This window comes from Pelodiscus sinensis, chromosome 14 (genome assembly GCF_049634645.1).
Source record: "Pelodiscus sinensis isolate JC-2024 chromosome 14, ASM4963464v1, whole genome shotgun sequence".
Lineage (NCBI taxonomy): Eukaryota > Metazoa > Chordata > Testudines > Trionychidae > Pelodiscus > Pelodiscus sinensis.
In genome coordinates, this window is record NC_134724.1 from 770051 (window position 1) to 895443 (window position 125393).

A 125393-nucleotide genomic window follows, 5' to 3' on the forward strand; every position below is an offset into this window, starting at 1 on the left:
AGCTGCCCAAGTAAAATACTGTAGTGCCAAAATTGCTTTCTGGATGTCTTCAGTTGGTAGGGACTTCCAAAATTAATTGTTTTTATCATCTGATTTATTTGTTCAACAGAATAAGCTTAGACATTTACAAAGTATAGACTTTATCTGCAGTAAGATGGAATAATTTAAATCAAAGCAACTTAAAGCACCAATTTTAATCATGATTTAAATCAACAGACAAGATACCTTGATTTAAATAATTGATTTTAATCTTGTTTTGCATCTGTATTTTTTTTCTGAAGTAAGGTTGAGTCTCATTGGTTGGCAACCTTTGAAACATTTTAATTTGCAATTACATATAGCTTTTACACTAAATTATCTGCTTTTTTTGCAACCAGTAGCAAACACTACATCTTACGCACATTTATTTAAACAAATATGTAGTGCAACAGATATTTATTCAGATTCTTAATATTTATATTTGTTAATGTTAGAAAATGGTGAATGATACATTTCTTGTTTACTATATGTTAATTACTTTTTTAATTCTGATTTGTGTCAAGCAGCATTTGGACAGAAACTAGAATTCAAGTTCAAACGCACAAAACAGAATTTTTATTAGTTAAAATTATTTTGAGTGTATTGGATACTAAAGAATCAATACATTTTTCAAAACATGTTTTGCATATAAACTAACTGATTTATTGAAACAAATGCAGTGTTATCTGCAGTGACTTGAAATGATTATTCTGAACACCATATCTAAATATTAAGATGGGCGAACTAGAGTGCCTGACATTAAATGAGAATATTGATATAACAGGCATCACAGAAACTTGGTGAATGAGAATAATCAATGGTACATGGTAACACCGGCATATAAAATACATAGTAATGACAGAGTAGGCTGCACTAGAGGGAGAGTGATACGATTTGTGAAAGAATGTAGAGTCAAATAAAGCAGAACTTAAATGAATCAAATTGTACAGAATCTCTATGAACAGAAAGTCCATGCTTGAACAGTAACAGCAGCATATACTACCAATCATCTGACCAAGATGGTGATGGTAATTGTGAGATGCTCAGGGAAATCAGAGAGGCTGCGAAGGCAGAGAACACATCAATAATGGAGGATTTCAACCATCCTCATACTGAGTCAGTATATGTCACCTCAGGAGGAGATGCACAGACAAAACTTCTAGACACCATAAATGACTGCTTCTTGAATCATCTTGTCCTAGAACCCACAAGGGGAGGGGCAATTATTGATTTAATCCTAAGTGGAGCACAGGATTTGGAACAAGAAGTGAATATAGCTGAACCACTTGGTACAGCAACCATCATGTAACTAAATTTAACATTTCTGCAGGGAAAAAAGTACCAAATAAATCCACCACATTAGTATTTCACTTCAGAAAGAGGAACTATGCAAAAATGAGGAAGTTAGTTAAATGGTAATTACACGTAATAGTCACAAGAGTGAAGAACCTGCAAACTGCATGAGGACTACAGGCAGTCCCCAGGTTACATGGATCTGACTTACATCGGATCCCTACTTACAAACGGGGTGAGGCAGCCCCGCACTAGCTGCTTCCCCCAAGCAGACCAGGGAGACGCGAAGCTAGCCCCCCCCCCCCAGCAGACCAGGGAGACGCGGAGCGGCTTTTCTCAGCAGACACCTCAGCTTGAGAATAAAGGACTGAGGGAAGTGAGGTGTGGGAGAATAAAACTGAGCTCTGGAGAGCTAGTTTCCCCTACAATATGTACAAGTTCCGACTTACAAATTCAACTTAAGAACAAACGTACAGTCCCTATCTTGTACGTAACCCGGGGACTGCCTGTACTAAAAATGCCATAACAGAAGCTTAAACTAAAAGCATACCCCAATTAAAAAAAATAGGAAGAGGACCAAAAAAATGCCACCATGCCTAAACAGCAAAGTAAATGAGATAGTTTAGAGAGGCAAAAAGGCATCTTTTTAAAATGGAAAACGAATCCCACAATGAAAAATCGAATGAGGGTGAAAAGCAACTAGCTAAAAACACAAAAACTATCAAAAAAAGTATGTAACAGGCAGGAAGACTGTCAGACAGGCAGTGGTGTCACTAGATAACTGAGGAGCTAGAGAAGCACTCATGAAAGACAAGATCATTGGAGAAGCTAAAAGAATTCTCTATGTCAACCATCATTGCAGAGGATATAGGGGAAACCCCCACATTCAAGCCATTCTTTTTAGGTGACAAATCTAAGGAAGTGTTCCAAGTTGTGGTGTCAATACAGGTTGTTTTGGAACAGACTGATAAATTATAAGAAGACACCAGGACCACATGGTATTCACCCAAGAGTCCTGAAGAGTACAAATATCAATCTGCAATACTGTACTAACAGTGGTATATAACCTACATCAGCCTCTGTACCAGATGACAAGAGGATAGCTAACATGTCTAATTTTTAAAAAGGCTTCGGAGTCCAGAGGCAATCCTGGCAATTACAGGCTGGTAAGTCTAACTTCTGTGCCAGGCAAATTTCTTGAAATTATTGTAAAGAACAAAATTATCAAGACCATAAATCATTAGTTCTTAACCAGCAATACATGTATTCTGGGGATACACAAAAGTCTTCTAGGGGGGTCCATCAACTCATCTAGATATTTGCCTAATTTTATAACAGGTTACTACAAAGTGCTAGCAAAGCCACTACAGGCAGTTCCCGGATTACGTACAAGATAGGGACTGTAGGTTTGTTCTTAAGTTGAATCTGTATGTAAGTCGGAACTGGCATCAGCCGCTGCTGAAACTGATCAGTTTCAACTGCGGCTGAATCTGGACGCCAGTTCTGACTTACATACAGATTCCACTTAAGAAACCCAGGTGTCCCCAAGTCAGCTGCTGCTGAAACTGATCAGCTGCTGATTCCAGGAAGCCTGGGGCAGAGCAACTCTGCCTCGGGCTTCCTGTAGTCAGCCGCTGGTCAGTTTCAGCAGCGGCTGACTTGGGGACGCCTGGGGCAGAGCAGCTGGGGTGCTGCTGGGTTGCTCCAGTAGCGCGGCTCCTCGGCGCTACTGGAGCAACCCAGCAGCACCCCAGCTGCTCTGCCCCAGGCGTCCTGATTCAGCTGCTGCTGAAACTGACCAGCAGCGGCTGAATCAGGACGCCTGGGGCAGAGCAGCTGGGGTGCTGCCGGGTTGGTCCAGAGCGACGCTGCGGGACCAACCCGGCAGCCCCCAGCTGCTCTACCCCAGGGGTAGGCAAGAAAAGCCTGGTCTGCTGGGGGGGGGCACTAGCTGCACCCCCCCAGCAGACCAGGGAGATGGAGAGCAAAGCCTTGGAGCACGCCCGCAGCGGGACAGCCCAGGCGTGCCACGGCTGTCCCACTGCGGGCGTGCTCCGAGGCTTTGCTCCCCATCTCCCTGGTCTGCTGGTCGGGAGACGGGGAGCAAAGCCGCGGAGCACGCTCTCAGGGGGACAGCTCAAGCGCGCCCGGGCTGTCCCGCTGCGGGCGTGCTCCAAGGCTTTGCTCCCCGTCTCTCTGCAGACCAGGGAGACGGGGAGCAGCTTTTCTCGCCCCGGAGGACGGGGGCGGCGGACTGCGGCGCATCTGGGCGTCCCGCCGCTCCCGTCCTCTGGGGCGAGAAAAGCCCCGTTCGTAACTGCGGATCTGACATAAGTCGGATCCGCGTAACTCGGGGACTGCCTGTACAAGCTAAAATTGCATACAATGGCTTATTTGTATTGCTCTATAAACTACACACTAAAATGTAATAATATTTCTATTCTAATTTATTTTTATAATTACAGTATAACGTAAATATGAGAAAATGAGCAATTTTTCAGTTATAGTGGATTATGTCTTTTGAATTTTGATGTCTGATTTTGTAAGCAAGTAGTTTTTAGTGAGGTGAATCTTGGGGTCTGGAAAGACAAATTAACAACCTGAAAGGGATACAGTTAATCTGGAAAGGCTGAGAGCCACTGGTCTAGCCCAGTTCATTTATTTTAATGGCTTATCAAACTCCTCTAACTAAGCTTTAAATGTAAGAATCTATATAAACTTTTTTTTCACTGTTGAGAATACAAAAAATACCAGCAAACATGTACAGCAACAAACTTTGCAGCCGCTCACACACCCTCACTACATATGCGGGGGGGGGGGGGGGGAGAACAGGAGTTATACTGCTGTCAGACTCTGTCAAAATGAATGATGTATTGGGTCTACAGCACCTTCCTCCCAGGAGAGTTCCAAAGACTTTCACAGGTTAAGTGCACCAAGATATTTGCTATACATAGGGTTTTTGCTGCAATGGAGCTATACACAGAAACGTTCACTATTGTCACAAGCAGAGTAGGCCCCAACCACCTGTATATTCTGACAGCAGCTTCTGGACTAAACATTTTACTTTTGCCTCCCCAGTGTGGTCAAGCCAACAAACACCGTGCTCTTTTCTAATTTCAGTAGGAATAGGATCTGTTGTCCAAACATTGCCAGTAACCTAAAAAACACCTCCTATAAACTGTTTCTTCCCCCCCCCCCCAGAAACAGCAAAACACTATCCCCAGCCACATTAAACCAATTTTCTACTCAGAGTCAATAGCAAAACCAATGCATTCCCTCCTAAGAAATCTTCACTACAGCATATCAACAAAATATTGTTTTTCCCAGTCTTCTTAGTAACCTAAGATGTCCTCCTTTATCCATAAATTGTCCTCACCCTCCTGCTCAGAACCTACATAGCCCTCCTAGACTTTAGGCTTTGTCTTCACTAGGGGAAAATTGTGTATTCTTTACTCAATTAACTCAATGTAAAATCCTAATGAAAATATTGAAATGTATAGTTTTTACCCTAGTTAGCAGGTTGAATTAAAAGCTATGTTTTCATGACCAAAAGATTTTTTTTGTAGAAAGGAGGGCAACTAGTTATCGCACTGTAAACTCCTAGACTGGCATGATGTTGCGCAAAAGATTTGCTTTGCACAAAAGCATCCGTGCCAGTGTAGACGCTCTCTTGTGCAAGAAAGCTCCCATGACCAATTTAGCCATTGGGCTTTCTTGCGCGAGAAATTAATGTGGCTGTCTACACTGGCCCTCTTGCGCAAGAATACTTGCGCAAGAGGGCTTATCCCTGAGCGGAAGCGTCAGAGTATTTGTGCAAGAACCACTGATTTTATACATTACAAAGTCAGTGTTCTTGCGCAAATACTCACGGCCAGTGTAGACAGGCAGCAAGATTTTGTGCAAAAGCAATTGCTTTTGCGCAAAATCATGCCAGTCTAGACGCAGCCCTAGTGAAGAAAAGAATTGAGGCTGTGTCTACACTTGCACTTGCTTGACAAAACTTATATCCCTCACAGAATACTAGAACTGGAAAGTACTGGGGGGGGGGATGATAGCTTAGTGGCTTGAGCATTGGCCTGTTAAACCCAGGGTTGTGAGCTCAATTCTTGAGGCCATTTGGGGCAAAAATTGTCAGCAATGGTACTTGGTCCTGCTATGAAGGCAGGGGACTGGACCTGATGACCTGTCAAGGTTCCTTCCACTTCTAGAAGATAAGCAATCTCCATTCATTTGAAAATAATTTACCTTAACTAACTCATTAAAACCCTTTTTTTCTAGCAAAGTTAAGGCCTGTAAACAGTATCCTCAATCTGCTCACCTCATTATTTTCTCCAGTCTCTCTACAGCATCCTCCTATCACTAAAGTTTGCCTTGTTTGTCCCACTTGTTGCAGCTCTAGCGATGAGAGTTCCTATGTTGACAGGGGATTTTCACTACTGTATTGCTTGCTCCTCCTATCAGCAGTAAGCCAGGCTTCTGTCTTGACTGCGCCTGTCAGTACTAGCACTGCCACTCACTACATTTCACCTAAGGGAACTGGGGAAAGGGCTGCATACCAGCCCAGACCTGACCTCTGTGTAAATTCAAAAGCTCCTCTCACCCACAGAAATTGGTCCAATAAAAGATATTACCTCTCCCAGGTTGTGTCTCTAATATGCCCACCCACATATTTATGTCATACTCATCACAATGGAGTCTGAACCTCACAGTGCCAGAGTATGAGTCCCCCACTCATTATGGTGTAAGGCACTGCTGACCCAGGCCTTCTCCAGTGTGAGGCATCCTCCTTACAGCCCTCCCTCCCAGTGTGAGGTGCCCCCCCCACTCACGTGCCCCTACCCGTGTGAGGTGCCCCTGCCACTCACAACCCTCCCCTCCACTGTGAGGCAAAAAAGCCCTCACAGTCCTCACCCATGACACCCCTTCCCAGCTCTCCCCCCCAACTTCATCCTGGTGTGAGGAGCCTCCTGACCCACGATCCACTCCTTTCCCAGTGAGAGGCACCCCCCACTCACAGCCTGCCAACCCCATCAGTGCCAGGCAACCAAACCCCTCCCAGTGTGATGCCCCCTCACGGCCTGTAGACAGCTCCCCCCCCACGAACCCTCCCAGTGTGGGGCAGCCCCTCTCAGCTAGCCCCCCCCCGTGTGATGCCCCTCTCAGCTAGCCCCCCCCGTGTGATGCCCCTCACAGCTAGCCCCCCCCGTGTGATGCCCCTCTCAGCTAGCCCCCCCGTGTGATGCCCCTCACAGCTAGCCCCCCCCCCGTGTGATGCCCCTCACAGCTAGCCCCCCCCCCCGTGTGATGCCCCTCTCAGCTAGCCCCCCCCGTGTGATGCCCCTCACAGCTAGCCCCCCCCGTGTGATGCCCCTCTCAGCTAGCCCCCCCGTGTGATGCCCCTCACAGCTAGCCCCCCCCCCGTGTGATGCCCCTCACAGCTAGCCCCCCCCCGTGTGATGCCCCTCTCAGCTAGCCCCCCCGTGTGATGCCCCTCACAGCTAGCCCCCCCCCCCGTGTGATGCCCCTCACAGCCCCCCCCCCGTGAGGCAACGCACCTCACGGCCCCCGCCCACTGTGAGGCAGCCCCGTTGAGGCCAGCGCTCCCCAGTGAGCCCCCCCCCCCCGCGTGAGGCCTCCCGCGCGAGGCGCCCTCGCTGGCAGCTCCCCGCCGCGCGCGCCGCCCGCGGGCCGAGCGACCCCTGGCCCCCCCCGGGCGCTGTCCGCCGCGCGAGGCCCCGCTCCTCCCCGGCGCTGTCCCGACCCCCTCCCCGGCCGGGCTGCGCCTGCGCGGCGGCCCCTCTCCCATCCGGGTCCCTCCGTGCGGTGTAGCAGGTCGGTAGGCGGGAAATGGCGACTGGCTGCTGAGCGGCTGCGGAGCCCCGGCGGCGGTGTAAACACAGCGGCGCCCGCCCGGCCTGGCCGCCGGGGCCCGGGACACCGGGGCCCGCCTCCTCGGCACCCCGCACCCACAGGTACCTGACACCCCCTCCCAGCCAGCGCGGGGTCGCGCCCGGGATCGGGGAGCCAGGGGGGCTCCCTCCCGAAGTGGCCCCGGAGGCGCCCCCTCTCCGGGCCTGGCCCTGCCTGCGGGGCGGGCTCCCCTCGTGGAAAGCCGCCCCCGACGGGGGTCCCCTGTGCCGGGCGTGAGGAGACACCGCCGCGCCGGGCTCCTGCCGTCCCTCCCCACCGCCGAGACCACTCGGCACAGCCCCCTTCCGAGAGGGGCCCCGGCCCCCCCCGCCGCGCCCCCATGTGCCGGGGCAGGGCGCTGGGGGGCTGTCACCTCCCGCCCGACACCCCCAGCTCCCCCCTCAGGCCTAGGCCTGTGGTGAGACGACTCCGCCTAGAATCCCAGCTGCCTCCCCCATCTCCGGGTGCCCCGGGTTATTGGGGGCGTGGGGGGTAATGCTCTGACTTGGGCGCTGCCGGGGTGTCCTGCGGGGGACCCCCTGCTGCCGCTGGCTTTTCTGCATCCCAAGTTGGGTTTGTTTAGGGGGCGTAGCTCTCTTGCCTGCCTCTGAGTCCATGTTACACACAAACACGCGCGCACACACGGGGAAGTGTGGGGAGCGCAGCACAGGATATGCCTGTTGCTGCCTCTTGTTGCAGTTACAGTGGGGAGTGAAGCACTGGACACCGCTGAGGGGCTCGTTCTTACGGTGATCGCTCGGTAGCCTGGCATGAGCCCGTCCTGGGCTGAAGGATGTTGGGGAACTCTGTTCCTGTGCATGCCTGTTGCTGGCTCTTACTGCGGAGACATTGGGGAGTCGTGCCTGCTCTTGAATCTAATGGGGTGTACAGTGACCAATATGCTTCTTGCTGTCTCTATTGGTAATGATCATGGAGAACATAACCTTGGATGTGCTTGTTTCTGACAATGACAGGCATAATATTGGGGAGAGTGACAGTGAACATTCCTGTCGCTGACTAGAGTGATGATATTGGTTGGAGTGGTAGCCTTGTGGGGGATGCCACATTGGATGTGTCTCACTCACGATGATAATATTGGGGACCACTGCAGATGATGTCCCCATCACTGAGTTGGGTTGTATCATAATATTGGGTTGCATTGCTACACTGAATGTGTCAGTTGTTCACTTCTACAGTATTGGAGAGTGTAGCAGTGGGTTTGCTTGTTGCTCACTTTTACAAGAATATTTGGGACTGCGTCATAGAATGGGTCCAGTAGTCATTTTTGTAACAATGTTGGTGGGCTCTGTATCAGAGCTATCACTTCGTTTATCCAAAGAAATACCAAAGAATGCAGCATGGAAGGTATTTGTTCCCTTCATAATGATGATTTTGGGGGATGTAGTACAGTACCTGTTTTGCTCTGTTTTATTATGATATTTGGGTTCACAGCTTCCCTTATGTTTATGGTTCATTTTTAAAAGAATACTGAGGATCAACTGGAGAATATGCCTGTTTCTTTTTGATGATTATAGAGTACTTTCCACTCATAGTACTGTGGTCTATGAAAGGATCTCAAAGCACTTTGCATTAATTAATACATTATTTTTCTGTTGCCTCAGGCAAGTCACTTAACATCTTTTCTGGTTTCCCCATCTATAAAATTGGAACATTAATACCTCACAGGGGTGTTGTGAGGATTAATGAGTTAATGTTTGTGAAGGGCTGTGAAGTTGAAAAGACCTATATAAATGTTGGGTATTATTATTATTAAAGCGTCATGACACATTGAGTCAAGATAGTTGTATTGTACCTGTTTTAGACATGGCTTAACTGAGGCGTAGAGATTATGACTTAAACAGAATTACACATTGAATATTTAACAGTGGCAGCCGTAATTATTACATGCTGTAAGCACTAGAGAACACCACTACTTTTTTACTTCTATCAAATGGGTATACTGTATTTTCTCAGATGTTATTTTCCCTGGGAAGCGTCATGATTTTGGTGATGCTATTTTGTTTTACTTAGTTTTGGTTTTCCACATATGTCTTACCCATTTGTAGACTTTAAAAGTATCATGGCACAGTTTGTAAAAATTAGAGTTGTGTGCCCCAGGGTTTTGGACAAATTCAGGTAATTACATTTAGCCTCTCTCAATTCTGTTATTCCTGCCAGGGTATTTACACTGTATAAAACATTCTTCACTTTCATAAAGTATTGTGTGGCGTCCTGGTTTGACTTCAGGGATACAGAATAAAGTTCCTAATCATTACTGTGTTCTGCCTCAGGTATGACTGCATTTCAGAGATTTGCCTTTAGTATCCCTTTCCTGCCCCGCACAGGTTTTCAGAGTTTTAATGTTTGTAATATTATTGGAAATCTCTTGTTTAAGTGTAGTACAGAAGTTAAGAATATTATTTTATAAATGCCAGTGCATTTCAGTGATCTAAAGGTAACTTTACTTCAGCAGAGTGTACATTTCAAGATGAAACAAGCTACTGTGTGAAAATGTCTTACTTTATTTTCCAAAAGAATGACATGATGACACAGCTTATTTTCGGAATAGCCAAGCTGAGTGGTGTTCTTTGTTTCCTTTTTAATTACATGGTGCTCTTCAGTCATTTACACCCTTAATTTTTACTATGTTTGTCAGTAGCAGTCTTATTCATGATTCATATTAGTACTTACTTCTTTTCTTGACACAAGTTACCCCAATTAAGGTTGTGACACTAATAAAAGAAAGGAAATATAAAATTAAGACTGAGGCCTGTTCTATTGTAATTTGTAATTAATGAAGCACAATTTATTTTATGTATAAAGGAAATCACTGTTACGGGATTCTTTGCAGTAGGTCTGCAACAGCCTCAGCATACACATGGGGTGACAGCAAAAATATAACCCGTAGCTCTTGCTTGTTTGACTCAACATTTCAGTGTTAATTTTGAATAGAAACTGTTTGTTTTTAATTAGAATTTTTAAGAGGGGGAGAAGAGAATCCCAAAATAAATAGGTTGAAGAATTGAAATGTATGTTAATTTAAATGTTAGTTTTTAGAGTAATTGAAAATACACACACAATGTATTTGAGTAGATAGTAATGTTTTTTTTGGATTGTGTACAACATTCATGGACAAATTGTCTGCTGTGCCCATATACATAGATTACTTAAAACTATTTTCTGGTCTCTTCTGTTTTACCATCCTTGAGAGTCCCATGAACCTTCCTCTAGCAAAAGACCACAGGACGTGATACTCTCTGGAGCTAAACTAAAGCTGTTCTGAGGAGTCATCTGGGAAGGTTTCCTAGGGACAGGTGTTCTGAAGCTAAAGAACTTGTAGCTCTTGATTCCATGTTATGTGAGGGACCCAATTTTGTCCAGAAGCTATATCCTTTGCGCGGCAGTGCTTTTCACCATTTCTAGACTATTGAACAACTCTTTCAAATACAGATTTAAGAGACTTGTCTTTTGGATGGGGCAGAATTGTGTACTGTTTGTTACTGGAAGACAAATTGGAGCTTTCAGAAGTGAAATAACACATACTCATGGATTTTTTTTTGGTTATTTCCCTAACTTCCTGTCGGTTCATCCTTGGAACTTCTGGTTCCTATCCACTTTGCTGCCAGCTGATGTGCTTATTATTTCAGCCTGGCCTCTCCTGACCAGCCAGCTCTTACGTATCTCACACAGTTTATGTTCTGCATTGATGTCAGAGTAGGACTTCACAGGCTATGACAGGCTGTTGAGTTTTCTTCCCTCTTGATTCCACTCCATTTCTTACTTTGTCTTAGGAGCTTTCTTGTTGACAGTGCTGTTCTGATGCAGGAACAGATCAGACACTGATGCTCCCTGCGCTTATTGTCCCAGGAAGAGAGAGACTAAGCCTGAATCAAATTCTGTTACTTCACATAGTAGCATTTTGCATTACCAGTCATGAGGAGGAGCTTTTCTTTCCTATTTCACACTCTCCCAGTCAAATTCATAAGAAGTTATAATTAAGGATGGAATTTTTAGTTGGAAGAATCCTTCTCTGATTCTCGTTCACATTGCCTTTGGCATTCAAAATGTCAAGTCCCGTGAAGAATTCTTAATATTGTGGATTATTATATGCTAAAATGTGTAATGCCTGTTGCAGAGGAATGCTGTATTGACTTGTATTTTATTTGTAGTTTTGCTTTTCATAGATCAGTGCAAATCAGTTGATTTATGGTTGTGTTAAACTGTATACATTGCCACTTCTTTAAAATACAAAATGGATTTATTAGTATCAGTTTTACATTTCCAGGTGGAAGGTCTTGATTTTTCAACTGCTATTGAAAAATTAAGAGGAGAAGATCATTACACATCATAGATCCCTACTGTGATCACTTAAAAAATGGGACCGGTGGATTTTCAGTTGGTGGCATTTTTCATTTTATGTTGTGTGATTTCCATAAAGTCAGTTTCAGGGATTAGTTCAAACAAGGCTTTCTTAGTGTTTGATTACACAGGGACATTCAGAAAAGATATATCCAGATTAATTGAAGGTATAAATTTAAAGTGAATTAGTTAAACCACACGAACCCCTATGTGGATGCTCTTATTCAGAATTAAAGTGACCTTAATTTGGTTAGGAAACTAATTAAAATAAACTGAATTAAGATCTCTTTAATTATGAAAAAGTGCACCATCTGTGGAGCTTGTGGTTTAACTAAGCCATATTAAATTCATGCGTTTAGTTAATTCTGATTAGCGTTCTTGGGTGCCCTTGTGTAGACAAGCCTTTGATCATGTATAAAATGTTGTAAGTGGCTTTGGTTTTACCCATTTGTTTGGGAAAGGAGATTTGAGGAGGAAGGGGGGGGACCTTTTAGGTAGTATGGTAGAGTCACACTCCATTGCGTGCCAGGAGACTGGGGTTGTATTCCCAGCTCTGTGAATGAGCTGCTATGTGACCCTGAACAAGTCAGTACCTCTGTGCCTCCGTTTCCTGATCTTTAAAATGATTTATCATAATTTGTAAATCACTCAGATCTATGGACAAATCTGTGTGATGCAGAAGTATAGTGCAAGTAGCTGCATGTGATCCTTTGTATTGTAGGGGAAAATCTAGTGAGTGTAGCTCCTGACAGCTGACATTATTAGAACCCAGCCCCCATCAATCAGGCTTGCTAAAACTAATGCTAAGTACAATGCTTTAATTTTCTCTCTCCTGCCTCCCTCCCTCCCCAAGACATGTTGCTGCAGATCTAATCAGGATCCACTGTCTAAGAGCTTGTCTACACTTGAAATGCTACAGCAGTGCAGCTATAGCATTTCCGTGGGCTCAGTCTGTCTGGACAGGCCAGCTGCATCATGGGTGAGGGGGAGCTCCAGCGTAGCTGGAGCAACTGCCAACTGTGCCATGTTGTGTGTAGAGGAGGGTATGCCAGCCTGACCAGGCCAATTGTGTCATGCTGTGCCTAGGGATGTGAATGACTAGTCGATTGTCAGATAAGCAAATGCTTATTGGATAGTCAACACTTTAGTCGACTAGTTGCTCCCCCCCCTTGCTGCCTTTATCAGAAAGAGACAGCGGGGGGGGAGGGAGGGAGTGCTTCAAAGCAGCAGTACCATGTGGAGCCCCAGGCCAGACCCCGGGCTCCATGTGGCCTTTCAAAGTGGCAGTGCTGTGTGGAGCCTGGTGTCAGCTGGGGACTCCCCTGCTGATTCCAGGCTCCATGCGGCGCTGCCGCTTTGAAATGCCACATGGAACTTGACGCCATGCTCCCTGAGACGTTTCAAAGCAGCAACGCCACATGGAGCCCGGGGTCAGCCGGGGACTCTTGAGTTCCCAGCTGACCCTGGGCTCCATGTGGAGCTGCTGCTTTGAAATGCCATGGGGCCAGTGGGGGACTGCTTGAGTCCCCCCGGCTCCGTGCTCCCTGCAGCACTTTCACCTTTGAAGTGTAGAAACAGCCAATAGTCAATACAAATTGCATTGATTATTCAATTAGCTGATTAACCTAAATTGAATATCCCTAGCTGTGCTGCGGGGGAGGGGCTAACTGGGCAATCCAGCCGGGCTAATCGTGCTGCGCCGTGCTTCAGGTGTTACTCCATGGGCGGTGGGAGGGAGGGGGAGACTCCAGTCTAGCTGGGAAAATTGCCCTGTGTCATAAGCGGGGCAGTCCAGCTTAGCTGGGTCAGCCATGCTGCGGGCAAGGGTGCTCCAGCCACAGTGCGGTGCAGTGGGCTCGGCTTGTCTAAAGCAGCTTCCCACGCATGTCCTGCTGTGTGATCATGGTTAACCAGTTACAAGTAACATTTAACTGGTTTAACCTTTTAATTGGGATTTTATATCCCTGCTAACTATGGAGTTGTCACCAGGCATCTCCATAATCGTATGGCACATTGGTGAGGAAGTGTGGTACAAACTTAACTGTTCTGTTTTCTCTCCCCTCCCACCCAGTTTTGAATTTGTATTGCTTACTTTGCCTACATGTAGTTTAATACGGTATAAAATTATTTAGTGAGATGCCACTCCCATGATGAAAGGAGCCTTCACCTCATTTAAAAACCTCACAGTCTTCAGCTCAACCATGAGTTTCAGTTTGTAGAATTACCAGCTCCTGTTTGATGTGATGCCCCAGGATACATGCTAGTGTTAATCATCTCATCCCAAAAAACAGGGCATAAAATGAGTGTCAAAAAGGATGATAGGAATTTCTAAATAAATTTAGGATTGCCTTCTTAGGTAAGCTCCAACATTTATGGCTTTTCTGTGGTGGCTGTGAAGTTGTCAGGTGCATGCTTAGAATCTGGTGATCTAAAACACATTCAGACTCTGTGGAATATGCAAGTAGGGAGGCAAGTATACAAGGCCAAAATTAGGCCTAAAAGACTAGACATTAAAGGTGTAATATTATGTAGTTATCTGCCTCGGATTAGGGCTAAGCAATGCTGACCAAGTTAAAGCTTTAACAGACATTTCTGCACATACTGAAGTTCAGTTGCTTAGATTTAAATGGAGTTCAGAAAGCATTAGCTAGATTGAGGTAGGTTACTTAGTCTAAAATTACATTTGTAAGTTCTTGTCCTGGTATCTGCAACTACAGTAGAAATAAATGATAGCTGCAAGTGCTCAATATTTCTTAACCTCTGACCTAAATTTGTTTAGTTAGTTACCCCATGTAATAGTTTCTTACCTCACCTGTTGTTCAACCCTTTTGCTGCCTCAGAGTATCTCCTTCCAAGAACTGCTATTGTCGGTGGCTTGAAAATATTCCCTTCTTGATAACCCAGTTTATTATCACGAAACAGTTAAAACTAGAATGTCCTCACTGTTTTCAGTAATCTGTTTGGTTCCTTCATTTCATCTGAAGAGCTTTGCTTCTGCCCCTGCCTCCAGGTAGTTCCAGCTTTCCTGCTGGCAGGTAGGGAGATTTTTCTTCCCTGGCTCCACTCTGGATTCCCTCCAGTTCCCTCTTTTCCTTGCCATCGTATCTCAGTGCATTAAATGACAGCTCTACTCATTGGTCAGCTCTCTGAGGCTCATTTTTTATAGGAAGGAGTGCACTTGGGCTCTAATGAGTTGCCTGGTCACCTGATCCAACTACTGGCCCAAGCCCAAATCATCATCTGGGGAGCTGGGCCCAGCTGCTTTAAAGAGCTAGCTCAAAATGAGGTACTCTGGCTGTTTGGAGCAATATGCTTATAGTGTATGTATATATGGGGACATGCTTTATTTTATATATTTGGAAAATGAGAGCTTTTGTCAGAATAATTAAAGTATAGTTGTGTAAGAGTTATATTGCTTCTGTGAGGAAAAGGATAGAATTGCCGGAGGCCAGGCCGTAAGTCAGAGATCAGTTTTCTGGAAACAGCATACAGGAAGTTACAGTAGGTAATATATAGATAATAGAAATAGCTATTAAAAGTTTAAAGGTACTTACAAACCTTGTCTAGACTAGATTTAAAGGTGTGACTTTAGGTTGTATTACCTAATTCAGTCTAGTTAACACCTTCCTAAACTGTAATCAAAACAAAGCAGTTGTACTTTTAAAATCTGATTTAGTTTAAACATGATTGCAAAACACTTTGTTTGTCTATCATGACAAGGCCCGTGGATGTTCAAGGAAGTCAGTAAGAAAATTATTTGGACCTTGGCATTTTTAGTAGAAATGTTTAAAAGATCATAAAATTTGGAAGAAACATATGAGGATTTGAAAGTGGGCAAATACGATTCCAGTGTTTAAAATAAGTATCAAAAGCTACTTGCATTTAGGGTAGGAATGTAATAGTGTAGTTGATTAACCAGTAAGCAAAAGCTTATTGGTTAATGCTATAAACTACACACATTCTCCCTCCCCTCCCACCAGTAATTTTTTTAGCAGGCTGGCCAGCAGCCCGGTTCAGTCCTGCTTGCGCTGGGTCTGGGACCTACCCCTGCTGCAGCTCTGCATTTAAAGTGTATTAGGAGCCAGGCGGGCAGGCAGCTGGCTCAGTTCTGGCTCGCACTGGGTCCAGGTGCTCAGACCCTCCCGCTGGAGGGCTGCTGTCTCTGTAGTGCAGAGTGACAGGCAGCCAGTCCGTGAGGGGAGCTGGTTTTTAAACTGGCTCCCCTTGCTGACCAGCTCCCGACTGGCACCCCACACTGCTACCTCTAACACAGAGGCAGCAGTGCCAAGTGGCAGGGGGCTCCTTGGGCGTGAGGCTGGAGCACACTGGCTGTCGGCCCCAGCCCCGGGGACTATAGAATAGTTGACTAACCGATAAGAATTCATGAGGTTAATTGACTATTCAATTAACCAATATTTAACATCCCTAATTTAGGGATATCCTGCTAACCAAACCATTGGAGAAGGTACTTCTGCTTGATAGGGAAATTCAGTTGATTGATTTACTGCCCTTATGTTTTAAGAAATATATGATGATAATCAACTTCAAAGATTAATGGACAATATAAATGTGTCCTGAACTAATGCATGAACTAGGGTTTTTCTGTCATGAAATAAAGGTTTGTCATAAATGGTTCCTTTTCACATTAAACAGATATTCCAAATGGAATGCTCTTGCAGCCTCTCTTTTCATATATTTCTTCTCCTTTTTGTTTTCTATGGCAGAGATGGAGGCCAGGGCTCTCAGTACCGGTAAGGGTGGAAAGGAGGAGGCTGGGTGGCTGAGAGGGAGGGGCTTTGGGATGCAGAGTGACGTGATGACATCATTCTGTCGTCCCGCAGTAAATACTTCTTTATATATATAAAATATTTTTTGGAGTGTGTCTGATGCCACCAGCTATTCTGTCTACCTGTTATCAATTATAAGTATGTGAAAATAAGATTTTATAAATACTGGGATTTTTGAGCTTGTTGGCACACAGTCATCTTCACTAAAAAGTGTCCACATTTGTGACACACCATGAGAGATGCTCATGGCAGGTACAGAGTTTAGGGAAAGTGTTAAAACCGGGATCAATTAAAATTACTTCTTCACATGTTTTTGTCCATAACTGTGAATTGGGAAAAATTGTGTTAAATGTTTAAAACAAACTGAATCTAGACTTGAATGCACTTCTAAAAAAAATCTCTTAACTTGTCCACATTAGCCAACTAAAATAGCCAAATTTGATTCCAAGCTCGCTGTAGACAGGATCTAAGAAACTCGAAACAAATGTCTAACATTCTTCAAAATGGATTTAACGCTTACAGGTTGTTAAACATGGATGCCTTGTCTATGCTGTCTTGAAGTTTGAACTATGGGGATGTGAACAGCTGTGTGCACCAAAGTACTGCACTGTAACTCCCCAGTCTGGACACTGCATGCATTAACTAAATGGTTCTTAATTCACATTAAAACATTAATATGAATTAGGAATCTTTTTCACAGGGGAATTACAGCAGAACACATTGATGCGTTTTGCTATTCACACCTGCAGTGGTTCAAATGAACTGCAGGGCAATTCAGGCATAGCCTCTGTAAAATTAATCTGAATTAACTTTCAGAGTGGTAGTTAGACCACATTAAACCCCTGTGTGGATACTCTTATTCTTAAATCAGTTGAGTTAAGCTAAACTGAATTAAGGCTACTTAAATTCTGAATAAGAATATTTACACAGAGGTTAAAAGCAGTATATCCTATCTACTTGAAATTTATATTGTTAGTATATAATATAATTTGGATTCATTTTCCAGAATGACTCTGTACAGCTTGTCTCTTATGCTTTTTTCTTTTGCTTCAGTCATGGTGCATAGTGAAGAAGGGCCTGAAATAAATATTTGGTGATAATTGATGACTTCCTTTCTTTCACTGTCTCTTAGGCAGTGAAGTTAATAGTTAACAAAAATAAACAAATCTGGCATTTTAAACAGACTCATATGTGCTCACTTCTTGGTCTCTTGTTTCTTAATGATGTCACAATTTATCTTGCTTTCCAATTTCCATGAAGTTTCCAATGTTAGGAAAGATCTGAATTTCTAATATAAACCCCAGAAAACATCCCCAATTCACTCTTCTCTCCACAGCACTCTCCACCCCCACCAACTACACAAGCCACCAACAGTAAGGTCTCTTTTATATGTCTTAAATAATAAAGAATACAAGCCCATTTTTGATCAATACAAGTCACTTTTACCTCTACGGTTTTGTAGAGGGGTAGGTGGATCTGCTTGTGGGGAGCCTGCCTACAGCCTGCTTAAATCTGACTCCCGCTGATACACAGGCAGCAAGGGGGGGGAGGGGAGGATGCATGTAGTTGACAAGATTAACTGATTAGCATAGGCTTATTAGTTAATTGTATGATCAACTACATGTTGACATTCCTAAAATTCACAAGTACAGTTTGCATTTTTTTAATTTTGCAGGTTTGTCGTAAATGTTAACTCAAAAATCCCAAAAGTTACACATCACACTAAAATACCAGTTAGTTTACATTTTTAGTTCTTGAGATGTTCCTTTGTTCTATAGAATTTAAAATAGTAATATTTAATTGTTCTATAGTGCCTCCTTTCTGAAAAACTTTTTAAACTTGAGCACAATGATAAACTTGTGATTTTGTGTTTAAAGAAAAGTAGTACCCTGAAAAATGACAACATAAAAATGACAGAATCTTCCTCAACAGATCTGGTTCCTCTATATTTTGAGTCATCTCTGCTTACTTTTATAGTAAAATAGTAGTAGCAGGGGTTGGGTATGTTGTGCCCTTCTTCTCTTCCCACAGACTGGATAAGATTTTCACCTATACAGGTTTATATACTCCCAATCCAATTGCACTATGGGGCAAGGCATTTTTTATGCTCACAATTTTTTCAGGGTTCTGGTGAAACCCAATTTTCTCTCCCTCTCCCCCACAAAATTCAGGTGTTTCTGGAGGGAAATAATGAAATTGTTCTTTATATACTCTAAAGGAGTCTCATTCTACAAAGAGAGGGTATATTGCTATTGGAGACAAGGTAACATGTCCTTCATATTATTTGTCATCAGCTTACTAAAAGATAACATGCACAACAAAGTCATATGCAATATGTGGCTGTGGCTAATGCACTGCGAAGATCAAACCAAATGAGAACACTTTTTTTTCTGGATGAAAATCACGCGAACAAGTTTCTCTTATTTACCCCATTATTGCAAGGCATTTCACCTTTCCACCACACACATGGGGGGGGGGGGGGCGCTATTCTACACATTCTTTACCACAGTACAGTTTATCTTCCCAGCATCTACTATATATTTGAGAGAGTTTGTCTGTGTATCTGTATATCTGTCTGTCTGTGTATCCATCTGTCTGACTGTTCAAGAACTCTTAAACGGCAAGAGCTATGATCGCCAAATTCTTCTTATCATAACTTAAAGGCAGGTGTGCCAGGAAAATGAGATGCGCTTGAAATGGAATTGCTTCTCATAAAAACCATACCACCCCATCTGGGACTTCTCTAGCCCCCAGCCTCCCACCTCCAGGCGCCCTTTAGGGAAGGTGTGTGTGTGGCGGGGGGGCTGAAGCTCCCTTCACTCCCTGTTCGCACGGGAAGATTGCTGGCTGTTCCACTTCATCAGGGAGTGAGGGAAAAGTGTGGTTTGCTGCATTCCTCACTCTGGCAGGGGAGTGCAGGGGGCAGGTGAACCTGGACCTGCCCAGCCGAGGGACATGCATGTGCTTGCTGGAGCTGCAGCAGCCATGGAAAGGTGCTTCTCATCTGGCCCCAAGTTGTTGTGGTGAGAGAGGGTTGGGGTAGTCCTCTCTCTGGGGCAGCCTACAAACTGAAACCTTCACCCCCAGTCTCATCCCAAACTAGGGATGGAAAAAAGACTAAAAATGAAACATTTAAATTTAATCGGTTACATGGTTAAACACCACTATTTATTAACTTGCTGGCTACCTTGCAGACTGCAGGTGCCTGTCGGCTGCCAGTCGCCCCACAGGCTATGAGTGCATCAGCTTATTGGTTAATAAATTAAAATCTTAAGGCACGTCTACACAGCAGGGCTAAAGCCAAAATAAGCTACGCAATTTGAACTACGTCAATTGTGTAACTTACGTCAAAATGGCTTATTTCAGCTTTTGACGCTGTCTACACAGCAGGAAGTCTGAGAGACAGCAGTCTTCCTCTGACTTCCCTTACTCCTTGTAAAATTAGGGTTACAGGAGTTGGAGTAAGAAGTCCTTCTGCTTGACATTGTCAAAATAACTGCTTGTAGTGTAGATGCAGATTATGTTATTTCGGATTAATGTCAGTTATTCCAAAATAACACTGTTGTATAGATGTACCCTTACAGCCCTACCCCAGAGTAATGACTTAAATGAATCATGTACCTTTTAATTTTATTTTACAAAAAACAAAAATTAATTTAATTAAGGGCCTGAGCAACTCTGGGCAAGTCTTCTAGACTTTAAATAAACACTGCCTTTTGCATACAGGCAGTCCCCGGGTTACGTGGATCCGACTTATGTCGGATCCGCACTTACGAACGGGGCTTTTCTCGCCCTGGAGGACGCGGGTGGCAGGACTGCCCAGACGCGCCACGGTCCCGCCGCCCGTGTTCTCTGGGGCGAGAAAAGCTGCTCCACGTCTCCCTGGTCTGCTGGGGGGGGGGGGGGGGGGCAGCAGACCAGGGAGACGCGGAGGACTGGGGCGGCGGGACTGTGGCGCGTCTCGGTCTCGCCGCCTGCGTCTCCCTGGTCTGCTGGGGGGGGGGGGGGGCAGCAGACCAGGGAGACGCGGAGGACCGGGACTGCGGCGCGTCTCGGTCCCGCCGCCTGCGTCTCCCTGGTCTGCTGGGGGGGGGGGGGCGCAGCTAGTGCGCCCCCCCCGAGTAGACCAGGCTTTTCTCGGGACACCTGTGGTAGAGCAGCTGGGGCCAGCTGGACCAGCCCAGCAGCACCCTAGCTGCTCTGCCCCAGGCGTCCCCAAGTCAGCTGCTGCTGAAACTGACCAGCGCTGACTACAGGAAGCCCGAGGCAAAGTTGCTCTGCTCTGGGCTTCCTGGAATCAGCCGCTGATCAGTTTCAGCAGCGGCTGACTTGCGGACGCCTGGGGTTCTTAAGTTGAATCTGTATGTAAGTCGGAACTGGTGTCTAGATTCAGCCGCTGTTGAAACTGATCAGCGGCTGATTCCAGGAAGCCCGGGGCAGAGCAACTCTGCCTTGGGTTTCCTGTAGTCAGCCGCTGGTCAGTTTCAGCAGCGGCTGAATCTGGGCGCCAGTTCCGACTTACATACAGATTCAACTTAAGAACAAACCTACAGTCCCTATCTTGTATGTAACCCGGGGACTGCCTGTATACAAGTGGCTTATCTGAGCTTGCCTTTAAGACTTTCCTGCCCCTCTTCAGTAGGAAAGAGAGTTGTTAATGGAGATCCATACATATTTTCAAGATGTTGCTGATTCTAAGATATCATTGACTTTAATATACCGGAGGCCTCTGAGATGTGATCTCCCAAGTTCCAACCCCCCGCATTTACAACCATTTTTGTAAGTACGCAAGGGTCCAGAAACCCCTGACTTATGTCCTCGGCCCGTGTTTACGACAGGAGCATGGTGCCTATCATAAATGAGGGTTTGAGCTAGGATGCCCCTGACTTGTGATGCTTCCCCCGGAACCGATCGCGTCACAAGTTGAGGGCCCCCTGTAGTCACAGGAGATAAAAAACAAAACAAAACAGTTCTTTTTCTATATTTTATAGTTTGGACTGCTTCCTCTAATAGAGATCCTCTAGGGAATTCATATACTTACTCTGCAGAAGAAATTAAGGTAGTTGTGGTACCCAGTCCTAAGTCTTTATAATTTGCAGAGCCATATAATGCTAGGTTTTAGTTTTGTTTTGATATTACTTTTGAAATATGTCAAAGATGATAAATTATTTATTTGTTGATATCAGCTTATTTAATAAACAAACTCCTGTGAACAACTGTAGCTGTTGACAAGATCAGCCTCTGGAAGTTCCTATATTTCTGAGCTTTTAATTTTATTTAAACTTACTTACATGAATGAGGTAATGAACAGTTCAAAAGTACTAACAAAATTATTATATGAGGTCATAGTTTTCCATGACAGCTTGTGAGAGATGTTCAGGAAGTGTTTAGCAACCTGTCTATACCAGGATTGTAACAAGATTTCCAAAAATAGGCCTTTACATGCCTAGCAGCCTGGATTAAATGTCCAGAGATGTCTTGTATCTAAAGCTGGTTCATTTCAGAAACACAACAGGCCTCTATAGTGCAGTTTTTAGTGGAGTTTCTAATCCACTCATTTAAAATAGAGCACTCTGGATGTCTAATCCAGAAATTTTGACTTTTAGAAAGATCCACCACTGTTCATATATCCTACCATTAGATTATTCTTGTGATATAAAAAAATCATATATTTCCATGCACTGGCCATTGTTTTGCCTATGTAGGTTTTTTATGTATATGGTACAAAATTGGAGATGTGAATTTCTTTATTAATAACATATGGTCTCCCAGCCTACATAAATTATAGTACTGTATTTACATATATTGCATATTGAATTTTCTTTCTTCTACATCAGAGTCAGCCAGTTTTGAGATACCTTAATTATTTTTAGATTCAACTTCAACATGTTTCCTTTGGGAGTTGTCTGAGTCAAAATACAAAGGCCTTTTATCATTTTAGTGTGTACTTATTACAGGTAGAAGACTTTTGTATGGAAAAATAAACTAAGAAGAGAATTTAATTTTGGGGCTTTCTAGGCTGGGAGACCATGCATTGTTAATGAAGAAATTTGTACATCCAACCTTGCACCATAAACAAAACAAAACTACACAGGTAAAGCTGCATGGAAATGTATGATTTGTAGATTAGAAAAATGATCTAAATGTAGAATTTCTGAACAGTTGTCAGTTACAAACAAACCTTTTTTCCTTGTAAAAGATACCATCTTTCTAAAGAAGGCAGATTGTTACTGGGACAGATGTGGAGTTGATTTGTGGTAGTTATGAATACTTCTGTAGTTCAAGCCCTGCTTTTTCTAGTTTTTAAAAATTGGGTCACCCCACAACAATGAAACTTGCTGATCTGATTTGACCAGGATGATTCATCTAAAAGGAATTTAAAGATAATTTTTACTCTAATTAAATTTCTGAATCTGGCTCTTGTGGTACTGTTTATCTGTTCCAAATAATTTAAAAATTACATTGAGAGTGTTTCTTATTAATGTTTAGCTGAGGAGATTGTTAATGGAATATTGAGCTTTTCACTTCCAGGGTCACTGGTTCAAATCTAGACTAAGTCAATAATAACAGAAAGTTGTTATAATTGGTGCAGTTCACTGCTCTGTGTGAAGCGAGGTGATCATAATGGCAATAAGTGATATCTTTATGAATAGTGTCAGTATGTGGACTGTGGAGATTGAACTAACTTCTCTTTTGCACAGATCAGGCAATTTGGGAAAACGTTGGTCTACTGCTCTAAGACTCGGTGGATAAAAATTAATGATTTAAAAAAATAAAAATCAGAGTTTTTTATTTAAATCAACTTTTTTGATTGTGTTTAAAATAATACTAAATTTCTCATTTAAAATATCAGTTACAATTAAATCTGACCAGAAACATGCTTACAGTCTCATAAAAATGAATTAATGGCTCTAGTCTGTCCAGGCTAACAACCAGCTCTTGCTTCCTGAAAGATCTGGGCTTTCAATTTCTGTTTCTCAGCAGACCGACATGTGCAAAGACAGACACAGGCTGGATATGATTGTTTTTGTTCTGTGGTTATGTGGTGGTGAACCTGGGCCAAGCATGGTAGAGTTAGTTAAGACATTGTCTGAAGACAGAGACACAATATATAGGAAAGGACAGAGGCAGCATAGAAGGAACTTTGGAGTGGACTAGGAAGGAAAATGGAAAACATTATTCAGCACACCCACAGCTTCCTATATTGCCCCACACTTTTACAATAAAAAACTGTCCTGGCTTCTGGGCATATCTGGGAATATTTTGAAAAAATTTGTTCCCTGTGTAAAAAATAAAAATGTGTTGAGTGTAAGAAGAAGATGTAGAGCTTAGCTGCAAAAATAAAATATCATAAGGAAAACTGCTTATTGGGAGAAAATAACGTGGCTATGCCTGAAGAACAATGTGGATCAACTTTGCAATGCATCATTCTTCACAACTCTCTCTGGGCCTTTTAGTAGCAGTGTGATTTAACAAGTAAATTCCCAAGCTGTTTGCTATGTTGGCTGGTTCTAGAAAAAAATGTTTAGTTTAGCTAATTCTTATCCTTACTGTATGTTAAAGAAAATTTTTCCTGCAGGACGACAGAAGTGACGTCAGTCTGCGTCCTACAGGAAAAGTTTTCGTCCTGCTACCCCTCCACCCTCAGCCACCTTCCCACTCCCACCTCTCCAGCTGCTGGGGGAGGGGGCCTGTCCATGGTGAGTGGCCCCGGGCCAGCAAATGGCTGTTCTGGTGCCAGGCCGAGGCGGTGCGGGGCCTGCTTCCCTCTTCCCTGTTTGCTTCCACCAGAGGCAGCCCGCGGCCTAGGCATCTGCTTCCAGACGCGGACGTGGAGCTTCAGGGTTTCCTCCTCTCTCCTGCAGGAAGCCGTGGCTGGAGTGCTACCCTTGCAGGGGTGGGGAGTCAGGGTTTGAGGTTGGAGCATTGGCAGGCAGTGGCCCACGCGCTCCTGACCTGAGCAGCCGGGGGTGGGGTTACCAGGGAGTCTCAAAAAAATACCGGACACACTTGATCGGGGGGGGGGGGCTGGCTGGGAGGAAGGGGGGAGATGGGAAGCCGAGGTGGCGGGGGGGGAGGGGTCAGGGGCATCGGGGATGGCCAGAGGAGATAGGAGGAGGGGCGGACTGCGGGAAGCAGAGCTGGCCGGCGGGAGGGAGGGTTGGGGGGCGGAGAATCGGAGTGGGACTCACCCGGGCACGTGCAGATTCCAGGGCGCTGCCTGTCCCATGCACGGTCCCAGTGAAGTGAGTCCGGCTGTGGTTCTACCATGCGCTTGAGCTCAGGAGCACGGACAGGGCTTTCTCTCCTCCTCACACGCAACCAGAGGCTCTGATTGCGCCCCGCCTTCCAGCCACTTGCCCCGCCCCCGCCAGGCTTCCGTCTGGCGCCCCGCTGGAAAACCAGAAAATACTGGACATTGCACATGTCTGGTATTTTCTAAAAAATTTTACCGGACAGAGGCCCTCAAAACCGGACTGTCCGGTAGAATACCGGACACCTGGCAACCGTAGCCGGAGGCGGCAGCTCCTCTCTGGGTCTTGGGGCATCAGGGCTGCAAGTACAGTGAGGAGCTGCTGCCATTGCCCCCTGGCTCAGCCCCAGCCCTCCTCTGGCACCTGCTGCTACCAGCTCCGTGCACCAAAGCCCTGACAGACCACTGCTGGGAGGAGGGGAGGAAAGGAGTGGAGGGAGAAAAAGCCATGAATCTCACTGCATGGGGATGAAGCACTCCCCTGCTGGGCTGGGGTAACAACAGTGTGCGAACTCCCTGTTTGGAGCCTTTTCCTGCGCTCTCACTTGCCAGATTCTGCCTAATGGGAGCAGTGGAGACCCGAAGACAAGTAAGTGCCCTCACCCCATCATGCCCAGACCTGCACCTCCAGCCCCTCTCAGCCGCCAAGTGGAAGGCAGCTGCTGTTTTTAAAGCTGCTGATGGGGTGCCAGTGATGGGATCCATGTGAGGGTAGGGCTGTGGCAGGATCCTTGTGGGGGGATTGGGACTGGGGTGCACTCCAGCCCCCTAAGCCGCCGCACAGTGGCTGGCTGAAGCTCCGGCAGTCAGCACCTGGCAGGTGGCTGTCGGTGTTTTTAAAAACAGCTTCTCCAGGACGCTGGTGGCAGGAACCTGCATGGTACCGGGTGGGGAGGGAGAGAAAGGACCAGGCTGGTGGAGGTGGGGAGTGAGAAGAGGCCCTGGCTGGAGGGAGGGGGGGGGGAGGAGATAGGGCCCAGAGAGAGAGAAGGGGCCCTGGGTGCCATTGCCCCAGCCCAGACCTCCTCAGTAGCCTGGGGGAGAACTGGGGTTGCCTACCCCCTGCAACAGGGGGTTTGGCCAGTACAGCAAGCAGCGGGCACAGCCCCCTAATGTCTTGTTTAATTAGTTAACTGGTTTTAGAATCTATCACCCAAGTATACCATACAGAAAACTACAGTAAAAGAAATCTAGAGTTGCCAAGTTGCCACTGGGTATTGTTTTCTCATTTTATATTACATAATACATGCCTCTTATTTTGGAACATCATGGACTCAGACCATAATGGTGATGCCATAAGTCTATTTCCTATATTATTTCAGCGTAAGCTTTCCCAAAAAAAACCCATCCTATGCTTGTTTTCAGTGGGGGTTACTCCAAAATGAAGTGCACTCTAAACACAGTCTTAGCTTTTTGGTAAGCTGGAATCAGATCTGCATCAAAATGACTTGGGGAGGGGGGAAGAGGAGAGCTAGTTGTAGAGTATATTTTTCATCATTTTTACACCCTACATTTAGTGTTCTGAGAATTAGTCTGTTAGAGTTAATAAAATTTGAAACTTAAATAAAAAAGAGTTTAGGGACAGCTGTCAGCTGGCAACAGAGGAGACTCATGCAATTGCAAATGTGAAACATTAATGTAACAGTTTAATAAAATATAAGTGCTATTTGGATGTATGTTTTACTTCTTATTCCTAATATATTGCCTCTGTACCTTCAGCTTGAGATAGGTAATGAGTATTATGTACTATTTCCTAAATTAATAAACATCAAGTTATCTAAAAAAAACACATAGAGTACACCCTCTTAAATGATGTAAAATGCTATACTGAGCTGTAAATTAACATGTTTTAGTGGTCAGATTTGCACTATTGTTTGAAGAAATATGTGAAGTATCAGTGGGAAACTTGATTTAAATCAAAGATTTATATTGACTTGATTAAATCAATCCACCCTAATTTTTTCCCCAAACAAAAGATGTCCTAATCCATCAGAAAAAGCCATCACTGGCCAGGAAGAACCCTAAACATCTGCCAAGCAGAATCTACTTAGAGAAGGCAGAACAGGAGATTTTTTTTAAAAAATGCACTTGGGTTTGCATATCTAATCTGTGTGGAGAATGCTTAGACACTACACTGATGAGTCCTATAGAAAATAACAAACAAACATGAAAAATATCCTCCCAACTTTTTTACATACTTTGCTTAGTATTCATTTGCTCCTACCGCTCATTTAAATCACACACCAGCAATGGCTTTAATTTCACCTCACTGCAGTGTTACTATTAATCCTCTACCCCATATAGCATTCTTACTCTTGGAATATATAGGCTCTCCAGTCTTCAGTTATGACAGTCCAACATTACTGATTATACCCATAATTCTTAATTTTCACATCAAGCACTTTGTCAGCAATATCATGGGTAGAGAAGTTGTTGCTATTATACTTTCTAACTGTTTTTTCTTCCAGCTTTCCAATTTGGGTGGCATCTTTTCCCAACAGTCTTTAGAGATTTAAATTAATGGCATGTGCACACCTAAAACTGCTTTTAGTAGTTTAATAGAAAATTAGGTCCTACTTCAAAATTGGTAATGGAAAAAATTAGGAAAAATTCATCCCTAACTGGAAATTGTGCAGAAGTACGCCCTTTAGAAAGGCTAGCCATTCTCAGGAAGTTCTTTCTAGTGCACACTAAATATTTAAGCTGTAGAATAGAGAGAATATTTAAAAGATAATGAATTTTTACAACTCGGTACCTAGAACTTGAGGGAATAGAGAGAGAGAAACCCCTTGGTTTTAACTATTCCTTTTTTTTCCCCCCTCTGTCACAAATTGCTGAAACAAGATTGCATTTATAATCAGGAGGGATTTATATGAATCAAGCTGATTTAAATCACTAAGTGGAAAGCATTGATTTAAATAATTTTAATACATTTTTTCATGTGTACTACAGTTATTTTTAAAATACAGATACATTCTCATTGGTCGATAAACCATTAAGACATGTTGATTTACAACTTGACGCTAGATTTGGTACTTCTTTTTGCTACTTAGGAGGGTAAACTATAACTATATACATTTATTTAAACAATTATGTAGCTTAATATTTTCAGGTTCTTTTTAATTTTTAGTGTGTTGAAAATGCTGAAAGATATATTGCTTATTTACTAGTTTGCTTTTTCTCATGATTTGTGTCAAGCTGCAATAGGATGATGATTGGAATTAAATACACAAAACAGCAATTAAGATATCTTTATTAATCAAAACATGTTTTGTATATATCAACTTCTATAAAAGTATGCTTCACATTGTAGTCAGTTAGTTAAACTGATTATTTCAGGTCACCCTGGGAAAATTTTCAAATATGCCTAAGTGAAAGTGACTGGAGTTTAAGTTCCTGCTTGTCGGACTCTCTTGAAAATGAGACAGTTACTTAGGCTGCCCTTCAGACATTTAAAACTAGTAGATCTCATCCCTTCCTTCCTTATTTTTATTCATTTGAATAGGTTTAATTTTTTATTATAATTTAAATAACACATTAAAGAGATTTTATTTTATTTTATTTTTTAAATCACTGATTTTTATCCATCTGATTATAATCCCATTGTACCCTCTCCCTTTCTTTAAAGAATTAATTTCAGAATATTGTGAACTCATAGCTTCAGATGCCAACCTTTCATCATATGTTTACTTTGTTACTGTTTAATTTTTAAAATTTGGACAAGGAAAAAATTTGGCCAAGGAAAGAAGGGAGACGGGATATTTCTGAGAACTTTTATGTTATATAAAGTAACATGGAAACAAGAATGACTTCAATCGTTAAGTGTTGGGCATACCTATGGTTAATGCGTTTTTTTGTCTTCAAGTTCTTTGGCTATTTTTATATTTTTTTCTAGCCTTTCAACATGTTATATAAATTGTTATTTTATAAAATGAGAATAACAGATTGACCAGACTATCTGCTCTTGAATGAGACTCTGCTGTATTTGTTTGTTCTCATTATTTTTGTCTACCAAAGTCCTGAATGTTGCACAGATACACATTTTTTATGCATCACTTATTGTACAAACATTGTAAAGATACAAACAAGTCTTGTCTTAGCTGAATGTGGCTAAGTGAAATGTATTGGGCAGGCTCTTAGTTTAATAGGATACTATGGTCTAGGGTTGTAAGTGACTAGTTGAGTCACTACTTGACTACTCGCTTCCCACCTTTCTTGGTGCCTTTGCTACAGAGGCAGCAAGCGGGGGAACTGGGGGCGAAGTAGGAGCTGGTACTGGGGAAAGCTGGCTTAAAAACCGGTTTCCCCTAGCACTGTCTCCATGGTGCGGGTGGGCGAAGAACTCTGGGACCCAGTGGGAGCTGTGACTGCTCAGTCCCGGCTCACACTGGGTCCTGGACCGCTGCTCCTCTGCATTTTAAATGTAGTAAGAGCTCGGCTGCCGGCATGATCCAGGCATCTCTTACTACATTTAAAATGCAGAGGCGCAGCGGTCTGGGACTTGGTACACACTGTGTCTAGGACTTATCCCCACTGTGGCTCTGCAGTTTAAATGTAGTAGGAACTGAGCTGTCTACATGCCTGGCTCCTCCTACATTTAAACTCCAGAGCTGTAGCGGGGCCCCTTGTCAACTAATCATGTAGTCTGTACAAATTGCATCGACTACACGATTAGTCAATTATCCACTTAATATCCTTACTATGGGCACTATTTGAATAGTGTGAGAGAGGAAATTATGTGTATATTGAGGATAAAATATTTATATACAGTGTAATAAGTTAGTTTTGTGCATATTTTAGAAACTCACACAAGTAATACAAGTAAAAGCAGCACTCTGCTGGCTGCATTGCTTTCATCAAGAGGATTGTAGGTAACTGTTGCTAAGTCCATTAGAGATATTTATAACTTGAGGCTTGATACCCAGGATGTGAAGTAAGCCAAAGAACTCTTTGGCATTAATGTACAGATGAACAGGGTGTGTGTGTGTGTGTGTGTGTGTGTGTGTGTGTACACACACACAATGGGATGTGAATGATTAACTGGTAAGTCTCACCCTTAACAAGTGAGGCTTACCGGTTCTGGTTAACCAGTGGGGACTGTAGTAGCTCCCCTCCCGTCGGGCAGGTGGCTGACAGCCCTTTGGGACTTGCCGCAGAAAGGGGTGCCACAGCCCAACTAGAGCAGCCCCTACGCATGGCAAGGTATGGAGGCGCTCCAGCCCAGCCTTTTATTGACTAACTGGTTAAACATCACATTTAACAGGTAAACAAATTAAATGGGATTTTACATCACACACGCGTGCGCCATTCAGAAACATCAACGATTCATATTTTGATTTCTTAACTTTTGTTCCCTCTTTATAACATGTTACATAACTTTGCAGTTATAATACTTTGAGAGATTTCCTTTCACAGGTTCTGTGTTGTTACTTGATTGCTACAGAATTGCCATATTATCAAGGTTTGTTAGTACACTATAAATCCTGCAGTACTTTTACTAAGACTTTATGAAGCATAAATAAAATTTGTCCATTAATTTTAGCAACTATAATTTAACTTTTGGGGTACATTAAACCATGATTTTAATTTTTATTTTTTTATATTTGTTTTATTTTATTTTTATTAGGGTAGCCATGTTAGTATGTTTTAGCAAAAACAAGGAATCCTGTTGTGCCAAAATGACTAATAAATTTATTTGGGTGTAAGTTTTCATTGCCTGGAATCCACTTTGTCTGATGAAGTGGGTTCCAGCCCACAAAAGCTTAGGCCCAAATAAATGTTTTCATTTTTAAGGTTCCAAAGGATTTTTCGTTGTCCTTATTTTATTATTCATTCCCTGAATACCTAACTTGCAATGTTCAATAGTTGATAGATCTCTCAGTCAAAAATGTGAATTAGTGAGGTTCTATTATATTCTTCTCGTGTGGGTTTGTTTTGGCTGGGTAAACAAAAAACCTGCTTGAATATAATTGTTTATGATATCAGGAAAAAATGCATATTTGAATGATCTGATGAATATTAACTACGGATGTCAACGTGTAGTCGAATACATGATTAACCGTTAAGCCAAGGCTTATCAGTTAATCTTATTGATTACACACATCCCCCCCTTTCTTCCTCTCTATCAGAGGCAGCAAGGAGAGGGGGGAGTGGGAAGTCATCTCCCCATGAGCTTTTAAGCCGTCTCCCTATGAGCACTGAATCTGTGTAGTTGCTTGCCCTCCCTCCCCCCAGCGCTGCGCTCTCTGATAGAGAGGCGTATTGGCTCATGCGATATCAGAGGCAGCAGCACGGAGACAGGGGGACGGACAGGTGAGAGCTGATACGCAAGGGAGCCGGCTTTTAAGCCAGCTTTCCTTGTGTGCTGGCTGTGCAGAGACACCTGCTCCCCTTTCCCCCGCTGCTGCTTCTATCAGGCCCAGGCTTGTCGTGGACAGAGGCTTCTGCCAAGCCAGAAGCTTTTTCTCCTGGAAGCAACAGCCTGGGCTCTGACGCTTCCACCCCTCTTGGGGTTCTGGGTGCTGAGCAAAGGGTTTCCTCCCCTGTAGCTTCCACTCCTGGCAGCTCCAGCTGGGACAGCTCAGGCTAGGGGCCTTTGCTCCCTGCTGGCACAGCTCAGGGCTTCTGCTTCCCCCCTCCAGTAGGGGCAGCCTGGGCTCCAATCTACCTACCCAATGGCTTCTGCCACAGCTCCAGGTGCTGAACTCGAGGTTCCTCCTGTGGCAGCTCCTCCTGGGTCTGGGGGCCTTGTGCCCTCCAGCCAGGGCAGCCTGACCTTGGGGCTTGCTCCCTCCCAGCCGCTCTAGCTGGGGTTTGGGGTAGCTCAGGCTTGAGGCTGCTGGGCTCAATGCTTCCTCCCCTGCCAATTCGGCAGAAGCTAAGGGTGATCCAGTAGGTACTTCTTCTGGGGTGGAGGCAGCCATTTTTCCTGGGTGGCCCCCAAATTGGCCAGGTGCCCCTGCCTTAATGTATCCCTGGCGTAGAGTACAAGCGAGGAGCCCCTGGCTGGAGTGCTCCCAGCAGCATGGTGTGGGAGAGGAGAGATCTCACCCTCCTCTATTTCTTGGGAACCTCCTCTAACTGCAGGAAGGTGGGAGGGTGCTGCCTTCAGAGCCCATTCTGAAGGCAGCTCAGTGGTGAGGGCAATCTTGGAACCTCCTTACTACAACTTTGCAACCGCACCTATGATATAGGGATGTAACTGGTTAACCTTACCAGGTGATGTTTACCGGTATCCGATTAATTGGTGCCCGGCTGATCTGGAGCAGCTCCCGCCCGTGTCATCTAGGTTAAGTGACTAACTGGTTAAATGCAGTGTTTAACTGGCTAACTGATTAAATGGGATTCTATATCCCTACTAGGATTCCACTTTGAGTCAGAACCTCCACAGTTACAGTACCCTGTAATTTCAGATGTAAGCATCTGAAATAGTGGAACTGGCCAATTTTAAAACTCTCTGTGAAATTGACCAGAATGGCCCTAATTATATAGTAGAGCTCAAATTGCTAATTAGTAATGTATGTATTAAATATGTATCATCAAAATAAACTACCTTAAGTAATGTTAAAATAGTAAAGTCAAGTACCTGAAAAGTCAGGAAATGCCAGGATCAGTGTTGTGTATACAACATTGATACCCTCCCACCTGGTGTTTGTGCTTGAGCTGAATAATTCAAAGCAATAGACTCCTGTTATCTTCTATAGTCATGTCTACACTTTTGGAGGCAAATAGAGAACAGACACTACACACAAGGCTAGCCTGAGTATAAATAGCTGTGTAGACTGTGAGGCAATGCTCAGGCAAGTAAAGTACAAGCACGCCAGAACCCTATAGTATAGGGTGCATGTATGTCTACGTGCCCAAACAGCACCTCTCATTGGCTTCAGCACTCTGGCAGACATCTCCCCCTGCTTCAGCCTTCAGCCCTCTCCAGCCTTTTCTGCCCATGGGTGTCTAGCCTGGGGAAGGTTGTAGGGGATTCGCATTCTGCCTTTTTGCCTTCTGCTTTCACTAAACTGATTTGATTGTACTGCTTAACTAGGGAACTTTCACCACTCCTTCCTGATGCTGTCAGCTCAGCTCTGCTCTTCTAAGCTCTCTCTGGACCTCAGGTTTTGAACATCCTTTTGGCTTTGGTCTGTTGTTTATAACAACTTCCAAGGGCAGCCCCACCCTCCTCATGTCAAACTAGGATGCACTTGTGCTGGAACAGAAAAACTGTTCCTGATTCATTCAAGGGGTGAGCTACCCTGGTAAAGTGCCCCTATGATAAGATTACACAGAAAATTAATTTAGCCGCCTCAGATTATAAAAATGAAAAGATAAAGACACAAATTATACTAATAAATATTATTTGTACACCTTCATTTAAAAAAGTTGTAAATAACTTCATGTTCTTTTTCGAGTGATGATTCCTGTTATATTCCATTGTGGGTTATGTACATGCACCATCAACCTGAAGCCAGAACATTTAAAAGTAGATATGGGTGGTCCACATGTGAACCCTGGGTTCACCTTGTTCCTCCGATGGAGGGGATAAAGAGAAGGACAGACTAATACTTTCTCTAGTTCCTTCTCACTGCCACATGGTCTGGATCAGAACCCTTAATGTCCACAGCTTTGACTTCGCCTACAAATAATAAAGAACCTTATTATAAATAGTTACCAGTCTTAATCATTTATAGTTTTAACAGTAGTTTTAGTATGAGATTAGTTGATGGGGGTATTCCCCCAAACTTTACTACTTTACCCCTCATTCAGATACCAGACTATGTCCAGGGCCCCAGGCTTCAAACTCTGTGCTTCCTGACCACTATCATTTTTTGTCATCAGTGACTATCACCAACACTGTCTGTACTACTTAGAGGAAGCTCACATGGTGGTGAAGTACAGTATCTGCCGATCATTCCCCAGCCATACTCAAGAAGGGCGGGAACTTACTTTCTGTGAATACCTCATGGAAAAGACCATGAGGCCCCTGGCAGACCTCATTCAGCAAGGAATGTGTCTTCTCTTGCAAAGTCTAGCTCTGGTGTGGGAGAATTCACATCCACAGACCCCATGGGCATGGTCTTGTTGGGAAGCTAGAAAGCACTTTCATAAGCGTGAGACTCTTCCTCAAAGTCCCCTTCAGAGAAGTCAGAGGCAATTGTAAGCAAATCTTACAGCTCAACCCATGAGGACTTAGTACATCCTGAGTCCCCAAACCATCATTCTGTGAACTAAGGATGTTAAGTAACAGTTAATTTACTAGTTGAGTAGTCGATGGAATTTCCATTGACTATTCGACTAGTCAGTAGGCACTTCTGCATTCCTTCTTTCAAATGTACAAGAGCCCCGCTGACCCCAGGCTGCACGCAGTGTGCCAGCTTTGATCCCCGGCTCAGCTGTGTGGCGCTGTTCCTTTGAAGTACCCCCTTTTTCTCTCCTATGCTGCCTCTATCTGATAGAGGCAGCAAGCGGGGGGGAAGAAGGGGGAATCGACTAGTCGACTGACTATCTGATAAGCATTTGCTTATCGGATAGTCGACTAGTCCTTCAGATCCCTGCCGTGAACCTCATTCATGGTGACTGTTCTGGCCAAAGTACTGTCCTCTCTTTTATGGTAGACACATTTTTCGTCATGTATGTGTGTGGGGTTCTCTTTCTCCCTTCCTTTCCAGACAGGAACAGCATTACAGATGCATCCCAATTAGGTTGGAGAGACCACAGGAACAACCACACAACACAAGGAGCTTGTACATCTCAAGAGGCCAGATGCTCACCAATATCCTGGAGGTATGAGCGATATGGAAGGTGTGAAAGTCCTTTTTCCATCCACACTCACCATGTCCTTTTGTCAGACAACACTGCAGGTATTTTCTACAATCTATATCAACAAGCAAGGGGAATGAGGTCTGTCCCCTGGATACAGAGGCAATCAGCCTCTGCAGCTGGTGCTTCAGCATTCAAGTCGCCCTGTCAGCAGTCCAACTTCCCAGAAAGCAGAATATGCTTGCAGATTCTTTCAACAGACATTTCACACTTGACCAAGAGTGAAAGTTTCATAATGCAGTACTCCACAACATTTTTACTCTGTGGGGGAACCTCCACCAGGGATCTGTTCGCGCCTCAAGCAAATAGCAAATGCATCACACATTGCTTCAGAAGAGCCTTAGGTCACCACTGCCATGACGATGGCCTGCTTCTTACTTGGTCAGACAATTTCAACTATGTGTCCCGTCTGCTCCTGCCATGAGTCATACGCAAGATCCAGCAAGACAGAAGATCGTCCTCACTGTCTCTTTCTGGTCCAGACATTTTTTTTATTTCTCAACCTCTTAGTAAGTCATCCTGCCAACTAATCATCTTTCCAATGTTTCCCAAGCCACTTACTCAATGGAACAGCAAAATCAAACACTCTAATCCATGTCTGCTTTATCCCAAGGCCTGACATTTGGATGGGGATCATCCTTGGAATGTTCTTGCTTTTCAGCTTATGAGATATTTTCTCTAATAGTAGAAAGAAATTTTCTAGAAAACGTTACCTGGCTAAATGGAAATGCTTCTGATCTTGAACATTAACAAAAGGGAATTCTAGCAGAGGCTGTGGATATACCTTTAATCTTAGATTACTATATCATGTGCGTGAAAACATCAGGTTTATCCATCAGCTTCTTGTGCAAACTGTTGGCGGTGATCATGCATGCAATCCACTTTCTCAAGACTACTCATTTTTTGTATACCCACGGACCATAAGATTCTAGAAAAGCCTAATCAGAAACTTCCCACTTGTTCAGAAGTTTGCCACTCCAGAGGGTGATTTGAATCTCCCTCTCTGTGCTAATAAGACCCCACTTTGAGCTTTTAGCTATGTGCTTTATGTCCCTCCTTTCTATCAAAGACATGTTTCTCATAGCTATCACATCAGTGAGAAGGTTGGTGAATTTGGAGGATGATGAAGGGTATTCCATAAGGATAAGATTTCCTTACATCTGTACCCCAAATTAATCCTTAACATAGTTTTGGAACTCCACCTTAGCCAGTGGATTCACTTACCTGTGTTCATTCTTCTACAGAAGCATGTGGTTTCAGGAAGAAGACTCCTCTCCTTTGATGTTCGATGAGTGTTCTTTTTTTTTACTTGCAGAGAACACAACCAATCAAGAAATCTCTGAGATTGTTGCTATAGCAGAAGTCAGAAGACATGCCATCTCCACCCAGAGAATCTTCACATGGATATCTGGCTGCATTCTACTCTAAGGATGTCAAATATCGGTTAATTAAATAGTCGATTAACCTAATTAATTCTTATTGGTTACTTGACTATTCTGTAGTCCCTGGGGGTGAGGCGAACAGCCAGTGTGCCGAGGAGACCCATGTCACTCCGCGCTGCTGCCTGTGTATCAGAGGTAGCAGCACAGGCTGCCAGATGGGAGCTGGTCTGTAAGGGGAACCAGTTTGAAAACCAACTCCCCTCACAGACCAGCTGCCTGTTGCCCCAGGCTGCTGCCTCTGAAACAAAGGCAGCAGTGCAGGGTGGCAGCAGCCCCTGTCTGGAGGGTTCTGAGCTCCTGAAACAGACATGAGTCGGAACTGAGCCTGGCTGCCTGCTCCCCTGGCTCCTAATACACTTTAAATGCAGAGCTGCAACAGGAGTAGGTCCCAGACCTGGCACAAGCTGGGACTGAGCCGGGCTGCTGGCCAGCCTGCTAAAAAATTTACTTGTTGGGGGGAAGGATGAGGGGAAAGCATGTAGTCTATAGCATTAATCTTTAAGCTTTTTCTTATTAGTTAATTGACTACACTATTACATCCCTATTCTACTCCTGCTGTCAGCTCTCAACCTGCCTCTTCTCCCCCCCCCCACTCCTGCCCCCGGCTCAAGGGGGTAAGAAGAGCTTATTCCACCAGAGTGCTGTAGTGTCTCTTCAGATCGTTTGAGCATTAATAAAGTGGCTTCGAGGAGTTCCATTCACACATTTGCATGGGGTTGTGCCCTGGTGCAGGACTCTTCTTCTGATGCCTCTTTTAGGATGGCAGTACTCCATTCAGCCCTATTGTCTATATCAGTGTTTCCCAAATGGTGCTCCGCGGAACCCTGGGGTTCCGTGAAGCGAACGTAAGGGTTCCGCGAGAACCCGAACGCTCCCCTCCCCCCGCCCATAAAGAGACAGAGGAGCCCGGCGTGCAAACACGCTGGCTCCTTCCCCGCTCCCCTTTCAGACATCTCCTGCGTCCCCCGCTGCTGCTCTGCTTTTACCACCGGACCTAGCAGCAGCAACAGCTGCTTGTCCCGCTTCTACCTGATCAACCCAAGATCCCTCTCCCGCGTCCCCCGCTGCTGCTCTGCTTTTACCACCGGACCTAGCAGCAGCAACAGCTGCTTGTCCCGCTTCTGCCCGATCAACCCAAGATCCCTCTCCCGCGTCCCCCGCTGCCGCTTTGCTTTTACCACCGGAAAAAGCAGAGTGGCAGTGGGGGATGCGGGAGAGGGATCTTGGGTTGATCGGGCAGAAGCGGGACAAGCAGCTGTTGCTGCTGCTAAGTCCCTTGGTAAAGGCAGCATGTATGTGTGTGGAGGGGGGGGGAGTACTGTCAGTGAGTGGAACACCGGAACTCCTACTCACTGTGAGGATCAGAACAAATCCCCAAACACACTGTGAGGACACGTGGCTCCTGTGTGTGACTTTAAGTTTAAGAATTCAATCTAATATCAAAATTCCCCATGGATCGTTGGTTAAAAGAAGGAACTTTGAAGAGAAAAGTGAGTACTTCAAACTCCAATATTTTTACTGAAACCAGCAAGGAAAATACTGAGGCAGCTCAAGTTAATTATGAAAAATTTCAGCTGGCTAATAAGAAACGCAGGTATTGTGAGGACTATTTGGCATTTGGATTCACAAGCAATGGAAATGAAGATGCTCCAGGTGCCCAGTGTGTACTGTGCAACAAAATATTATCTAATAGTTGTTTAGTACCTGCTAAATTGCGAAGACATTTTGAAACAAATCATCCAGAATACAAAGATAAAGACATTAGTTTTTTTAAGCTAAAGCTTGAATCGCTTGAAAAAAGTAAACTCTTCATGTCAAAAATTGCCAAATCTGATAATGAAAATGAAAAGTAAGCTATCGTATATCGCTCGCCGAAGAAGCACACACTATTGGGGAATCACTCATAAAACCATGTGCAAAAGATATTGTGATGTGTATGTTGGATCAGGAGTCTAGTAAAAAAGTTGAAGCTGTGCCACTATCAAACAATACTGTCACACGTCTTATTCACGATCTTGCTGCTGACATCGAGAAGGAGCTTATTTTTCGGCTGCATTTATGTGATGCATATGCATTACAATTAGACGAGTCCACTGACGTTGCAGGTCTTGAAGTTCTGCTTGTATTTGTCCGTTATGATTTTAATAGTTCTATTGAAGAAGACTTACTTTTATGTGAATTTTTGCAAACCAATACAACTGGTGAGAATATATTCAATTGTATCAATAACTTTATGAAAACACATCAAATAAGCTGGGAAAAATGTGTTGATGTGTGCAGTGATGGTGCCAAAGCAATGGTAGGAACAGTGGCTGGCGCTGTAACACGAATAAAAAATGTAGCACCAAACTGCACCAGCAGTCACCGAATTCTCCACAGACACGCTCTGGTAGTTAAGAATATTTCTCCCTCTCAAAAATGTGTTGGACGAAGCAGTACTGATTATTAATTATATAAAAACTCTACCATTACAATCAAGACTGTTCAAAATTATGTGTGAAGATATGGGTAGTCAGCACACAGCCCTGCTTCTACATACAGAAGTCAGGTGGCTATCACAAGGAAAAGTGCTGGTTAGATCATTTGAATTGCGTCATGAGCTCTCCGCAAATCTGATGGATCACAAATTCCAACTGTCTGATCGTTTAACAGACTTTTTGTGGTTATCTAGAGTTTCGTATCTTGCAGACATCTTTACAAAACTAAATGAAGTAAATCTGTCGCTGCAAGGAAAGAATGTAAATATTTTTAATGCGAAAGACAAAATTTTGTCATTGTCACGGAAGCTACAGTTTTTGATCTCATCTGTAGGACGAAATGATTTGGATTGTTTACCAACTCTGAATGATTTCCTTGAAGAAAATGGATACAAACTTGATGAAGATATTCACAGCAACATTGCAGATCATCTCCGCGATTTATACACGAACATCATTAAGTATTTTCCAAACATCAATGACAACAATAACTGGATTCGAAATCCATTAAGTTTAACAGAAAAGCCAGTCAGTTTTTCTACACAAGATTATGAAAACCTAATTGAAATTGCTTCAGATGGCCAATTAATACAAAAATTTAAAGAAGTTTCTCTGATTACATTTTGGAGTGACCTATGTCAAAGTCAAGAATATTCATCATTATCAAGACACGCAATTCGTCAGCTGTTACCCTTTGCCAGTACATACTTGTGCGAAACTGGGTTCTCGAACTATGCAGCAATGAAAACAAAATACAGAAATCGACTGAATGCTGCACCAGATATGCGAATCCAACTTTCTAGTATTAAACCAAATATAAAAAGAATTTGCCAAGAAAAGAAGAAAAACCACTCTTCGCATTGAAAACTATGAATATAATGGCTGGGGGGGGGGGGGTCCTTGAAATTTTTCTCAGTTTGAAAGGATTCTGTGGTCAAAAAAAATTGGGAAACACTGGTCTATATTCTTGTATCCTCCTCTTAGTTAGGTACTGCATGTCAAGTCACCATCAGTGGAATGCAATAGGGGGACCATAACTGGGAGAGCAGGAGGTGGTTACCTACCTGTAACTGGAGATTCTTTTGAGATAAGGGATGTGAAAACTATCTGATAACCAAATGAGTCCCCCGCTGGCCCTGTGTTCCTTGTAGTGCTTTCGCCTCCGAAACATACGTAGCAACAGCCCTAGGGCTGTTGCTACACTTCAAAGGTGGAAGTGCCTTATCGACTAATCAAATAGTCAATGCAAATTGCACTGACTATTCGATTAGCCAAATAATCGAAATTTTACATCCCTATTTGAGAAGTGTGATCCCTATCTGTATTCCACTAGCTACCCTTGTTCCCCTCTGTTTTGAATGGGAGAAAGCACTCAGGAGGAGTGATTGGTCTGCCCTGACCTTTATCCCCTCAGTCAGAAGCACGAGTGGAGCCAGGACATGTGCATAGATCAAAGGACACTACTTTTGCATTCCCCAGCTTTGGGCTCATGATCCGCATGTGTAACCAGCAGTGGAGTAGAAATAGGGATCACATATCTTGATCCGTCCTACAGGTAAGTAACCTCTGCTTTTGGTGTAAGGGTAGGAAGAGAGAAAGTAGATTAAAATCTTGTAGAATGTTTCACAACTACATTTGATTGTATTGTAATTATAAATATGAAGACATATAAGCCTAGGCCCTGAGTTTTAATGCTTCTGTTACTTGATACACACAAGATCGTAAATGGTCAGTTTTTATAAATTTGTGTTAGTTTCTGTGGGCCTTCATAGAATATTGGAAATATTTATTCCAATCTTTGAAAAATCTTGAACTTCTTTTACTCTTTGATATAATGATATATTTGATGCTGCTGAAAAGCACCAGATAGGCATCTGTGGAAAATTCAGCCCAGTGTTTGTCAACAGGTATAGAAAGCATATCACTAGCAGCAGTGCAAATCATTTTTTAAAAACAGTTCAATCTTGTTCTGTTGAACGGTCCTGCCAGTTCATTACTTTGCTGCCTGTTGAGTTTATTAAAAAGCATGCAAGTAGTGATACTTTTTCTTATGTGATCATCTCTCTACTAAGAATAGAATTGAGTCTACTAACTGCCAGCATTTTTTGTTACTTTAGTCACTGTTTACTTGGGTTGGATTTGAAGTGGCCTAGGTTGAAAAGCTCAGAATCACATCAGAACTATCCACTTCCGGTATCTTTTCCTAAATCCTCAGAACAATTGTTGTTTCATAGTACCTAACACCTACGTATTATAGGTAATATTATCTCTCTACTTGGTAGTTAAGAGTTAGATGAGCGCTGAAGTAATTTCTGAAGGGAGAAAACCCCCCACAGTAATGGGTATTTTATACCCAAGTGCTATGTCATAAATATATTCAGGCAATAAACCCCACTCTCTTACAATAACACAAGTGTATCATACCCTAACAAAATAGGTTTCTAGCTGCTTCATTTCTGTGACCTTTATCAAGTATCTGCATAACTTTAAGCACAAGTGGTCCCATTCAAGTGGTCCCATTCAAGTGGCTCCAGGTATGAGCTTCACAGAATGCCCAATATGTTGATGGAGACAGGTGCCTTGATCCAGAGAAGCAATTAAATGTGCACAAATTTGAGCATGTGAATAATCTGATTTTAGTTCATACATGGATTGAAGAGAAATGAACTAGATATTCTGGGATAGCTTTCCTCACTCTCTATAAAAAACCCTTTTCCTGTGGGATAACTGAGTCGTCATCACGTCACTCTGTGTCCACAGGAACCAAGCATCACCCACTCCTAGTTTCACCCTTCCCAGGGCTCATGAGAGCTGGGGTTGCCTGTGACCCAGCCGTCCTCTCCCCTTCCCAGCAATCGGGGAGAGCAGTAGCTGCTGTGGCTTTGGCCAGGAGGGGCAGGCTGCCAGGGGAGAAAGCCAGGTCCAGCGTGCCTTCGTCACCCCCCCCCCCCTCCTGGAAGTTGGGGGATGCAGCTGGGAGTAGTTGGGTGCAACCTCGCCCTGCTGCCCCCAGCTGGGGTGGGGGGCAAATAGACTAGTGAGGAAGGAGGGTCCAAGAGCCGGGGGTGGCTGCAGAGTGGCCTCGGGGTTGGGCCCTCTCTGATGACCAGGGGCAGGGGAGGGGCTGGGGAAACCACAGACTCTCCCTGGAGAAGAGCCAGGCCCCGCATATCTGCAACTCAGCCTCTCCTGGTGTCTGGGGAGAGAGCTGGGATCAACCTCGTCCTGGCCCCCCCTTGCTGACCGTGGGGGCTCAAGAGCTGGGGCTGGCTTGGGGGTAGTAAAGAACCAGGGCAGCCTTGGGGCCAGGGAAGCCGGGGTACGGGGGGAAGAGCTGGGATCAGGGTGGCCTCAGCCCCAGGCCCTTCGTGGCCGAGAGGGAGATTGGTGAGTGCAGACAGCAGGGGGCACAGTGCCCTAGTGACTTTTATTTATAAATATTTTCCATTTGTCCAGAAATCACCTTAGCTCCCTTATGTGTTTTTAGTGAATCCAAGGAGTTGTACGAGTCATCTGGGTCTAGTCTTGCTCCCAGGTATATACAGAATATCAGCTTTCTATTTCTTTGGTAAATTGTGATAGGCTAACACACATCTAATGCATAGTCTCTACTGTGATATATACTTTGGTGCAAAGCTTGTCACCAAGTTAGCTTCATTGCCTATAAATGCAGCATTATTTAAATTAAGGGAGATATATATAGAGTGGAAAAAATAAACACAGCGCATCAGACTAATGTTTTTAAATATATAACTATGGGGAATTCATGCTTTCAAGCTTAATGCAGTACCTCAGTAACTTAGTATTTTTGTTTTTTCTTTTATAGTTTTACATGTGGCACATATAAAAAATGAGGCTGAGAACGCGGAAAGCGTCTCAGCAGTCAAATCAAATTCACACCCAACGTGCTTTGAGGACAAAGAGGAAACATTCAGAGGTAGATGAGAGCTTACCTGTTGGAGGAGGAAAACCCCAGAAGAATGAAACTGGCTTGTTGTCATCAATCAAAAAATTTATTAAAGGAAGCACACCCAAGGTATGAGCTCACTGACTTGTTGCCTTTTTTTTTAATTGAGTCATATTAAGCTTTTCTAAAATTTGATCAAGTATTTGTATTAAGAAAAATAAGTATTTGTAAAAGACATATTCTTATGGAGGCAGAACAGTTTTATAAGCAACAGAATATGCCCCATAATAGTGGTGTGCATGCAGGTACAGAAGTTACAATGCAAGGTTGTTGACCCTATCCAACTCTGTATGAAACAATTACAGACGTTCCATTGGAGAAATAGGAAATGGCGCCTTATAAATGCAAGAAGTCAAATTCATCTATAGTGTAAGCAGGTATAATTTCCACATACCTCAATGAATTTTGCACTTACTTACTCATCTTAGACGTGAAGTCAGGTCTAAACTACTGAATCTCTTCCAACTCCACCTATACACAGATCTGAAGAAAACAAGTTTTCATATTTAAAACTTACTCAGTGAAAATTCTCAAAGGAAGATTACATATGTTAATTTTATTGAATGAGTGCCACTTTGAAATAGTTTACAAAGTTGTTACTTTTTATAAAATTGGACCATCTTTTTAAAACCTTTCTTTAATCAGTCTTATCAGTCCAGAAGTTCTGTTATTGCAGTTTTTAAACTAAAGAAGAACCAGGATGCTAGAAACATACAGAAATGTTACAGAGAAATATACAGCAGCTAAATGTAGTTTAGATGAGAAAATGTTTTTGTTGTTAAAAGTGGCAAGTTTTATAATTTTGCATTATGGTTAAAATAGTAATTAGAGATGCAGTGAAGTTTAAAAAATTATAATTAAATTGTCTCAGAGAGCTTTGTGACTATGCAATAAAATGACAGATGAAATTCACTGTTAAGTGCAAAGGAATGCACATTAGAAAACAATCCCAACTATACATACAAACTGTTGGGTTCTAAATTAGCAGTTCACACTTGAGGAACGGATCTGAGAGTTATCATGGATAGTTCTCTGAAATAATCTTATATGCAGCAACAGTCTAAAAAGCTAACAGTGTTAGGAGCCATTAGAAAAAAGATAGTAAGACAGAAAATATCATAATGCTACTGTATAAATCTATGCTGTGCCCACAGCTTGTGTACTGCATGCAGTTCTTATTGCCCCAGCTCAAAAAAGATATGTTAAAAATGAAAAAATTACAGAGAAGGGCATAAAAAAATGATTAGGAAAACATTAAAACAGCTTCTGTGTGAGACACGGGTAAAAAAACTGGGCTCATTCATTTGAGGAAAAAGATGACTAAGTGGGGATATAATAGAGGTCTATAAAATGATGACTGGTGTAGAGAAAGTGAAGTAAGGACTGTTGTTTTACCCTTTTACATAACTCAATAACTAGGGTCTCCCAATGTAATTAATAAGCAGCAGGTTTAAAACAAACATAAGGAAGTATTTCTTTATACAGTATACAGTCAGCCTATGGAGCTTTGTTTCCAGGTGATCTTGTGAAGGTCAAAAATATAATTGGGGTTAAAAAAAATTACAAAAATTTCTGGAGGGACAGGTCCACCAATGACTATTGGCCAATAGGGTTAATGGCACAACACCATATTTCTGACTGCCTGAAGTGGGACTGGACAATAGGGGATAGACAGATCACTTGAAATTGGTTTTAATTCCCCGTGAAGCATCTGGCACTGGTCAGGATACTGGTTTCACCCACTATAGCCATTCTTATGTTCTTACATACCATGCAGCTCAGTCTGTCCTTGGCATTTGTTCAGCACGCATTGTAATAGGAGACAGGCACTGACTTAAAGGAACTGTAAAAATATGTTCACATTTTTCTTTGCCTGTGGAAAATTCCATATTGTTAAAATGGTTAAAATTTTGCATCTCACTAAATTCAAGCAATAAAATGATTTCACTTTCTGCCTCCTATATTCTAGCAAAAACCAAAAGACTTGGGTTGTGAACATTTCAGGAAAATGGTGAAGTCCAAACAAAAACATTTTCATTGGAATTAAAAAAAAAAAAAGAAATGGAAAGATTTCTGATTATTTAGCTTTTGTCAAATTTCCCCATCCCCTTTTTAACGTTAACAAAATTTAGGATGAATATTTATCTCCACAGGTTCCCTTTAAATATAAAATTTTGTGTTTTATTTATATATATATATATATATATATATATATATATATATATATATATATATATATATATATATAAATAAAACACAAAATTTTTATATATATACAATATATATATATTGCCTTTCTGGTATTGTGTGTCCAGAACAGCACTTGTATTGGTCCCAGTGGCAATAAAATTGCATGCTATTGATTGATATTGCTGGGCTATACTGCAAAGCTCTCCTGATAGACACAAAGTAGTCTTGTGGTTACCATGGTAACATCAGAATGCTTTGAGGTGGCATGTATATTATATAATAGTTCAGTTGCCTGTATATTATACTATAAATTGAGAGAGAGAGAGAGTATGGGTCTCTGACTTTACATGTATAATAAGATATACTTTAAAATACATTAATTCTGACATCAGATTCATAGTCCATCACTCTGACATCACAGTGATTGTGATGGTGGGTCTTAAAACCCTCCCAAAACAGTTCAGGCTGTTTACTTACATAAAAATAACTAAAATATGGTTAATAATATTCTGATGCATTGGTCCTTTGTATGATAAGCTAGACAATGTTCTCAACTCCCATTTAAGTCAATACATATAAATAAAATAGGCATATTAATTCTAATATCAGAGTTGCAGCCCACCAGTCTGACATCATAGAAAAACTAATGCAGATATGGATGGTAGTTTAGATCAGGCACCTTGCAGGATTGAGCCCTGTTTAGTAAGCATTTTTTAACCATTGTAAGAGTTTAATATAGATGGCTTTTTAATAGTAGACACATCCAAAATATTTCTTAAAAAGTTTTAAAATTTGAAATATTAGAATACATTGACTGAAGTAAGTTGCACTGAACTTATTTAATTTGTGGATTCTAGTAATTACATTAGCTTTGCTTTTGAGAATTGCAAAGCATCCTCTCCTATGGAATCATTGCAATCCATTAATCAACTTGCATTTTTATTCCATTGTTTCTAAAAATCTGAAGGACAGACATTCCATTGATGTCCGTGTGACATAGCCATATTTCAGTATGTTCTAGTTAGTATTACTAACTGGATATATGTGGAATAGTGATAGAGATGCAGCCGTGTTAGTCTGGCCTAGCTGAAACAAAAGTCAGAACTATGTAGCACTTTAAAGACTAACAAGATGGTTTATTAGGTGATGAGCTTTCGTGGGCCAGGCCCACTTCCTCAGATCAATTCAATATGTGGGATATTGATTTTAAACAGAAATCTGTACAGTAGAAATTCGCTCATATAAAGCACATAGAGCAATGACACAATATTGTGTAATTGTATTCCTGAATGCTCTTGACTGACCTCTTAACTCCACTTTTGTTGTTTGTGATTTTGCCAGAACCTCTCTTGTTTGTTAGCTTTTCTTTCCTTATGTTTCTCTGTGTTGCTGTTTTTTGTTTTTTCTCTAGGTATTCTGTTTCAATTCTTCATCATCAAATAAATGTTAGAAGTAGTAGTGTTTTCTTTTGGCTTTTTTTTCAGGAAAAGGAAAGATGTCTCTGCAGTTTGGGTTTTAACTTTTTTAGTGAATGTAATGCTCCTGAGGGGTGAAAGATTGACAGGCCTGGAGACTGAAATTTTTTCACAGAACAGTTACACTAAGGGCAGCAGCAGTGGAAGCTTCTCCAGTCCACCTTGATCTATTCTTGAGGAGGGACCACCTGTAGGATGAAAGGGTTTTCTGTTTCCATACACATTCAGTTCTTTGCCTGTTTCCTGCAACTGTTAACAGGCATTCCAGTAGGTGCCTGTTATGATAGTGTTTTTTGTGATTATTCTGTATCTTTCCAGTAGGAATGAGAGCACCAATGCTTTTCACTTAGGGCACTGAACTGCCTTCAGGTGCTAATGGTTTTCTGTCGATCTTACCTGAGCTAATTTTTAACTGGTGAGCTACAAGGTACTTTCCCTTTTCCAGTCTAACTAAGCCATCTAGTTGTTCAGTCTCTTCAGTTGTATTTCTCAGAGATTTAGCGTTTGCCTGTACAATTATAGTACTGTCCATTGGAAAAAGTGGGAGCTTTGCAGATTCTCCCAGTTATTTTCAGTGAGAGGCATGTGGGACCAATGAGGCAAACACATTTTCTTCCTATATTAATGTCTGTGTAATACTTCTCCTTGTTCTCTTACTGTATTATAAAATAGTCTAAAATGTATGTTGTGCATAATGAAGCCTTTTTAGTTTTGGAATTTCCATTTTTCTGTGCCTATTTTTAACTCTGTTTTGTGAGCTTTGTGTATGTAGCCAGCACTTTGATATTAAGGGAATAGATGTGCTTTTAAATTTTCATTTCAGAAATGTGTTATTTGCAGCAAGCTGAACTTCAATTCTGTTGCAGACTTGAGATTCTGTGGCTCTCTGTAAATTCTGTAGCAGTTCCAGATGCAATTTTTATTCTGAGGATTTTAAGTAAATATAAAAATGAATAACGATAGAGTAACCTCTTTGTTGCTTGCTTTGATATTAAATTCAGTTTATTTTATACTATCCCCAGAATTTTAGTTTTCAGTATGCTGCAAGATTGTTATCTTTAGGTTTCAGATTTAACAAGATTCATGTGTACGGTCCTAACAAATTCCTGGTAATTTTGGTCAATTTCACGGTCTTAGGAATTTTAAAATAATAAATTTCATTATTTCAGCTATTTAAATCTGAATTTTTGTGATGTTTAACTTGTGGAGATCCTGACCCAAAAAAAGAGTTTTTTGTGTGTGTGTGTGTTGGGGGGGGGTGTAAGGTTATTGGAAGGGGTGTTGCGGTACTCCAACTGCATAGCTCTGAAGGAAGCAGGACAGGAATAAGGGTGCCATGGCACACGCTGCTGGTGGCTGGTCAGCTGCCCAGCGCTGAAGGCTGTGCAGAAGTAAGGGTGGTAATTCCACGACCCTTCTAAAAAAATCTTAACGACTCCCTCTGCAAATCCCTTTTGGGTCAGGTCCCCCGACTTGATAAATGGTTGTTTCCCACATGAAAACTGTACAAGATAGGGTAAAAGACACCAAAGATTTCATGGTCTGTTACATGTTTTTTATGGTTGTGAATTTGGTAGGGCCCCATTCTTAGGGTAGTTTGCATCTATTGAAAGAACGGGGGAGAAAGGAAAACACACACACAACAAAGAAAATAAACAAAAAGCTTTGCTTCTATGAAAGCCAAATTAAATATGAACCATAAGAGGGCAAGTCACTTTACTCCACGGTAAGGAAAAAGATTGGAAAATAACTCCTACTTTTAACATTTTTTACTCCTATTTTTTGTCATAAGCCAGACACAGTTCTGAAATAAACCCTGAAGTATTAATAACTGCACAATATAATAAGAATATAATATTGAACTAAATATTAGGAAGACTCTGTACTATAGCAGACACTATATTTTTGTCCAGTATATCAATATAATATTAACTAAAGATGGCCATAAATGAAGGGTTTTATATTGGGTTTCATTATGCACTTTGCTTCCTGTGTATGCTAGTATCCAAAGAAAGCAAGTCATAGTGCCCCACTGATGTTGCATTAACTAAAGATGGCCATAAATGAAGGGTTTTATATTGGGTTTCATTATGCACTTTGCTTCCTGTGTATGCTAGTATCCAAAGAAAGCAAGTCATAGTTAATGTTAGTCAGCAGATTTCTACATTAATCAAGCCAGTAGAGCAGTGTGACATGCCATTTATTTAACGCCACTACCCTTTATATTTACAACTCTTCTTTGAGTTCTTGCTCGTGTCAATTACATTGTAAGTGTGTGTGAGTCCATATGCATGGTTGTCAGAGATTTTTGCCTGAGCTATATCCATAGGGCTGGCTGTGCCCTCTCTGGAGTGCTGTACACATGTTGTGGAACATCAAGCACCATAAGCCTTATTCCCTTTCAGTTTCTTCTTACCACGCATGGTGGTCAATTGGAGCATCTCTTGACACACAAGCGATCTCTCCTATCTCAGCCTTGTGCTTCTCACTGTAAATGCTGTTCTGTGTTTAGTTAGTGTCCCATCAGGGGCTTAGCCCTAGGTGGATCATTCCCTGGTCTCTGGGTTTTAAACCCTGCTCCATATATCGTAGGCTTATATCTTTTAGTGACCTACACAATAACCATCTAAAGCGCCTTGGGGAATCCTACATAAGGGAACATTGTCGCATCAATAAAAACTTTCATCATCGGATGCAAAGATAACACGACATACATTACAGGGCCCTTCTGATGAAGGCTGCTTTATGCCCAGCTTCAGGGCTGGCACAGCCTGCCACAGCACTCACTGCTTTGGCTTCAGTGCATAGTGCACCCCTGGCATCAGGCTCCTCCTGGCACTGATCCCTGTTGCCCGTGCTGAAGAAGAAAACAAAGAAGATGGCACTGGGCAAAGGACAGTGCTTGGGCCATAGGCCCATTACAGACCTGACAAAAGGACCTGCCATCAACTCCAGTGAGCGGTAAAGGGCCCAAGCTAATGGTGCTGTCAGTGCCCTCGTCGCAGCTGGCACTGTATGCGGCAATAAAACCAGCTAAAGCTCCTCCAAGGGCAAGCCTGTCAGCAAGGCCTTGCACAAGACAAGCACATGCCATTAGTCTCCAGAACCAAGACCGAGTCCTAGGTTGTCATGTCCTTGGTCTCTGCTTCGGTCCATGTCTCCTGCTCAGTGTTACGAGTCCTGATCTCCATTTTTGCACTGGAGCTTGCCCAATTGTAGATGATTTACCTGGCACTGGTCTTCATCACATCATTGGGTGTCAAGATCTTGAGGCTACTTCTCAGCATGGTGCTGCTCTCCCTACTCCCAGCACTGGTTGGACCCTTTCCAGCACCAGTCCTGCCTCGGTCACCAGAGGGTGATGACTTCTCTGGCTCAGAGGCTACATTCAGCCCCTTGCTGAGGCAGCAACGTGTTGAGGCTCCATAGGGTGCCTCAACTGCATCAGGACTGGACTGGCTGCAGAGTCAGTGGAGGAACCAATGGCCTTATTGGAACAACCAGGGCATTCTTTTCATTCCTTTCCCACTCCTGCCAGCCATTGGCCACCATGTTGGACAATCTGAAGTCCACACCAGTGGCTTCCCTTGGTGGTCCAATTATTCCCTTCCTTTCCAGATGAGGCATCTGTGAGCTTCTCTAAAGCAAGCCCACTGGACAATTTCAGGAAGCATCAGGAACTGCTTCAGAGTGCAGCATTGAACCCTTCGACCTTCAAGTGGAGGAGATGAAGGAACAAGTGGACACATTGTTTGATGTACACTTGGCATACACCCCATCCTGAGTCTCACCGCTGGTGCATGAGAGGGCCCTGAAAATTGCCAGGACCACCTAGCAAACCCCATCCTCCATCCATCCCACTTCCAGGAGGGCAGAAAGGAAGTATTTTATCCCTGTGAAAGGGTTCCAGTACTTATACACCTGCCACCACAGGAGTTGTTGGTTGTGCGGTTGGCCAACACGATGGACACCCAAGGGCATACCAGTTCCACCTCTAAAAATAAGAAGTCTAAATGGCTGGATTTGTTTGGCTGCATGATTTATGCTAGGACCAGGCTTCGTTTTGGATGGCAAATCACCAAGCCTTCTTGGGCAGCTGTTACTTTAACTTTTGGGACTCCAGGGCCTGAGAGATGGAATTTGCAACTCTGGTAGACATGAGTACCATGGCAGCTTGGTGATTCCTCCATGTAGTTTGAGATGCAGTCAATTCAGCTGCCTGGAAGTTGTCTCAGCAGTGATCTTGAAGCCTAGTTCTTGGCGCCAGCCTGCCCCTGGAGATGCATGTCTCTATTCAGGACCTTCTGTTTAACAGCATTGTTCTTTTTTCAAACCAAACAGATGTGCAATTGCATGTCCTAAAAGACACATGGGTGATACTCCACTTGGTGGCATTGCACACTCCTTGGTCATTGAGAGAGCCATTCAGGTCTCCTCTACCACCTTGACAGTGGCAGCATTGACAAGCTCCTGTGAGAAAATGAGGCATGAGGTTTAGCCGCCACCATCTTTCGCCATCTTGCTCTCCTGAGCAGCCTGACCCAGTGAAGCACCAGCGAGCAAGAAGTGCTCATTTTGGAGGTGTGCTCGGGAGCAGTGCATAAGCTAACAGCTCAGATTTTTACCATCTTTTCTTCTGCCACTCAGTCTGGTCAACAGTTACGTCAGGCTGTTGGGTCCTGGACATAGTGGTTCAAGGGTTATAACCTTCAATTTTTGGCCACTCTTCCCATCCCTTTTCAGGGACACTACTCATGAGCAACTCTTCATTCAGAAGGTTGAGAAACTCCTGGGCTTAGGAGTATGGAGGAGGTTCTTCAGAACAGGAAGGAAGAAGATTTTGCTCCCACTACTTCCTAATCCCAAAGGTCAAAGGGGGCCTCAGACCCATTCTGGACATGTGTTCCCTAGTAAGTCTCTCAAGAAGTTGAAGTTTTGCAGGGTCTCCCTGGCCTCCATCATCCCTTCCCTGGATCCGGGGGACTGGTATGTCACTCTTAACTTAAATAATGCTTCCTTTCATGCCTTCTGACAGTTGTTTTCTGTGTTTCATAGTGACCAGCCATCATTTCCAGTTCATGGTGTTACCCTTTGGCCTGTCTCTGGCCCGCAGTATGTTCATGAAATTCATGGTGCACGTTGCAGCTTTCCTGAGATGTTGGGGATGGGGAGATTTTTCCCATATCTTGATGACTGGGTCCAGAGAACATGCAAAGAAACCTCTCTCTGGGGTGTTTCACTTGCAATGATTTGGGTCTGTTAATAAGCACAGAAGAGTCTATGTTAAACTCTATGCATTGGACTGACACTATCAGAGCAGTTCTTGACTCCATGTAGGAAGCATATTTTCAGGCCATGGCGGACTTGATCTCCCACATAAAGAGCCTCCTGCTCACCACAGCCTACAGGTACCTGCAACTGATGGGCCACATGGCCACCTGCATGTGCATGGTCAGCCATCTTCCTCTGAGGTCTCTGTAGATATGACTGGCCTAAGTCTGTATCCCCAGTGGGCGCCACCTGGACTGAATGGTCATGGTACTGAGCCATGTCTTTCTTTTTCTGGACTGATGGCAGGATCCTAGGCCAGTGCTGCAAGGAATTCCTTTCACAGCCCTGTCTCCGTCACTTACCCTGGTCTTGGATTTGTTGGATCTGGGCTGGGGAGCCCACTTGGGTGTGCTCAACACCCAGGGATGCAAGAGGACCTAGCCAAGAGAGAGCTCAGAGCAGTTTGCCTGTCTTTCCAGGCTTTCTTGCCCCACCTAAAAGGCAAGGTAGTGCAACCCCCGACAGAAAATACAGCCTCAATGTATTACATCAGTAGGCAGGGCAGAGCCAGCTCTTCAGGCCTTTGTTGGGAAGTGCTCAATCTCTGGAACTTTTGTGTGGAGTATGCCATTCATCTGGTAACCACTCTCCTGCCCAGAATCAAGAATGTGCTGGCAGATAACCTCAGCAGGACCTTTGTGTCTCGCCACGAATGGTTGCTCCATCTGGAGATGGTCAGCCTAATCTTCTGAATGTGGGGTACACCTTAGATCAGTGGTCCCCAACGCGGTGCCTGTGGGCGCCATAGCGCCCGCTGGGCCATTTATGTGCGCCCGTGGAGCAATGTGGGCTGGCCCTGCCCCCGGGTGTGCAGCAGGTGCCAGCCCCGGGCGCATGGGCGTCCCCTGCCCCGGGGTTGCGGCGCATGCCGGTGCCAGCCCCGGGCGCATGGGCGTCCCCTGCCCCGGGGTTGCGGCGCATGCCGGTGCCAGCCCCGGGCGTGCGGCACCTGGGCGGCCCCTGCCCGGGGTCGTGGCACATGCCAGTGCCGGCCCCGGGTGCGCAGCACCTGGGCGGCCCCTGCCCGGGGTCGCAGCAGATGCTGGTGCTGGCCCCGGGCGCGCAGTGCATGCTTGGCCCTGCCCCCAGGCCCGTGGCCCATGAGCGGCCCTGCCCCCGTACACGTGGCGCTTGAGCGGCCCCGCCCCCAGGCGCCCGGCAACCCCAAAACGTTGGGGGCCACTGCCTTAGATGAACTTGTCAGCGTCTAGGCAGAACAGAAAGTGCCCTGGGTTCTCTTCTCTTCTCCTTCCTGATTCCATGGTTGGGAGTGATGAAGTACGCCTTCCTGCTGGTGCTGTTAATCCACAGGGCCCTGCTAAAGGTGAAGCAAGAAAAAGTGACTGTTATATTCATGGCCCCAGCATGGTCCTGTCAACACTGTTCAGCTTACTGCTGAGTCTCTCGACAGCCCCCCACTGCAGCTGTCTCTCCTGTCTTAGAACCATGGCAGCCTGCTGCCTCTGAATCTGGCGGCACTGCACTTGATAGCCTGGTTTCTGCCTGGCTAAGGATACACAGCAGTGTTCTGCTGGTGTCCAGCAGGGCCTGCTGGAAGCAGGAAACTTGGCACCAGGGCTACCTATGTGGCAAAGTGGAAGCAGTTCATGTGCTGGGCCTTGGGATTTTCACATTTGTGTGGAAGAGGCTGTGCTGCCAGACATCCTGGACTGTTTGCAGCATCTTAAGCTCTAGAACCTGTCGCTCTTTTCGGTCAAGGTTTATCTGATGGCAGCCATTTTGGCATTCCACCCTCTGTTTCAAGGCAGGTCGGTGTTTGCCCATCCCATGACGGCAAGGTTCCTGAAAGGTTTAGAATGCTTTTACCTGAATGTCTGGGATCTAGTTCCCCCTTGGGATCTGAATCTTGTATTGTCAAGGAAGGATCATAGGCCCCATTTCAAACCTTTGGCTTCCAGCTCCCTCTTGCTTCTCTTCTCTGGGCTCCTTCTTGGTTGTTATAACGTCATCCAACAGGATATCTGAGATTAGGAAACATGTGACAGAACCAGCTTATACAGTCTTCTAAAAGGACATGGTCCAGCATTGTCCGCATCTGGCCTTTGTGCCCAAAGTTGTCTCCCAGTTCCACACTGCTCAAGACATATACTTAATGGTCCTTCATCCAAAGCTTCATGCAATGGAGGAGAAATGCAGGCTTCATACTTTGGAGGTCAGGTGGGCGCGGACCTTCTGCATTGATAGAATTAAGCTGTTCTATAAGCCTATATGGTTATTTATTGCTGTTGCAGACAGGATGAAGGGTTGCCCAGTATCTATCTACAGAATCTAATCTTGGATCGTGGTCTGCATGCACTATTGTTATGAGCTGGCAAAGGTGCCCCCACTGGCAATTGTGACACCTTACTTAACTTGAATGCAAGTGTGTAATGGTGCTACTCCCTAAGGCCATAGAGAAGTTCTTTAGGAGGCTAGAGAGGCTCTGGAGGACCCAGCCAATCAGGGCCAGGGAGGACTACAAGAGAAGCTGCAGAATCAGAGGCAGCTCACTTGCAGCCCAGACCCGAAGGGAGAAGGTTAAAAGGGCTGGCTAGCAGAACCAGGGACAGCTCAGAGTGGGGAGCTGTTCATTACACTGTCTCCAGGAGAAGCCTTGGAGGCACCACTCTCCTGCTGAGTGGGGAAAGAGACAGAGGGGAAACAGATTGAGACTGGATTGGACTCAGAGACACACTGCAGAGCGTACTGGTATGGTCCTCTGTTAGAGGTGTACCCCGAAGGGGGTTGTGAGTGCATACTAGGCTGTGTAATTCAGCCAGAGAGCTGAGTAGCTGCAAGGCTTTTAAAACTGAGGCAGTTCAGGAACCCACACTCGGCTGAATTTAGGGTGCTCGCAGGAGGTGAGCGCCCATCCCGTTACAAGGTGTCAATTGGCAGCCTTCCTCGCTCAGGTGCCAGTCTAAGAAATTTGTCGGGCTGCGACCTGTTTGTTTATCCACACATTCTTTTGGGCTATATGCTGACCCAGCAAGGTCAAGATGATGCTGGTTTTGGCACAGCCATGCTCTAATCTGCAAGACTACAAACTCTGTGGCCACTTCTGAAGATTCTGCTCATGAGTTGCCTGCAATGAAATTGATGTGAGCAAGCATTCGAAGGAAAAACGGTTACCTACCTTATTGTAACTGTTCTTCGAGATGTGTTGTTCATGTCCATTCTTTTACCTGCCCTCTTGCCCCTTTGTTGGAGTTGTCGGCAAGAAGGAACTGAAAGGGTGTAGTGCTGGCAACACTTGATATACTACAGCATGAGCACAGAACTCCCGAGGGTGCCACAGCCAGCCCTATGGATACTGCTAAGGCAAAAGTCTCTGACATCTATACATGTAAGTGCATGCACATCTACAATGGAATGAACACGAGCAAAACATCTTGAAGAACAGCAGTTACGGAAAGGTGGGTAATTGTTTTATCTGTTCTACATGAAAAAAAAGTTTGAAGCAAGTTTTTCCACAGAAATTGCATATACATCTATCTTTCCGAGTACTCCATTTTTTTGGTCTTGATTTCTGGCATTTCAGATGAATTTGAAATTCCAAATGACGATAAACATATATGCTGCACATTCTTCGCTTGGACGTGAGGATCAGTAAAAGGAACTCTATAGAATTTTCTGGTGTTTTTAGTGGACGAAAAGATGCTATTCAGTGTGTATTTTTCCTTTTCTGTTTTAAGGAAGAAAGAGAAAATCCTGCAAAGAGAAGTAGAATTGAACGTGATATAGATAACAATTTGATTACTTCCACGCCTCAAACAGGAGAAAAGCCTAACAAACAGCTCTCTCGAGTAAGACGGAAAAGTCAAGTAAATGGAGGTTTGTAAATATTCCATTCCTGTATTAAAAGGACAAAGTAAAAGGTCAAGGTCTAATACTTGTATGGTGACATATTAATATAAGGCTTGACTCCGCCCTGTTTGAGTAAATGAGAATTTTTCCATTAATATCACTTGGAGCAGAGTTGGACCCACACAACGTTTGAAGTGTTCTTTCCTGGAGATTAATTCTAAGTATACGGGGTGGATGGGACTGAGAAATAATTTTATTAATATTTTTTTTTCTTTTTAAGTTATGGGAAACCACCACGTCTTGGAACTACTTAGCTATATGATTTTAAACTCAGAAAGGCAATAGCAATATTTAGTTATGTGAAGGTGTTCATCTTCACAGTGTTTTGCAAACAGTTGAAATATTCAATAACTGGCAGTTTGTGTATCATTCCGCTTCCCAGGTGCTTGGTGAAAAGGAGCAATAAATGAAATTCTTTCACAAATTTACACTGGCATATATTATTCCGTTCTTATAGTAATGGCAATGTTAAAATGTAAAATTTGCAATAATATTTATTGTCCTAACCAATCTCTGCTGTTCTAGCCCTAAAGTCAGTTCTCTTACTTGAAACACGGTTCCCATTGCACTCATGACTTTATTTTTTCCCTTTTTTAATTGAAAATCATACCCGGAAGTGTCTTGTTCTTCGGACTATTAAATCATTGCAGAATTTCTTTAAAGGTTTATTGAATATCTCAGTGACCTGGTAGATAGATAGACTTTCTATTTTCAAAGTGTGCTTTTATAGAGATAATTACATGACTTCGAATTCTTTCACAGCTGATGAAACTGCAGCTTTCAAGCTGTTTTCTAACTTGCCAGGACTTGTCTGGTGCAGTAACAAAGGAATGTGCTATTTTCAAAGAATGCAGGGTTTATTCAGTGCAAAATTTTCTAAATGAACTCATTATTTTACATCAATTGCGTATATGTTTTTATATTTGATGAGAAAAATGTTGGATAAAGAATAATATAATTACCTAGTAAAGCAATAATTTCATCATTGAAAACTGGCGATAGTGACCTAACCATGAATCCTGTCTTAGAACAGTCTGTTTGTCACTAGTAACCCAAAATGAAATTATTGCGCTTTGGATTGAGCTGATAATACGTTGGTTGAGGAAAACAGTTTATTTTTGTAGTTGTGTTTGTTGTCCTTATTCCTGTTCTTCCTACTTCTCCCTCTCCTCCACTTTTTTGGTATCTCAGATTCCCTTTGTCCTCTTTCCTTCCTACCTTCCTCTCTCTCAGGACAGTTTACTATTGGCTACGATCTGTTTACCTGCCATTCATATGCAACATGGATTTACCTGTACAAGTGTCTTAAAATGTGCTGTCATCTAGCCTTTGGTGAACAGATCAACTAAATGACTGCTAGGGAATTATTTTTCAGAGACTGAGGTGGTGATGATCTGGTATTCTATGGCTGTACAAGATGTCTTGTTTCAGAACAGAAAGACATACCTAGTTAAATGGAGAAGCTTCTTGCTAGTGAAGTCATGTTCACGACTTGACTCTTCTGTTCAGAATATGGTGCACTATGTACTATATTTGAAACACTCAGGATTCTCATCTAATTGTGTTAGAGTTCATCTAGCTGTTCTGTCAGCATATTTCCTGCTGGAGGGAGAGAATTTGGTTTTCTCTGACCCCATGTGTCTAAAATTTAAATAGCCTGATTCATACATTTCCACCAGTTAAAGAGCCTTTCCCTATCTGGGACTTAAATATAGGACTTGCATCTTTTTTTGAACACGTCATCATATCTCACTTTTCCATTAAGACAATATTTTTGATAGCCATTGCATCAGCTCACACGGTGAGTGAAATACAGGCTGGCCTTCCTCCATATGCTTTGTTTCATAAGGACAGACACACTTTCAAGCTGGATCAGAAAATTTTATCTAAATGCCTTTGGAATTCCATATGAACTAGTTTATATGCTTATCTGCATTTGTTTCTTAAACCTTTTGGCTTTCTTATAGAGGTTAAACTCCACACACTGGATGTTCCCAGGGGCTATCCCTTTTTATTTACCCAGGATAAAGCCATTCTAGTAAATTGGCTAGACAGACTCGTTGCCAAAAGTCATATAAAGGGGTGAGTTCTGTCATATTGGAGTGCTCTGTATGGGTGGTGGACTGTGTTAAGATTTCCTGTTCATTAAACAAACTACTCCTTTCCTGTTGAATCAGTGTAGCTTGGTTGTCTGTAGCATGGGAGTCCCTATTTCTGAGGTTTGTTAGAGCACCTACTTAGAATTTGGTTTACATATCTGTTGCTGCTTTGCTGTGACAGTTTCTAGATCAGATGCCCTGCTGGCAGAGATGTCTCAGTCATGTAGCTAAGACTTCTCTTTCCTTAAAGCAGGGGTGGGGAACCTTTTTTGGGTTGGGGGCCACTGACCCTGATTAAAATCAGTTGAGGGTTGTGCCTAAGTAAGAACCCCCCCCCCCCAAAGGCCTCTCAGACATTGCTTTTGACTGAGAAGGAGAAAGATGCTCTCCACATTCCCCTCTCACATCAGAACCAGGGGAGCCTGGCCCAGTAGATTTTGTGTGCTCCGGCTCTGTGGTGGGTTAGCGGGGGCTGGATACTGGGTGGAGGAGTCTTGAGCCATGAGGGCTGGATGCAGGCAAGCCGGGGGCCACATCCGGTACCCAGGCCTTAGGTTCCCCACCCCTGCTTTAAGGGGTAACTGCTAGTCAGTCACCTAGTAGTGGGATTCAGTGGGGCAAATGCTCAAAGGAGAAGTTATTTATGTTACAGTAATTGGAGTTCTTCAAGATGCCCTTGTCCACACAGAAGCCATGGTCTGCTTTGCTTTCCAATTGCTTTGGGATCCTTACATGGATACTTGGTATTATTGAAGGAACTAAATGGTGGTTGCAGCAGCTCCACCCGTAAAACCTTTGCTTTTGGGGGTGGGGGTGAAGGCATACAAGGTACATGTGTAGCTTCCATGGGTACTGCTGACTGAAGGATTCCAGGCTTGCAAGTACGAGGTGTAAACACCTGCGATAGGATTCATATACACAAAGGCATCTCAAAGAACTCCAGCTGCTGTAAGGTCAGTAACCTATCTTTGTTTCAGCTTCTGACTCCAGAACCAGAATACCACTACTTTATTTCTGGCTGTTACCCAAACTAGTTCTCGGCTGGCACTTTTCCTCTTTGGGAGGCACATGATAATACACACACATTTATAAAAAGCCTTACTCAATTGTTAATTAAAACTGAGATTTGCTTAATTATGTTCCATGACTTGTTGGTATATGTGGTTACAAAGAATAGTTCTAGTATTTTTTTAGAAAATCTAAAACATCATGCAGAATAACTAAGAGCGTGGTCCTGGTAAGTGACAGACATCTTCAGTATCCATTGGAGGCCCATTGACACTGGAATCAGTGGGCATTGAAGGCTCCCAGCACTTTGGAGGATTAACCCTAAATGTTTAAATAAACTTCTATACATTCACTTATAATGTTTGTCTTTTTATAATTGCTTATTTGAAGTGGTATAAAAAACATGTTAGTTTTGTGGTGAGATATTTAATTTTTCAGTAAGTGATGTTTCTGTTTTAGTAAAATGCTTATGCTAATTTATCTGACCTATAGTAAAGAATAAGGAAAATTCATTGTGGTTCATATAATAAAATGTACAAGAAAAGAGTGTAAGCAGACATGAGAAACAAAATCAGTCCATTGCAGTTTTATATCTTTTTTTCTTTTCTTTTACAGAAGCTGGAAGTTATGAAATGACAAACCAACATGTAAAGCAAAACGGAAAATTAGAAGATAATCCTGCCACTGGCAGTCCCCCACGGACTACATTATTGGGGACCATATTTTCTCCTGTTTTTAATTTTTTCTCGCCAGCAAATAAAAATGGTAATTATTATCATAAGCACACAATCCATAGTAACATAAAAACTAAGTGTGATACACGATTTTTGTTAAAATGTTGGATCTACTGGTGATGCAACAGATGATGTTCAAGTGTTTGCTCATTTCAATTCCAAATAGGTATGGGTGTGCTGCATGCACAGCTGTCGGAAGGTTTTTCTTCTATCAGTACCACAAGTTAGCTGTGGAGCCTCTTGGAGTTGTGCCTTCATGGCGGGATCTATCCATCCTTCCTGAGTCACCACCTCTTCAGCTCCTCTTTAGTGCTAGTGACGGTTGTTGGAGCAGCTTCTCTCTTGCATTTAGCAGGTGCTCCCCTAGTGGACTTTTCTTTACTGTTTTCTGTAAATAGTTAAGAGTTTTTATAGGTAGTATGTATAGTAGTTTGATAAGTTTTAGTTGGGAGTTACCCCTCATCCTTTTGTTCCCCTCCCAGGGACTGAGGCATGCCTCAGGGCACATCTACACAGCAGGGCGAAAGCCAAGCGACGCAACTTGAGCTACGTCAATTGTGTAGTTTAAGTTGAAATAGCTTATTTCAGCTTTTGGTGCTGTCTACACAGCAGGAAGTCCAAGGTATAGTGTGCTTCCTCCGACTTCCCTTACTTCTCATAAAATGAGGGTTACAGGAGTCAGAGTAAGAAGATCTCCAGCTTGACATTATTTTGACATTATGTTGAAATAACTGCTTGTAGTGTAGACGCAGACTGTGTTATTTCAGGATAACATCAGGTATTCAAAAATAACCCTGCTGTGTAGACATAGCCTCAGTCTCAGGGTTTCAGGCCATGTGGGTCCTGCCTGAGGCCTATGCCAAAGGAAGACCCACATGACTCCTATCTGAAGTGCCTTGGACAGTCCCACCAATCAGACAAGTGCAAGATCTGAAGAGGCTTCTAGCCAAGAACCAAGAAAAAAGGGGACTTTCGTCTGAAACTTCTGATGGAATCAGCCCTTCACCTTCAGAGGGCCCAACCGACTTCTGACTCCAGGCCCGGCATTTCAGCGTGAAGTGTGCTGGCCTCAATGAGGGAGGCTTTGATACCAAGAGAGGAGTCAGGCTTCAGGGACCCTCGGCATGGCTGTTTCCTGGCACTGAAGACCTTTTTTAGTGCAAGTGCCCGTCACTATTCCCATTTATTGGCGCTACGTGAAAAGATATGGATGGACTGGGGATGCTCCCCCACTAAAGCAGTGAGGTGAGCAGGCACCGGTTGGGTGTGCCTCATGTCGGGACACGGTGTCCAGGATCTGGATATACCAGCCCCATCACTCCGGCCTAACGAGGTGCTATGTTGAGTCCAGTCCAGATTTGCTGCTTTGTGTAGAAGTGCCTGGAGCAGGATCTAGACCTCCTGTCCACGCTGCTCTCTTTTTAAGTGGCCAGGGACCTGATTGCAATGATGGCATACTCCCCTCTCCATCACCGGCATTCACTTCAGCATCACAGAGAAGCTCTAATTGCCCTTGCTGTGGTATCGCTTCTCAGCTCTTCCCTGATTACTGAGATTGGAGTTGGAGGTGGACTCCTATGCCTCTAGGTGGAAACGGTACTGTTCCTGCCATCACTCAAGGCAGGAAGATGGACTGCAGTTGCCCATGTGCACTGGCCAGGGCTGGCCCAGGGGCCCTTCTGGATATTATGGGCCACCAAGCCCAGGGCCTGAGTTCCAGATCAATGTTGGTGTTTTTGGAGGTGAGGATCCCTCCCTCAGCAACCTCTCTGGGGACAGGAAATGGCATTCAAGTTGATGCCGAGACCAATGTAGGTTCTGGAACTGGTACCAAGATGAGTAGTCTTGGGAACTAGTGATGTCAGTGGTACCACTCAGGGGGTCTCCATGGATGGCAATGCCACAAACAAGAGGGGCAGGAAAACCCATTGCTCCTGAGGGCATTGTCCTTATTCTTCCTGGATGAACTGGTGGTGAGAACTTCCACCTTACTGCCTGCCATGGACACCAGAGTATATCAGGAGCTGCTCAGGAGGGTTGCACAAAACCTTAATATGCAGGTGTACTAGGTCTCAAAGGAGACAATGCTATGATGGGCATTATGGCCACAAGGCTTTGCCCCTCATTAAAAACATTCAGAACACTGCTAAGGTGTTACAGCACACACTTGCCTCTCTTCCTCCCATAGTTAAAGTGGTGGAGCGAAGTAATTTGTGCTCTGCATAGGATATGAACACCTATTTATCCACCTGCAGCTGGGTTCTCTAGTGGTAGAAGGGACCACATGGAAAGACAGGATTAGCTGAAGTTAACCCCCAAATCCAAGGAAGCAAAGAAGCTGGATCTCTTCAGTCAGAAGGTGTACTCATCTGGGGGTCTCCAGCTTCACATAGCTCTCCAGTCAGTGGTCCTGAACTATTACTGCTACAATTCTTGGAATATCTTGTTTAAGGTCCAGGAATTGATACTGGCAGACTCTCACCTACTTGGAATTGACATGAGCATCACATCTCGAAGAACAACAGTTATTTCTTTTTGACTGTCAGGGCAAGAACTGCAGTTACCATAAAGGAAGCGGTATCTAACTATTAGAATGGTTGTTTGAGTTATATAAGAGGAGGCATGGGTTTTGTTGCATTAAAATATTTGCTTCCTAGTTATAGATGTCTAACACTTCACTTACAAGGTGTAAGAAACTCATTTGGTATTTTTCACCCTATCTAAAATGAATTTCTCTCTCAATCCAACATTTTATATTTCAATATAATGAATTATCTTCAGTTATTCCAGAACACATTATTTCTGAATTTACACATATTCATACTCTGTTAAGTAATTCAACATTAGGATAATAATTGCACTGAAACCTCATTTCAGGAACATCGGGATCAGATTCCCCTGGGCAAGCTGTTGAAGCTGAAGAAATAGTGAAACAGCTTGATATGGAACAGGTGGATGAGATCACGACCAGTACTGCAACATCGACTAATGGTGCAATTTACACTAGCCAAGCAGTGCAAGTCAGATCTACTATCAACAACGGTTTGGAAGAAGTGGAGGAAGCAACTGATCGTGATCTACCACCACTTACAGGTAAGAAACTTGCTTTTTCCTGGAACTCTTAAGTTAAATGTGCAATAATAAACATGTTTGCACTTTTGAGTAAAAACTTTTTAGCTCAGAGTGTTCCTGTATTTTATATAAATAAAGATTCCACATTTGCTTGGGAATAATATAGCTTGTGATAGCATTTACTTGTATGCTGATTTTTTTTGACCCAATAGCCTGGGAAACAGTCTGTTATTTACAATAATGTTAGAAATGTAGCCGTGTTAGTCTGGTGTAGCTGAAGCAAAATACAGGACTATGTAGCACTTTAAAGACTAACAAGATGGTTTATTAGATGATGAGCTTTCGTGGGCCAGACCCACTTCCTCAGATCAAATAGTGGAAGAAAATAGTCACAACCATATATACCAAAGGATACAATTTAAAAAAATGAACACATATGAAAAGGACAAATCACATTTCAGAATCAAAGGGGGATGCGGAAGTGGAGGGGGAAGGTAGATGTCTGTGAGCTAATGATATTAGAGGTGATAATTGGGAAAGCTATCTTTGTAATGGGTAAGATAACTAGATTGTTTGTTGAGACCAAGGCGTAAAGTGTCCACTTGGACCTAACCAAGTGAGTTATAAGATCACGAACACATATTCCTGCGCATCCAGAAATATAATTTATGCTATCATGTGCCGAAAGTGTCCATCTGCTATGTACATTGGACAAACGTCTCAGACACTTCGCCAAAGGATCAATGCCCATAAAACAGATATTAGACAGGATCACAAAGAAAAAACAGTTTCTTGCCATTTCAACCAGAAAGGACATTGTCTCAACGACTTACTCACCTGCATCCTGCTTCAAAGGCCTTTCAAATCTGCACTTGAAAGGGAATCCTCTGAAGTGTCATTCATGCTAAAATTCAACACTTTACACCTTGGTCTCAACAAACAATCTAGTTATCTTACCCATTACAAAGATAGCTTCCCCAAATATCACCTCTACTATCATTAGCTCACAGACATCTACCTTCTCCCCCCCACCCCCGCATCCCCTTTCGGTTCTGAAATGTGATTTGTCCTTTTCATATGTGTTCATTTTTTTAAATTGTATCCTTTGGTATATATGGTTGTGACTATTTTCTTCCACTATTTGATCTGAGGAAGTGGGTCTGGCCCACGAAAGCTCATCATCTAATAAACCATCTTATTAGTCTTTAAAGTGCTACATAGTCCTGTATTTTGCTTCTGTTATTTACAATGATATTCTGTTTTTGGCAAACTTCAGGCCAAATCCATTCCTTGTGTGACTGAGTTGACTTCCAAATTTAAATGAATCTTTTGATTCCAAGTGTCAGTTTTTCTGACTCAATACAAATGTAATAAAATGAAATGTAAACTCTTGAAATGCCCATCACCAAAAAGAAGTTCCTAACCCTTTGGTTGCTGTTACCAAAATAACATAAACAAAAGGCAAATGTATATAGTTCCCTCCTTAATTTACAGTGTTTCCTTCAGGAGAATCATTGGGTAATTTTTCGATGAAAAATTCTTGAAACATTAAATTTACCATTGTGTACAGAGCTGTCACAAGCCTATCAACTATTTAAGTCTCATTTTAAAGCTTCAAATATGAAATTTAAGTAGAGTATGGCTTAGTGTAGGTTCGCTGCTGGGAGGTGAATTTCTCCCTAGAAGATGTAGGGCTGAAGTGAGGAGAAGATGATGGAGAATTTTCACTGCTACTTAGGTATTGTGTGCAACATTTTCACATTTTAAAACAGTACACTAATAAGACTAGCTCTTGTGGGTTTTTTTGTTTTGTTTTGTGTCTTTCCATTGAATTTTAGCACCAGTATCTCCAGACAGTGGTTACTCATCAGCTCATGCAGAAGCCACCTACGAAGAAGACTGGGAGGTCTTTGATCCGTAAGTGTTAATGATTTTACTGAAATACTACTTTTATAATTTTGGGGCTTTGGATAAAAAAAACCTTGTATTTGAGCAAATACTTTGTCATGTTTAGCACTTTCTTGCTATGACGAGTTCTATTCGAAATTATAAGATGTATATTGTGGCGGTTCATGATAGGAATGTAATAATGTAGACGTTTAACCAATTATCTGATAAGCAAAAGCGTATAGGTTAATGCTGTAGACTACATACATTTCCCTCCTTCTGCCACCCTGCACCCTTCTGCCACCCTGCACTGCTGCCTCTGTATGAGAGGCAGGAGCATAGGGTGACAGGCAGCCAGTCCTTGAAGGCAGCTGGTTTTTCAACTGACTTTCCTCGCAGACCAGCTCCCACCTGTCACTTCACACAGAGTGGCAGAGGGAATCCTTAAGAGTGGGGCTGGAGTGCATTGGTTGCTAGCCCTGCCCCCAGGGACTATAAAATAGTCGACTAACCAATAAGAATTCATGACCATTGGGATTGGTCCTGCCTTGGGCAGGGGGCTGGACTTGATGGCCTTCTAAGGTCTCTTCCGGCTCTATGATTCTAGGTTACTCAACTATTCAATTAATCGATATTTAACATCCATAGTTCATGGCTTATATTCAGTTTAAATTTTTTATTTCTTACTCTTAATTACTTTCAATTACAGTATTTGACTTATTCCACTGTCAGAGTAATGTAACTGTATATATTCAACAAATTATCTTTCCTTTTTAGATATTATTTCATCAAACATGTTCCACCACTAACTGAAGAACAACTTAATAGGAAGCCAGCTCTTCCACTGAAAACAAGAAGCACACCAGAGTTCTCTTTAGTTTTAGACTTGGTAAGTATGTATATAGACATAAGGTAGTTGTGGGAGAAGAATTAATTTATGATCCACTTATTTTGCATGTTGGACACCCTGGGAACATGATGTCCCCATTATAAAAAAGAGACCTCATTAAATGTACTTGTTGATAGACAATAAAGTATTAAAATGTTTTTAAAAATTTAAATTAAAAATACACTGAATGCAAAGGAATAATTTGAGAAATGGTCATTGAATAACAAGAATGGAAAATTCATGGCATTTGTTGTGTGATTCAACATTTTTTTCCCTAAACATTTCAATTTTTTAAATCTTCATGAACCAAAGTTAGCTGACCCTCCATGGGACCTTCCCATAACAGTAGTAGAGAAAATCAATTATAGGATAAAATTCAGCATCACCTGTACTTGAGCAAATACTTATAAAAGATCAGGTCTCTGAGGCTATGTCCACACTATAGCCTTTTTTGCAAAAACATCTGCAAATGAGGCGAAGTGTGGAATATCGCCATGCCTCATTTGCATAATTAATGAGGCTACATTTTTGCGCAAGAGGCTTTTGCACAAAAAGGAGCCATCTACACAGCTCCTTTTTGCGCAAAAACCCCCTCTTGCGCAAGAGCCGGTTTCCTGGGGGAAAAAAGCGGAAGAATGGCTCTTGCGTAAGTGAGGGTTTTTGCACAAAAAGGAGCTGTGTAGATGGCTCCTTTTTACGCAAAAGCCTCTTGCGCAATAATGGAGCCTCATTAATTATGCAAATGAGGCACAGCGATATTCCATGCTTTGCCTCATTTGCATATGTTTTTGTACAAGAGGGGGCAGTTTAGACATAGCCCAAGTGAGATTCCCTTTTAAGTCCGAGGAATCTTTTCTCAGAAAAGAGTGTGCTTCTTTTTAGAATGATTTGTTTTCATTCTCTGTTGATCCATTTTATTGTATTTAAGCTATTGCTACTGGATAAGTCACTGGCTATTTATAGTTGTCATTTAATGAGCAAAGAAGTCTATTTTTTAAATGAAATGGGAAACAATAACTCTAGAAAGACTCATGGGATAACTAAAGTTAAGATGGACGTTATAAGCTCTGTTTTATCATGTGCTATGTAACCTATTCTACACAGGTCATATGCATTGGACACCCATTTTAGACTGATAGGAGTAAGCTTGTATTTAATAAGAGGAATTTATTGGGCCTGTAAAACCAAAATGTCTTTCTCTTGGGACTCTGTGTTGGTGCCAGAGTTACAAATGAAATTCTCACGGAATTGCAACATTAATGAATTGTATAATTCACTAATGGCTGTCTTTCAAGCCTTGGCAGTGTTACATGGAAAGCTAAATTGACCAGACTGAATTATAGAGTATGTTTTCCTTGCAAAAGAACATAAAGAGTCTTCTTTTCAACAATTCTGTCACAATAGATTCTTAATTTAGTATGATGTTTATGTTTTTATTTTTTCTAGGATGAAACATTAGTGCATTGTAGTCTAAACGAGTTAGAAGATGCTGCACTCACTTTTCCAGTGCTTTTCCAAGATGTCATTTACCAGGTAATTAGAACTATATATGAAACATTTAGCTTTTTGTTTAATAGATAAAGTTATTATTCTTATGTTGTCTGGTCAGGAGAGAGTTAAACGTTGACTGGCATCTAAACAGCCGTTTGAGTTATATGCTGCATATTTGAAATTCTGGGGCAGGTGGTCATGTATTAGAAGTATTGTGGAGTACTTTTTATTACTATAACACGGTAATGATGATTACTAGCAATGATGTCAACAATGATTAGTAAGAAAATGTAAATATTCTTTTTAGCAGCTGTATTGTATAGCAGCCTTTCTCCTTTTCAGCAGGTGGAGACAGGAACATTGAAAGTTCAGGCAGTATCATTCCCCCTGTAATAACTTGCCACAAACGTAACTTTCTTCCCTAAATGGGGAAACCAATCCATGTTGGTTGATCATTTTTTACTGTGAAAAAGGCTAATCTTCAAAACCTCAAGTTAACTAGCTTCTATCTAGCATACCTAGTCTTGCGTATCTTTTGTCAGTAACATTTTTACCTCTTCCACTCCAGCTAGATTCTAGGTGGTGATTACAATTACTTTTGATTGTCTTGTGGAACCTGCTAGTTGTTTTTCCTGCTTCAGGCAGTATGATTAGCTTTATATGTTTTACATTGACATACTATAGAGGAACAGGCATGGGAAAGAGGAGATCTGTTCCAGCAACTGCCAAAGATGCTGCACTGACCCAGGCTGTTGTTCTCAGGTCCTTTTGTGTGATGTACCTGGGAGTAGCAACAGCTTCCCCTCCATGTAGTTCGCACGATATTGGACCCCTCTGTAGTATCTTTGGAGAATGAGCCAGTCATCAGGCACCTTAAAAGGACACTTGTCCAGGTATTTTTCCTAATTTTAAAAATGTTTTTCTTCGTTGTTGCATATAAAACCCCTTGGAATTTTGAAACTAAAATAATTTTTAATGGGTTTCTTTAACTTGTCTCCTATTTGGTGACTGCCATTCTCAGTTTCCTCCTGGATGAGCTGGGAAGGAAGCTTCAAATTAATTCTTTGGGGGCAAATAAATTAAGCCTTTTTTTCCTCCCCTTTCTGAGGCTTTCAATATAATTTGAGTATTTCTGGCTATAACTATGCTCCTTTGGTGATGGTGTGTTTTACTAAGTGTAGCTGAGAGCCGGCTTAGGGTCTGATCAAAGGCATATTTAAGTAAATGGTGGAAAGGTTTCTATATCTGTATTAACATCATTGTACGTAAGCGTGCTCCTCTTTTTATCTAATCCGATGATGATGTGGCTTCATCTATTGTCCCGAGTTTAGAATTGTAGAGGAGCACTAGCGTCACAAGGTAGGCTTGGGAAGGGCAGCCTGTGCCTATATCACCTATGTTGTAGGATTCCTGGCCACCTATTTATTTTACTGCAGTGGCTGTAAACCAGACCTGACAACCCAGGCAACATTAATCTCTTGCTACTTGAGGGACAATAAGCAGGAGACTAAAAAGTAAAAAATGTAGTTATAATCTTAAAATAATGAACTGAGGCTGAGGGTAAAAAGAGAAATTTCCCATTCAGAAACAAACACTGAACAAACACTTGTTAATATTGCATACATTCTTAGCTTTGTATTATAGACATTAGCCAGCTATTTCATCTGGTTTTGAAAAGCGATTATTTCAGTTATCTATTTGGTCATCTCCTCTGCAATAGGCCATCTGAATTTCAGATCTCCAAACTCGCCCATAGCGTGTCATTTAAGCTTTCACTGGTGTTGTCTCCTCCTGCTGGCAAGGAGGAAGTAAATGTCTGAGCAAAAGTTGAAGACAAATTATTAGGTAAGAAAATATTGTTATGTGTTTATAAACTACAGTACGTTGTAGTTCATTGAAAACAATACCTGACATGGAAGACCAGTTTATGAAAATATTTTCTATTAGTCTCTGAACATCTAATACCTTCAGTTAGACTATTGAAGAAAAACTATGAAATTAATTATAAAAAACATGCTTAAATCTTGTTTTTAAGAGAGAGTAAAACTTAGTTCAGTACTTCTTTTCCTACACGGTTTCTCCATTATCTCATACCCAGTTGCACTAATAATTATGCAGAAGGAGATCTGATTTCTCTAACTAATTGAAAGCCAGGAAATGATACTTTTTCAGTAGTGGGAGGGTGGATGATCAAGCAGCTTATTTGAAGTATATTCCAAAACTGGCTATCAACAATGCTGCAGAAATGATAACCAATTTATATTGAATATCACAGTACATCTGTCTCTGGGAAACAAGAGTTAATGTTTAATTTTTTAGCAATATTGTATGAATTTATTTTATAATGTATTAGCACTTTGTGTCAGACTCTCCCTTTTGTTACTTGGTTAAGAGGTTTCTGCTGTAGCACCACCAATCTTAGTCAGTAAGTCATTTTGTTCCCTCCAGCATTCAGAGAATACCTTCCATCAACAAGCAGGCCTTACCCAGCCTAGAGATTTCTGTTCACTTAGTTCTTGGATTTAGCAATCTCTCTGATCTTCCTGTTTCAGCTACCTAAGCCAATAGTATCTGATCAAAAGACATTTCACATATTCTACCTCATTGTAGCCAAACATAACTGGGTTATTCAACTCATTACTCTGATAGGATGTGGCAGGGGGTATCTGAGAGTTTTCATTCCTCTTCTGGTCACTTGCTACCACACTGGCTTCTCTAAAAGAGCAACAAGCATCCCATGTATCATTTGTGATCTTTAATCTATGATAGGCACTAGGGATGTTAGAGTATAACCATTTAACCGATGCTTATCGGTTAATGGTGTGGGTTACACTCAACCAGGCAGTGAAGCCTCCTCCCTGGGAATCAGGTCTGCTATTTAAGCTTTATACTAAAGAGCCCACAGTGTGTAATTGCTAAGATTTTCAGTGGTTACATGGTTACCTGCTAAACTGACTTTTAACGTCCCTAGTAAGCACCCACAAAGAAAGCTACTATCATATTGGGAGCTCTTACCCTTGTGTGATAGACTGGGCCAGGTCTGGGGATCGCTGAGGGCGTCCAGTCAGAGTGAGTTGCCCAAAACCAGGGCTGCTTACAGCCCCAGCCTGGAGACCTTTCCCAAAACAGGTCACAAACCAGTCGCGCAGAACATAAGAATGGCCGTACTGGGTCGGACCAAAGATCCATCTAGCCCAGTAACCTGTCTGCTGACAGTGGCCAGGTGCCCTGGAGCAGGTGGACTGAAGACAATGATCAAGTGATTTGTCTCCTGCCATCCATCTCCAGCCTTTGACAAACAGAGGCCAGGGGCACCATTCCTACCCCCTGGCTGCTAATAGCCTTTTATGGACCTAACCTCCATGAATTTATCTAGCTTCTCTTTAAACTCTGTTATAGTCCTAGCCTTCACAGCCTCCTCTGGCAAGGAGTTCCACAGGTTGACTGTGTGCTGTGTGAAGAAGAACTTTCGCTTATTAGTTTTAAACCAGCAACCCATTAATTTCATTTGGTGTCCTCTAGTCCTTATATTATGGGAACTAATAAATAACTTTTCTTTATTCACCCTCTCCACACCACTCATGATTTTATATACAGTCGCTTCCCAAGTTACGAACAAGTTACGGACCAATGCTTGGTCCATAACTCGAAAAGTTCGTAACTCGGATCCCATAGAGTTACATGGCAACTGCTCTGTTCGTAAGCGCGGATCGCCGGTCGTAACTCAGATCCGCATTTACGGCTGCTTTGGTCATAAGTGTGGATGGTCGTAAGTGGAGGTGGTCATAACTCGGGGAGCAGCTGTACCTCTATCATATCCCCCCTCAGTTCCCTCTCAGTCTCCTCTTTTCCTGCCAATCCGCCAGCAGGAAGCCTCACGATCAAAGCCCCTCAGACACCCCAGCTCTCTCTCTGCCACAATCAGCCCCGGGCCTACCACACAGGTGAGGGGTTATAGGACCCAATCTTACCTACCCTGAATGGATCCTCCTGGTCCCAAAGAACCAGCCAGAGATTCCTGGTCAGTTTACAATTTGGATCTTACCCACAAGATCACGCTGGGCCAATCCTTTAGAATCTAAAATCTAAAGATTATTAATGAAAGAAAGAATAGGTTGAGAGTAAGGTTGTTAAGGAAAATACATTACATGCACCAATCACTAAGTTCTTGATGCAGGCTCTCAACAGAGAGGCTATAAACTTCAATCTTAAAAGTCTCTGGTGTACATCCTATGTCAGGATGGGCTAACAATCCTTCCTGGCTCTCTGTCCCTTGCAAGGCTGCATCTGGGATCAATAGCAGAATTGAAGACAAGATGGAGTCTGCCTCATGGCACTTTATATCCATTCCCGGTGTCTCCCAAGCTGGAGTGGGTCATATGGCCAAGTGACCTATCCTTGTGTTCCATGCCAGCAGCCATTAGATACTGATTGGTTTGCAGGTTTCCAGATGCATTCCTCAGGTGTGTATTGGGCACCTTGAGAGCCATTGTCCTTGAAGCAGTGATAATTAGCATAGTCATCAACTGAACAATCCTTCTTTACAACAGGCAGTGCAGGCCAATTTTAGCACAGAATCCATATTCATAACTCCACATACAAACATCACAGAAGTATATGAGTAGCACACATAGAATCAGTAGAACACAAGCTTTCATTTGACACCTCACATGGCCCCCTTTCTACAGACTTTGGGGCAAACACCTTCCCCGTGGGTGCAGCAGTGATCTGACTGCTCCCCTTAAAATCCAAAAACGTGACACCTTGATCTAATTGGACTTTTAGAACTATGTTTTTCTCACCTGGAGAGCCACAGTCAACTTAAGAACCTGCTGTTTGTTTATATGGTCTTTGGTCTCTTACAGTTGAGTAAGATGAGTCTAGTGGCAAATCCAGAGCTACTAAACTTCACTGACCTATAACACCTCAGTATTCCTTTAAGGACAGAGGAAGAAGATCCCTAGAGCATTGCAGCGCAATGAATATCTAATTTAATAGGAAATTGACAGATGTGTTACATGCTTCTTTTAATAAAATAGCATTTTACTGCTTATTTCTATTAAAATACAGATCAAGCTGTATATTTAGCTAGATTGCTGCTGCTTATCTATATTAAAAAGTATCCAGGATTATCATTCCATGTGTCATTTGGAAGCCTGCAGTGCCTCAGTAAGTGTGAAGCAAGGGAATAGCTACAAACATGTCTGAGAGTTCTTTTTGTTCAGAATATCACCAAGTTCAGTCATTACTGGGATTTGCTGTCTGTTACCATCCAGTTTTAAAGTTCTCAGCCATTTGACTTAATGAATTATGTGAAAGCCCAATCCATGACAGGAGTCTCAGACCGTTGTGATATCAGAGGTAACTGTGCCAATCACCACCCTTTAATGAAATGCACTGGTTTCATTGGCTGTCTGAGGGAGAGTGTACAGATGGTGGATTACTTGACTCAGTTGTCACATCCATGCAGCAGCACGGGCTTTCAGCTCTTGGTATTCACCATCATCTGGTAACTGGGTAACCAAACAGGTATTTCTGAGGGACATAAAAGAACAAGGGAAGAATAAGTAATTAGTTCAGCCGGCATGGTAAAGTCTTAAAGATTGTCAAGTTAATTATGTGATTTTTATTAACAACTGTATCAAAGGGTTTATTATATTACAGAGTATTTTATCTTCCTCTTCTTTATAATAATTCCATTGAAATTTAACTAAAATTGGTTTTTCTTACTAGTTTCCACCCCTCTTCTGGACAAACATTTTATTGTTTTTGAACTGCTGGCATTGCTCTTTTTAAAAGATAGTAATAATATTGGAAAAATTGTGGGGATGGGGTTGTGCATATGTTCCAAGATGGAGGTGGGATATACACAGTTACATGGATTAGCTATAGCAACAAACTACATGGCTGAAATTTTATCCTGTGATCATTAATGCCTCTATTTCTTGAAGAGAATTTAAAGTTTTACAAAACAAAATAAAAACAATGAATTATTTAAAGAAGATTAACTATCTAATGTAACCAGATCGTGTTTAATTTTTCCATTTTCTCTTGCCAATTATTGGATATCATTAATAAGCTATTTTAAAATATCTGTTTACTTTTCTCATGATTACTAGTTTTGAAGTTTGTGATTGATCATTTTTGTCTTTAAAATATAGAATACTCATTCTGAGTCACTTAAAAGCCCACTTTCTTGAGTTTGATAGCTCATCATTTGATTTAATTTTTTAGAAGAATTTGTTTCATGCTATATAGCAAATGAAATATATGCTGTTTTTTCGGAGTTATCCATTTGATGATATTTTCAAACACTTATAATTACTAATAATTTTGGTTTTCTCAACAAAACTAGATTGGCTAATAGTGTAAAGTCTGACATTTGGCTTAACAAATTTTAGTGTACGTTTTCAAAAATTCTCTGGTCTGTGGTTGGTGCTTTTAAATCATGGTTCAAGCTGAGGCGGTGCAGGGCACCAGGAACCCTATAAAGAATCCTAATTTCATTAACTGGCGTTCCCTCTCGAGGCCTCCAGGTAGTGCACACTGAAGGGAGAGTTCCACCACTCAACAAATTGCTTGCCTCTTCACCCAATGGGAGTGGAGTCACAGTGTTTAGTCAGCTAGTAACCCTAGTGGGCTAGTCAGGAGCAGAACCTGCATTTCCCTTTGGGATTGTCTCTCCCCCTGCTTCTATACACCAGACACAATCAAGTCCTATCTTACCTGTTACGATTGTGACTAACTCTACACCTTATTGCTTTGAGATCATGAGGCATTTCTAGGACCCCTTTACCATGAAGCCATACTTTTCTTGTGCAAGTAACAGACAGTATAGTATAGTTCTAATATACTTATACATTTTCATCTTTGTTTTGCCACTGACTTTCTGTGTGAGCTGGGGCAATTGAGGAAATTTCTTTGCCTAAGCTATGGAAAATAATGGAAAAATTAACATTAATCAAAACTATTTATTTCAAAAAATTATATGATGCACAAGAGTTGGGGGTGGGGCAAGGCAAGACACTATGTGTGCATGCACATGAAAGGGAAAGTAGGCAGTGAAGGAGGGTGGGAGGAATTTGATGTGTGAGAATGCAGGACAATGAAGCAACACAGATTGTGTTTGTTTTCCAGGGAGTTTGGGAGGCAGAGGAGAGGGAGAAACTTGGTTTGTATGAAAGAAAATGTATAAGAAAGTAGGGAGGAAGGGGACATTTGGGGTGTGTGCTCAGGGACCAAAGAAAAGGCGGATTTGTAGGATGGGGAAACTGAGCTGTATCTTCGAGTTGCTCTGCTATGCTCTGGTAAAACAAAGTGGCTATAAATGCAGTTTAACTGGCTAGTTAGTATGTTTTGGCTGCTGAGTGGCATAAAGGAACCACAACACTGGCCAAAAAAGTTAAAGTAAAAAAAAATTAAGGTTGATCCTTCATATCTTCAAACAATTGGAAATAATACATAAGAGGGGTTATGAAGATAGCGATATATAAAATCATGAGTGATGTGAAGAAAGTGAATAAGGAAAAGTTATTTACTTGTTCCCATAATATAAGAAGTAGGGGCCAACAAATGAAATTAATAGTCAGCAGGTTTAAAACAAATAAAAGAAAGTTCTTCTTCACACAGCGCACAGTCAGTGGAACTCCTTGCCTGAGGAGGTTGTGAAGGCTAGGACTATATCAGTGTTTAAAAGAGAACTAGATAAATTCATGGAAGTTAAGTCCATTAATGGCGATTAGCCAGGATGGATAAGGAATGGTGTCCCTAGTCTCTGTTTGTCACAGGGTGGAGATGGATGGCAGGAGAGAGATCGCTTGATCTTTACCTGTTCGGTTTACTTCCTCTGGGGCACCTGGCATTGACCACTGTCAGCAGACAGGATACTGGGCTGGATGGACCTTTGGTCTGACCTAGTATGGCTGTTCTTAATCTCTTTGGGTTATGAAATTTTAAATTAAAAACAAAGAAAATTATAGAGAAAAATATGTTAATATAGAGGTAAGGTTGAGTATAAGTATGAGTCTTTTAGGGTAAAATACATTATAGGGGTGTTGCAGTTACTTGGAATTCAACATTATAAGCCCAGAAAATTCAGAGAAGGTGTTAAATTTAAAAGAAATCCAAACAAATGAAGGCACTGAAATACAGTCAAGGTTTCTAGACAGCCTTAACTTTTCCGGTAGTGACACTATAGCAGGGCCGAGGGTGTGTTAAAATCCAATGCATGTTTAAAAATCAGTTTAATCTAATCCACATGGGTGGTTGGACATTAGGTAAAACTTCCTAAGTGTCAGGGTGGTTAAACACTGGAATAAATTGCCTAGGGAGGTGGTGGAAACTCCATCCCTGGAAATATTTAAGAGCAAGTTGGACAGACACCTGACAGGGATGATCTAGACCAGTGTTTCCCAATTTTATTTGGCCATAGAACCCCTTTAAACTTGAAAGAATTTTGCGGAACCCGTAATAACAGTCTAATATATGGAGCTGAAAAAGTAGACCACAAATAAGTAAGGATAATAATAAACAAATGCTAAACAAGGTCATGAAACCAACATTTAGTTTAATTGCACATATTTAAAAACAAAAATCACATAATATTAATTGTTTTTTAAACCATAAATTATCATTGTAATGGAACCGTTAGTTTCACTTCACGGAACCCTGGGGTTCCACAGAACACCATTTGGGAAACATTGATCTAGCTGGTCCTGCCGTGAGGGCAGGGGACTGGACTTGATGATCTCTCGAGGTCCCTTCCAGTTCTAGTGTTCTATGATTCTATGATACGTAGGGGGTAATGAGGGGCCATGTGCCCACCCCCTATGCAGAGGAGGAGGGGTATAGGGTCACATCACATTGTGCTCTGAGGCAACCTCTGGTCACACTTCCTGGGAAAGAGAGAGGACACAAAGTGCTGCTTGAGACCGAACTCCCAAGGGCACAATTTATGGGGGCCAAGGAGATCTGAAGCCCCTCCAGATGTTTGAACCCCTGGATTTCACACTTGAGGTCTGCTTGAAGTACGTGCCCTAGCTCTAAGGTATGTCTACACTGCCAAGTTTGGTTGACGAAACTTATGTTGACACCCAAACACCATCAAAACAAAAATTGCTAGTAGATGTTCACTCTTGCCCCCTCTGTTGACAGATCATGTCCATGCTGGGCGTATCATCATCAGCAGTGTGAACACAGCATTGTGGATATGTATCATTGGTCACTGAACATCTTGGGATTTCCTTCAAGTGCTTGGGAGCAGCATCATGAGTTGCTCTGTGAACTCTCTGTGCTTAGGAATGTCAAAACAGCACAGCGGCAACAGTCTGCCTGCTACTGTGTTTCTAGAACAGTAGCTGTCCACGGACTTGTTCTTTGTTCCTCAAAAGGCACAGCTCACTCAGCTCTCAGATACTTTCCAGAGTTTTGAAGGGAGAGAGGCTCATGTCTGCAGAGCAGCAGAAATCAAAACACTGAGCAGAGCCATCAGGGCAGGCATTGTGGGATACTGGCGGAAGCCAATTTTGTTGAAAAACGGTGTTTACACTGGCTCTTTCTTGACAATAAAGGGAGGGGGGAAAATGAAGTCTCTTGTAGAGGTGGAAGTCTTTTGTTGCCAAAAGTGGGCATTTTTCCTGATAAAAGTCGCATTATAATGTGTACACCCTCACTGATTTGTCACCAAAGGGCAGTTTTTGGCAACAAAATTTGATAGTGTAGACATGCCCAGTAGGCATCTGTTAACTGCAACAGAGATTGGGCTGCTCCCAGCTTTGCCTTGAGGGCAAGGAGTTTGTTTATAAACTGAGGGAGGCAGAATGATTAACATAACAAAAGGCTTGTCATTCACTAATTGAAGGATCATTAGATTATCATGAATAAACAGTGGAATGCTCCAGGGATCTGCATTTGAACCAGTTTGATTCAGCTTACTCATAAATGATCCTGGAAAAGAGGTAAACAGTGATATGGCAAAATACTCAAAATAGAACAAATAGTCGGTAGCACTTTAAAGACTAACAAAACATGTAGGCTACGTCTACACTACAAATTTTCTCAACAAAAAAGATGCTAATGAAGGACTCATTTGAATATTTTCTGCTAGTCTGTTTTTTTGCTAAAGTTTTTGCACAAAAACAAGCAGTGTGGACGTTTCCTTTTTGCACAAAAACCCCTTTTACCGCAAGATCCTTAAGCCTCAAAAAAGGAGATTTACCGATCTTGCAGAGAAAGGGGTTTTTGCACAAAAAGAAAATGTTCTCACTGCTTGTCTTTGCGCAAAAACCTTAGCGAAAAAACGGATCGGCAGAAAATATGCAAATGAGATGGCAACTTGTGCAAATGAGCATACTTTTAGGCAAGAAACCTCGTAGTGTAGACATAGACGTAGATGGTATCATGAGCTTTTGTGGGCAGAACCCACTTCTTCAGATGATTGGAGTGTTGGATGTCCAGAACCAAAAATAAATAAGGGAAGGGGGGAGGGGTGGAAGAAGGAAAAAAATTGGAGAGGAGTGGGGAGAGGCAGTGGATAGATAAATGTCAAAGGGAAAGCCAAGCCAGTATATAATAGGAAAAACTGAAAATCAACAAATAGTCTATTAGCACCTGAAGACTAGATAGTTAAGAGGCAGATAAGAACCATTAGTTTGCAATGTAAGGAAGAGTATTAACACTAGATTCTACACAGACATAAAGAACCATTGGCACCTTCATTGTTTGGTGGTTGATAATGTCCCAGCCATCCGATACCGCGATTTAGACTATTAGTATGAGAATTAAACTTGTGAATGAAGTGGAGTTCCAAACCTTCTCTGTGTATTTGGCTTGTGGAATTGGTCTGTACCAAAACAGCAATTTGGAGATCCCCTTATGAGTGTCCAGGGAGCTTAAAGTGTTCATCAGTGGGTTTCTGTACATTCCCTTCTGAGATACCAGATTTGTGTCCATTGATTCTTTCCAGTGGGAAATGTTCAGTGTGCCCAATATATATATTGCAGTGGGGTATTGCTGGCATTTGATGGCACAGACCACAATACTGGATGTACAGTTAAATGAGCCTCTGATTTGGTGGTGGTTGTGGTTGGGTCCAGTGATGAATTTGCTTGTATAGATATGTGGGCAGAGTTGGCACTGGGGCTGATTGCAGGGCTGGGTTCCTGGATGTTTATGATGTAGTTGTGTAGCATGGTTACTGGAAAGAATTTGTTTCAGGTTGGGGAAGTTGTCTATGAGCGAGAATAGGCCTTTTCCCCAAAGTCTCTGAGAGTGAGGGATCATTTTCCAAGAAAAGTTGTAAATTGTAGATAATGCGTTGCGAGGGGTTTAAGTTGTGGACTGTAGGTAGTGACAAGTTGAATTCTGTTGTTTTCTCTTTTGGGTGTGTCTTGAAGTGCCATAAATTAGCGAATATAACACGTGTCCAAGTATAACACTCACTCGTGTATTACCCTCAGTTTTTCCTTTATGTGTAAAAAATATATTAGAATACCCGTAGATGTACATAATCCGCAGACTTCTGCCGCCTTCATACAAGAATCTGGTGGTCTTTGATGTGGTTGCCACTTGCCAGCTATAAAGTTTGAAGATTACGATGTCATGCAGCCCAATAATACAGGGTCTTGTTATACCGCTAAGGCCACTGAGCTATAAAAATCAATTAGCAGTATTCTATTACCAGTATACAAGACCTACACCAACCACAGTGTTTTAAAACTTTTTCAGTTTATAACAAATGTTGTCCAAGAAAATATTTTAAAGATGCCTAAGCGCAAATCATATACAGCTGATTTTAAACTGTTGTTACATATGCAAAAGAAAATGGTAATAGAGCAGCAGGCAGAAAATTTTCCATTATTGAAAAGTCTGTTCGTGAGCGGAGAAAAGAAGTGGAGATTGAGAAATTAAATCCTCACAAAAGAGTGCGCCGAGGAAAGAAAGCCAAGTGACCAAATTTAGAAGAAAACCTGGCAAAGTAAACACAACAACATTGCCGCTCTTATTAAATTATTATTAAATCAACGATGCTGATTTTCTGATGTTGATCTTGTCGTCTTGTAATATGAGTAAAAACCACATAGCATAAGACGCAGACATAAATACCCCCCGGAGGGGGGAGGGGGCGTGGTAGGTAAAAACATGGACAACCCGCGGGCTATATTTGCTAATTTATGGTAGTTCATGTCTGGATACTTTTTTGGCCCTGTCCTTCTGTTTTTTCACTTCTCCAGCTGGGTATTTCAGTTTTAGGAATGCTCTATATAGATCCCATAGGTGTTTGTCTCTGTCTGTGGGATTGGAGCAAATTCGGTTGTATCTTAGGGGCTTGTCTGTATACAATAGATTGAGAAATGTATCTGGGATGGAAGCTGGAGGCATGAAGGTAAGTGTAGTGGTCAATAGGTTTCCGATATAGAGTGGTGGAAATGTGTCCATTATATAATTGTACTGTGGTATCAAGAAAGTGAATTTCTCATGTGGACTGATTCGGGGTGAGGTTGATGGTGGGGTGGAAGTTGTTGAAATCCTTGTGAAATAGTTAAGTCCAAAGCTGACTGAAAAGAGTTACAAAGAGATCTCACAAACTTTGATGATTGAGCAACACAAGGACAAATGGAACTCAGTACTGATCATGCAAAATAAAGCACAGCGGAAAATATAATCCCCACTATACATACAAAATTGATGGTTTGCTACACAAAAAAGAGATCTTAGAATCATTGTGGATAGTTCCCTGAAAACATGTGCTCAATGTGCAGTGGCAATCTACAAAGTTACCAGCATATTGAGAATCACTAGGAAAGGAATAGATAATACGAGAGAAAATATCATATTGTCTCTCTTTAAAGTTATGGTATGCCCATATCTTGAGTATTGTGTATAGATCTGGTCTCCCCATCTAAAAAGATATTTGTTGGATTTGGAAAAGGCACCATAAAGGGCAACACAACAAATGATTTAGGGGTAAGGAATAGCATCCATATGAGAGAAGATTCACAAAACTAGGAATTTTCATCTTGGAAAAGAAATCACAAAAATGGAGGGGGAGGGGTGTACATTTGAGGTTTAAAAAAATAATGAATGACGTGGAAAAATGGAATAGAGAATGTTATTTCCTCCTTCACAAACATAATACAAGGCACTCACCCAATGCAATTTATAGAAGAAATTATTTCTTCACGATCAGTCTGTAGAATTCTTTGCTGGGAATGGTGGAAAGGCCCAAACTGTAACAGGGGTTAGGATGTAGGAGGGAGGGTGTGCACTCCTCCTGCCAGCGCTGGCCTTCTGGCCTTGTTAGTCCTGGGCCACCTCGTCTGGGGGAAGAGGTGGGGTGGGACGGGCAGAACAAGGTTGAGGAAGGGGTGAAGCAAGAGTGAGAAGAGGCAGGACTTGGGGTGGAGGGAGATTGTTCCAGCCCTTCCCCAGGCTGGGGGGGGCCACATAGGGGTGCCTCCCCTAACTCTCCCCCTCACCAGTTGTCTCTGCTAATCTGAGACCACAAACGCTAGAATGCTGTAATCCTATAGGCAACTGTTGATCTACTGGATCGTGATGTCTGTATAAAAGGTCTATTCAGGTGCCTGATGAATTTTCTTATGCCTGACAAGTCCAATTTGGGATTGACACAGCTTGTTACAGGTTTCACAGATCTGTGTGTTATTTGAATTGGAGCCCAAGATTACTGTCTCTTACTTGCACAATAAAGTATGGCCTCTTCTTTCTTGGATTTGCTTTCATCCTCTGGATTGAAGCCATTTCATGTTGAGCTGCACTTAGTGTGGGATGTTCCCTTCAGATGGATGGGTTTCTGTGCATGCCTCCTGAAAATTTTTGCATTGGTGTTCAATGACATCTAATTTTTACCCATGTTGTGATAGTGCCATAAAGGGCAACCCCGCTTCCTAGAGTTATCTTGAATCTCAGTGTACAAAAAGTTCTTAGGGATATGTTCTCCCATTCTCCTGATACAACTGAGCTACTGCAACCTCCTCTTCTTGATTGATACAGGTTGAACCTCTGTGGTCCGGGACACTCTGGTCTGGCAGATAATGCTGGACCGGAGAGCCCCAGTGGCAGAGGTTGCTGGTGGCTGAGAGTGGAGCTGACCAGAGGGGCAAGCTGGGCAGCGGAGCCTATGGGACCACTAGAGCTTGCAAGGCAGCAAAGCCAGGGGGGCTGCCAGAGCTCATGGGGCAGCAAAGCTGGTAGGGCAACGGGAGCTCACAGGGATGTAGAGCCTGCAAAGCTGCCGCAGCTGGGAAGCCAGGGGCAGTGGTGCCAGGTGGTTTGGGAGTGGAGCCCACTGGGTGCCATTGTCCAGGACGAGCGAGTCATGTCCTGAGGGTGCTGGACCCGGGAGGTCCAACCTGTGGTAGTTTCTAAGTGTCCCTGTCTGGTGTGCTCTAGCACCTCTGTGTTTGGTGGTTTGTCTTCCCACTCTATTTTCAGGATCTTTTCCAGGCATTTCATGTGGAAGCTGTTCAGTCTTCTAATGTAGCAGATGTAGTTCTGAACCAGTAAGCACAGATGACAGCACACAAGTCTCGTAGGTTTGCATCTTCACCTTAGGCGATAGGTTGCTGTTATTCTGAGCAAGGCCTGGGGCTTGTGGGCTAGGCAGTCATTTTCTATTTTGTAGTTGTGCAACTGGGTATTCCTTCCCAACTGCAGTGCGTTGCATTTGTCCTGGTTTATTAAGATCATTTTGAATTCTAAAAACACTTGCAACTCCTCTCAGATTTGTAAATTCTTCTGTAAATTTAGAACATAAGAACATAGGAATGGCCATACTGGGTCATAACAAAGGTCCATCTAGCCTAGCAGCCAGTGCCAGGTGCCCCAGAGGGAATGAATAGAACAGGTAATTATCAAGTAGTCCACTCTGTTGCCCATTCCCAGCTTCTGACAGAACGTAGAGACACCATTCCTGCCCATCCTGACCAATAGCCATTGATGGACCTAACCTCCATGAATTTATCGAGTGTTTTTTCTTTTTTTGGACCCTGTTAAAGTCCTGGTCTTCACCACATCTTCTGGCAAAGAGTTCTGCAGGTTGTGTGAAGAAATATTTCCTTTTTGTTTTAAACCTGCTACCTGTTAATTTCATTGGATACCCCCCAATTCTTGTGTTATGGGAACAAGTAAATAACTTTTCCTCATTTACTTTCACCACACCATTTTATAGACCGTTATCATATTCCCCTTAGTCATCTCTTTTATCTTCTATATATTTGAGAGTTTGTCTGTGAGCAAGTGAGTCTGTCCGTCCATCTGTTTGTTCAAGAACTCCTTCTAAACAGTAAGAGCTAGAACCACCGAGTTCGGTATGCAACTTCCTTTTCTCATAACTCAAAGCAAGGTAAAGATTTGCTTGTGCCAGGACAATGGGATGTCCCTGTAGTGCAATTGTTTTCCATCACACAGAAAGGCTGCTATCAGGAACAGTTATACTGTGTAATGACCACAGTGGACCACAGTGAGGTTCCCCCATGGCCAGCTTTGGGGAGCCGCCATCTGGGCAACAAAGTCCTTGCCTGGGCAGCACGGCCCCTGGTGCAGCCAGCCCCAGGGAACTGCTGCCCCAGGAAGCACTGCCCCCGCTGTGGCCAGCCCCGGGGGCCTCTCCTGCACCCCCTCCCTCACACCCATTCCCCTGCCCCCAAACCCTGACTGCTGCACTCTCCACACCTTCAGCCCTGAAGGACCCAAGCAATGCCAGGTAAGTCTTCTAGTAAGCTTGTACATCTGCTCTTTATGCCACTATCCAAATAATTGATGAAGATAGAATTGGACTCCAGACAGAATCACATGGGACCCCACTTAATAGGCCCAGCCACCTTGACTCTGAGCCATTGAGTATGGCTTTCCAACCAGTTGTGCACCTATCTTTATAATAGATTCAGCTAATATTTCCCTTGTTAGCCTATAAGAAGATGTTGAAGTCTCCTTCACCACTGAGTCCTGTGCTTTGGATGGTGATGTTAGCTATTTATTTTAAAAAGCCATAACAACCTCTTCTTTTTGGTTAGATGGTCTGTAGTAGACCTGTGCCATGACATGAATTCAAGTTGTTCTTCAAGTATATGCCTCTTTGTGTGCTCTAACATAGGATGTTCCTGTGCCTTTTTGCACTCACTTGGAGATTTTGGGAAGCAGTGTTCATGAGTCCACACCTGCACACCATGCTCTAGTGCTAAGCTAAATACATGGAGGTGCAAACCTACCGCCACTCCAATTCCTTCTGCATAATTTTGTTCAAGATGCATCTAAGCAATGTCTGCTCTTAGATTTAGTTTCCTTGCTATTGCTTTGTATTTTGTTTTAATCTGTTTTTTTCCAATGTTAATATTTTAGCACATTTATGCTTTTTTTGGGGGTGGGAAAGTTCCCACATATGATCCCTTTGGCACGGGGTCTTCACTTTCAGCATTTGCACCTTGTTTCCTTTTCCTCCCTGGGTTATTTCCAAGATCCCAGGCTTTAAAATCTTCAAGACCTGCCAGAGGTCTTTCCCCCTCAGTGACAGGCTTTCAAGTATGAGTGCTGCCTTGGAGAGTCCTGCGTCCTAAGTGCAAAGTCTGCATTGGATTCAAAAGCAGATCTTCCAGGCTGAGGGAAGACAGGCTGAAGCACTTCTTGTAGCATGAGACCCCAGGGGCTGAATTCCCTCCCTTCCCAGCCCAGTATACTGGCTACAGTGTACCAGTACCTCCAGTCTTGTCAAGTGAGGACCATGGTTCAGCTTCACAAGTGGAACATTTCAAGAGGAAGAGCCCCCACTCTCTGGAGAAAGTCCAAAAGAAGAGTTTGTTTCCATGTCTCCACCCAGTCTGTCCTCATCCCTTTTCGGGGACTGCTCTCATGAGGTACTGCTCATTGAGCAGGTCAGCTTTCTACTGGCATTAGAAGTGGTGGGGGACAGTTCTGCTGGAATACTGGGGTCACAGCTTCTGCGCTTGGTAGTTCTGGTACTCAAATCGGAGGGAGAGATGAATTGATCCTCGACTTTGTGGCCTTAACAATTATTAGATATGAGATTCCAAATGATTGCTCTTTTGACTGTCATTCATGCGTTCTCAGAAGGACTGGTTTTCTGCTCTGGGCGGGTATGCTCCTGCTTCCATTTGGCAATTCTGCTGAGCCATAGGAAATACCTTTGCTTTGTAGTGTGAGTGTGCCATTTTCAGTACGTCGGCCTGCCATTCACCTTCTTTTCCACACCCTGTGTTTTCATCAAGTGCATGGTCATGCTTACTGTCACAGGAGAAGGGGAATCCACATCCTCCCATCACTGAGTGACTGGTTGCTGAGGGGAAGATTCAGAGAGAACGGTCTTATGTCAGCACCACATCTGTGCCTCTTTCTAAACACCAGAAAGTTGATGTTGGCACCCACTCAAAAAATCGAGTTCACTGGAGCCTTGTTCAAATTGACAAGAGCAAGAGCATTTTTACCAATTGACCGCTTTCAGGCAGTTCAACATCTCTGCCTCAGTCTGTAATCTCAGGCTGCCACAACAGTCTGGATATGTCTGAGCTTGGTGGGCCACATGTTCACTTGCATGCAGGTGGTTCAGTTTGTAAGGAAGTGCCTCTGCCTCCTTCAAATGTGGCTCAACATGTTCTGTCACCTCAACCTTCATTCACTGGCCAGGCTGGTTCATCTTTCTCCACTGGTCCTAGACTTCTTACAGTGGTGGACATGTCCATAGAATATTTGCCTGGGAATTCTCTTCACTTGGCTCTCACCAACCAAGTCGGTGTTTACAAATACTTCTCTGTTTGGTTGGGGTGCACAGCAGGACTCCTCGACGTGCTCGCTCCATATCGAAGCCATCCATAATGCATGCCATGCCTTCTCGGATTGTATCAAACACTCAGTGGTTCATATGCTCACCAGTGTATCAGGTAAACAAAAGGGGGAATCAGTCTTGAGGTCCTTGATTGACTCTAGGCAGAATCTGGCCCAGATCTCACAAGAAAGGGCCCTCCTCCACTGTAACATTCCAGTTGATGACCTCAAACTAATGGCTACTTTGACAATGTGATCATGTTACATGAAAACTCTCTCCTCCAGCTATTTGGGGGTCATCTTCATAGTGCTGACTTCATGGATGACCCAGCCCTGGATCACGCACAGAAAAAAATTAGCAGGCGCTTAGCGTCCAGCTTCACCTTCTTCCCCCAGTGCTTCCTGTCTCCCTTGGTCCTGTCAATCAACTCCTCCCCATCCTTTCCTGTGCCTCTCATCCACTACAGTCAGCTATTTCAGAGTGTGCAGGCGGTATCGGGGGAGGTGTGGTGACATGGCACTGTCAGGAGTGGGGCTTTGAGGAAGGGGTGGAGTTGAGTCAGGGCTTGGGGCAGAGCAGTGGTGGAGGCTTGCAGAAAGGGGGCGGGAGCCAAATGGGGGTTGAGCACCCCCATGGCCCAGTAAGAGGCAATGCCTGTGTCTCCTATTTTCAACCTGCCTGGGAGCTCATTCAATCAGGTGGATGTTGGAGGTGGTTTCAACATGGTATTCCATAAAATTCCATTTCATCCCTCCCAATCCCTCTTCAGGGACCCTTCTCAAAGGGGTCTCCTGAGGTAGAAGGTCCCATCTTTCCTGCTCCTGAGGTGATTGAGCCACTTTCCCTAGAATTGATGGGAAGAGTTTCTGTTCCAGGAACTTCCTGGCCCCCAAGAAGGTAGGTTGGAGACTGACCCTGGATCTCAGGATTCTGAATGCCTTCATTCTTTTGTAGCAGCTCAAGATGCTGTCCCTAATCACAGTAATTTCAGCCTTAGTTCCTGGGGCTGATCTGTTGATTTCAGCCTGCAGGATGTGTACTTGTAGCTATGCACTAGTCCCACAAATGCTTCCTGTGATTCATCATTAGCACAGATCACTACCGGAACCATACTCTTTACTTTGGCCTTCAACCAACCCAAGGGTCTTTACAGAAAGTCCTCTCTGCAAGCATAGCTTATGTGCACCAAAGGGGAATAACTGTCTTTCACTGCTTGGACAATTGGCTTCCCAAGGGTTGCTCAGTCTCTAAAGTCTGGTCAAAAACCAAAAGGTCTTTGCCCTTTTTCATTTCCAGGGCCTTTGCTTGAACCAAGACAAATCCACCCTAACACCAGCATAGGGAATAGACTTTATCAGAGCCACTTTAGACTCCTCAACTGTCAGAATCTACTACCTGCAGACAGGTTCACCATGATGGCCAGTCAGATCAGTATACTGTGTCCATCTGCCTTCAGTGTCTAGGAGACATGTCAGCCTGCACATTTATAGTGCCCCATGTACAGCTATACCTCCTTTGTCTTTATACATGGCTCAGGACTGTTTACTTTTTTAACAGACATGGCTTCTCCTAGCAAGTAACTCTGCCTCCAAGACTACTTGACTCTCTCAGCTCATGGAAGCATCCTTGCAAGATTTGCCTGAGTTCCCTTTTCACTCCTGCCTCCATTAGGGTCATCACTATGGACTTCTCTCAGCTAGGCTTGGGCTGCCCACCTCCAGATCTCAACAATCCAGAACTAATGGACACCCCTCCCACCCCACCTCCTCACCATGAGGCAACCCCATATTACTGTAAATGTAGATGTAGCCATAGTTGTCACTGGTGCACTTAATGGAATAGTTCTTAATTCTGATGGGTAGAAAGGTGTGGTGTTAGGTGTCATGGTATCTTTAAATGCTCTGGCCTCAGATCCTAACCATCAAGCCTTTTCTCCTTAATAGAAATATATCATTTCTAAAGGTGCAGTCAGCTTCTTAAGGTCTCAGTTATAAAATTTTCGTGGCTGTAAGCTGAGTTATTGGCCAATACTTCAGATGTGCCTAACACAAAGGAAACCATTTGCAGTTGAGCATTCATAGCTTCCATGCTTGTATTGGTGTAATTTGTGTACAATGGCCAGTTAAGAAGAAGAAACTTCAACTAAATATTTGTCAAAATAAATAATCTGAACATGTATTTCTAATTCAGCCTTTGCTGTTTCATATATCCTTCAAAAATGTAAAATACAGGGATTTTGTATATATCTGTGATCTATGGATGATAAATCTGGGGCATTCAGAGTTAAGTTTAAAATTAAGAAAAATTCATTGATACTTAGGTATGGAATTGCACTTAGGAAACTGAAAAAAAGGAGTAGTTATTTACTTGTTGTCATAATCAGGTGTGCTGACCAGCACCCGGTGACTAATGGGTTAACTAATGTTTCCTGTACTTAGCCAAATATCGGGTGATCAGCCAATAACAATACAGGTAGGAAATATCAAACTAGAAAAAAGGAGTTTTTCTCTTTGTTTGAGATTCAGAGCAGTTTCTTCCAAGTACTGAGGGAGATGGGAGACGCTTCTCTCTCCAAGAACGGACTTCTTGAAATATGTAAGTAGGGAAAAGTTTAGATAGTCTGTCATGATTTGTTGTTTTCCTTGTTTGGGGATTTGGAAATAATGTCTGAGCTGTTAATTGTGTTTTCTTTTGTAATTAAGGCTTTTAGCCCAGAGGCTTTCCCTGAGTATATCAGTTGGTGGCTCTTTCCATCTAGATACTTTACTATGCTTGCAACTGTAGTTTTGTTTTGATAATAAAAGTTTGTTCTTTTTTTTCTAATTAACCGGGATTGGTTGATTATTGTGTCCTTAGGACTCAGTGGCTAGTTACAAGGGCAGAATCCATTGTTGTCCATTGTAGAGTCCATCCCTCTGTTTTTCCCAACTTCAAGCAAAACGGAGGTTGGAGCAGGGGGAGAGTTTTACCTTAGGAGGGAGATATCCCAAGTGATTTCTTCCCTGTTTTTTGTTTGTTCATTTGTTTGTTTTTGGAATTACTTGGGTGGTGGCAGTAAATTCCCCAAAATCTGGGTATTAGGATTTTGGGGGGAAGTTTTTGTACCAGAGCCTGTAGAGGCAAGGTTTTGGAGTGCTCTTGCAGACCCCCAACTCCTGCATTCATCATGCCAGAGTGGGGAACAACCTTGACACCTGTACAGTAACTTGAATTCCTTAAGATATTTTGTCCCCATAGTGCTGCATCATAGGATATGATGTGTGTGCCTGTGCACTCTCAGTAAGAGATTCTAGATAGCAATATGGGTCTGCACTTGCACTCTCCTCCTGCTCCAAACCCTAACTGTCCCCCTGCTCCAACCTCCGTTTTGCTTGAAGTTGGGAAAAATTGAGGGATGGACTCTACAATGGACCCTGCCCTTGTAACTAGCCACTGAGTCCTAAGGACACAACAATCCTTGTGCTCCCGTGCAAGGATATCTAGGGAGGCCTGAATCCACAGCTATTCCAGTTCTTTCTGTTACAAAGCACAAAAGATACTGTTCAGGGTGGAGGAAGGACAGAAGTTTGAGCGTTCACAAGACAAAACAGGTTGAAGAAATAAAGTGTACTTAGCTGTAATCAGTGTTTTTTGAGATGACCAGGCATGTTCATGGGTATTGCGCCACCTTCTGGTAGAACTTGCTTTTGGCAGTATCTGCTTACAAGGCTGTCTCAGTTTATAGACTCACCGTTGGTGCAAGGGGGTGGAGCGTCCTCTCCGGCTCAATTCTTTTCACATAATTACAGGATACTGAGTGAGAGGTGAAAGAGGATAGGAAGAGTGAATATACAGAGCCACTCGAAGGTAAATAGCCTTCATTTCTTCTTTTTCTGGATATGCATATTATGGGAAAATTGATGAGCAGTGCTGAGACTATCTTGGAGATGGGAAAAGAGCCCTAGTTGAATAAAGACTGAAGCACCAACTTGCCAAGCCCACCCAGCGTCTGCTCTGGAAGCTAAATCCGGAGGGTAGTGCTTGGGGAAGGTATGTAGTGCTTAATGCTCAGGCTGCAGCTTTGCAGATCCCAGCAGCTGGCACCTGCCTTAGACAAGCAAAGGAAGTAGCCACAGGTAAAGTGGAATGTGACCCAATTAAAACAGGCACCACATTAGGTATAAGCTGAAAATCTGGTTTAAAAACGACTATGTCGTTATGAAATTAAATAAATAAATGGTGGATCATCCTTGAGTTCATTCTGTTCATTCGCTCTTTTGGCTGATGTAATGGCAAAAATGAAAGCTGTTTTAGGGGATAAATGATGCAAAGAACATTCATCCAAGGGCTCAAATGAAAATGTTATCAACATAATTAAGACCAACTTGAGGTCCCAAGAATGGACAAGGTCTCTGAGAAGAGGATGCACATTCAACAGACCTTTCACAAACTCTGTAACTGAAGCATGATCAAACAGCAATCTGCCATCAACTAGAGTATGGTATGGGGAGATGGCTACCAAGTGAACCTTTAATTGTAAATTAGATACACCTTAATTCTTTAATTACATCATATGTTCCAGAATAAAAGGAACAGAAGCTAAACATGGAGGATCAAGCTTCCTTGCATCCATTCCTGCAATCTAGACTACTTCCAGTAGTAGTAATTTCTAGTGAGCTATTTCCTAGAGTTAAGCAATATGTCCTGCACAAATGAAGACTATAAGTGCAGACTGAGCCAGAAGATCTGATCATGTAGAGAAATATGAAAATTCCACCAGATAGCTGAAGGAGATCTGTAACCAACTGTCAACATGGCCAAACTGAGGCACTGAGTATTATCTCTGTCTATCACCATCAGACCACTTCCCCTGTATCATAGAAAAGGGCCTGGAAAAGACAGATCCCTTTTGATTGCTCTAGAACAAAAAGGCTGACACTTCCTGTTGACTGAAATGGTTAACTTTTCCATAACTGTTGAGATGAATTGCACACGTGCAGGTGCATGTGTGTTGAGCATGGTTGCCAAAAGAATTTCTCTCAGTGGTATTCCTTGGGTCCATTCTGGTGTCCCTGGGTGCTGCTCACTTGTCCATAGTGTTGGTATAAAGGCTCTGCTGCCCCTGCCCCCATTCTGTTCCTTCTTCTAGCCAATTTCTGATAAGAGGAGTAAGACTTGGGTTTTGGAATGGACACGTGCAAAACATCTTGAAGAGTAACCCCTTTTCTTCTTCAAGTGCTTGCACTTGTCCAACGCAGTTGAATTGATGATGGGCTGGGAGAACATAGGCATGCTGGCTGGAACACAGTCCAGCCAAATCTGGCATTGTCCCTGGCCTGCTGAGTTATGGTGTAATGAGAAGAAAATGGTGCACTGAGAAATAACTTTCTGCTCTGCAAAAATCCTGAATAGGAACCTGTGCTAGAAACACCACTGAAGATGCTTGTGCCCTTGTGAAGTAAGCAGTTAAGATGGGTGGGGGTAGAACACCTGACAGCTTGTAGCTTATGTGGATACATGATGTGATCCATGATGAGAGTCTCTGAGTTGATATGGGGAGACCTTTCATCCTGTCTGCAACCACTACAAACAACTGGGTGGATTTCCAGAATAACTTGTCATGAACAGATCCATGATTTGTCGACCCCATCTGGAAAGGGCTTCTGGGAGGCATCTCTCTCCTGGGGAGATCTGCAAGCATACTGTTTTTCTCTGCCAGTTGTATTGTTGTGGGGGTAAATGTGGTGGATGCATCAATCCCTGACTTAGTGAATCCGCATAAGAAGCGGTGGAGTGAGCAACCTCATTTGTTGATATAATACATTGTGCATGTATTAATGGACAATAAATTGATAATTTTCCCATGATTAAATTGTTCAAGTGTACTCTCTAGTCCTTGGTTGACACATCTGAAGTCACTGTGCAAGATAGAGCTGGAGGAGTGAACTCTTCACTTTGAACATGTTGTTCCTGTTTTGACCAGCAGTGTAGGCTGCTGTTGTCTGGGACATGATGAGACACAATTGAAGACCATATCAATTTGGACTAGATATAGGGATGTCCAGTGCTGCAAAGGAAATATTGTCAGATGGACAAATGGAGTCTCATAGGTAGTCGCTGCTCTGTGAACCTCCTTGAGACTCAGGAAGAACTTGACCATCAATGTGGTGCAACTTCATATTTTCAGTAGGCATTGCTCCAATTTGAGAATCCTATCATCTGGCAGAAGAGCTCTCCCTGCTGTTGAGTCCAATATGGGACCTGTAAAGGGGATCCATTGAATAGGACAAAAGACTGGTTTGAAATACTGAGGAAAAACCCTAGACCTGAGAAGAGGTTAATTATGGTAACTGTGGCCTTGTCCACACTTACTGAGAGATTGGTGCTGTGGGGATCGATCACCTGGACCCGCTAAATCAACCACTAATCACTCTCCCATCAACTCCAATACTCTGCCAGATTGAGAATTGTAAGGGACATTGAAGGGAGTTTCTCCTGTTGACCCCCTGCAGTGGAGATGCTGTGGCAATTCAATTTAAGGTACGTTGACTCCAGCTATGCTGTTCATGTAGCTGGAACTGCATACAGGTGGCCTCCGACTTGTGACGCGATGGGCTCCTGGGGAAGTGTCGCAAGTCGGGGTGTTGTAACTCGAACCCTCATTTACAATAGGCATCATGCGCCGTCCTAAATGCGGGACAAGGATGTAAGTCGGGGTTTTTTGGCCCCTTCCGCGCTTACAAAAATGGTTGTAACTGCAGGGGGTTGCAACTTGGGTGGTCGCAGCTCAGGGGCTTCCTGTACCTTGGTTCAACATTGCCCCCTAGAGTAGACCTAGCCTGTGGCTCAGCGGGTCCTAGCACTCATCTGGCTTCCGTAGCCAATTGTCCAAATATGGATACAAGAAAATATCTGCCTCCTTAGATGTGCTGCTACTTTGGAGAGGCTCTTCATAAATAACCAGACTAATGGAAGCACCTTGTACTGGAGATGATGCCTGGCGACCATGAAACAGAGGTACCTGTTGTTGTGATATGGAAATAAGCATCCTTTAGATTGAGAGTCGCAAACCAGTCCTTGATCAGTAGCAAAAGAATTAGGAATGCCAGGGTCGTCATATGGAACCGGAATTTCCATATGTACTACATTTCCAGATGTAGTTTAGAGGAGGTGCCAAAGTGTTTCCCTGCTGTCTCTCTCCTGCCATGGCTTTCACTGCTGCATGTAGCCGCACATCGTAATAGGAGGCAGTCTGCTGTGCATTTGTAGCTACGTAATAGCTCATCTAGTCTTAAGTCTAAAAAAGTGTGTTTTCAATACCTGACTGTGCAAAGTGATGTGTAACTGTCTTAGATTCTGGTACTAGCAGGGGAATTGTGGTAAAAGTACACATTTCAGCACTGTACTTAGACAGTTGGCATTTCAGTCCAAACATCTTGGTGTACATAACCCAGTGACCTAACAGTCACAGTCCATAAATGCTAAGAGCTGAGCTTGATAGCGTACTTGAAGGATAATTTCTTAGACCCTCAACGAATGACTCCAGTAGAATGCAAGGACAATGAGCAGCATCTACACAGCTGGTTATTTTCATCTGTTGGAGACAGTGGCCTTACTCCTTCACTTGATAGGTTTATAAAGATTTCATTTCGGTTCTCTGTTCAGATGGCTACTTAGTTGATTACTACTATGGTGATTGGTACCACTATATTGGGGTGGGCAACAGGGCCTCCGCAGGCTGGATCTGGCTCACCAAATGGGTTGATCCGGCCTGCAGAGGTCCTTGCGCTCCCCCGCCCCTAGGCCAATCAGGGCCTAGGTATGGGGGAGTGCGTAGCACATTGACTGAGTGCCGCATGCCGGAGGGCAGGGAGCAAGGGGAGCATGCAAAATCTCTCCCACCCTACAAGAGGCTCAACACTTAGAATCACCTGTCGGGTGACTCTAAGCGTGGTGCTCCCTTGCAGGGCAGGGGCAGACTTTGCGTTCTCCCTCCATCCCCAGGCCCTGATTGACCGGGAGCTCAGGAGGGAAGTGTGTGAAGTCTCCTCCCACTGCCAGATGTGTAGGCACCTAGAGGGACCCACTAAAATCTAGCATCACAGGGCCACTAGTATATGACATTTTAAAATCCTGTCTAAGAAGTAATCCGCTGAATTCAGTTTTAGATTTTCTACAATTTTCAAGATGCAGCAGCTAAGATGATGTTGGGTAATGCTCATGGTTTTCCATTTGACCGTGACATTTCTTTTGTGTGTGTTTTCAAGTAGGTAATTTTGCATGTCTCCTAAATGTGTAGTGATGGAGATATTTCTTCTAGCCTCCATTTGAGCAAATATGAACCATTTTTCTTTTACATAATTTTGATAAAGGACATGGGGTGGGGAGTACAGAAAACCTGTCTCATTTTGGGTCTCCTTCCATGATTTTATGTATATAATAAACGTTTTACTGGTTTATTAGGTATGCTTATTCTTTTGTCAGCCTGAGTCATTTGAATTGATGGAACTCCTTTAATTGGCTTCTGACACCCATATATCAGATGTGTAATTCTTACTTGAAGAATGCCATTGAGAAGGCTGACTTAACTAGATATTGACACTCATCATCTTGTAATGTGTAGCTGCTGCCTGATGGACAGCACCTGAAGCAGATTGAGGGATCAGAATTGCAAAATACAATTTTTAGTTAAGAAATTGCCTGGTTCCTGTATTTTAAAAATGATTTCTGATTGCATCATTTTCTAGTTAATCAGTTAAAGAGCACTTTACAGTTTTACCTTTTCACTCATTGAAGAGTTGACTGATGTTTGCAAGTTGGCTGAAAATATTTTTGAATGCACAGACTATATAGCTTCAACTGTCCCTACAGTAAAGCCACTTTGAACCTTTGTGCGTATTGTATTTAAATCTGTTTCTTATTTCTTTAGGTTTATGTGCGGTTAAGGCCGTTCTTCAGAGAATTCCTGGAACGTATGTCTCAGATTTATGAGGTAACTAGAAGATTTATCTGGTGTTGCTCGGGTCCTTCAAGACAAGAGGGTGGGAGTGGAGGGGGTGCAGGAGTCAGGGCAAGGTTTTGGGGATGTGAAGGAATCAGGGCAGGGGGCTGAGGGTGTGGGTAGTGCAGGACTCAGGGGAGGAGGTGTGGGGCTCCAGGCAGAGTGTGTGTGGGGTGCATGAGTCAGGGCAGGAGGTTGGGGGCTCAAGGCAGGGGCTGTTCAGTCCAGCTGACAGCTGCTCCCAGGCAGTGGGGATCATGCTTCCTGGCCAAAATTGCTCCATGGGGCGGCAGGGGCCGTGCTGCAGCTCTTTGGGGTGATGGGGGCTTACTTGCTTGCAGCCCGCTGTTGTCATTCTGGAGTATAACTGTCCCTGGAATCACAGTCCTGTCTTTCCATTTTATGAGAATCAGTCGCATGCCACACACATCCCCTTGTCCTGGCACAACCAACCCCTGACCTTGCTTTAAGTTATGATAAGAGGAAATGAATTTGGTGGTCCTAGCTCTTACCATTTAGGAGGCGTTCTTGAACAGACTCACAGATGGATGGACAGACAGGTGCACAAACTCAGATGTATATTAGATAATACTTAGCTATAACCCGTACATTTCTTTTTATTATATATACTCATGTTATGCTAAATAATGCAATAATGATGCAGCTTTTTCCTCCTCTAATTTATAGATCATTCTTTTTACTGCTTCTAAGAAGGTGTATGCAGACAAGCTATTGAACATACTAGACCCTAAAAAGCAACTGGTCAGGTAAATGTGATTTAAAAACTAGTGTAAATATCTAATGTTAGGCTAACAAATTTTTTTCATAAAGTTATAATTAAAAAGTCAATAATTACATATTCACTTCTTTGTTGTATTGTGCCTCACTAAATTGACTAAGATTGTATTCATGAAGGGGGGAAATGAGAGGGGGAAATTAATTGAATTATTGTTCAAGGGATAGTAGGTACATAAACCCTATCCATTTTTTGGACTCCAGTTTGAGGTTTAAAGTGTATGTATCTCTTGATCCATCATAACATATTTGAGAGTTATCCATAACAAATGTAATTCTTCTAGTGCCTGTTTCTTAATTACATTGTCTATGTACACCCAAAATTCAATGAAATAGAAAACAAACTGTTTTTCAGAGAAAATTATTCATTATTTGATGAGTTTTTAAAATGAACTACTTTTTAAAGGTTAATTAATAAAATTAATTTTAAATCCATCATCTGCAGAAACAAAATATTTGCATCTTTCATTCAAGCATTATTTGTTGATTATTAATAGAGGTACTTAGCCTTATTCATTTCGAAGTCTTTATACTTGAGCCGTGGTTTATGATGTAGGTGACTGTGTTGCATTGCTCAAAAACAATTCCTCTAGATTTTTAAAGAAATGTTGTTGCAGGGATTTACATTTTGATACCTGGAAGGAAGGGTGGGGTGGACTTTTGGATTGGAGAGTTAAAACAGGGGAAAAAAAGGGGGAAATCCTCAGGGATCCATCCAAAATGTGGTAGCCATAGTAGTGGAAATAAATATTTTCCATGTTTCTCTAACTAGGGAGTGCAAGATACTGTGCCCAAGAGCTCATTTGTAAATGTCTCATTTGCATCATGTTAGTGTAAGAAACATAAGGTGAAATTCCAGCCCTGTTGAATTGTGTGGAAAAGCTCCCGTTGAATTTCAGTAAGATCAGGATTTCTCCGGATGTTGTTTTTAGTGTCTGGGACACCACTCATAATTTATTTTAAGTCTTTAAAGATATACTGTCATCTTGTTCTAAGACAAATGTTTTATATTTTATAAAACTTCAGTATTACAGGAGCAGTTCACCTAATTGATATTTTTATGTAAATACCAAACAGTCTGGAGTAGAGACTGTCTTTTTATTACTTGTATGTACAGTACTGCAGAGCGTGACCGGGAAACTTACATGACATAGTAATCATAATAATAATAATAATAATAATAATAATGGAATATTAAAGTGTTACAGTGTATGGATTCTGCACTCAAACTAAAGCTACATTTATGCCTGGCAGAATTTATTTGATATATTTTTATATAATTTTGACACACATCTTTTTATTTTTAAGCATTTTTCTTTAATTTTTATTTAATTAACATTTCACAGTTGCAGGCAATTATGTGGAAATCATATCATAGGTTTCTTAGAAAGTAATTTAATGTTAGATGTTAAGATTCAAAAAGTTTTAAAACAGAAATTGTCAACATCACATAACAAAATATACCCAGTATCCCTAAATCGAGCTCTTATAAGGTCTCAAGCAGCATTTTTCTTTCTTTTAATTATTATCAATGAAAATGTTTTGTTAATTTGTGCTTGTCTGATGAAATCAACATTTATAGACATTTACTGATAAAAAGCTAATCCTGTCAACCCTGGCCATCTAATCTAGATCCAGGAGTTGTGTTAGGGAAGTTGTATGGCCAGTGTTGTACACAGTGATCGCAGTGGGCCATTATGACTTTGGAATCCGAGTTTATATTTAAGGACTATAAATAAAGAATAAAGTATTTTTATCTATTCATGGAATCTAAACTGTGCAAATTTCAGTTGAATAGATCTTCAGTATTGGTGTGTGGAATCTGGACATATTTATTATGCCTTTTTAAAAGTTGTTTGTTCACAGTTTCACTACTATTATGTTCTTCATGTCAGTGTCTTCCTTAAGATGCAGTAATAATATTCTTTGAGATTCTTTTTAGGAAACCCAAACAAATGTTATTTGATGCATTTTACCTCATTTAGTTAGAATTATAAATTTGTTTTTCTGAAAGTCTCTAAATACCTAAAATATGAATAACATAACAAGGAATGATAAGTATTGAAGGACTCTGTCCCATTGATTACTGTGCAGAAAGTTACATGGCTATCTCCCCCTTAATGGAAGTAACTAATGTAATACTTCACAAGTCTCTCTGAAAAATTCTTTTACAGCTCTAATTGTTATGCTTCAGAATGCAGTTTTAAACCTGTTGAGACAGGATAGATATCGTGAAATGGCTGGTGTATCTGAACTCTATTCTAAAAATTTGCACTGGATCCATACTTATGATTCATGTGCCAGTAAAAAGCTGACATCAAGGTTTGATTAGTTTTGGCACTAGCCTAAAGGGAAACTTGTGTGGCATGCCACACATAGGAATCTACATATCAAATTATTTGTCTCTGAGCCATCAGCTTATTTTCTTCCACAGAAACAGTGGGAGCTGTACTCCTTTGTGAACTTAAACATTTCAGATACAACTTCTTTAATTTCGTTTAATCAGATTTCCTGAATTTTTAGAACAGCCTTTGAGAGACTGTCACAATAAAAAAAAATGTAAAGCTTAGAAAGATGCATTTAGATTGTAATACAATTTCAATGTAATCTGTATTTGAAAGTCAGTTTATTTTGTATTTGATAAAGTGACAAAGCTTCAGTTGTATTTTAATACTGCTTTCTATAACCTGATTCAATTTGCACTATCCAAATAATTCTAATTACTATACAGCATCTCTCTGTTGAATTAAAGGAGAGCAGGGTAATTGGAAGAAAAGCAGTTAATGGAATGTTTTGGCCTTGAGGCTTTTCTCAAGGTGTTATAACTGAAGTAGGTTAATTGCCAGCATAGGTAACATTCTACATAAAACTTTCCTTGTCATATTTTCTATTCTGGCATGCACAAGGATAGGGAGGTTCTGTTGTCTAGTCCTGGGTTCCATTAAGGAGCATACTGTGTGACCTTGGAAAGTCACAAAAGTACAGAGTTTTATAAATCCTTCTCTTTGGTTATAAACATGAAACATTTAAACATTAGAGAAACACACAAGTTCCATTGTTAAAGCATGGCAATACTTGACTGTAAGGTCTGCCTATTTGCTAAGGATTTTGATGATAAAAGAATGGCCTGCAAGAGAGAGCCAGTTGGAAGAGCTGAGCACATCAAAAAAGAAAAATTGAGATTTTAACTTCCATAACACTCGTCACCATTTAATTTTCTTTTTCCCTGTGCAACATATTTTTTCTTAGTTGCTAAATTAATTATTATTTTCCTTTAACCCATAGGCATCGACTTTTCCGTGAGCATTGTGTTTGTGTACAAGGAAATTATATAAAGGATTTAAATATCCTGGGTAGAGATCTTTCAAAAACGATCATAATTGACAATTCACCACAAGCCTTTGCCTATCAGGTAAGCATTTTTGCAATAGTCACACTATTTAGCATTTGTAAAAACCTCTGAAAACGGAAACATAAACTTTTAATTTAACTAGGTAAATTAAGAAAATGCTAGGTGTAAAAAATAAAATACCTAAATAATATGTAATACATTCATCTCAAAATATATAGGGTACTTTTTAATAGGAACATTTTATCATTTTAGATGTTCCTAGAGCATTTCAAAAATAGTATAATTTAAAAAAAATAAAATGTAAGTGAAAAGAATTTCTGTGTGGAAAACATCCTGAAGAACTCCATGCTCACATCTCCTTTGTATTATGATTATTTGTAATGATAAGAGAGGCTTTTTAACACTTTTATTCAGTAACTCAAAGGGTTGGAATTTGGGGAGAGCGTGGGCTGTTACAGCAGAAAAAGTGAGACACGAGATAAAACTGGGAGGGATCAAATCTGTATCTTATGTGAGAAATACGGGGAATCATAGAATGCTAGAACTGGAAGGGACCTTGAGAGATCATCAAATCCCATTCCCTGTCCTCAAAGCAGGACCAAGGACCGTCTAGATCATCCCTGACAGGTGTCTGTCCAACCTGCTCTTAAATATCTCCAGGGATGGAGATTCCACGACCTCCCTAGGTCCCAGAAAGTAGCTATCAATGGTTCACAATCATGCTGGAAGGGCATAATGAGTGGGGTCCTGCAGGGATCAGTTTTGGGTCCATTTCTGCTAAATACCGGGGTGGGCAAAATATGATTTATGGGCTGGATCCAACCCACGGCCCAGGGCATCCTGCCTTCCGCACCCTGCACACCACTCAAAGTGCCTGGCTGTAGGGGGCAGGGCTCTGCATGTTGTCCCTTTCCCCAGCACAATGTCACAGCTCCCATTGGCTGAAATGGGCACATGGGAGCTGCTTGGGCTGTGCTTGTTGGTGCACAGTGTGCATGGTGTGCAGAGAACAGCTCACTGAACTACTGGCGCTGAGTTGCTTAAGTAAGTGCCTCCTGGCCAGAGCCGGCACTGGGTACCTCAGTCTTCCCCCCTCTGCCCCACATCCCTGCTCCATGAATCCAAATCCTCTGCGTCCCTGCTTCTACACACATAGCCTCTCCCAGATCCTGCATCCCAGTCCCCTGCCCCCAGTCACAACCCAAATCTCTGTGCCCCCTTTTGCACCCTTGACACAGGTCCCCTTCACCCTCTCCTACACCCATCCTCAGTGTCCGAATCCTGTCCTTCACCCATACCCCCTACTAGATCCTGTACCCCAATCCTCCGCCCCATGTCACAATCACCTCCCAGACCCCACACATACTTCTGCATTCCAGTCCCCTCACCCACGCTCCCTTCTCCTCCATCCCAGACCCCTCATCTCCTCCATTCATATCATGGAAGAGTGTATACTTTGACCGCTTACCAAATTCTTGGAGTGCCCCCCATCAAAAAATTATTGTCCATCTCGACTTAAGAGCTTCTTCAGTGATTTACATGAAGGCATAGAGCAGTGGTCCCCAACGCGGTACCTGCAGGCGCCATGGCGCCCACTGGGGCATTTATGTGCGCCCGCTGAGTGATCGGGGCCGGCCCGGCCCTGCCCTGGGCTTGCGGCGCATGCGTGGTGCCGGCCCTGGGTGCGTGGCGCATGGGCAGCTCCAGCCCCGAGCGCCTGGCAGCCCCAAAAGGTTGGGGACCACTGGCATAGAGAATATACTTATGGGGTACGTCTACACTGCAAGCTTTTTGCTCAAGAACGGCCGTTGTTGGGCAAAAAAGTCTGGAGCATCTACACTGCACGCCCATTCTTGCGCAAGAAAATTTACAGTAAATGTCAGAAAAGAGGGCTTCTTGCACAAGAGTTATTCCTCTCCCCATGAGGAATAAGCCCTCTTGCACAAGAGCTCTTGTACAAGAAGGCAGTATGGATGGGCAACAGGGGTTTCTTGCCTGTCAGAGCATTCTTGGCCATCAGAGCTTTCTTGCGCAAGAAAGCATCCACGCTGCCATGGACGTTCTTGCGCAAAAGCACATGGTAGTGTCGATGCGCTTTTGCGCAAGACCTTTTGCATAAGAACATACTGGGTCAGACCAAAGGTCCATCCAGCCCTGTACCCTGTCTGCCAACAGTGACCAATGCCAGGTGCCCCAGAGGGAGTGAATCAAACAGGCAATGATCAAGCGATCTCCCTCCTGCCATCCATCTCCACCCTGTGACAAGCAGAGGCCAGGGACACCATTCCTTATCCATCCTGGCTAATCGCCATTAATGGACTTAACCTCCATTAATTTATCTAGTTCTCTTTTTAACCCTGTTATAGTCCTACCCTTCACCACATCCTCAGGCAAGGAGTTCCACAGATTGACTATGCACTGTGTGAAGAACTTCCTTTTATTTGTTTTAAACCTGCTGCCCATTAGTTTCATTTGGTGGCCCCTAGTTCTTATATTATGGGAACAAGTCAATAACTTTTCCTTATTCACTTTCTCCACACCATTCATGATTTTATAGACCTCTATCATATCCCCCCTTAGACTGGGACTTTTCAGCTTGGAAAAGAGGAGACTCTTTAATCTCTCCTCATATGGGAGCCATTCCAAACCCCTGATCATTTTAGTTACCCTTCTCTGAACCTTTTGTAATTCCAGCACTGTGTATCTTTTTTGAGATGAGATGAGACCACATCTGTACGCAGTGTTCCAGATGTGAGTGTACCATGGATTTATATAAGGGCAATAAGATATTCTCCGTCTTATTCTCTGTCCCCTTTTTAATGATTCCTAACATCCTGTTTGCTTTTTTGACTGCCGCTGCACACTGCGTGGACGTCTTCAGAGAACTATCCACGATGACTCCAAGATCTCTTTCCTGATTAGTTGTAGCTAAATTAGCCCCCATCATATTATATGTATAGTTGGGGTTATTTTTCCCAATGTGTATCAAAACCGTATCAAAACAGTTCTTGTGCAAGAAGCCTGCAGTGTAGACGTAGCCATAAAGTTTATAGATGATACAAAGGTGGGAGAGGGCTCGCAAGTACTTTGGAGGATAGATTATAATTCAAACTGATCTGGACACGCAGGAGAAATAGTCTGAGATAAATAGAATGAAATTCAAAAGAAACAAATGCAAAGTATTCCACTTAGGAAGGAACAATCAGTTTCACACACACAAAATGGGAAATGACAGTCTAGGAAAGAATACTGCAGAAAGGAATCTGGTTGTTGTGGACCACAGGCTAGGTAGGAGTCAACAGTGTAACACTGTTGCAAAAAAAAAAAAAAAAAAAAAAGCAAACATCCTTCTGGGGATGTGTTAGCAGGAGTGTTGTAGGTAAGATATAGGAAGTAATTCTTCTGCACCTACTCATGCTAATTGGGCCTCAATTTGGGTACTGTGTCCGGTTCTAGTGCCACATTTAAGAAAAGATGTGGAGAAATTGGAGAAAGTCGAGAAAAGAGCAACAAAAATGATTAAAGGTCTAGAAAATATGACCTCTAAGGAAAGACTGCAAGAATTGGGTTTGGTTAGTCTGGAAAAGAAGACTGAGAGGGGGACATGATAGTAGTTTTCAAGTATCAAGTACCTAAAAGGGTGTTATAAGAAGGAGGGAGAAAAATTGTTCTCCTTGGCCTCTGAGGATAGGACAAGGAGCAATTGGCATAAACTGCAGCAAGGGAGGTTTAGGTTGGAGATTAGAAAAAGCTTCCTATCTGTCAGAGTGGTTACACAGTGGAATAAATTGCCTAGGGAGGTTTTGGAATCTCCCATCACTGGAGATATTTAAGAGCAGGTTAGACAGACACCTGTTTGTCCAGATGGTGCTTGGTCCTGCCATGGTACAGGGGACTGGACTAGATGACCTGTCAAGGTTCCTTCCAGTCCTGTGATTCTGTGAATTACGTCTTCTTGAAATTCAGAAAGTGTCAGTGTGTTAAGGCTACTCTGAGTTGGGCTATGTTCACAAAATATACCCTTTCAGAACTAGTAGAAGAATTAGAAGCAAACATATTGTAGGTTGAGGAGTGTGTGTGTGTGAGTGAGTCCTCCACAAGAGGGAAGAGACTAATTTAGGATTTTGGAGATCGGAGAATAGAACTTGTGTTAAAAACAATAGTCTGCCATAGGATTCTCTCAGCCATTTTCAGTACCCGTTCAAAAGCTAATAATACAATTTTGTTGTCTATAAATTCAGCACTAGTTCAGAGGAATCCTCCACTCACAACTGTTGTCTGCATAGTTCTATTTCCTATTGTATGTGGAGCTTCTGAACCAAAATCATGATCCAGAACCCTATGAAGTCAATTGAAGGAAAGGACTTTTTTAATGTTAATGAGTATTGGATCTGAGACCTAAAAGCTTCCTTCAGATATGAATGCATGATTCCCATTGAAACAAACAGAAAAACTATGTAGCACTTTAAAGACTAACAAGATGGTTTAATAGGTGATGAGCTTTCGTGGGCCAGACCCAAGTGGCCCATGAAAACTCATCACCTATTAAACCATCTTGTTAGTCTTTAAAGTGCTACATAGTCTGATCTTGTAGAAACAAAAGGAAAAACTAACATGGCTACCTCTCTCTTATGATTCCCGTTGGTTTTAGTAGAGTCTTTCCATGTCTGAGGGAAGCTCTAGATCAAATATCTCTGGATCCAATTTCTTGATTCTACAAATCAAGTAGTCATCTTTCTTCGGAGGTGATGGTTAGAAACATAGACTGACAGACTTTTAATCTGATTAATTAAAAAATGCCAAGAACTGCCTCAATTTCAATGAGTAGGACTGTTGGCTTCAGCCCTATGGTACCAGGGCTCCATCGGTTTTCAGGGCTCACGGACTCCAGGTTAAGAACAGATGCCACAGCATATTGGTGAGGACTAATGATTTTATTCACAGGCTGCTAGGAAATTGTTGTGGCTTCATGGAGTTCTGAAATGCCTAAAGCAGTTGAGAGAGGTTTTCTCAGGCTAGGATGGGAATAAAGGGATCTGTCAGGAACGCTTCAATTTAATAGGTACCTCACCGGTCCCAGCCACTGTAATAAATTGTCTACCTGTATTATCAGACAGGTATAAACTTTCAAGGCAGTGTTACCTTTCCTAAAATTGATACAAATCCAACTCATCCAGTTTGGGAACCACAGCTATGGGGTTCGTCCATTCAATTTCTGCCTCCCTAATTATAAGAACATAAGAATGTCCTGGCTGTTCATTCCTTCTGGGGCATCTGGCATTGGCCACTGTCGGAAGACAGGACGCTGGGCTAGATGGACTTTTGGTCTGAGCCAGTCTGGCCGTTCTTATGTTCTTATAATTAGGGAATCAGAAAGTGAATGGAGGAACCCCATCTCCATCATGATTTCTTCTCAAGCAGTGCCCCATGGTTTCCATGTAAAGTGTCTAGGGTTCTTCCTGACCAATTATTTCGAGGTGTTGGATTACTGTGTTATCCCAGGGGAGAAGGAAAATAATGTAGCAATGTCATTGGTCAGTTGGAAGAGTTGCTGCTTCTTGACAGAGGTAAGACTTACCTTCAAGAGTTAGTGTCAGGTTTCAGCCATCGGGTGTTTGGAGTCCTAATTCAGGGAAGGGAGTTATCAACCAATCTTGCTTGCGTTTTCCAAGGTTTTGAAGATTCACATGATAAATTTTGGTTTCCTCTCTTCTGGACATCATTTTTATCTCATCATCCACTGGCCTACATGTTTACTAATTTAAAATAGGACCTGCCACTGGGCATTCACTTTGACTTGGCCGAAGGAAGCAGTAAAAGGACCTGGTCACACAGGGTCACCTGGGTAAAAGACCCATAGTTGTACCTGTTGATTATAATTTTGCATCTGCATGTACTGGACCTTTCTTAAAATTTCCTCTGGTGAACACTTCTACATCCCCAAGTCATTTCCTTAGCTGTAAAATGTACTGAATCACACTGAAAGCACTTATGTCTTATTCCTCCCAGCCCTCTCATAGGAAGGCCAAATTTTTCCTATGCCTGGTGGCCACAAAATAACCTGAAGGGAGAGAATCCCATAAAGACCTGCAGGACTTCCCTTATGGTATAAAATTGGTGGGAGTAGCCCTGCCTAGTCCTTGGGATTATAACTAACAAAGCATTTCAGTATTCCTACTGGGCTCTATGTTAGTGAGTGGTAACAGAGGTTTTCAGGAACTTGGCCTTCAGAAAGGCACATAACTTGTGCATGAACTGGGATGTGAAATACTACCAGTTCATGATAGTATTTCTTGGTAGAAATGCCATGCATAAGGAGCTTCAAGAGCTCTGGGGTTTTGGCCATAGTTTTTGCTGAATGAAGGAGAACAGCTCCTGGATACCTGGCTGCTTAGTCAACAGTTGCTAATCTGTACAGGTTTCTAGATGGAATTATTTCCAGGGACCTCCTGCTTTTTGCTGCTGTTCATTGACAATTGACCCACCACCTGGGCACTAGGCCATTTTTCCAGGTGAAACCACTTCTATTAGTGGTCTTTCAAATGCTATATTGTCCCCTGGGAATGGGTTTTGGATTTAAAACATTAACAGTGGGCTTCCTAAGAAACATCCCCAAATGGTTCAAAACAGCGGAATCAAAAATGTATTTACTGTATATAAAAAACAATGAATAGTCTAGCAGCACCTTAAAGACTATCAAAACGTGTAGATGGTATCATGAGCTTTCGTGGGCAAAACCCACTTCTTCAGATGAATGGTTGAAGATGAATGGTTGTACCCACGAAAGCTCATGATACCATCTACATGTTTTGTTAGTCTTCAAGGTGCTGCTAGAGTATTTGTTGTTTTTTAAGTCTTTCCAGTTACAGACTAACTCGGCTGCCCCTCTGAAGCATTACTGTATATTTCAGAGTTAATTCTGTTAAGTTTTGAAGGAATTTTGTACATTCTAAACAATTATCAAAATACAGGTTTTTTTTCAGCTTTGTTCTTAATTTCAGTGAGTAGCTGTTAAACTCACCTTCACTTGCATATGTAAACTGGGGTCAGCTTTGGTTTTACAGACGTCTGCAGTGTCTGCCTATAGGTGAAGACTTTCTGAACACGTCTATGCATTTCAGTCCAGCAGGAGTTTTAATGCTAAAAATGTCAGCATTGATGTAGTGCAGGAGGAGAACCTACGGCCCGTGGGCTGAATCTGGTACCCTGCTTAATTAGGTATGGCCCATAGGAAGCTTGTGTTCCAGTCCTGTGGCAAGTCTCTGATCCTTGGTGTCCCCCCTCCCCAATGGAGGAAACTTTTTTACAAATGGATTTTAAAATCATTTCTAGAGCAACAATATGTGTTGATAGGTTCTGTTGGCTCAAAACATGTTTTGCATAAAATGTACTATATCATCAGTGTCCTTTTTCAGAGATATTCAGCAGATCTGTGATTTTATTTTAGCTTTCAAATGGAATTCCTATAGAGAGCTGGTTCATGGACAAAAATGACAATGAACTCCTAAAATTAATTCCTTTTCTCGAGAAACTTGTAGAGCTGGTGAGTATTCAGTGTTATCTTTTTTTCATATATGCTCAAGGAAAAATTTCAAAATTGTTTGAGATTTTTGAGCCTACATCACTTGGAAACTTTTGAAAGTGTTACACAGCAGCATTCTAAAACTGTCTTGCCTGGACAGAAATCCAAAATATGCATAGGAAGTGCTTGTTGGTCAAAAGCAGAATATGGAGTTGAGTACATGGCTAGAAGATTAAAATCAGTTCTGACTCTTCCTATGGGCCCTTCAGTTAAGTGACTTACCGATCTGCACATATGTTTCCTCATTTGAAAAAATTGAGATAATACTTATGTCACTGGGTTGATGTAAATGTTAGAGTTGTAATTGTATTATGTATATTAACATAATTTGAAAACATAACTCTTAAAGTCTAAAGTGTCACTTGATTTATTATTTTAAAACCTGTAATTTCATTTTTTTTTCTACAGAATGAAGATGTCCGACCTCACATCAGAGACAGATTTCGCTTGCATGACTTACTACCCCCAGATTAAATACGAAGCCTTTTATCAAATTACTGAAGGGGGAGAAAATGCAGGACCCTTTTGGACTAAAACAAAAACATTGCCATTACTGTTGAAATTTTGCATTTTTGTACCCCGTCTTGCTTTTCTTATCTTTGGTGCCCAACAGTAATCAAGGGTTACAGAAAGAGACTTTATATATCTCAGATTGAATACATACAGTACAATACAGTAGGTAGGCGAGAACAGAAAAGTCTTTAGAACTAGTGCAACTCCAATGAAATTTTTTTATGTACAGGACATCTGCAGTTTATAAAGAATTCTGTTTCTGCCACCAGCAGTTTGACCTGTAGAAATACAGGATTTTATGATATAACAGAGATTGAAAATGGACTCTTATTTTCTCTCTGTTCGGTGCTCTAAGTGGGTTTGTAGCCACTTTTCTGTTACTTTTAAGATTCTCATTTCAACAGGAATGGCCAGTAAAAGTTGTTTTATTTTTCCTGTTAAGGTTTATAACCTTTTTACATTTTTGACCTGTATTAGCTTAGAATTTCATTATGCATTCCTTTTAGTTGAGGCGCTTCATAGTTTTTCTGGAAATAGCCAAATTTTATTAGTTTTTTATTATACAATTGAATGGCCGTTTTCCTGCTTCGTCTGCCTGCATACTGTATATTTGTTTAAAAATATTCTCTAGTTTTAGTCCATGTAAGTTTCATTTAGAAATACCTGCATTTATATTTTGTTTCTTGTAATATTCTACTGTAGTTGAAATCTTTTCAAAAATCAAGAGACTGGCTAGATAAGAATATAAGAATTACTAATATTCAGAATATTTAAACCATTGTGATGGCATGTACTCTGGACAGACAATATCTTGCAGTGGCACGCTCAATTGATGGACAAGGAATACCTCAGATTATACTGTGCATACAAATCGTTAAGGAGAATTATTTGGTCACCTGTTGGATTTAATGCAAATCAATTACTGCTGCCTTTGGATTCCTCCAAGAATGAAGTATTCTGCACAGTGGCTCAGTATTTTAAGATGTTTTGCATGGGCTGGTGGTACCTCTTGTTATGCTGTTTGTTACAATCAGTTTTAAACTTTGTGTAACAGTGAAGGTACCTAACAGTAACTATGCATGACCCTGTGATGCAGTACACTCCCATGCCACCAGTGCAGTTAATATGCTATCATAGTGGTTTTCTATGCTATATGGAAATAGTCTTCAAGCCGTGGGTCTCTAATGCAGCTACTACAAGAGGTTGATATTTTTATAATGGTGTGTAATCTCCTTTTCAGGAGGCTTTTTATGGAAGGTATAATTTGTAAAAGTTAGGATGCTTTGCCTCTCGACTGCATTAACAAGCCACAGGCTCGGACTGTTTTTGTGTAAAGGATGTCACAGAACGGCACTTTTTCTAAAGAGAAGTTTGATATTTTGTATGCTTGTTAAGAAAGTACAGTATTGGAAATTAAAGGTGGACAACTGATAATTGAGAAGTATGTCAATTAATTTTTTATGTATATTACCTGTTTACTTGTACAATTTTATTGTACAAATTACATGCAGCTTCATTTTCAAATGAGTCCTTAAAATAAGGAAAATCTTTTTAGGAAAACATTTAATTTTGTATTTTTAATTTTAAAAGGCATGAGTTATGTCAACTTTTTCCAGTGTATTAATGAAGATTTTAACTTTTCATCAGGTTGAGTGTTTTCTTACTATATTATCTGTTGTGTATGTAGCTAGCACATTGTGTCAATGAACTGTTAAAAAATTAGCATGTAGAGCAAGCCTGTTTTGTGGAAAATCTTTATTCATTAAAAAAAAGTCATCATGGCAGATTTTCTGCAAAAAAAAGTGAAAAGCATTTGCAATTCAGAATACTGATTTTTTTTTTTTGTATTTAAAGAAAGGTATTTTGCTTGCAGGAAAGAAATACTACAGATTCATTTTAATGAGAATCTTTTAAATGTATTTATCTTTAGGGCATCTGGGCATCTTTACGCTGTTTGTCTTATGTCTTTATTGAAATAAAATGTACATAACATTACCTTTATATATGCTTCTGCGCAGACATGTGAACTCCAGAACTATTTCACATCCCCTCCTATTATTATGCTAATATAATGGATACACTTACAGATTTGAAAATGGTCAGTTTGTGTTTGAGTTGCTGCAAAGATTCTCCCACAATTTTGAAATTATTATTTTTAATCAGTCTTTCTCAAACATAAATCTAAGAATTTTTAAAGTTAACTTAACAATGAACTCGTGTTCAGAGTGGACCTTCTGTCAAATTACCGTAAATAATATGCTATATCACATTAGGGTTTTTTATTCATCGCTAAATAAATCTAGGGACTACCTTGAATAAGCTAATCATGGTCATTCTTTGTGACTCAGTAAAATGGTACAAGGATACCACCGATGAAAATAAGTTTCCTAAGCATTTCTGTTCTAAGTGATGCCATTTTGAGTAAAACCATTACGAAATTAGTCTTTTTGATTAAACGAAAGTACACATTTCATTTTATAAATGTATTTTTGTAATGATTTCAAACCCCTGAGGAAAATTACAACTTGAGCTACTATAATTTGGGGTCTAAGAAATGTAGGGAAAGATTGGTGATTTGGTACTACCTAGATGCACAACAAAAACATAATACATATTATATATTTGAATGTTAACAGGCTGCAAATCTGATTTTTATAATTGTGATCATGCTTTGCATAAAGAATGTATCTTTTTTTTTTTTAAATTAAGCTTATATAAATATGTCAAACATTTCTGCTCTACATAATCTTTCTATCATCTACACTTAGATGTAATCAGTTTTCATTTTATTGGCTTCTAGGATGGGGTGGAATGACCCGTATAAGTGCTACTCTGATCTTAGACTATTGTCCACAGCTAATTACAAACCAAAACTGTTGCCAGTAACTGTGGTGGGAGAGGGCGGTGTGGGTATTCAAGGTGTTCAAGTTTGGGTCCTTTTTGAGTTTTTACTATTCTGAAATTAATCTTGTAGCTGTATAGCTCTAACTTTCTTATTTTTAGAGAGTTTATCAGAAGCGTAGCATAACATCTTCTTTCCACAGTGAATTCTTGGTGATTTTGTTTGCTATCTTTCACTAGAGCCTGCTGTTTGTATGGTCCTTTTACATGTTCTGCACATGTTATCGACTAGCTTTGATCATTTTTACTTCTACTGGCAGAACTACACTGGAATGAAAGATTACAGTTTTTTAGGATTAACTGATTGTATTGTTTCATTTGTTTATTCTCGTTCAGTTGTTTCTCCTTCCATCTACACAGGAAAATATTCTTTCTTCTTTCATTATTACTCAGAAACTTTTAAAAGTCTGAATTCTTCGAAGCCGGATCAGATATCTATCAAAGGCACCATTCTGTTGACAGTTCTTTATTAACCAGTGTGGATTAAGGATACTGTATCAACTTCCCTAAAACGCCAATTCAGTAAATGATTTAAACACTTGATTAAAGTGAGTTATATGCTTAAGTGCTTTCTAGAATCATGCTTTCATCCATAGTGCTTGTTTTGACGTTTGACAAACATTGTACAAGAAGGTAAACAGTCATGTATACTATTTTCCTTTGCTTTCTCTTCTGGTTCTAGCTTCCTTGGAGTGCTTGAACTGCAAATCACATTACTTTATTCTCTTTGTCCAAACGTTTTTTCTTTAATCAGTTCCATTCTGTTATATTACAATGGATTCTGATTATTATAAGTCATTTAGCAATTTAATTTCAAATTGCAAAGTCATGATCTGGTAATACTATCAGAATTGACAAGAATCTGCTCTTTCTTTATTTCTGACATTGAAACATGAGACAAAATAATTCATTTAATTTTCCCTTTGGGGTTCTGGAGGGTTAATAGGTGTAGTATAAACTTACTGTCACTGAAGTCAGTAGCTGTGAGCAATTGCTACTTTAACTTTTTTCTAACCTCTTTCTTTTTTTAGGAGTTACAGTGACCTCAGTCTGTGGCAGCACACAATTTTGCACCCCCCCCCCCCAATTGGTGCAAAGTACTCTTAAATCCAATCAACAGAGGATCTTCCCTTGATAGGATCCTTGAGTTGCAGAGTCATAGTGGGTCCCTGTGGTCAGGGCTATGGGCAATGTTCCCTCTAATTTTCCCACCCCAAGCGGAATGAATTCTTATGTGCACCAAGGTTCTGAGTGTGGGAGGGGGCTCAGGCCTGGGGCAGAGGGTTGGGGTGCAGAACTATGAGGGCTCTGGCTGGGGTGCAGGCTCTAAGGTGGAATGGGTTATGGGGTTCAGGCCTGGGCAGAGGGCTGGGGTGCAGGCTCTAAGGTGGGATGAGTTGAGGGGTTCAGGGCTGGCACAGAGGGTTGGCCTGCCAGGGATATAGACTCTGGGCTGGGGCTGAGGCATATAGGGGAGGGCTCAGGGCTGGGGGTTGGTGGCAGCAGGAGGTACAGCTTCTGAGCTGGGGATGGGAGTACAGGCTCTGGTTTGCGGTGTGTGGGCTTGGGGTGAAGCCGGGGATGAGGGCTGCGGGATGCAGGAGGATGCTCAGTCTGGGCGGGGAGGGGCCAAGGTAGGACGGAGGTTGGGGCTCAAGCTTATCCTGGCTGCTCCCTGCTGGGGTTGGCAGGGAGGAGAACTCCCTTTGCTGGCCACGGCAGTTTTGGAGTTTGGGGTGATATTTTTCCCCACTGGAGCCCTGAGTCCCTATGTGGGCTTAATGTGAAGCTGTGCAGCAACACAGCTTAGGGCAGGGGTCTGCAACCTATGACTCTAGAGTCAAATATTGCTCTTTGGTCATTCCAAAAATACACACAATATAAGAATGGCCGTACTGGGTCAGACCAAAGGTCCATCTAGCCCAGTAGCCTGTCTGCCGACAGTGGCCAGCACCAAGTGCCCTGGAGGGTGTGGACAGAAGACAGTGATCAAGCGATTTGTCTTATGCCATCCATCTCCAGCCTCTGACAGAGGCCAGGGACACCTTTCCTACGCCCTGGCTAATAGCCTTTTATGGATCTAACCTCCATGAATTTATCTATCTTCACTTTAAACTCTGTTATAGTCCTAGCCTTCACAGCCTCCTTTGGCAAGGAGCTCCACAGGTTGACTATGCGCTGTGTGAAGAAGAACTTTCTTTTATTGGTTTTAAACCTGCAACCCATTTATTTCATTTGGTGTCCTCTAGTCCTTATATTATGGGAACTAATGAATAACTTTTCTTTATTCACCCTCTCCACACCACTCATGATTTTATATACCTCTATCATATCCCCCCTCAATCTCCTCTTTTCCAAACTGAAAAGTCCCAGTTGCTTTATCCTCTCTTCATATGGGACCTGTTCCAAACCCCTAAACATTTTAGTTACCCTTTTCTGAACCCTTTCCAAGGCCAAAATATCTTTTTTGAGGTGAGGAGACCGCATCAGTATACAGTACTCAAGATGTGGGAGTACCATAGTTTTATATAGGGGCAGTAAGATATTATGTGTCTTATTTTCTATCAACTTTTTAAATTAAAATAAAAAATTAATTCAACATTTTATAAACACATAATTACTCATGTCAGGATGATGTTTTGTCTACTTCATCTTTAACCGTTCATTTTAACAACCATCCATCCTCTGCACTAATAGCGGGTGGGGGGGGGTTGTGCATATTCTCTTTTTATTTGATTGGTCAAGAAATCTTTCCATCACCACATGATGGTGAACTCTAACTCCCTAACAGTAAAAATAGTGGAGAAAGAGAGATGATTAGTACCAATTTTTCAAAAGGAGTGGACAGACTTGTAATAATTTGTAGATAGGTCTGGATCTCCACACTGTGTCATTTGTTTTGTTCTCAAACAAAAAAAAATGAATTTCATGGCAAAACATGCAGCATTTGCTACAAAATAATCCAAAGGGGATGCTTGAAAAAAACCCTGCAGGGAGCCGCAGCAAAAAAATGAACATTGGACAAAATAGCCTGCTGGCATAGTAAAAAAAAAAAAAATGGGGCTCATTCAGCATTATTCAAGAGGGGAACCTTTCTCTGATGGAGATTACATGAAGAGATGCATGCTAAAAATTGGTCATGAACTATTTGACGAGTTTCACAACAAGGACAAAATCTTACAGAAAATTCAAGACATGCCATTATCGATAAAAACAGTTCATGACAGCTGTAAAAATGGCCCATCAAACTGACAAGGAACAAATGCAAAATCTGAGTACAGCTAACTTATATTTTGTTTGCTTTGGCCAGGAAAACCGACACACATGAAATTAATCAGTTGTGTATTCTGGGATGATATATTTGTGGAAATGCTGTGCATGAGGAAATGACTGAGTTATTACCCATGAAAAATCAAAGAAGGGATGAAGACATCCTTAAAACTGTAATGAACTTTGTAAATGAGAGAGAAATACCATTGGATCATCTTGTGTCTGTGTGTATGGACAATGCACCTAACATGGTCGGCAATTGACAGTGATTAAGGGCTTGGGAAAGAATCCAATTGACAATACGAACCAGGCCCATTACGTTTCTGAATTCGGTTCCACAAGATTGCATGCAAAGTGCCTCCTGATGCACAATGCAATGAAAGTTCAGTAATGGATAGTTTAGCTGTTCTGACAAGAGTAAGGAACCCCCTGTATTTTCAGTCACTGCTCGAGGAATTAGATTCCAAATACCCTGATCTACTAATGCACAGCGATGTTCGCTGTTTGTCTCGTGGCAAAGTTTTGTCTCATTTTGCTACCTGTATTCATGAGAGTGTCATTTTTGGATAAGAAGGGTGTCACACACGTCAAGCTTTCAGATTGTGTCTGGTTGCTCAAGTTTTACTATCTCATCAACATTACGGGTCATTTGAATGAGTGGAACCTTAAGATACAAAGGTAAGGAAATACAGTCCTGATTCTGCAGCAGGCAGGGTTCAGATTTGGATGAAAATTGACATAATCAAAGATATTGAGATGGGCAGACATTTTGAAAGATTACAAATATTTTGTGATTCATATCAGAGAGAGAATCCAAATAGCAATCTTGATTTGAAGCAGCTTGCTGGGTTTGTGTCTGAGCTCCTGATAGCATTCAAGTCTTTTTTTGTTAACTTTCACAAACATAATGCTCTGTGTAAGTTTGATTCGTCCACGTAAAGTGTCCATTGAAGAACTGGATTTGACAGTCATTCCAGGCATCTCAGTCAGTGATTTGGAAATGAAAATAGCAGATTTCAAGGAGTTGGATATCTGGGTGGAAAATTCATCAAGCTGAATTCTTGACAATGTGCAGAATTGGCAAAACTGCACAAATGGGCTGACACGAAGAAATTAGAGAATGATGATAATCTGATTCTGCAGACTTGGAAAGAACTTTGTCATAGACAACATCATGCAGAATGTCAGCTTGGCCTTATTTTCAGTGTTTGGATCCACCTATATGTGTGAGCAGGCTTTCGTCATTTGAATCACATCAAAGGGAATTTGTGCTCAGGACTGCCTGAATGCGTGCATGAGGCTGAATTTGACCAGTTACGATGTAAACTTCAAAGAAATGTGCGAAAAGATGGCAGCAGCAGAAGTCCCATTATATAAAATCCCTGAGTACAATGTTTCATTTATGCTATTATTAATCATCATGTCAATTATCGATAATATTAAGTTGTATATTTTCAGTCATGCAAATGGGCATTTTTGTACTGCTCTTTGTTGACCACTGGTTCTGAATTTTGATGTAGTTTGGCTCTTGGGTTTGAAAAGGTTGCCAACCCGGCTTAGGGGGAACTGACATTAGGGGGCAGTGACTACAACATCCATCTGCCTTGGTGATCTGGGACAAGATACTATCCTTTCCTTGTGATTGGGGACAACTAGCACAGAGTAGAACAGGTGACTTTGCACCTTCTTCCATTCCATAGCAGCACCAAGTACTCCTTGATGGCAACTCTATGGCTGGACTGGTAAACCCTGTAATAGATGCCTTTATTCAACTAATAATATTCAAAATGATTGAAATACACCCGATCTAGATAAAAGATGCTTAACACGATAACATGACTAGGCATAGCCTGGTATCGATATTAAGCCTCCTACCAATTTAAAAACAGTAACCAAGTCTGTCTACTTGTTTTCCTACACAAATTCAGACTGACAAGTTGAGCTTCTACATTCTCAGCAGGTGCAGAGAGAAACCAATCACAAGATTGTTTTTATTCCATTGATAGTAAGGCTTTGAAAACGGCAGCGTTTTTCTAGTGTGTAAACTGTACATATATATGTGGCAGAGGGAAACACGCCATCCCAGTGCTCTGCAATGATTCTGATTATATAAAAACAATTAACCCCTCGTAGATTTTTTTAAATGACTTAAAGATGGACAAAGAGGTAAATTTAATGCAGGAGCTTTGGATCGGTCCTGGTCAGAAAGGACCCAGCTGGAGCGATGAGGTAGGCCATAGGGGTGTTAAAATGTATTTAATTATGCAATCTTGTAACTGCGAAAACTTCAGCATTTACATGGCTATATGAGGGAGGACAAGTGGCTCCCACTTGCTGCCCATGCTGCTGCCAGTGTATTAGTGACAGCAGGGTGGGAAGGAGGGAGCCGGTGTGCGTGGGGAGCTGGGCTTTAAGCCAGATCCCTGCATGTACTGGCTCCCCTCTATTTCCTCCCCCCACACTGATTCTGATACACTGGCGGCAGCACAAGGGACTGTGTGTAACCATGCATGCTAACCTTTGAATCCACGCTTGTTGGTTAACCATGTAAATGATGACCCTTTCACATCCCTAGTAGGGCAGTGGTTCTCAACCAGGAGTACCACGTATCCCAGGGAGTACATCAACTCATCTAGATACTTGCTTCATTTTGCAACAGGCTACATAAAAAGTGCTGGTAAAGTCCGTACAAACTAAAATTTCATACAATGACTTGTTTATACACTATACACTGAAATGTATGTATAATACTGGCATTTGAATTGATTTATAAATATATTGTAAAATGAGAAAGTAAGCAATTTTTCAGTAATAGTGTCTGATTTTGCAAGCAAGTAGTTTTTAAGTGAGGTGAAACTTGGGGGTGCACAGGACAAATCATTCTCTGAAAAGAAGAAAGTAATCAGAAAAGGTTGAGAACCACAAAGGTAGGGTAACAGTTAATTTTTGTTGGCCAGTTATCTTCTCTGGTAGGATACGCTTCCTCTTTTGGGAGACAACTATTTGGTAAGGGGAGAAGATGTGCCTCAATCTCTCCCCCCTTTTTAAGAGGGAAGTAATTTTAATGGATTAGTGTCCCTTTGTCTTTAATCCATCTCTGACTATACAAATTTATGTCGGATTGTAAGAGTGAATAGTGCTTTATAGGCTAGAAGAAAAATGAGGGCTTATAATCTATATAAATATGTGAGGACATGTATTTCTTCTGAAAGAAGAAATAATAAGCACTGAAGTTATTCATCTGAGTTTAGGCTTCAACATGTCTGTCAGAAGCTAAAGGGATGAACTCAAAGATTGCTTAGACTAATAATGTGTCATTCCAGACTTACACTTTAGTTCCTGATACTGAATATTTAAATAAAAAACAAAAACCTAAATGAACGAATGTGCATCTGATAGCAAATAGCACAGGTATATAATTTTCTATACTGTAAATTAAATCTCTTGTTATGCTGTTTATATTTTTCATCACTGGCTGCAATCAGCTTTAAATAAAAGAAAAATTAAGCATTGATAATATTGGCAACTTTGATGATAGCATTATGAGTGCAGCATTATTTGTTGTTTTACTTCTGTCCCAGGACCCAAGAACTGTTGACATACAAAGAAGTTGATCATACACGTGGTTGTGAAGAAAAGCTTAATATGGCCTGTGTGCAATCTAAATGCTGGAAAGCTAGAATGCAAATAAAAAGAATCCCTCTTTTTTAGTCTCATGATTTTTTAGTCTCACGATGATCATTTGGAATTGGCAGTTCTAAACAAACTCTCAAGCAACCTATCGTCCTTCCCCCACTCTACCTAGGTTTTTTAAATGTGGACACATGATTATAGTGGTTTTGCAGAAGCAGTTGAAGCTGAGTCAGTGTCTTACAGTAGGCTATCCATACTCTGTATTTTATTTACAGCAGGACAGCTGGCACACGCCACTGACTCAAATGTTAATTTAAATTCTCATTTTCAAAGACAACGCCCAACATGTTCTTACTTTTTTTTAACTTTCAGATTGCTGGGCTAAAAAAAGGGAATGTTTCCTTTAAAGAAACCTACAAGAAAGATGCCTTAATCCTCTGCACATAGGATGTAGTAAAAAGATAGTAGGTAGCTGTTTGGAGGGAGAGGGTGAGTAAATTGTGTTATTCCTTCTATTATAATTGGGAAAGAAAAGATTGGTCACCACATATCCAGTAAATATATAAAATCAAACTTGAGATGTGTCTTTTTGTTATGAAAAATATCCTGTGTGTGGTACAAAAGAACAGAACGTGGAATGGCAGCATTTCCTGGCAACAGACACCCATCAGCACTATTCCAGAAAGCAAGTTATGTTAACACTAGAGAAAAGTAGACCCCTCTTGGAGATATTGAGCAAGGATCATCGTCTCCTTGTACTAGGGCAACGTAAAGACATTTGTATATCCGTATACAAAGATCTGAACACATTTTTTAAAAAGGCCCAGTTCAAATTAAATGGAATCATAATTTTCTTTTATCAGAAAGGGAATAGGAAAATATTTGTGTACAAACAATGGAGAAATCCTAGCGCATCTAATCTGAAACACATTAAAATGTAGCTATTGCATTCAGAGCATATTATACAATTGGAAAAAATGTAGAATGTTGAAATTTTAAGAAGCATCCTGGTCTGGTGTTTCATCTTGTTTGGGAACATAAAAGCAGTAAATAATCTGGAAAAGCCCATTTTCCCTTTTTAAACATTTCATTGGATATCAGTGCAAGACTTACACCTACAGCTGGTGGGAAAATAGAAACTCTTTCATTTTCATGTTTTTGAAAAGAATCTTGAATGGGATGAAAGGGTGAATTTGTTTGCATTACAGAATTTTTACAGAAAATTCCTTTTGGGAATACGAAAAGAGAGGTTGGTTTTTGTTTTCCAGTTGTTCACCTGGAAGGTTCTTGTGAGTTCCACTGGCAGAAAGAGAAACTGACCAGAATCTAAGTGGTTGCTGGCTGCTGAGTGCTCTAGCTTTCTCCACGTTCTCCCCCATCCCTGGCTGTCTGTCTGAGCGGTAGCTGGGCTGTGGAGGGAACAAAAAGCTGGGTTCTTTAGCTCCCTACCTGCAGCCTGCCTGCTGAAGAGTATCCAAATGGTAGGAGGCAGATAGGTGGAACACTCGGTTATATTGGTGTAGCCAGTAAGGCTAACCTGCTTGCTTTCCTATGTATCTTTTATCTTATGAATTTCTTACTTCCTTATGGTTTTGATTATTTGTTTTATTATAATAGGTTTAGATGAAGGTTATTTGGCTGTAATGCAAGGAATTTACAGGCCACATCCAGTATGCTGAGCTAAGCAAAGTTAGTGTACATGGGACCTTCACCTAGAGAGATGGTGAGTTAAACCATAAGGTCCATGTATGGTTGGGATCTTTAACACAGAGGATGTGTTAAAGCTGATTGGCATAGGGGCTTTCCTAAGTTCACATCTTTTAAAAACTTAACAGGTAAACTACAACCTGTCACTTTGAAATAACCGAAATAATCTTTTATGACAGGAATACCAAATGTGTTACCTAACCACAAAGGACCATGGTAACAAATTGACATATATGATAGTAAGTTGAAATCATTGATACACTATCCTATACGAAGAAGAATAAGTAGTCCTGTGGGGGGGGAGGGATAGCTCAGTGGTTTGAGCATTGGCCTGCTAAACCCAGGGTTGTGAGTTCAATCCTTGCAGAGGCCATTTAGGGATTTGGGGCAAAAATTTGTCAGGGATGGTATTTGGTCCTGCTGTGAAGGCAGGGGACTGGACTCAATGATCCCTTCTAGTTCTAGGAGATAGGCAATCTCCATTAATTTATTTATTTATAATTTATTAGGTCAGCGTTTCTCAAACTGTGGGTCCTGACCCCCCAGGGGGTCAGGAGCAACTTGGAGGGGGATCACAAACAGATTAGAGGGGGGTCACGAGCAACTGAGAGGGGGGTCACGGTATCACAAGTTTGAGAATCCCTGCATTAGGTCATGAGCTTTTGTAGGCTAAGCTCACTTCATCAGATGAGTTGGAGTGGAAATAACAGAATCCAGGGTATATATAGCAGAAAAAGAAGTTACCTGTCAATGGTAGGAGCAGTGTTAATGAAGATAATTAAGTCAGGCTGGCTGTGTCCTATTCATAACATTTGATGTGGAAATGTGAATATCATAGATGGAGAAAATTGCCTTTGTAATGTGTTAACCAGTTAATATCTTTATTGAAGCTTAAATGGATAGTGATGAACTTGTAAATGAACTCCAGTTGAACAGTCTCCCTCTGTAAGTGAGTGATAACATTTCTTTGTAGAAGGATGGCTACTTTTAACTCCATTATTTAATGCCCAGGAAGGTTAAAATGTTCTCCTACAGATTTGTGTGTGTTACCATTTCCAATGTCTGATTTGTGTCCATTTATTCTTTGTCACAGAGACTGTCTGGTTTGGCCAATGTAGTATCTGCCATATATATTGTGTGATGGCCATTGGTGATGATGGGAAAGGTGAGGGTGATGAGGAAGATGATGGCTGACACTTCGGGTTCTTCTACAGGAGATGGAAGTGCAGATGTACATTCCATAGTATCACTATCTTGCTAAGTTGGAGTGTTTGTGACTGTGTTAAATGTATTAATAAACTACATTTGTAAATATACAAGAGTTCCTATAATGTGAATGTTGCAACTGTGCACATCAGGGTTCCCAACTATAAAATAGTTTGAATAATACTGGGCCATATCTTGGGACAAGGACCTGTCAACCCTCAAAGTGACAACTGGGGTTTAAGTAATTTATATAATTAATACACAATCTAAAGTTTGGGCAACAGATTTAACAGTATTAGTAAATCTGTTATACCAGTAAAACTTTAAATTGTAGATCAGGTCTTAAGTCATTTCTGCTTTTATCATCACTACAGACTAACTCTTTTGCCCACGCAGGGCATGAATCAGTGAACATTGAGTTCACTAAATTGCACCTTATTTCCTTCCCAACAGTTAAATTAGCATCAAACTGTGTCATCTTCTTACATATATTTTAGAAACATGCATCCGTCTGTGAGACCATTTGTTCAAGAACGCCTCCTAAACAATAAGACCTAGAACCATCAAATGTGGTATACAGCTTCCTGTCATAACTTAAAGCAAGGTAAGGTTTGGTTGTACAGAGAATGGGGTGTAATGATCCCTACCCATTGCACATGGGCTCATAAAACCATACAGAAGAGAATCACCAGGTAGGTGAAAGAGGCTGGCAATTGGTGTGCCTCCCCAGTCCAGGACTGCCCCAGCCCTGAGCCTCCCACACCCATACGCCCTTAGAGAAGACTGGAGGGGGCCTGAGGCTCCCCTCCCCCAAATTCATTTGGAAACATTACTGGCTGTTCCCCTTCATCAGGGAGTGCGGGGAAAGTGCAGTTTGTTGCATTCCTCACTGTGGCTGGGAAAAGCAGGGGGGTAGACAAGCCTGGACGTGCCTTAGCTGGGGAACATGCACCCCTCCCCCATGTGTACCCACAGAAGCTGCAGTAGCCATGGAGAGGCGCTTCTCACTTGGCTCCAAGCTGCGGCAATGACAGAGAGCTGGGGTTATCCTCTCTCCCTGGGCAGCCTGCAAACTGAACCCTTCATTCCCAGCCTCACCCCCGAGTAAAGATTTAACTGAAGCATGGACATTTTCATTTTATTTTCAGAAAAACCCAAAAATCGATTTAAGGACCCAAAAAATGGTGAGTAAATCTAGATGTCAATAAACAAGAAAGGCTGGGATTTCCTTTCACTGCCAGCATTTGGAAATTACACCTCATACTGAACATCGTTTAAAAACTAAAGAGATTTTGGGGTTGTGGTGAATGGTCAGTTGATCACAGGCTCACCAACAGGACGGATTAAGGGAATTGCTGGGCTCCGGGGTCGCTGGCTGCTGCTGCAAATAGGAAATACATTTTTAACGCTGTGAGTGTTTAACCTTGGAAAATTTGCCACGGTTTGTGGTGGATTCTCTTATCGCTGGCAATTTTTAAAACAAAGATTTGGTGGTGGTGTTTTTTTAAATCTGCACTAGGAATTATTTTGAGAAGTTTTATTTCCTGTGTTATACAGGAGATCAAATTAGATGGACTCTATTAATCTTTATTAAACTTCTAAAACTTTGGAAAACCCCGTGTGTCTATTTTTATCATCTCTGGGAAATCCAGAAAATTTAAGATTTAATTAAAAAATGACATATGTGCTGCGTAGCTGACACCCATGCCAGGCCCAGGAGCAAAGCTGGGGGGGGAGAATCAGCTCTTGGCTCCCAGAAGGGGCAGGCCCTCAAGTGGAAGGGGCGGGGCAAGTGCTCCACACCAGCCCCCCATAGTTTTCAACACTACCCGGAGTTTAATACCTCGTCCCCAGTCCTGAGAGCCAACCAGAGCAGTCTGCGTAGTGCTCCAGCAGCTGCTCCAGTAGTACTGGCTGGGAGACTTAGATCCTTTAGACTCGCTGGCTCCCTGGGGGTGGGCCTGTATGTGTGTCAGTCATCTTGCTTGACTCCCTTACTGTAAACATTTCATGTTTACTGCCACTAATCATTCAACATGTACAACCAGCCTCCTTTGTAAGTCTCTTCACATTAGCAAGGGTGCTGTGACAGCCTCATGCTACTATTTAAGGGATTACCAGGGATAGAGAACTTGGATGTGCTGATGCATTAAAATAACTTTGTTTTTTCTCTCCTGCTAGGAGCATTGAAATCACTTCATACAATTATCATCCAGCTAATATCCAGCAGGATTGTGGATAAGTGGCTCATACTGCAGCCAGCTTAAAAACTCCTCTTCAGATTGCCTAGTGGGTTGCTGTGAGATAGATCAAGCAAATCCCTGTTTAGGGATTTGACCTGTCAACTCTGCAGTAAGCATAGCTGCTTACTTAAAAATGAACTGGCATATTGTCATTACTGTGACGGCGCATTGGGGTCCCCCCCGATCCTGCACCCCCGTAGCAGCCAGAACAGACTCCGCCAGCCGGTAGGGTAGAGAGGGTTTATTGCTTCTCCAGGGTATAACACAACATAGACGTGATGTGGCTACAGGAGTCAGGGCCAGGATGCCTCAGATCACTTGGAATGGGGTGCTTAGGCCCTTAAACTCCCAACCCTCTGCTTAAACTGTCCCCTTCCTAGTTTCCCCCAGCTGAAACTGACCCTTTCCCGGAACACTCACTTCCTTTGTTCAGTCCCTGCCCTCAACAGGTAGGACCGGTTGGGTCTCTGTCTACATGACCTCAGGTGGCCCCCCTGCTGGGCAGTGCTTACAGACACAGGCCAGTAGGGGTCACCCACAGCCCAAACACAGCAACCAGTGAATGCCTGCCCAAAGAGTGTACTGCCTGCCCACTACATCACAATTACATCTTCCCATTAAACAATATACTGTTGACATGAAGCCATTGTTTTATTCCTGTTCTATCACTGTATTGAAGTAGAATGGGCTTCCAGCATTAGTTAGTCTGTTGTTATAACTCCAAATTGTTTATTAGCAAATCTAGTGTTCATGAATGGTGCCAGAGAGACAGTTTTGGAGAATGAAATCCTTCCTTTATGAACACAACACACATCCCATAAGCAGCAGCCATGTAAATGTTGTCATGCTGCTTTGAGATGGAAGTAATTCAGTCTCCATGACTGTTCATGGATGGCCTCTCTTTTGAGACTGCAAATAACTATGGTTGGTGGTGCTCTGCATGAAATGGACAGATGTCTGGCAGCAATTAGACTGACATTCCCTGAGAAGTTAAATCAATAGAGCCAACCTGACTCTGCCTTAAAGACAAAGAATCAGACCCAGAGAACTATTCTGGACTGTAAATTCAGAATGCTCTCACTAAACCACAGGACCTAGCACCTTGTACCAAGAATAATTACCAGCATGCTGAATAGATCGTATCTTTGCTGGGCGCCAAGCACTGGACCAAAGACCAAGGTTAGATTTTGTCAATGACATCTTTATTTGCCATTGTCCTAAATCCATCAGACGGTATTCAAGTCAGGGTAATGACGAGCTACCAAAAAACTAACTACTGTGGCAAAGCTCCGGCTGTGCCCTGAGGGTCTTGCATTTCTAGCCAGTTGTTGAAGCAAAATACAGGACTATGTAGCACTTTAAAGACTAACAAGATGGTTTATTAGATGATGAGCTTTCGTGGGCCAGACCCACTTCCTCACATCAAATAGTGGAAGAAAATAGTCACAACCATATATACCAAAGGATACAATTTAAAAAAATGAACACATATGAAAAGGACAAATCACATTTCAGAACAGAAGGGGGATGTGGGGGGGGGGAGGTAAATGTCTGTGAGCTAATGATATTAGAGGTGATAATTGGGAAAGCTATCTTTGTAATGGGTAAGATAATTAGATTGTTTGTTGAGACCGAGGCGTAAAGTGTTGAATTTTAGCATGAATGACAGTTCAGAGGATTCCCTTTCAAGTGCAAGTATATGTGGTTGTGACTATTTTCTTCCACTATTTGATCTGAGGAAGTGGGTCTGGCCCACGAAAGCTAATAAACCACCTTGTTAGTCTTTAAAGTGCTACACAGTCCTGTATTTTGCTTCAGCTACAACAGACTTACACGGCTACATTTCTATCACTAGCCAGTTGTTGTTTGCCTCACAGGCTCGCTGTGACCCTGCACACTAGAGGGCCTTTTCTAGAGGCCAGGGTCACAGCTTACTTGAGCCATCCTGATCATTGGCAAAGTTACAGGATTGGGATGAAACCCCTCCATAATCCAGGCATCCCTTTCAAGGAACAGACCCTTTTAGTGGTGTGGGGAGGGTTCAGGGGAACTCAGGTCCACCCGCTACTCTGGATTCTGGCCCAGGGACCCTAGGTAGTGGCTACTGTCAGGGCTTTAGTCTCTAGCCCTAATACAGCAGCCTTTTCCCTGGGCCAAGTCCCCAAATGCTCCCCTAGTTCCTTCTCCCTGGTACTGAGCTAATCTTTCCTGCTTCAGCCCAAATACTCTCCTTTTTGCTAGGAATGTTAGCATATAGTTGTTTAAAGATTAACTGATAAACCTGGGCTTATCGGTTAATTCAAACAGCTGCACACACACACCCCAAAGGGGGGCTGGCAGAAGCCAGTGCCTGCAGGGAGCCTCCACCCCCACTGCCTCCCACAGAGACAGCAACGCAGGGAGCAGGTGGGAGCTGGAGCTCAGGAATAGTCATCTTAATAATAAACCTTCCCATCCCTAATCTATAGAGGTGCTGGCTCTGGCTAGCTGCCCAAGTATGCACTCAAGGACTCAGGTAGGACTGTACAAACTCAAAGCTAGCCGCTACTTGTGCTGCAATCACACCACCTGACTGCTGTAGAGAATAAAGGAGAACACGCATGAAGCTATGTTGTAGCCGATGCTTCACAGCAGCCTGTGCGCCTTGTCTCCAGACTTTTCAGCCATGCTAATCAGAACATTTTAGTGAATGTGCTCGGACATCAGACCTTTTACCCTAGTCTAGGCAAGGCCAGAAGAAACCCAGCAGAGAACCCTGCTGCTGCCGCCTTCCCCAATCAGGCAAGAGCTCTCTCTCCTAGCCCCAAAGCACTTGTCAACAGAGGGACCCAAGCCCAAAGAGAATTCCCCCACACAACCAGACACCTTTCCCTGTGGAATCTCAGCCAGAGACCCCCCCCTCACTTCCCCTAGAGATCTTCCCTTCCGTCACCCAGCCACAGTCCCCTGAGATGGCTCCCTATCTACCTCAAGGCCCACAAAAGCTCATGATCCTAGATATCTAGGGTACCTTGTCTCTAAGGCTGTGTCTAGACTGGCATGATTTTGCAGAAATACTTTTAACGGAAAAGTTTTTCCGTTAAAAGTATTTCCGCAAAAGCGCGTCTAGATTGGCAAGTGCCTTTGCGCAAAAGATTTGCTTTTGCACAAAAGCATCCGTGGCCAGTCTAGACGCGATTTTGCGCAAGAAAGCCCCGATCGCCATTTTAGCCCTTGGGGCTTTTTTGCACAAAACAGTTCTTCCCTGTCTACGCTGGCCCTCTTGCGCAAGTATTCTTGCGCAAGAGGGCTTTTTCCCAAGCAGGAGCGTAAAAGTATTTGCGCAAGAAGCCCTGATTTTGTACATTACAAAGTCAGTGCTCTTGTGCAAATTCAAGCGGCCAGTCAAGATGCACCCTAAGGGTATGACTGGAATACGTTGTTTTTTCAAAAAAACTGCACCTGTGGCCACACTACAATCGTGTTCTTTCAAAATTAAATCAAAAGAACGCAGGGGTTTTTCGATATTGGTAAACCTCAAATTATGAGGAAGAATGCCTTTTTAGAAAGAGCTCTTTTGAAAAAAGGCATGTGTGGACGCAGAACAGGGACATTTTTCGATAGAGGTAGCAATTGAAAAAAACACAGGCGCCCTGGTGGCCATTCAGGGAATAGCAAACAAGGCTTTCTTCTGAGAGAGTGTCCATGCAGTCTGGATACTCTTTTGAAAAAGATCACTGTTTCCATCTGGTTTTGAGGTCTGGATGCTCTTTCCAAAGAAGCTTGCAGTCTAGATGTACCCTCTGGTACGACAAGACTGGTGGTTGTTTTTTAAGTAATGCCACGAGCAGTTAACTGCTTTTGCTACTTCCACTCTAGCTCATCTGAGGAAGTGGGTCCAGAAAGCTCATGACCCTAGACCCGTGGTCGCCAACTGGTCGATCGCGATCTACTGGTCGATCGCGAGGCGTCCTGTCCGCCCTGCCCTCATTTCCCTCCCACCCCCGAGATGCCCCACTACCTACCTCAAGTGAAAATGGAGGTAGTGTCGGCTTCCCGGGGATGGACAGAAGTCCCGCAGCTTAGCGCCACTTCCGGTGAGTCCAGAAGTGCACTAGCTGCTCTGCCGGGTGCACTGCGGGAGGGAGCATCGGCTCCCTGCACCGCACAGGAGGGGTGAGTCAGCCCCGGGGGAGGCGCGCCGGGAGTTTCTCAGCGCGCGCGGGGGGAGGGGGTGTTGGCCCCGGGGCAGGTGTGTGCATGAGGGGCTTCCCTGCACGGGGGGGCTTGGCCCCAGGGCAGGCGCGCGCGTGCGTGGAGCTTCCCTGTGCGGGGGTGAGGGTGTCGGCCCCGGGGCAGGCGTGCGCGGGGCTTCTCTACGCCGTGGGGGGTCGGCCCGGGGCAGGCACGCGCTGGTTTTCCTGGCGGGCGGGGAGGGTAGGAATCCTGGGAGGAGGCAGATGCAGAGGATTCTCTGCCTCCACTGGCACCCCACTCCCCAGCCACAGAACGCCATCCCCACTCCCGTCCCCACTCCCCGAACGCTGTCCCCACTCTCCTGTCCCCAGCCACAGAACTCTGTCCCTATTCCCGTCCCCACTCCCTGAACTCTGCCCCCACTGGCACTCTGTCCCCTGCTGCAGAACCCTGTCCTCTGCCCTCCCAGCACCCTGTTCCCTCTCCCCTGCCCCCAGCCACAGAACTCTGTCCCCACAAAATGTGTAATTTTAAATTCTTGATTTTAGACGTAAATAGCATGAATAAAAAACAGACCATTTATTTCATAACTATAAACACGTGATTTTAATTGTTTGTATCGCATAATTTAAAAATAAACTTTATCAGAGTGTGTAAGGGCTGGGGATAGCAAGTGATGGACAGGAGGAGACGAGAGAGGGCGGGGCTTCAAGGAAGGGGCGGGGCGGTGGATCTTGGCTTGGTCTGTCATTTAAAAAGTGATCTCGGGTGCAAAAAGGTCGGAGAGCCCTGCCCTAGGCAGTGGTTGGTCTCTAGGGGCTGCCTGCCCCGTGTTTGTAAAGTTACAGATTAACAGGGCTGCCCCCTGAGCCTCCTTT

The 125393-nt window shown here is 42.5% G+C and overlaps 1 protein-coding gene and 1 long non-coding RNA gene across 2 annotated transcripts; one reads left to right on the plus strand and one right to left on the minus strand.

Annotated features, from left to right (window-relative positions):
• Positions 1–768: 768 nt before the first annotated feature.
• Positions 769–6139, minus strand: LOC142818280 (uncharacterized). The gene is made up of 2 exons (XR_012895666.1): positions 5630–6139; positions 769–1216 (listed from the first exon to the last, which is right to left on the minus strand). It is a non-coding gene; the product is annotated as an uncharacterized LOC142818280 (long non-coding RNA).
• An 849-nt stretch (positions 6140–6988) lies between these two features.
• Positions 6989–107380, plus strand: CTDSPL2 (CTD small phosphatase like 2). The gene is made up of 13 exons (XM_075896797.1): positions 6989–7283; positions 42180–42389; positions 55012–55150; positions 58906–59055; positions 61902–62117; positions 63935–64013; positions 64761–64872; positions 66319–66405; positions 93066–93128; positions 93825–93904; positions 97218–97344; positions 104732–104827; positions 105275–107380. Exons 2-13 carry the CDS (start codon positions 42204–42206, stop codon positions 105338–105340), a joined length of 1401 nt encoding a protein of 466 aa, XP_075752912.1. The 5' UTR covers positions 6989–7283; positions 42180–42203; the 3' UTR covers positions 105341–107380.
• The last annotated feature ends 18013 nt before the right edge of the window (positions 107381–125393 follow it).

Bases quoted from the DNA above. Each gene is read 5' to 3' on its own strand.
- CTDSPL2 (XM_075896797.1), top strand. From the start codon at position 42,204: ATGAGGCTGAGAACGCGGAAAGCGTCTCAGCAGTCAAATCAAATTCAC. The intron at 66,406-93,065 runs GTAATTAGAACT...TTATTTCTTTAG, and splicing joins TCCAAGATGTCATTTACCAG to GTTTATGTGCGGTTAAGGCC. The intron at 97,345-104,731 runs GTAAGCATTTTT...ATTTTATTTTAG, and splicing joins CACAAGCCTTTGCCTATCAG to CTTTCAAATGGAATTCCTAT.